The 141,999-nt window shown below is 36.4% G+C and overlaps 13 protein-coding genes and 1 non-coding gene across 27 annotated transcripts in view; 6 read left to right on the top strand and 8 right to left on the bottom strand.

Annotated features, from left to right (window-relative positions):
* The window catches only part of LOC133863740 (transcription factor GTE1), a 5,903-nt gene extending 898 nt beyond the window's left edge, over positions 1 to 5,005 (bottom strand). The window contains exons 1-8 of one of the 3 annotated variants that reach the window (XM_062299819.1): positions 4,852 to 5,005; positions 4,174 to 4,302; positions 3,701 to 3,910; positions 2,945 to 3,022; positions 2,359 to 2,583; positions 2,147 to 2,245; positions 1,677 to 1,735; positions 1 to 20 (exon numbers count right to left, since the gene is read on the bottom strand). The exon at positions 1 to 20 is cut by the window's left edge and continues 131 nt beyond it. In XM_062299819.1, the coding sequence (XP_062155803.1) occupies positions 1 to 20; positions 1,677 to 1,735; positions 2,147 to 2,245; positions 2,359 to 2,583; positions 2,945 to 3,022; positions 3,701 to 3,910; positions 4,174 to 4,302 (820 nt within the window). In that variant the 5' untranslated portion in view covers positions 4,852 to 5,005. The remainder of the gene's footprint in view (positions 21 to 1,676; positions 1,736 to 2,146; positions 2,246 to 2,358; positions 2,584 to 2,944; positions 3,023 to 3,700; positions 3,911 to 4,173; positions 4,303 to 4,851) is intronic. The other 2 variants (XM_062299817.1, XM_062299818.1) reach the window with 2 other exon arrangements.
* A 5,020-nt stretch (positions 5,006 to 10,025) lies between these two features.
* On the bottom strand, positions 10,026 to 10,097 carry TRNAP-AGG (transfer RNA proline (anticodon AGG)). The gene has a single exon. It is a non-coding gene; the product is annotated as a tRNA-Pro (tRNA).
* Positions 10,098 to 10,149: 52 nt separating this feature from the next.
* On the top strand, positions 10,150 to 12,944 carry LOC133862279 (uncharacterized). Its single transcript, XM_062298045.1, has 2 exons — positions 10,150 to 10,305; positions 12,061 to 12,944. Exons 1-2 carry the CDS (start codon positions 10,230 to 10,232, stop codon positions 12,702 to 12,704), a joined length of 720 nt encoding a protein of 239 aa, XP_062154029.1. The 5' UTR covers positions 10,150 to 10,229; the 3' UTR covers positions 12,705 to 12,944.
* A 14,492-nt stretch (positions 12,945 to 27,436) lies between these two features.
* LOC133864879 (protein REBELOTE) lies at positions 27,437 to 34,098 on the bottom strand. Of its 2 annotated transcripts, none has more exons than XM_062301308.1 (14): positions 33,842 to 34,098; positions 33,563 to 33,694; positions 33,176 to 33,236; positions 32,833 to 32,941; positions 32,690 to 32,741; positions 32,497 to 32,591; positions 31,658 to 31,726; positions 30,192 to 30,701; positions 29,653 to 29,955; positions 29,156 to 29,479; positions 28,770 to 28,976; positions 28,386 to 28,475; positions 28,210 to 28,302; positions 27,437 to 27,917 (listed from the first exon to the last, which is right to left on the bottom strand). In XM_062301308.1, exons 2-14 carry the CDS (start codon positions 33,669 to 33,671, stop codon positions 27,789 to 27,791), a joined length of 2,151 nt encoding a protein of 716 aa, XP_062157292.1. In that variant the 5' UTR covers positions 33,672 to 33,694; positions 33,842 to 34,098; the 3' UTR covers positions 27,437 to 27,788. The 2 variants fall into 2 exon arrangements, with proteins under 2 accessions (XP_062157292.1, XP_062157293.1); XM_062301309.1 differs by having other exon boundaries at positions 30,192 to 30,698; positions 33,842 to 34,097.
* A 5,541-nt stretch (positions 34,099 to 39,639) lies between these two features.
* Positions 39,640 to 44,641, top strand: LOC133863540 (protein IQ-DOMAIN 3). 3 transcript variants are annotated; one of them, XM_062299521.1, is made up of 6 exons: positions 39,640 to 39,943; positions 40,448 to 40,610; positions 40,755 to 41,099; positions 41,694 to 41,921; positions 42,550 to 42,669; positions 43,603 to 44,641. In XM_062299521.1, exons 2-6 carry the CDS (start codon positions 40,536 to 40,538, stop codon positions 44,311 to 44,313), a joined length of 1,479 nt encoding a protein of 492 aa, XP_062155505.1. In that variant the 5' UTR covers positions 39,640 to 39,943; positions 40,448 to 40,535; the 3' UTR covers positions 44,314 to 44,641. The 3 variants fall into 3 exon arrangements, with proteins under 3 accessions (XP_062155505.1, XP_062155506.1, XP_062155504.1); XM_062299522.1 differs by having other exon boundaries at positions 40,451 to 40,610; XM_062299520.1 differs by having other exon boundaries at positions 40,521 to 40,610.
* A 2,657-nt stretch (positions 44,642 to 47,298) lies between these two features.
* LOC133862360 (mitochondrial import inner membrane translocase subunit TIM14-1) lies at positions 47,299 to 51,672 on the top strand. Of its 2 annotated transcripts, XM_062298143.1 has the most exons (4): positions 47,299 to 47,487; positions 48,810 to 48,885; positions 49,029 to 49,207; positions 51,256 to 51,672. In XM_062298143.1, exons 1-4 carry the CDS (start codon positions 47,441 to 47,443, stop codon positions 51,410 to 51,412), a joined length of 459 nt encoding a protein of 152 aa, XP_062154127.1. In that variant the 5' UTR covers positions 47,299 to 47,440; the 3' UTR covers positions 51,413 to 51,672. The 2 variants fall into 2 exon arrangements, with proteins under 2 accessions (XP_062154127.1, XP_062154128.1); XM_062298144.1 differs by lacking the exon at positions 48,810 to 48,885 and having other exon boundaries at positions 47,328 to 47,487.
* A 4,903-nt stretch (positions 51,673 to 56,575) lies between these two features.
* On the top strand, positions 56,576 to 65,730 carry LOC133862915 (uncharacterized). The gene is made up of 7 exons (XM_062298836.1): positions 56,576 to 58,212; positions 60,760 to 61,177; positions 61,604 to 61,748; positions 61,936 to 62,051; positions 62,139 to 62,217; positions 63,481 to 63,714; positions 65,076 to 65,730. Exons 1-7 carry the CDS (start codon positions 57,090 to 57,092, stop codon positions 65,400 to 65,402), a joined length of 2,442 nt encoding a protein of 813 aa, XP_062154820.1. The 5' UTR covers positions 56,576 to 57,089; the 3' UTR covers positions 65,403 to 65,730.
* A 1,267-nt stretch (positions 65,731 to 66,997) lies between these two features.
* On the bottom strand, positions 66,998 to 72,374 carry LOC133864609 (ATP synthase subunit d, mitochondrial). The gene is made up of 5 exons (XM_062300994.1): positions 72,126 to 72,374; positions 71,410 to 71,491; positions 67,606 to 67,670; positions 67,416 to 67,502; positions 66,998 to 67,337 (listed from the first exon to the last, which is right to left on the bottom strand). Exons 1-5 carry the CDS (start codon positions 72,294 to 72,296, stop codon positions 67,236 to 67,238), a joined length of 507 nt encoding a protein of 168 aa, XP_062156978.1. The 5' UTR covers positions 72,297 to 72,374; the 3' UTR covers positions 66,998 to 67,235.
* A 4,530-nt stretch (positions 72,375 to 76,904) lies between these two features.
* LOC133863878 (LOB domain-containing protein 1-like) lies at positions 76,905 to 79,025 on the bottom strand. The gene is made up of 2 exons (XM_062300002.1): positions 78,603 to 79,025; positions 76,905 to 77,563 (listed from the first exon to the last, which is right to left on the bottom strand). Exons 1-2 carry the CDS (start codon positions 78,948 to 78,950, stop codon positions 77,240 to 77,242), a joined length of 672 nt encoding a protein of 223 aa, XP_062155986.1. The 5' UTR covers positions 78,951 to 79,025; the 3' UTR covers positions 76,905 to 77,239.
* Positions 79,026 to 86,524: 7,499 nt separating this feature from the next.
* On the bottom strand, positions 86,525 to 102,052 carry LOC133863480 (pentatricopeptide repeat-containing protein At2g16880). 8 transcript variants are annotated; one of them, XM_062299426.1, is made up of 3 exons: positions 99,546 to 102,052; positions 94,116 to 94,202; positions 91,703 to 92,050 (listed from the first exon to the last, which is right to left on the bottom strand). In XM_062299426.1, the coding sequence occupies exon 1, from the start codon at positions 101,954 to 101,956 to the stop codon at positions 99,638 to 99,640; it is 2,319 nt and encodes a 772-aa protein (XP_062155410.1). In that variant the 5' UTR covers positions 101,957 to 102,052; the 3' UTR covers positions 91,703 to 92,050; positions 94,116 to 94,202; positions 99,546 to 99,637. The 8 variants fall into 8 exon arrangements, with proteins under 8 accessions (XP_062155414.1, XP_062155410.1, XP_062155408.1 ...); XM_062299424.1 differs by having other exon boundaries at positions 91,703 to 92,454; XM_062299423.1 differs by having other exon boundaries at positions 91,703 to 92,958.
* A 162-nt stretch (positions 102,053 to 102,214) lies between these two features.
* LOC133864393 (uncharacterized) lies at positions 102,215 to 104,536 on the top strand. The gene is made up of 3 exons (XM_062300719.1): positions 102,215 to 102,458; positions 102,617 to 102,971; positions 104,269 to 104,536. Exons 1-3 carry the CDS (start codon positions 102,289 to 102,291, stop codon positions 104,332 to 104,334), a joined length of 591 nt encoding a protein of 196 aa, XP_062156703.1. The 5' UTR covers positions 102,215 to 102,288; the 3' UTR covers positions 104,335 to 104,536.
* A 3,889-nt stretch (positions 104,537 to 108,425) lies between these two features.
* On the bottom strand, positions 108,426 to 120,719 carry LOC133862332 (uncharacterized). Its single transcript, XM_062298119.1, has 4 exons — positions 120,493 to 120,719; positions 119,831 to 120,022; positions 115,641 to 119,438; positions 108,426 to 108,697 (listed from the first exon to the last, which is right to left on the bottom strand). The coding sequence occupies exon 3, from the start codon at positions 119,319 to 119,321 to the stop codon at positions 115,650 to 115,652; it is 3,672 nt and encodes a 1,223-aa protein (XP_062154103.1). The 5' UTR covers positions 119,322 to 119,438; positions 119,831 to 120,022; positions 120,493 to 120,719; the 3' UTR covers positions 108,426 to 108,697; positions 115,641 to 115,649.
* A 10,911-nt stretch (positions 120,720 to 131,630) lies between these two features.
* LOC133862374 (small ribosomal subunit protein uS12) lies at positions 131,631 to 134,448 on the top strand. The gene is made up of 4 exons (XM_062298160.1): positions 131,631 to 131,770; positions 133,078 to 133,233; positions 133,336 to 133,462; positions 134,063 to 134,448. The coding sequence occupies exons 1-4, from the start codon at positions 131,766 to 131,768 to the stop codon at positions 134,201 to 134,203; spliced, it is 429 nt and encodes a 142-aa protein (XP_062154144.1). The 5' UTR covers positions 131,631 to 131,765; the 3' UTR covers positions 134,204 to 134,448.
* Positions 134,449 to 136,078: 1,630 nt separating this feature from the next.
* On the bottom strand, positions 136,079 to 140,578 carry LOC133864669 (uncharacterized). The gene is made up of 9 exons (XM_062301070.1): positions 140,470 to 140,578; positions 139,451 to 139,624; positions 139,152 to 139,343; positions 138,808 to 139,071; positions 138,590 to 138,624; positions 138,409 to 138,501; positions 138,007 to 138,196; positions 137,291 to 137,910; positions 136,079 to 137,168 (listed from the first exon to the last, which is right to left on the bottom strand). The coding sequence occupies exons 1-9, from the start codon at positions 140,507 to 140,509 to the stop codon at positions 136,497 to 136,499; spliced, it is 2,280 nt and encodes a 759-aa protein (XP_062157054.1). The 5' UTR covers positions 140,510 to 140,578; the 3' UTR covers positions 136,079 to 136,496.
* Positions 140,579 to 141,999: the final 1,421 nt, after the last annotated feature.

Here is a 141,999-nt window from a genome sequence, read left to right on the forward strand (position 1 = left end):
TCTCTTCGGTTGAAGTTTTTCTGGAAACAATGGTCTCAACATAAGTTTAGTTGCTTCTGCAGTGATGCAAAAGTAGAGGCATCCATACTACTAAATCAGGTTATTGACGGCAGCACAACGACAAATGTCGGAAAAATGAATTCTACAATATTTTAGAAGTAATCTTTTAAGTTAATTACAAAATGTTGATACAAACCATTTTAAAAATTTATGGGTATGCACTGGATATACATTCTGCAAGCCAAACACATGGAATGGGCCTGCGATATACAATAATATGTAACAAGACAATTCAACCTTCACGTCAGTTTACATGAAAATTTTGTTCATGAATTGTTTGTAAGGCATTCGTCTAGTTTCAAATATAACCATTCCTAAATCACAAAATTTTGCAGTTCTATTCACAAACATAAGACACTAGCAAACTTAAAATCCACTTACAGTAACTCCATCACTGAAAATTTCTAATAATTTTCACAACATGAACACTTCTAAGATATTTGAATTTGCTTGCAAAGCGTCCCATCTCTCCCCACTATGTACCCAACTGTATGCATTACACGACATACAGAACTATAGTATGCTATTGACAAAGAAATGAACAGAATATCACAACAAAATCATATCTATATAAGTTGCCCCATGGTTTAGAAATTTTAAGAAGTTTTAACCACTACTTACCAACATGCAATGGATCCTATAACTGGTATATTTGGCAATGTGTCTATGACCAAAACCCATTACTAAAGATCTATGCAAATGCATCTAAAAGTGCGTTTAGTTAAAAGGGTTTCTCTTCAGAGAAAAATAGAAACTATAGTCGATGAACAACAGTTGCACTTGGTTTTATAGATAGACAAAGTACATAACCAGCATATCAGACAAGAAATACCTTATCTAAATAGTTATTGGCCCAGTAGATGAGACGTAGGAAATATGATCCCCATTTTACTCCATTACCTTCATTTGATGACATAACTTCTTGATGTATTGAACAAGTCAATTAAGGTAAAGCACTCACAAATTATCTTAAGGCTGACAATTTTTTACACGATCCACGAACTCGAGACAAACTAAACACGAAATTAGTGGATAGGGTTGAGAGATCTAATCTGTTTAATTAAATAGGTCGGGTTATGGTTGACCTATATAGTCTTAGAGAAAAGCTACACATACTCCCACTCCCAAGTGCACACTTCTTGACATGGCAGTGAAAATTACCATTAGATTTTGGATGGATGACTACTGGACTTTAAATATAATGGTGATTTTTATTGCCACGTCAGGGAGTGTGTACTTGGGAGTTTGTGTAGCATTTATCATAGTCTTATACTCATGCCTTGACACAACCCAGATCCGATACACAACATTTAGGGCTGACATTTTTTAACACGACCCGTGAACCTGACACAAACTTAACATAAAATTAGCGGGTGTAGGTTGAGGTTTGACTCGTTTAATTAAATGGGTCGGGTTATGATTTACCTATATAATATTATACACATCCCTGAATATGACTCAAACTTGACATGCGAACGCGAATTGCCACCATTAGTTTAACTTGGAAGGGAAAAGACATATCAACATCCACATGCACACATACAAACTCAAGCAACAAGCTTTTCTCAAATTAACCTGGTTTTTGCGGCATTAGATAATGATATTATGGAACATACCTGCACTTTTGAACTACTATTTCTCGGAGATCTTCCAAATGCACATCAAGCTCGTACAACTGAAAAGAATGAGAATTTAATCAGACTAGAATAAGGCAATCAGAAAAAAAAAAAAAAAAAAAAAAAAAAAAAAAAAAAAAAAAATCTACAAAATTCTTTTTTTTTTTATAAGTAAGAAAGGTTTTATTAAAAAAGCGTAAGACACCTCTAAGTACACAAGGAGTATACACAAGAACAACCAAACAAATCCACAAAAAGAAACCCAAACAAATCCACAAGGACCTAAGCCCTTAAACTCGAAACCCACAAGGAGCACTTAAAGCAAATAAAAAACAAACAAACAAACAAACAAACTCACAAAAAAATCTAAAAAATTCTTGAAGATGCTTAAAGAAGTCAATAAATTATCTCAAAAAGCTTCTATCATTTCAAACATATCCTCGTAATAAGGTTGTAAAATTTTAACATACCTCGTTACTTAAATCTCTTGCCATTTTGGCATGAGCAGCCTCCTGAGCAAGCTGCATATCCAACTGTGCCTCCGCTTCCTCGTCTTCTCGTCTTTTTTCCTGCAAGTACATTGCTACTAACATTAAACAATCACCAAGACATCATCAACCAAGATTATTTACCATACCTCTTAATCCAAGAAAGAGCCATTGGCAGTGAGAAAACAAGTTACCTCTTCAGTGACTTTAGGCAGAAGTTGCAGCCACTTCTCCTCAAATTTTTCCAGCAAAGTTTTGGCCATAACGTGAACATCACTTCTTTCATTATTATATTTCATTGCATTTTTGAAAACCAACCTCACATCAGCACATATTTCTCGAACATTCTTATATCCAGTACCATCCTTGGCCTCCATTTGATTTTTTATTGTACTGAAATCCATGGGCTTGTCAATCACCTAGTATTCATCGTCTTGAACAGATTAATCAAATGCAAATACAGAGGAAATCCAGGGTCAAGGATGGCAAATAAATCCATGGAATATCCAATAACAAAGCCAGAGTATGCAGGACAATTTTTCCAACAATTATAATCATCCCATAAAGCTATTGACATGGCATTACTTGGTATGCCCAGAGATTACAAGCAGATACATATAATTACTCCTATAGATACAAAGTTTCATTTAACTAGATAACAACAAATGGAGCAACAGCAGAACAATTATTCATCGTAAACAGTTTCTTTAGAAATGCAATATTACATTATTACAATTATCATGATTTATGTATTTGGAAAATTAAAACAATGAAATTTACCTCATAGTAGTCATGTAGTTTAAGACCTTCTACATCTACAGGCTCCATAAAGGGCCATGCCCATTTGTGTTGCATGATCTGACAGCCAAGGAAAATACACATCAGGAAATATGAAATGACATGCACTATCATTTTCAATCTTACAGCATCTAGTTGATGCTACCTTGGTATAGATGCAATTTAAAGCAAAGAGCATGCTTGTTTTTAACTTCTAACATAAAAGAAAGAAAAATAAGAACAGCATTCCACTATGCCTGTCCTAGGCGTTAGAGACTACTTGATTTGTACTAATTCAACTTTTAGAGAACTGCCAAAAAAATAAATTATACTGAATAGGGTACACCATTTATGGTTGTGTTCTAACATACAGCCCACCATAATCAGAAGTGTGACAAAAATCCCCAGCAGCATTAGTTAATTTAATAAGTGAATTCTGAACAAAGGGTGTATATGAGATTAAATTCTCATAGCATATCAAGCAACTAGTTTGCTATCAATTTACAGTTAGAACTATTAAATTCTAGCCTTTGTTTAGCAATTTATAAGGAGTAACTTCGTAAAGGAGACAAGTATTTATGATAGTGTAGAACTGTCGAAAGAAATTATAAAAGGAAAAATTCACTTCGGCTTGATCCCAAAATGAAATGGTAAATAATTTTATTCACACACCCACAGATAAACATAAATACATATGTGTGTGTGTTAGGCAATGTCTAAGCAGAAATATATATAAAAGAATGGCCATGAGCTTTTTACCAGACGCAATATTGTGCCAAACTGGCGCATAAGCTCTTGCATTCTCTTGGCAGCAGCTGCTTCCCGACGTGATGCATCTTGCTGCTGCTTCTTAATACTTGGAACATGTTTCTCCTTATCCTTATCCTTTGAGCTACCTTTGGATGTGCTAAGAAGCTTTTTACTTTTACTCAAGTAGAACTGTTCTATCTCGTTCATTCTCTGCTCAAGCTGCAAGGAAAAGTGCAATACCAATTAGTAACAATCAATTTATGAATGTCCAGACACTGGGGACTTAAAGATGATCCAAACAATTGCATTATCAACAACTACATGGGATATCATTTTAAGGTAAACTCATCAGACAAATTTATGGCAGCATCCTGCAAAACATGAAAAACAACATGATACCCATACATTCATCCCATATCCACAGCTTTATTCATGTATTTGGATGAGCTATCTGCAGCTTTATAAATTATTCTTTCACTCACCTTATCAACCTTCACGCAAATTTCGTCGACGCGATATCTGAAACCCTCAATTTCTGCATCAGTACCATTACCAATATTTCCTATCCCAACGTTTCCGAAATGTGAAATTGACGTATCCATTGGATCCATCTGATACAATTATATGATTATTGTGCGTGAGTGGCCGAAAGAGAGAGAGCACTGGAATATTTCATTATTGATAAATCATGGAAAAAAGAAATTGAAACCCAATACTCAAGACGAAAAAAAAATCTCCACTCGCCCAAGCCTCAGTACATATTTGGCTTAAATTACGCTCTAAATTTTTCAAGAAACCTTGACAGCATAATACATAAGAGTCAGAATATCAGTTTCTTTTCTTTTCTTTGAGCAACCAAACAGATATTTTCATCTAGTACATAGTAAATTAAAAAAAAAAAAAAAGAAAAAAAAAAAAAGAAATTTTACTTCTCAAGTAGCTTTTTTTCATCGATCTTTTAGAGCTTTTACAAACACAAGGCCTTAAGAAATCAATTCAACCATTCTTGCTAGAAATCAAAACAGAGTGAAGCCTGTACATATATTCATACGTATACGTAAATTTTGCCGCACATATACGTATTCTTATACGTACCATCCCATATTCGTAAACGCATAAATAAAAATACACGTATAAATATACAAGGGAGAGATTGGTACCGGCGAGAAGGACCTACAATGTGCTGCAGAGACGAACTCGCTAGCGAAGTTTGGGTTTGGCCGTTTCGGCGGGGAGTGTGGGAGATTGTTCAGTTGGCCAAGCTCTGAGTTGAACCCAGCGGCGTCGGCTATTTCATGTTTTCGTTTGAATTACTAAAACGTCGTCGTTCTCTCTGTCTTACTTCACTTTCTTTTTGGCCTTTTTTACTTTCGTTTACTCGTTTGCACTCAATAGTCATACACTATATGTGATTTGTGATTTACTCCGATGACAATTTTAAAAGTTATATTAAATTTGAGAGATACAAGGAGAGCAAAAATCCTCATGTATGTGATTGTTATAAAACGGTTTAGTATATGTCAGTTTGTTCAGCCGACTGACGGCGTTACAACTAAAAAGCTAACCGACGGCATTACAATTAACTGGTGTAGCATCTATCTTCTTGATAACGGTAACTGATACTGGCAAGACGAAATAGTTTATTAAGGCGACACTGGATTTGTTGACCACAAAATATTGTCTTACGAGTTATTACAATTCCGAGGGCTAAGGTTTAAGTAAATCAATATTCAAATTTGTATCAAAGCAAATACTATGTTACAGGTTTGAGTCATTGAGAGGAGATTTATATGCTGGATTAAAATGTTTTGGTATTTTGTATGAGCGTAGTATTAAGTCATTAAATATTAATAAGTAAGTTAAGCCGTTAAAAGATAAAATGTTACCATCGGATAGTGCCTAAAATGATCTTAAGAGTTGAGGGTTTAATTAACACAGTATTCAACATTCGTGCTCGTCAATTGTTACACCAATCTTTTTACATGTGTCTACAAGTGTGAATTTAATAAGATAGTATTGCATTTCGGATGTATTTTTGTAAATAGATTGTTAGGTTTTATAATTTTGTCGATTTTAATGTCAAAACAAGTTTAAGTTGTAATTCTTGATTTAGGGTTGAAATTGAGGAACAGAGTGTCTCGTTCACAACATTAATTGCATGGCGTTCGAATAAGAGCTTGAAGACACATCAAGATTGTATGCTACTATGCTCGATAAAGTTAAATGCTAGAATAAAATATATGAATTTAGAATTTAGTAAATAAAATAACAAAAATAAAGATATATTTTGATGAAAATAAATGAAGCTCAACCTCGTAGGCATTTGATTGAAAAGGGATAAAGTTGTTAAGGATTAAAAGACTTTTGAATATGTGATGTTCCGTTCGAACGAGACTTTGACGCTTCAATGTGTCAATGAGACTAAGCGGGAGAAAGAAATGAACACTCCAACAATAATGGTGACTCGCACGTACGTTCACCCCAATAGACGGGTGGCTCGCGCCCCCACCCCCAGTTGGAGAGTGGCTCGTGTGGCCACCCTCACTATTGTGCCTCCCTCGACGGGGTGAAAGAGTCCTTATCTTTTATTATTATTTTAAAACATTATTTCTTTTTACATGTGGCAAGTACTACCGCAAAATTGCGCCCGTGGTATTGACAAGATTAATGCCACTTAGTCAATTTTTTTATGAAAAAAAAAAGGTAAGTAAAAAATAATAATAATAATTAAGGAGTTAGAACGTGATTTTAAAAACTTTAGGAGTAAATTAAAATTGCATCAAAATCTAGAGAGTTATGATAATTTTTTCAAAACATAATTATTAGAGCACTAGCAGCAGATATCTAACTATTTTCTCTAAATTTAGGAAACAAAATTATTTTTTATTTCCTTATAAAAAAACGTTTCACAATAAATTAACTTATATTTCTCTATATCAATTAAATACTATTTTTTTATTCTTTTTCTTGCTTTCAAACTTTTTATTATTATATAATTCATTGGGTAGTTATAGTGCTACATTGGGTAGCACTGGATAGACGAACGAACGAACGAAAATGGTGGATGTAGGAATTGTTGCTCGCGATTCTATGGGGAAGGTTATCGCTTCTAAGTACTCGGTCCAGAAGTATCTATCGGATCCTACCATAGCTTAAGCATTTGGGGCACACCAAGCAGCAAAATTTGGCCGGTTTTTGGGTCTTCCTTTATGCTCCGTTTGTTTCGACGTAAAATAATTTCCGTCGTAAAATAATTTCGACGAAATCATTTTCAAAAAAAATGATTTTCTCGAAAATATTTTTCGGTGTTTAGTTCGCACGAAAAATTACGAAATGCAAAAATAAGAGTTTGGTAATTGTCGCCGGAATCCGGCAATGTCCGGTCGCCGTTGCCGGATTCCGGCGAGAAAGTTTGACCGGATCCGGCCAAAATGGCCGGATTCAGGCCGGAATCTTCCGGATCCGACCGGATTAATGGCCGGATCCGGGTGGATCTTGGCCGTTTTGGCCAGATCCGGCTGGATCCCTGCCTTTTTGGCCAGATCCAGCCGGATCAATACCCGAATCCGTCCAGATCCGACCTGCTTGGCTGGAATCCGGCGATATCCCGGCTGGAATTTGGTCTGCCGGTGCCGAATTCCGGTAACGGCAGAATTCCGGCCGCCTGATTCCTGCACCGGCAGAATTCTGATGGCCTGATTCCGGCGCCGGCAGGTTTCCGGCGACTAGATGTTGTCGGACTCCGGCGCCGACTGGATCCCGATGACCGACAATTGCTAAATTTTAACGATCGGATATCAAACATGCGTGTAAGGACGAAGAGCTTAATTTCGGAAAACGATTTACAGTTTTAAAAATCGTAAATCGTTTTCCGAAAATTAAAGAAGCTTTTACGGTCAAATCGAAAATGATTTTCGTTGACTGTTATTTTCGTCCCAACCAAACACCGAAAAATGCCGAAATCATTTTCCAGAAAATCATTTTACGCCGAAACAAACGGAGCATTAGTGTTTTTAGAGGGAGATGCTCTAAAAATTATTGTGGCTTTGGGACGTGATGAGGACGGCAATGGAAAATACGACAACTTTCTTGTGAAAACTCAGGGTATCCTCTAAAATTATGTCTTTTTCTGTGGGGCATGTTTGAAGAGAAGGAAATGTTGCTGTACATAGACTTGCTAAGTTCATTGTTTCTCGCCAATTGAATCAAGTCTGGTTTGACTATTTTTCGTCCTGTATTTCGAGAGTCGTTAATTATGAACTTATTGTATCTAATCATATATGAAATTACTAGTTCCCTTAAAAAAAAAACAAAAAATACATTGGGTAGCACTGTAGCTACTCAAAGGTTTAGGAGAAATATAAAGAAACTGATGTGAGTAATTTTTTTTCAAAATTTTCTTATATTTAAAGAAGTGAACTATTTATAGGGTACTAATGTTTTTACTCCTTCCAAAGTTTTACCCTATGGGTATTAAACTAATTCGATCATGCACTCATGTATTTCACTAGTTTCGCATCAAAAATAAGATTTTGGACCTGCTCCATTTGCAGTCTATCGTTTAGCAATCAGCTATGCAAAGATGTGTCTTTTAAATTGATTGAAGTGTAATTGTGGGTAAATTTGCTCAAATGATTAAGAATAATAATTTTTTTTAAAAAAAATAGTGCGGAAATATCTTCTCCTATATATATATATATATAAGAAGAAACAATAATAAACAAAATAATGAACAAAAAAATTAAAGAATGTACAAGACTGTCAAGACCTAGCAACAATACAAAAAATTAGGTAAATCAATCCATCCGAGAGCAGGCCGAGCCATCTTGCCACACGTGCGAGGACCAAGTCCCACGGTCACACGAGTGGGAAACAACCGAAAGACGCCAGAGCCAACACTCTAGCCAGGTGGCTTTTACCCCTCAACGGCCGAAGCAACCCCCAATGACTCCTTCCACCACTGGCGATCACGGGTTGCTCGCCACCGGGGGGGAACATCGGCACTGGGGCACGCCGGCCTTGCCTCTTCCTTATCTCGCTCAGGTCCATCTCCGGCTGAATCTTCGTCAGTCCAATCAAAACCTTGTGCTTCTTGGACCCACTGCTCTGGTACCGGTAGCTCCCGGTTGCCGGTGCCCGGAAAGAGCTTGACCGGGTGGGGCTAGTCAACCTAGCCGAGTGAAAGGTCTGGGACTTGCTGAAAGACTCGGATCTCTGCTTGGGTTGGAGCTTAGCGGGCAATGGATCTCTCTGGTGTATGACTCTGCCGCAGAATAGAATTCTTCCCGTTGAAGCGTTTGTCTCGGGTTTTGAGTTGGTGGAGAACTCGAAGAGTTCTGGGCGTGACGGAGAGTTTTGATAGTTGGGAGAAAAATGGTGGGGTTCGGAGTCTTGGTTGTGAATGGGAAGGTCACAGAATGAGAGTGCGTCTTCCTCTGGCTCTTCGAGGTCTAGGAGATTTAGTTTGTCTTCCATTTTCCTTTCGGGCGGGAAAGGTGAAGAAATTAGAGGAAGAGAATTAAGAAAGGTGAGAAGGGAACGGTTGGAGTGGAGGAGGAAGACAACTTAGACAAGGAAAGAGTTGGTTAGTTGCCGTTGGTGTTTAATGGAGTGGACAAAGACCGATCGACTTATTTAAAGGAAGAGGAACCAGAGAGAGGAAGTTTCGTTGGAGTTAAGGCTTCTGGAAGAAGATTCGTTGATTATTTCAGTTTTGAAACGTAGGAGTGGAGGGTGGGTTAATTGGTTCAACAGAATGAATAGAAGCCAGAAAAAATAGGTTTCTACTTTCTAGGAGCAGAAGGTTCTTGTCGTAGTGGGTTGATTTTTTTTCAAATCTTAATCATTATTTTAAATTAAATTTTATTATATCAATATTTAAATATTAAAAAATATTGACTATAAATATATTTTATTATATTTTGTTTAAATTATATATATATATATATATATATATAATTGTTTTTTTGAATTAAAAATTTTTTGTTTAAGGATACTCCAAATTCTATTTCTGAGTCATTTGTTTTAATAATTTTAGAAGTATTAGGGAAAGGAAAAAAATATATTAATAAAATTGTTACAACTTTTCAGACAGGAACTTGAGAAAAAGTTGTCCCTTCAACGGGGTCTTCCAGAAGGACATAAAATGAACAGAACTCGCCTCCGCTATACGCGTTTTAACTGTACTGCTACGCAAGTTGTACACCCAATCAAGTGCCGCCATGTCAGCCAATCAAGGCCACGAGGCAATCTGATTCTGTTTTAGCCCAATGGGCCGGCCCATCCATTCTAAATCTAGAACAAAATAGAGGGCCCAAAATAAAAACATGATAAGGGGGCATTCCGAGAATTGAACTCGGGACCTCTCGCACCCTAAGCGAGAATCATACCACTAGACCAAATGCCCATTCATGTCAAGCTTTCGGCTTTTAGTCCTAAGAACTCATAGATACTATTACTGCTCATTAACAGCACCGCCCTTTCTCAGTTTCTTTCACTCGCTTCCTTTGGCTCCGAATCAGACTCAAAAAACTGACCTATGGCCAGGGCGGCTCTCCTTCGTTTGCTCCGATCGCAATCCGAGCAGCTCTCATCCAGAAGCCACTACCTTTCAGGTTCCATAAATTTGAGCAACTGTTTGTTTAGCTACAGCTTTTCTTTGCTTTCTTCAGCAAAAATGAGTTTTTATGTATCTCTTAGCGACAGTTTTTTGTAATTTAGACACAAAAGTAATACAGCTAATATTGAATAGACCTAGGCGGTCTGTAATGTCAAGCTGATACCTTGGAAATGGCGTCTGTGGCAAAAAGAATCCCATTTGGTTGTTTGGAGGTCTTGTATTTTGTTGTCTACAGGTCAATGAACAACTGCTTAGGGATGGATATCTTTTATTTACTTTATCAAAAAAAAAAAAAAAAAAGATATCTTTTATGTACATTTTTTTGAGCAAATAGTGCTGAGAGGAAGCTATATTGGATAATACATCAGGGTGTATCACATCTGATATCTATGAGTGCGTTTGGCCCCATTTGGCAAGACTATGTGCCATAGAGTTGGCATTCCCGTGCACTTTTTAAGCGATTTATAGCTTAAAATGGGGGAGAATATTGTGGGTATCTGTGATGATTTGTCGTATTTTCCATTCCACCCAGTGGGGGTTTGCACGCAAGCCTACTAGTTTGCTGTTATGTGTGTGTGTGTGTGTGGCCAAATGGGCTGCCACTGAATGGTTTCTGTTGGGCATGGAGGAGGCTGTGCTCATAGGTTATGATTTATGAATCTACTAAACCAAAGCTCTGAATGGCCATCACTGCAAATTGTATCAGTTTAATAGACTTCCTCCAACTCAGTTTGGAGGAAAACTTTGTTACCCCAATAATTGACATGTATTCCTTCTATACCAGAGCTTACGGTTTAGAGACTAAATCAACAAGAGGACGTTACTGCTAATACATTATTACATTGTTTTGGAACTTAGTTGAAATAGCTGTTATCATCTTATGGTATTACCCTGCTGACTCGTGTACAACCTCTCCCTTTGCATTCAATTGGATATAATAGGATCCGCCACAATTTAAGTAGTTTGTGACAAACTAAATTTCCCTGCTTCATTAACCCATATTATACAACAGTTAATTCGTTATCCTGGACATTGGACACCCACACGCACTCTTACACATGTGCATGCAAAAGGGAGAAAGGAAAGTAACAGAAAAGAGGAATATATTTTGCATCCTATCTAGCATAACAATATGTATCCGCTCTGGTGTCAATGTAATGTTCTTGGCCAGTAGATGCTGTGTAAAAAGTCAATTTTTGACATATCCGCTCAAGTGATGCACATCAAAACCTTGTTAGTCTATCATTTTTCCTCTAAAATTGTGAAGCGGAGGTCACTAGTTCAAATCTTGTCTTTCCTCTCCTCTTAGAGCCAATTACTTATAAAAAATAAAAAAGAAAAAAAAAGAAAGTCAAAAAAAATCTCCTCTACAATCCTTGAGTGAAAAATGGCTGGCTCAAAGTAGTATACAAAGCTTTCTTTCTTCATGTCGGGCTAAAACCCCGAGAATCCATATATTGCTGCTATTCTGCTTTATAACTCCTTTGCTATTTATACTTGCCTGTCTATATCTGTGAGAGCACTTTGTCAGCTGTACTGTATTGGATGTCTTCTTACATGCAAACCCTAACTGAACTTTCCCTCTTCCCTTCCCTGCTTCCCTCTCACCCCACCTTCTCTTATGAATTTAATTGACTTTCATGACTCTTATATTTTCTGGTTTCTGTTCTAATTGCTTGTTGTTAAGAAATGCACAATATTGTCATCTATGATGTTATAGTATCAGTCATAATTTTTCTCGGTACACCAGGTTATCCTTGCAAGTCTGGAACACGGACACACAGCCTGATTACCAAACCCAACTTCAACTCTTCTCTCCAGCTTGCTGCTGCTCAGAAAAGATGGGCATCTCAAGCCACTGCTAAAGAAGATGACAGCAAGATCAGTATTGGACCACGTAGAGGGGGTGAAGACGGGGAAGATGAAAAAGATACTAGAGTTGTTTATTATGGTCCAATCTCTAGCACCATCAAGAAAGTAAAGCTCCTTTCTCTTTCAACCTGCTGTCTGTCTGTATCACTGGGCCCAGTCATAACCTTCATGACATCTCCTGATATGAATGTGATCCTCAAAGGTGCAGTTGCCTCTACTGTAATATTTTTGAGTGCTTCCACCACTGCTGCCCTCCACTGGTTTGTAAGCCCATATGTTCACAAGCTCAGGTGGCAGCCTGGTTCAGACAGCTTCGAGGTGGAGATGCTGTCATGGCTTGCCACACATATTCCTAGGACTATTAAGTTTGCTGATATTCGGCCGCCAGAGACCAATAGACCTTTTGTGACATTTAAGGCCAATGGGACTTTTTACTACGTTGACAAGGATCACTGCCATAACAAGGCCTTGTTGGCAAGACTGACTCCAGAGAAACATGAGTCAGCTTTCAAGAATTTGTGACTGGAAACTCGTCGACGGGAGCTCTTAGAAGCTTTGCTTTTAGAACGGCTGAACTATGTTATGTACTGTGTTTTTGATAAGGCCCGGCTCTGTTGAGCCTTTAGGCATTTTACTCATCTTTGTTCTTGAGAAAAGACTTGAGTTGTTTTGACATTAAATATCACTTGATACCTGAGGGTTCTTGCTGTGGATAAATTGATTAAATGAGGTGTGAATGACATGCCGCATGACTTCTCTTGATGATGTAGCTCTCTGTTCCTCTCATTGCAGCAACCAAAAAGATGATAATTTCGAGGCAAGTTAGAAAGCACTTCACCCAGCAAACAATTCATAATGAAGCTCACAAAAAGCACGCAGTCTATAGAATTCTTTAAGGTTGCTTTTTTTTTTTCTTTTTTCTTTTTTCTTTTTTGTTAGGAATAATTCTTAAGGTTGCCTTGCATGCATGATAAGGATTTTCAGCAATTTTTTATCCAAATTATTAGCAATTTGAGTAATACATGTGAGAAAGTTAGCATACGATTCATATGTCTTAGTAGGTGATCAAGCAGCTCAAAATTTATTTGGACAGATGAATTTCATATGAACTCTCTCAAATACATTGCTGTTTTCTAAGAGCAAGTAATCTAGGAATTCATCCAAAAAAATATATATATCATATGAGGGCATAACCACTTGATAGAAAGATTTTTTTTTTTTTTTATTATTATTATTATTATTCAAATGAGGAAATAGTTACAAGGGAAGGTCTTTCTCGTTCTTGATTCAAATGGAAAGATAAAAAGATTACTTGTGCGAGAAGTTAAAAGCTTGAAGGCTATTTGCTTGATTTTGTAGCCTAGGATGTTGTGTTTATTTATTTTATTTTTACGTGGATTAGCATAATAATTTTCTTATTTTGGGCTCATAATGGTTTATAATGGTTACGCACTTGGTTGGGTGATAAATTAGAATTAAGAGAGTAAATTAATTTGGGATATGTGATAAGACTAGGATAGTAACATAGGATAGGATAATAAGTAACATCTCCTCTACATACAACACACAGTTCCCGCTTCTTAGAGCCACCAATCACTCATTTCAAAAGCCTAAATTAATATAAAATGATAAATTTAATTATCCAATTAATACTTTAATACTCTCTCACATGTGAGACCAGACCGCAACACGTGAATTATTTTAATTAAAATAGATAATAAATGAATGAGACAATATTCAAACTCATAACATTTAATCTAATACTATATTAAATCATCACTCATTTCAAAAGTTTAAACTAATAAAAAATAGTTTCACTTGTTTATTTCAAGCAACAAACACATCAACATGGACAAGGATTCTCTCCGGTTCATTTGAGAAGCCAGTTAGTATAAAAACAAGGATAAAGTTGTCCTTTCATATTTTTTTAGACAATTTTATCCTTCCACTTAAACTATCCGGGATCCTCTCTAGTTCAAATGAATAGGAGATGATCCAAATGCCATCAATAGAGGGTCCATTGTATAACAGTGGATGCATGTTTTTTAAATTATAAAAGTAATTTCAGTAAAATTATAAAACCTATTCACCAAGCAAGCATGTATTTACAATTCAAGGGTTTATCCCCCTTTTCTTTTCTTTTTTTATTAGAAAAAAAAAAAAAAAAAAAAAATCTCAAAATCGTTTACTGAATCTTCCGAGGGAAGACCAGAGGTAAAGGAGTAGTTGAAAACCAGTAAACAAGTTCTAGAGAATATGACAGCAGCCAGAAAGTAGTAATCAAACTATTTTGGGATGACTAGCTTGTTTGACGGTTTCTGTTTACATTCCTGAGCTCGTGAGCTGACTATAACACATGTAAGATTATGCTGTATTTATTTATTTGTTTGACGGTCTCCATGTTATAACACATGTAAGATTATGCTGCATTTATTTATAAATTTTTTTTAAAAAAATAATGTTATTCTTTTCCCTCATTTTACATCGATTGGGCTGACAAAGTGTGTTTTAAGTGACTTTCTTGACGTGAGAAACCACCTAAAACACTCAACGCCAACTAGTATAAAATAGGTGTGATAAATGTCTAAATGAAAGTAAAGAATAGCGTTACTCAAATAATAATTAAAAAAAAAAAAAAAAAACAATTTCTTTTGTTTTACGTTCTTTTTTCGTGTCCTTTTCGCAGGAAATTTTTATTAGAAGGGACTAAGTCTAATTTTTAGGCCGGAATATATATATATATAAAAGGAAAACCTTTTTTTTTTTTTTTTTTTGGGAATGGAACGCATCTTATAAATAAACAAATTAAGTACAGCACTCAACAACAATAATATCATCGAACCAATGTGAAATTTTCCCAAGAAAACAATGAGCCTCACACAAAGATAAACCTTCATTTGCATGTCGATGAGCTACACCATTGAAACTGCGCCTAACATGGTGGGCCTTCAAATTCTGTAGATTGTTCATAACCATCGTGTCTTCTCAGTAATATGGTCATAGACGCTCAAATTACTCCCACATTTTTCAGCGAGCATCACCTTCTAAAATAATCTTGTAAAATTTCAATTCAAAACCCGCAGGAGGGGGCCGTGACCCATTGGCCCCTGCCCCCTCTAGTAATCTAGTTGAAAAGCAGTAAACAAGTTCTAGAGAAATTAAAATTAGGGCAGCAGTAGCAAAGAAAGTAAAAGTAAATGGTAAAACTTCAAAAGACTTGTGGAATGGTTTGTGTAATATTTTCATTTGGTTTTAGATTCCTGAGTTGGACCAAATTTCAAAGATTAGGACGTAACATTATGCATTTTCTATGTAGACAATTTGGGCATAAACTATGGTTTATCAAACATGGGATTGATTTTAGAGCTGCTTAGCCTTAGGCCCTTGGACTTATTCCCAACCGCATGGAAATGTAAATTTTTCTACCTTTTTTTTTTTTCATTATTTTCAAACGTATTGTTAAATGAGATTGGCCTTGTTGAGCAAGGCATTGTGTAGAACATGATAGTGGGTTGTTAATTTTGGAGTTAGTAAAAAGTGATAGATGTGATATAAAGTAAAAACAATTTGTATAGAAAAAAAAAAAATTTGAATTGTAGTGAATTTTTTTTTATTTGAATAGTAATAAAAAAAATATTTATGTAATATAAAAAGTAAAAAAAGTTGAAATGTTTTTATGATGATTGTAATTGAAAAAATGTAAAAACAAAGTGAAAATTTTTGTACCGTTTGCCAAACAAGCAGGGGCGAAACCAAGATTTTTGGTGAGAGGAGACAATTTTTTATTTTTTTTTGGGAGACAGACTTGCATAAATATAAAAGCATATAAATATTTAAAATCTTTATATATTTGTGTTTGTACATATTGATATTAAATAAAAGCATTGTAGTCTTACATTTAATTTCATGGCATTACAAATACATAGTGGTATAAACAACTAGCATAATAGCTTAAAAAAAAAAAACTCGCAATAAAAAAAAAAACTAAACATAATCTATAGGGCCCAATAAAAATGATACTTATGATCGTGAACTCTTTTTCCTAACAATCCCTTAAAGCTCCAAATAACAATGCTATGAGTCGAGCCAAATAATGGTGAAATCATAAATGATTAAACCATTTAACTTGTGATGCCAAAAAAAAATATTGTGAACCCAAATGACTGCAAAATTACTACTCAAAAAATTGATTGTTGGTTAGAGACTTCACTTAGAATAACTACTCAAAAAACCCAAACCATTTAACTTTTTTCTTTTGCATTTTCAGAGTCCTAAATCAAATTGAGTTTCTAGTTAGAAGCCAACTAGAATATGGAAGAAAATTAAATGAATGGGGTATTTTAGATTTTTTGTGTTAAAAGATGGGGCAAAACTAAAAAAAATAAGTTTAAAGGGGACACAAATATTATTTTGGGGGGACAAAAGTATCATTTTGAAAGAACAAAATTATTTTTTTAGTATATTTAAAGATATTTTTCAAAATTTTGGGGGGACATTCGTCCCCCCACCCAAGACATGGGTCCGCCCCTGCAAACAAGGCCTATGTTAGGAAATTTATTTAAAAACGCTCGACTTGCTCCTAACATTCTAAATCGAAAGGCAAATGCACTACATACATATTTTAATTTGTTATTTTCATTTGTTAAGCTAGTGTTGCATATCAAAACCTTGTTAGTTTATCATTTCTCCTCTAAAATCGTAGAGCGGAGGCTACTAGTTTAAATCTTATATTTCCTCTCTCTTTAGAGCCAATTACTTTTAAAAAAACAATTAAAAAAAAAAAAAAAAAAAAAAGTTAAAAAAAATCTCCTCTACAATCCTTTTGAGTTAAAAATGGCTGGCACAAAGTAGTATTCAAAGCTTTCTTTCTTCATGCCGGGCTAAAACCCCGAGAATCCATAAATTGCTGCTATTCTGCTTTATAAGTCCTTTGCTATTTGTACTTGCCTGACTATAACTGTGAGAGCACTTTTGTCAGCTGTACTGTATTGGATGTCTTCTTACATGCAAACCCTAACTGAACTTTCCCTGCTTCCCTCTCACCCCACCTTCTCTTATGAATTTAATTGACTTTCATGACTCTTATATTTTCTGGTTTCTGTTCTAATTGCTTCTTGTTAAGAAATGCACAATATTTTCTGGTTCCACAGACACTGGATTAAATGAGGTGTGAATGACATGCCGCATGACATCTCTTGATGATGTAGCTCTCTGTTCCGATCCTCTCATTGCAGCAATCAAAGATGATAATTTCGAGGCAAGTTGGAAAGCACTTCACCCAGCAAACAATTCGTAATTAATGAAGCTAGCTCTCAAAAAGCACCCAGTCTATAGAATTCTTTAAGGTTGCTTCTTTCTTTCTTTTTTGTTATGCATAATTCTTAAGGTTGCCTTGCATGCATGATAAGGATTTTCAACAATTTTCTATTCAAAATTACTAGCAATTTGAGTAATACATATGAGAGAGTTCACGTAAGATCCATATGTCTCAGTAGGTGATCAAACAGCTCAAAATTTATTTGAACGTACAAATGAATTTTATATATACTTTATCACAATGCTGTCCAAATTATTAGCTAATTGTTGGACATCTAAATCATACTCCAATACATTGTTGTTTTCTAAGAGCAAGTGATCATGGGAATCCATACAAAAAAAATAATAATAATAATAATCATATGAGGAAGTAACCACTTGAAAGAAAGAATTTTTTTTTTTTTTTTTTCCTATTCAAATGAGAAAATGGTTACAAGGGGGTGTCTTTCTCATTCTTAATCCGAATAGAAAAACAGAAAGATTTACTTGTGCGATAAGTTAAAAGCCTGAAGGCTATTTGCTTGATTTTGTAGCCTAGGATGTTGTATTTATTTATTTATTTTTATTACGTGGATTAGCATAATAATTTTCTTATTTTGGAGTCATAATGGTTTCTAACAGTTACGCGCTTAGTTGGGCGATAAATTAGGACTAAGAGAGTAAATTAATTTGGGATATGTGATTAGATTAGGATAGTAACATAGGATAGGATAATAAGCAATATCTCATCCACATACAACACACAGTTCCCGCTTCTTAGAACCACCTACCATTCATCTTAAAAGCTTAAACTAATATAAAATGATAAATTTAATTATTTAATTAATATTTTAATACTCTCTACATGTGAGACCAGACTGCAACACGTGAATTATTTTAATTCAAATAGATAATAAATGAATGAGACAAGGTTCGAACTCAGAACCTTTACTCTAATATTATATTAAATCAACACTCATTTCAAAAGTTTAAACTAATAAAAAATAGTTTCACGTAATTAAACATTTCAAGCAACAAACACATCAACACGAACAAGGATCATATTCATTTCAAATGAATTGGAACGGAGCAAATTAGTATAAAAATAAGGATAAAATTGTCCGTTCGTATTTTTTTGGACAATTTTTATCCTTCCACTTAAACTAAACGAATCATCTCTAACTCAAATGAATAGGAGATGATCCAAATGCCATCAACAGAGGGTCCATTGTATAACAGTGGATGCATGTTTTTTAAATTATAAAAGTAATTTCAGTAAAATTATAAAACCTATTCACCAAGCAAGCTTGTATTTACAATTCAAGGGTTTATCCCTTTTTTTTATTACAAAAAAAAAAAAAAAAAAAAAAAAAAAAAATCAAAATCGTTTACTGAATCTTCCGAGGGAAGACCAGAGTTAAAGGAGTAGTTGAAAACCAGTAAACGAGTTCTAGAGAATATGACAGCAGCCAGAAAGTAGTAATCAAACTATTTTGGGATGACTAGCTTGTTTGACGGTTTCTGTTTAGATTCCTGAGCTCGTGAGCTGACCATAACACATGTAAGATTATGCTGCATTTAATTTATTTATAATTTTTTTTAAAAAAAAATTATGTTATTCTTTTCCCTCATTTTATATCGATTCGGCTGACAAAGTGTGTTTTAAGTGGCTTTCCTGAAGTGAGACGCATTCACAGCAGCTTCCTTAAAAGGGGTCTGTTCCCTAAATTTTAAGAAAAATTTAAAAAAAGTTGCAAAAACCCTTCCACAGCAGCTTCCTTAAAATTTATGTTTCCTTGAAAAGTGTATAGTGCTTCCCATTCACTTCCCATTCAATTGTTTATTCACAAAATATATTATCTTTCTCCTACTTTTAATTAAAGTAAAAGTAAAAACAATATATATATATATATATATATATATATTTTAATGATATAAGAAAAAATGAAGGGAAGCTGCTGTAAAATGTTTTTTGATAAGGAAGTAAAAAGTAGTTTTTTTTTCCTTATATTTAGGGAAAATGATTAGGAAGCTGCTGAGAATGCTCTTACAAAAACCCTCCACAACAGCTTCCCTAAAATTCTCACTTTTCATTCAATTGTTTATTCACAAAATATATTATTTATCTCTTACTTTATTTCTCTTTCCTACTTTTTTTTTTTGAACAATTTATCTTATCTTTCATACTTTTAATTAAAGTAATGGTAAAAAAATATATTATCTCTCTCATACTTTATCTTCTTTTTACTACTTTTAATTAAAGTAAAAAAAAAAATATATTTTAATGATATATGAAAAAATGAAGGAAAGTTGCTGTGGAGTATTTATTTTTTTTTTTAAGGGAAAAAAAAGGTGGTTTTGCTCCCTAAGTATAGGGAAAATAGTTGAGAAGTTGTGAATGCTAATAAACCACTCAACGCCAACTAGTATAAAAATAGGTGTGATAAATGCCAAAATGGAGGTAAAGAGTAGCATTCCTCAAATAATAATTTCTTTTATTTTATATTATTTTTTCGTGTCCTTTTCCGAGGATGGATTCCGAAATTTTTATTAGAAGGGGCTAAGTCTAATTTTTAGGCCGGAATAAAATATATGTATATAAAGGAAAACTCTTTTTTTATTTTTAGTTTTGTTGGAATCAAACGCATCTTATAAATAGACAAATTAAATACAAAGCTCAACAACAATAACATCATCGATACAATGTGAAATTTTTCTAGGAGAATAATGAGCCTAACACAAAGATAAACCTTCATTTGCTCGTTGATGACCTGCACCATTAATATTGCGCCTAACATTGTGAACCTTCAAATTCTGCAAATTGTTCATAACCCCAATGTCTTCTCAGTAATATATATGGTCATAGACGCTCCAATTGCTCCCACATTTTTTCAACGCCTGCGCTATTTGTGAAGAGTATCATCTTCCAAAATAATCCTGTAAAATCTCAATTCGAAACTAATGCTCAGTTTGCTTCAGCGTAAAATGATTTCGGTATTTTATGATATTTTGTAAGGGCGAAAATAATGGTCAACGAAAATTATTTTCAGTTTGACCATAAAAGCTTCTTTAATATTTGAAAAGAAATTGCCGGAATCCGGCCAGATCTGGCCAAAACGACCGGGATCCGGCCGGATCCATTGGCCCCTGCCCCCTCTAGGTTTTTCAGCGAGCATCACCTTTTAAAATAATCTTGTAAAATTTCAATTCAAAACTAAAGTATTTTAATATTCTAATCATATATATAAATTCAAAACCCACAGGAGGGGGCCGTGACCCATTGACCCCTGCCCCCTCCAGTAATCTAGTTGAAAAGCAGTAAACAAGTTCTATAGAAATTAAAATTAGGGCAGCAGGACCAAATTTCAAAGATTAGGACGTAACATTATGCATTTTCTATGTAGACAATTTGGTCATAAGCGAAGGTTTATCAAACATGGGATTGATTTTCGAGCTGCTGAGCCTTAGGCCCTTGGACTTATTCCCAACCGCGTGGAAATATAAATTTTTCTACCTTTTTTGTCATTATTTTCAAACGCATTGTTAAATGAGATTGGCCTTGTTCGACAAAATACTGTTGCATAACATGACAGTAGGTTGTTAATTTTGAAGTTAGAAAAAAATGATAAATGTCACATAAAAGTAAAAGAATTTGTATAAAAAAAGTGAAGAAAAAAAATTATATTGTAGTGAATTTTTTATTTGAATACTAATAAAAAATTATTGATGTGATATAAAAAATGAAAAAAATTGAAATATTTTGATATTGATTGTAATTGAAAAATGTAAAAATAAAGTGAAATTTTTTTTATGTTGTTTGCCAAACAAGACCATAATTTTTTCAATTTTAGGGTTAAATACTTCTTTGCCCCTGTGATTTAAAAACTTTATTTTTTGCCCTTTCAATTTTTCATATTTTTTTTTCATTCGTGGTATCTGTACTATGCAAAAAGAGTCAAAAGACAGAGATGGTACATTGGTACCTCCATCAATTTTTCCGTCTAAAACTGACGGATTTCTACGTCCGCAAAACGTAGCACCATTGAAATTCCAACACGTGGCTACACAATGTTTTTCATTTTTTTTTTGAAATTTTATTTTAAGCCTTTTTCGAACCACCCCCATGTGGTCTAAAAGGGGTGGCTGAGCCACTATTAAATTTTTATTTTTTAAAAAAAATGCTTAAAATTAAAAAAAAAAATGAAAAAAATTGTATAGCCACTTGTCACAATTTTAATGGTGTCACGTATTGCTAATGTGGAAATTCGTCAATTTTGGACGGAAATATCATTTTCATCTTTTCGTATAGCACAAATACCACACAAAAAAAATAAAAACTGAAAAGGTAAAAAATAAAATTTTTAAATTACAAGAGTGGGTAAAGTATTTAACCCGCAATTTTATTTAAAAATGCGCGCTTGACTCGCTCCTAACATGCTAAATCGCAAGGCAAATGCACTTAATGCATATTTCACTTTATTCTTTTATTTTTTAATTATAACGCTAACAGACTTTTATGATCAAGATGGTAAAAAGTAGTATCTTTGGGTAGTGAAGAATTATTACTCATTGATATATATCCTTAGAAGAAAAATGATTATTACACAACTTTCGTATAATTGAGTCAACTCTAACAACTTTTATTTATGAGAGCCCCTTCTATCCGGCAGTGGCAGAAAAGAGGGGTTTTATGCTCACCAATTATCAGTTGACACATCAGCTAAAAGCAAAAAAATGCAAAAAAATGAAAATTTTGGTGAAGTAGGCAATCCTCTCCCAACAGTACCAACATTCCAAAACAAAAAAAAAAAAATCTCACTGCACATCCGCCCAACGCCCACTGCACGTCCGCCCAACGCCGCCCATCCGCCGTCCGCCGATCCAGATCCTCTTCCCCGCGACCTCCCGACACCGTCGACAGTGATCCGGTCACAGATCCGAACTGAGCCTCTTCTCCTGGGATCTCTCCCTTTCGCCGACCGTTCTCCCCTCTCCCCGGTTTGGTGGTGCGGCTTCCATGGGCTACGCCGGTTTGGTTGTCTGGGTCGGGGTCACTGTCGAGGGTCGGTGGTCGGTGGTTGGGGCTGGGTTTCCATCTTTCATCTCTCTCCCTCCCTCGATCTCTCTTCCATTCGACTTCTCCCGGGATCTCTCCCTTTCGCCGGCCGTTCTCCCCTCTCCCCGGTTTGGTAGTGCAACTTCCATGGGCTACGCCGGTTTGGTTGTCTGGGTCGGGGTCACTGTCGAGGGTCGGTGGTTGGGGCTGGGTTTCCATCTTTCATCTCTCCCCCTCCCTCGATCTCTCTTCCGTTCGAGTTCCGACGCCGCGGAGTTGCCGATCCGGCCGTGGAGTTGCCGCCGAGCTCGAGGTCAGAACACCGGGTCGGAACACCAGCCAGGCCACCCCCAGGTTGCCGATCCGTTCGAGTTCCGTTCGTTGCCGATCCGTTCGACTTCCGATGCCGTGGAGTTGCCGATCCGGCAGTGGAGTTGCCGCCGAGCTCGAGGTCCGGCTTGGCCGTGTGGGGCAGTGGCTGGGAGGAGGATTTTTGGAAGGAAGGAGGATGATCCGGTGTTTTTGCCTACACTTACATGTTTGTGTTTTTTTTGTTTCATGCTGATTTGTCAGCTTGCTATTGGTGGGCAAAAAGGTGGTGGATTTTGCTACCACCGAATAGAAGTTATTTCCTTTATTTATAATGAAGATCTAATTTTTTATATGTGAACCTTAAATATAATATTTAATAATTAATCTTAAAAAAAAAAAAAAAAAAATTGTGCAAGGAACGTCACTTGTTCAAATATCTTAATATGCGTAAACAAAAAAGTCCAACGGAAAAGCAGAGGTCCCACCATGTGAATAGTCACCAACTGCCAAATGGCAACCAAAGTAAGACCGAAACATAGCCACGTGGACTCCCACCCCCACAAAAAGCAAGAAAGTCAAATCCAGAAAAGATCAAAAGATTCAAAACCCATCTAGAACACCCGGTTGTCTATCTATGACTCTTGCCTCTGCCTCTGCCTCTGCAGCCCAGACTCCAGAGATAGTGCATTAACGCTTTCTGCGCCTGCTTTTCTAGAAGAGCAAGCGTCATCGAAGATTCGAAGGGGAAAGAGTAGTATACTACTACTAGTTTCTATCTCTATATTTTATAATTTTTATTCATTTTCCTCTAGAACCCATCCCTATCAACCGCCCCGAGAATATCTCTCTCTCTCTCTCTCTCGATCTCTGTCTATGAGCTGCTTATTTATATTGGAAATTCTTCGGGTCTTTCTATCACCGCTTCATTACTTCCAAGTTCCAACCATTTGCTTCTGAGTTCTCCCTGCCATTCTTTCAGTTCCGCGATGGAAAACACTGATCACTTGCACGATCCATATGAGGCAGAAGAAGCGCTCTCTCTTTGTGATCTTCCCATCTACAGCAACGATGCCAACTGGGAAGACTACTCAAAAGAAGAGCAACGCTTGTCCCTCGACAACGACTTCTTCGAGTTCTTCAGCGAGGATTTCAGTACTGCCTCTACTTTTTCAGCTACAGCAAGCAAGAACATCATTTTCTGTGGCAAACTCATCCCCTACAGAGAACTGCCCGACCCGGAAAAGGCCCACGACACCCGGCAAACTGAAACGAAGAAAGGCGGCTTTCTCCGATGGAAATCACTCTCTTTCAACAAGAAAAAAGGATCTTCGAACTGTGACTTTTCCGTTGGGAAAGTGTCGGTGCTTGCACCTGCGACGAAGTCGAGGTGGTATCTGTTCCTGTTTGGGATGGCGGGGCTTCCCACGGAGATGGAGCTGAGAGATATCAAGATAAGGCAGAGCCGGCTGAGGAGCCAATCGTCGATGACCGTTGAATGCGACGAAATGGTAAAAGGCAGCAATGCGAGGAGGAGAGGGAAGGGGTTGTGGAGGCTTCTAAGTATACTCCTCGGGTGCACGGGTAGTACTCACCAAACAAACGCCGTCGTAAAAGCTCCCGGCGGTTGCAATATTCCGCACGTGTGATGATCGGCGTGGGTGCTAGCTCGTACGTGTGCCTTAACAAGACGTAATTGACTATGTTGCCCTTTCTTCCATTAGAAATTAATGCGAGGGACAGGGGCCTTCATGGCCAAGGCCTGAAATTTGGATGAGCGGCCAAGATTCAAGAAGAAGAAGAAGAAGAAGAAGAAGAAGAGGGTCGGATTTGGACGGCGTGAGTTTTGACTGGGTTCCCATGTGTTGTACCCTTGTGCGGCTATCGAATATTTAGTTACATGTTAGTTAGCAGAAAAAATAATATATGATAATAGACTGATAGTGTTGGATTTAACAACCCCATTGATTTTGCTATCATCTTTTCATTATTAATAAATGGAAGAACGGTAATAGGAAGCCTATTAATTTTATATTATAAGGACGCAAAAAATGTGATCTCCGTCGACCGCCTTATCGCAGTTATTATAATTTTTTTCCTACAAATTTCCTACGTAGACGTAGTAGACGATTCTCATCGGTCCAACAACTAGACTGCTTCACAGACCGCCATCAAAGTAAGGTGCAAATCTGTGTTCGATTCATGTTGATTATATAGGTCAATTCTAATCCGACCAATTTAATTAAATGGGGCAGATCCCTCAATTATAATTTGTTAATTTCATGTTAATAAATAAATTTAATTAGGGATGTAAATAAACTAGTCCATTTGACAACCCGCTCGATACTCGCTCGGTTTAGCTTGATCCGAACTCGAACTTAATATTGTAGAAACCCACTTGATTAGTAAGTGATACATACCCGACTCGTTCGACAAAACTCGATAAGGGCTTGCGAGCTTAGCTCGTTTAAAGTTCGATCGAATCGCTCGCCCGGTTCGTTAGTCCGACTCTTTAGCTCGTTTATATCTCTTATATATTACTAAGAATGAGTTATATAAATTTAAACATGTATATTAGTAATTAAGTAATATATGTTATTTATGTTACTTAATATTTATATGTGTGTATATTAGTTAACATACTAACTAGTAAATTCATAAACTAACATATTATCTAGTTTATTAGCATATACTAAATAAATGTAATTAACTATATGTTATTCGATATTTTATATATATATATACACACACACACACTAAATAAGCATACAGTATACAAGCTAAGTAAATATTGTATTACATATTAATTATAATACTTTGATAATAGTATTTGGTATGTTAAACTAACATATTATGTTATTAATAGTTAGAATGGAGGTTGTTCACAAACTCGGGTTTGAACTCCGCTTTAATCATACATTGAAAAATTTAATAGCCTACCTCGAGCTTTAGTTGAGCCGGGTTGCCGAGTTTGTCTAGTAACCCGGCTCAGCTTAGCTCGAATGTCATTCTCAACCAGTTCGAGCTCGAGCTCGCCCAAATTTTAAACGAGCTGAGCTTAAACACGCATTTTATATCTCAGCTCAAATTCGAGCTCGACTATTAAAGCTCGATTCATAAACGAGCCAATCTTGAAATCTTAAAACCCAATTCGGCTCGGTTCGATTATATCTCTACATATTATGTAGGTTTATGTTAAGTTCACGAGTTGTGTTAAAAATTTCTAACCTTACATTAAAGCGACCATCTCCTTTGCCCAAACAAACTATGAAATCGAATTAATTTAGATTCATTTTCTGTTTATTTTTATTTCCTGCGCTGTTATAACTTATAACTATATTGGGATGTTTATTGGTCCCCCCACCCACTCCTTTCTTAATTTATTGGACTTAATCATAAATGGAAAGAAATTGGGCTTGAAGCACCAAATAAGTAGATATACATCTTAAATGCCTAAACATGCTATGGAGTATGTTGATCAATCTTCTCTAAATATCATGTGTAAAACACGATTCTCATTATATGCAGCTATTAGACTGCTTCACAAACTGCTACCAAAGTGACCATTTGATTGAATTTTTGGTCAAAGAACTATGGAATCAATTTTAATTCTGATTGCGTTTGATTTTTATTTCTTGCACTAATACAACTGTATTGGGATATTTATTTGATCCCCTACCCCCTCCTTTTGTATTTTTATTTTATAGAGATATTAGCAATATTTTGCTCTAAAGAGGATAGGAACTTGCCAACTACCATGACTAAGTTTTATTGTAGAAGGAACTTAAATCATAAATGGGAGAGAAATTTGGTTTGTAGCACCCAATAAATGGAGAAAAATTGGGCTTGAAGCACCCAATAAAAAGATACACACATTAAATGCCTAAATATACTACGTAGTATGTTGATCAACCTCCTATAAATATCTTATGCAAAACACGATTCTCATCCATCCAACCATTAGACTGCTTCACAAACTGCTACCAAGGCGACCCTTTGATTGAACTTTTGGTCAAAGAACTATGGAATCAATTTTAATTCTGTTTCCGTTTGATTTTTATTTCTTGCACTTATACAACTGCATTGGGATATTTATTTGGTCCTCCACCTCCTTTTGTATTTTTATTTTTATTTTACAGTGATATTATCATTATCTTGCTCTAAAGAGAATAGAAATTTGCCAACTACCATGACTAATTTTTATTATGCAAGGAACTTAATCATAAAAATGGGAAGAAATTGGGCTTGAAGCACACAATAAGAAGATACACATCTTAAATACCTAAATATACAATGGAGCACGTTATCAACCTCCTACAAATCCCATATGCAGCAGAAGATTCTCATCCGCCCAACCATCATACTGCTTCACAAATTGCCATCAAAGCGGCCCTCTCCTTGACCTTTTGGTAAAAAAACTATGGAATCGACTCAATTTGAATACATTTCCTTTTTAGCTTTTATTTCTTACACTGTTATAATTGTATTGGGATGTTTATTCAGTCCTCTACCCCCTCATTTTGTAATTTTATTTTCTATTGATATTATCATTATCTTGCTTACCCAAAAAATAAAAAAATAAATAAAAAATAAATAATGGAATAGGGACTTGCCAACTACTTAATTCTTATTCTGCAAGGAACTTAATCATATGGGAAGAAATTGGGCTCGAAGCACCAATAAGAAGATACACATCTTCAATGCCTAAATATACAATGGAGCATGTTGTCACGGTTCCAAAATTTTTGAGGTCCCTCTCTAATATCAAAAAACAAAACCCAAGAGAGATGTCAGCAGACCTCATCTCCACATATATAAATTCTAAACGCCTAAATAGGGGTGTATCAAAAACTGATAAAAAAAAATTATAAATAATTTGAGAAAGTTATCTGCCCTCTGAATCTTACATAGAATCGAATGCGGTAATTTGTCGTGAGCAGTAATCTTCAAACTTTAGTTTTCTTCCCATTCTTTTTATCTCCTTCACCATCAATCTCCAGATCTACTTTTCTTTTCTCTAAATGTCCTTTGCCATTAACACCGACATCTTTTTTGATTTTCTCTGCTCCAGGAAACTGCAGCAGGTATTATTGTTGCCAAGCACATTAATCTCAGAATGCATAAAAGAATAGTAATGAGATTCTTTAACTTCTCCCTAACTTTTATTCAGTTTGTGACATGAAAATTATCGTTAATCACTCCTCGGGAAAAAACTGATGCTCTTTACATAACTCAGCACTAGGGAAGAAACCTGGTATCTATGCAGAAAAAAGAGACAGGCCGCCCCGAGCGCCGGGGAGGGGGGGGGGGGGGGGGGTTGGTGTGGTGTGTGGGTAACAAAATAGCAAAAGGTGAGGTTTATCACACCTTATCATTCAACACCAGATTTCTAGAAGCAGCCTTGTCCATGATGCTTCTGTAATACTCTGTAAAGCGGAATTTGCCATTGTGTTTCTCCAGCTGAAATAAACCATTTATCAAACTAAGAAAAGTTGTATTAATCTAATCCACAAAAGAGTCTGGTTAACATTGATAAAGCAAACCTGGAGAAATGATTCAACAGATTGCTGATCTTTTGGTGAAAAAGCCACCTCATCTCTTTTCTTCTGCACAAACTCTATGTTCTGCTCCACCTACAATACCGGAAAAAGAGTTATCCACAATTGATTTGAATCAGTAGTTGGTAAACCATATTACAGAAGTCATAACTCTTCCCCTCTATTCTCTGATAAAAAAACCAACAGTTCCACCACAAATCAAACTACATGATTATCCCAATCATTAGGTAATTACTGAGGCAACCATAGCACAGCGACCAGTGCATCCATAGAGTAAGATGGCATTTAGGAGACAGCTACTAGATAAGCAGTTAAATTTCTTTGTCAATGAAAGACACAAGTAAAATATGTTTAAATCAGAACTTGTACCTGATCAATAAAACGCTTCACCACACGCTTGAAACGCTCGACAGTAGTGGTCTCATGAAATTTCCTAAGACGGATGAGAGGAATAGTTGCCAGTTCAGGAAAAGATATGTGGTAGCTCCATTGAACAAAGTGCACCGAAAGCAGTTCAATGGCAGATGAAACACACTCTTCTTGGAAGTTCTGGGATTTTAACCAATATTTTGGCAACTGTACAAATGATATCCAACATTAATTGTAATCAAAATACAGTAGTCTCGATTCTAGATAAGTACGGAATTTAGAGACCAGCTGATGAGTATTAAGTTCCATGATGAAAAGGTGTAAGTCAAGGCACATCAGGGAGAATTCAGGAATAGAATTACTTAAGTACATTACTGCTTCCTAACCTTAACAGCAGATGAGAAGTTGAAGGCCTTTCCATGTTTTCCACCATCCTTGCCAACTTTATATTCTAAAACAGCCAACACCAAAGATGAAACAGGGATGAAAATCCCACTAGAACTCGAGAGATTATTCAACCATTGGATGCATTTAAGTCTTAAAGGTAAATATCTTGGTCCAGGAAACAGGAAAGCCACTCCATTTATAATTTGAATGACCAAAAAAAGCAACGGCTGAAGATCATAATCACGTATGTTTGCTGCTATAAACATAACCCAGAGATCAATGCAATTAGTGTACTGCCAACTGCATATTTTCTTGAGTGCTTCCTGGCCATCAACAACAAAAAGCAAAACATCAGAACAGTTCCCTCCACATTGTGATATAATGACTCATTGATAAACTCAATACACTCGCGAGCATCTATCTACAAGTGCAACAAGCTAATATACCTGTATCCAACAAAACAAGAGACTGAAGAAAAATTATAATCATTGTGTACCTTCTTCTTCGTTTGTAGACCCTGCTGCAGTATCTTAGCAATTTGCTTAATACAAATCATTGCTTTATTAGATGATTTGTGCACATCCAAGGAGCACAGCTCAACCAAGGAGTTTCTCAGAAATTGCATGTGTTTAAACAGATCTGGCTCCATGAATTGACAGTGACCAATAAAGGCTTTGTATGTTTTAACCAAGCAGGTATCAAAGCAACTGGAACTAAACACAGACACCAAATCTTTTATGATGAGAAAGGAGTGTGACGATAGAGTCTCTCTGCCAGTTGCCCATAAATGAACAGCAATCTGCATTAATTTTTTAAAAGATAGTTAGAGATGACCTAGCATAATATGAGATTCATATACAACACAAAAACCATTGACCAATAACATAATAACATGGATATTACTAGCAGTGAATTCTAACAATTTAATAGTAATACCTATCATAATGTTCATAGTAAGCGTCGATATTTATGTTTCAACTACATCAATCATATATATATATATATATCATTAGTTTATCATTTAAATGGAAGTACCTTAATCAATCTGTGCAGTAAAGAAGGGAAAGCAGCAAAGTATATCATTGACGATCTGAGTCTGACTAAGGAGAGGGCCAATATCTCATGGTCAGTAACTTGATTCAGGAGAAACAGGGTACTCCTCAAATAAGATTTGACCAGCGGCTTCAAAGCTTTCCATTTTGAAGTATTCTTCAAATCCAAAATTGTCTCCTTCCTGCACTTGGAGCTCGATATTCCCAGTAGCCCCCGAAATATATTATCACCCTCATGAAGCATGAACATCAATATCTCACAGAAAGTTGCGCTGTTCTGAATTCTATTACACGAATCAGCATCAAAAACACCAGTTGATTGGGCTCCATAGTGGCATGCAGCACGGTACCCATTTATGAGACAAGTTAGGGCAGACAAATTATTCTGCTCTTTGACCAGTCGACACCAAAATTTAACAGCAGATACGGTAAAAAACTTGCACTCATTTGACTGCATGCCTTCGTTACTTGTCTCGTCCTCATCAGAAAACTGCTACAAGAAAAAAAAAAATACTGGAAAGTTCTTCAAGTGGAAAAACTGAACAACATAAATTAGTGGAAAAAAAAAAAAATTGGAATCCCAAATTTTTTTTTTTGATAAGTAAGAAGATTTTATTAAAAAAGCGTAAAGCGCCCTAAGTACACAGGAAGTATACAGAGGAACAGCTCAGCTAGCCCACAAAAACAAAGGAAAACCCAAATACAAAGTGAGGCCCCAAAAACCCAAAGGAAAGCCCCCAACATACACCCGAGAAACAAAAGAAACAACCCACACACCCAACAATCACCCAACAAACAAAAGAAGCTCCCCAAATACAAAAACAACCCCTACCAAGCACCCAAACCTACCCCTCCCAAATTTTCATTTCTAATAGATTCTTTTTCACAAGAATACTTTTACCAAACCAATTGCCATCCCCAAAATAGATTTTTCACCATTCACATTATCCAATACCATACTGCCATTTTCTATACAAACATGATTCTATCATATAAATTACCTATAAATGCTGGTAATCCCTTTAAGATCATTCCTTTAAGACCAAGAATATCAGTACTTTCCTTTCATGTCCAAATATGTGACAAAAAAGCAATTAAATGGCCACTCTGGTACAATGAAATTGTGATTTTTCTTGAGATATTTTCATAATATTAGAAAAGCAAATAAATCTAACTCTAACATAACTTCACCATAATTTTATTTTATTTTTTAAAAAAATGAAATTATAATCCCCTCATTTTTTTTTTCCTTCCCACTATATACTCTGAAGGCAAAGGAAGAGTAAAAAAAATAAAACTCATATATGAAAAGCATGTTATTCTGGCTGTGGAAGTAAGTACATGCAAGATAAAACCTCAGATCAACACACAAAATTGAAATCCCCAATAATAATTTCCTTGGGATACCAACAACCCTTATAAAAAAGATATAGGTAGTAAATAACTTACAGTCTCCTCATTTCTGAAAGGTTGAAGACCCTTATCATAGCTTTCCAACAACTTGGAAAATTTTGAATCCTGGGGAATTTTCAAGTAAAATGCTCCATTAATAAATGAATAAATAAATACTTAATAGCAATTAATAGATAACAACAAAAAATTTTAACAGCCAAGAAGTAGAGAGAGAGAGAGAGAGAGAGAGAGAGAGAGAGAGAGAGAGTGGTGTAACAAACGAGAACATTCAAACCATCCAAGATCTATTGCATATTACACAGAATCTGATTTCAGGCTCAAACAAGCAAAAATGCACAAAACGCCGTAAATAAGAGATAAGAATAGTGACATTTACTCGTTTCCAGTTAAGCATGAAGCGTGACCAGGAAAGGAAAGCTCACACTCCTAATTATGTTGAATTCAAAGTTAATGCTCCAAAATCCCAGCTAAAATGGGTCATTCAGAGAAAAAAAAAATTCATTTGAATTCATCAGGCTTGTGATTCTGCTTAAAATATCCAACACAAGCTGACTTACCAGGATAACATTTAAAAAATAGTAATCAGTGGTTAGGTAAATTTTTTCTGCAATATGACAACACCAGCATGTATTTCACAACTTATAAAAAATATCGTAGACACGTAAATAATAAAGATAATACTATATTGTTTGCCGTCTGTTATTAAATTAAAGAAAATCACAAATATGCACAAAGCCATAAATTTAGCCAAACTATCAGGAAAGTCATCACTATGACACTTATATTATATCCAACAAATATAACAATTCTAAACTGAAAACAAACAAATATCATTCAAAATTTATAAAAATTATTAAAAAAAAATACATTAATACCTTTTCCTTCAACCTGTTTAATTTTTTTGTCTTCTTTGCAAGATCTAAATGAATTTCCCTGTTCTGCAACGACAATGCATTATCTCCACTGTTGTCTGCATTTGAATTCCATCAGTACACAAACAGAAGATGCGTAGTGGTAGGAGAACAAACAGTACATAATATTTATAACATCGGGTAATACTGTCCTCACCTCCAAGATAATCCTCACTCCCACTTTCAGCAACATACGTGCAGCTCAAGTCCTGATTGCCCATTAAAAAATTCAATAAAAAAGAGCCAAATCAAAAGTTAAAACACATTTTTAAGCAACAATAGTATAATCTAATTCACAACCTCCGAGAGATATCCATCACTCTCTGAATCGTCTCTGGTCACATCACTGTCATCTTCACTAAATATCGTATCAAGGGCAATGTCTTCAATATCTCCACCTTCAGGGTTTCTGAGAAAATAACAAGTGACACATGTGGATTCTTAACAATGGTTCTCCAAAGGATTTAAATGGCATAGCATAAAAGTTTTAAGCCAGAATAATAATAATAATAACAATAACAATAATGGGGAAGATACACAGCATAATAAGTCAGGGAAACCCGAGTACGTAAATGGAAAAAAAGAAAACAAAATCATTCCATGGTTAGTAATGAGAAAGATGTATCAATTTCACCTTTTTTACCTTCCATTAGACAGCTCTGTGTTGACACCTTTTTGGTCTTCAGCAGCATCATGCTCATCTCCTACAGCAAGCAAATCCAATTATTTGGTGTATCGAATTGGTGTATCGCCAACCCAAACAAGTGCATCAATTGGTGTATCGAAAAATTGAAATAGAGGAATATAAACATAAAAATAAAATAAAATGTCAAATCCACAAAATAGTAGTTACTCATTTTAACTCCACTGGGTTCAACAAGACCTATACCATTACCATATACAAATAAACCAATTATTTTACATACACCCACATCACCCATAAGACACTAAATGCGAAGAAATGAAACTAAACACATACACACACATTAAAGAGAAATGGAAAATTACTTATATCGAATAGAATGCTTACTTTTAGAAGCTTTCTTTTTGAACACAGACTTGGATTTCCGCTGTCTCTTGAGCACAGACTGAAGATTCTTCTTCGCGAACTTCCTCGCCTTCTTCCCCAGCTTCCCCATTCCGTAACAATATCAAATGTATTCTAAACACACACAACCAATTGGAACTTCTATAAGGACAAATAGAGGCACGAAAATACACCCGCATATTGAAGCGAAAGACCAAGGAAAATCAACGTGAGGGTTTCAGTTATCCCCAAACCCATCTCTGATTAGCGAAAGCTACCTACCTTGTTTTGCTGAAGCTCTGTCACTATAGCACGGTCCTCTCCTTCTCTATATTCGCTGAACACTTCCAATAACTCACCGACTTCACAGTCCGATTAGAGCAGCTCGACGACCGTGTCAAACTGCTGTCTCCTGCCTGCCCCTCCTCCTTGCTGCTCTTTCGAAACGCCCTTTTAACGGCGAAAAACCTCAGTCCCTGGGTTGAGGCAGAACCAGAACGGGAAATAACTTTGGAGCCCTTCCTTTTAGGGTTTTGGGTTTTGGGGCTTATCAAACGACTCGTTTAACGCCCGGGCTTGTACATGTACATAACATAATAGTGGGTTCTTAATTTTGAAATTAATAAAAAGTAATGATAAGATATAAAAGTTTAAAAAAAATGTATAGAAAAGTGAAAAAGTTTTGGATTGTAATGAATAAAAAATTATTGATGTGATACAAAAAGTGAAAATGTGAAAATGTTTTGATATTAATTGGTATTAAAAAATATGAAAAAGTAAAAAAAATAATTATATGTACATTACCTCCATTATTCGGTATTGTACTGTCCCTTAACAAACAACCCCGCTAATTCGTTAACTGTTAAATCTTATCAAAAATTTTAAAATATTTTTTATATAATTTTTAAACAAATTTTATAAAAAAAATTAAAAATTCAAGTATTAATATTTTTGCAAGTTTCGTTAAATTCTGACCAGCATCTAAATTCTAACTATTTTTTTTTTCTTTTTTTCATAAAAAATATATAAATTTACTACAAACCAATTTGTAAGAAACATATACAAACAAGTTTTTAAAAGTAGCATGTGTCATTTAAGCTAATAAAAAAAGAGAAGTGCTACACTTACCATTTTTTTTTTTAAAAAAAAATGTTCATTCTCAAATAATGTGTCAATCATGGATGAGATCTATTATTTAAGAACTACTTTTGAGAAAAATATTTAGGAAGTAGAGCATTTTCCTTAAAAAAAAAACATGTGTTTTTCACATAGTAAGTAAGTAAAATCTATCATATATCAGCAAAGTATTACAATGCAATTCGGATAGGACATAAATTTCCTACAAACCGGTTTGTAGATAAATTTTTACAACCCACATATAATATTGACATGTGTCTTTTGGCATATGAAAATCATATATTGTTTTAATAGCATGTACTTTTCGCATACTTTTTTAATAGCTTTAATAAAAAAAAAAAGCATGTACTTCTTACATGTTTAAAGGACACATGTCATTTTCATATGAGAATTATAAAAAATTTCCTACAATCCATATTGTAGTAAATTTTTGTCCTTTTGGATATACACCTAAATACTAAAACTAAAGCAGCATAGTATTCTATCTGTACATTCTCTACCAAACTCCTAGAAGAACCTATACAATCCAAACATCTTCGCTAACCAATTATTGCAACAAAAGAAACAGCCAAATCCCTTCATTCGACAAACAATCTCATCAACTCCAAACATGGTCTCAAATGAATAGCTCAATCGGCTAGGTATTACGTCTCATGAAGTGGAGGTCACTAGTTTGCATCGTCTCTTCTCCTCTTATGTAGACATGTCAAAAAGAAAAAAATAAAATAAATCAACTCCAAACACGCTAGCCGAAAGCCCCCAGCTCTTACAAAGATCTCATTAATCTTTTTCCTTATAAAGCACCAGACATGATTCTTTGCCAAACCTCCCATTTTATTCTCTTGAGAATTTATTCTTCAGTTTGCAGTTGGTTACCACATCGTATGTTGTTCCTATCCAACCACATGTTATAAACAGAGGCACTTAAGCACAATTTACATAAACCATCTCTCAAGCACTTAGTAATAATATCATCCCATTGCCAATGAGGGTCTGCTATCAAGCATAGACTAATGGTAGTCAATTAACCCACCTTTTATTATTATTATTATTATTATTATTATTATTATTATTATTATTCACCTGACCCACTAAAAAAGACAAAAACAAAAAATAGTCAACAAGTGACCAAAAAATAAAATAAAATTGTCCATCATAATGATTCAAGAGAAAGAATCCAAGGATTGTTAAGTCCATCAAATGGAGGTTATTTCTTTCAGGTGCAAGGTGAAATATTTTCTTAACCATTGATTTGATAATAAAAAAATTAAAATATAATAAAGTAGGAATTGGTTATTACGTTGAGCTTATTTGTGATTTGGTTCAACATATTTGGGTAACGAATATATTGATAAAATATAACATTTACTAAATTGTACTAATTCTCAAATGATGGGATTGAGGTCCTATGCAAATTTAGGTTAAGACGGTTTATTCAAAAATAAACTGTTTAAATTTTGCCACATTAGTAAAATAATAATAAATCACTATAAGGGTTGGCCCGGGTACGTATTACCTAAGGGTTGTGATTGGTGCATAACAAGGTTGCACAACACATGTACAACACTAGACATATAGAGTGAGACCCATGTGATAGGACTTGTTGTGCAAGAGACTTTTCTTATTACCTAAAGAGAAATGACTCATACACATGTTGTGCAGGAGACTCATGAAGTAGGTCCCATCACATGAATCTCATCCATGTGTCTACAGTTGTGCACAACATATGTATAACTATTGTGCAAGTATCACTGCTCTTAACTAAATGAATCACTTTAAAGGGTGCAGTTAGGGTGGATTGACAGCTACTCCCCTTACCCTTTAATGTGGTTGTTTGTCATTCCAAATATGTGGTCCGATCGCCTTAAAAAAAACTCATCCAAGGGTTTGATGCCACATCCGAGAGTTTGTAATAAATCTTTGTACCTCTAACAATCCTATGTTATTAACTATGTCTCTTTTTTGTTCTTTTTTTCTTTTTTTAAAGCAAGGAATAACATATGTATACAATTCCAAATGATATTGTCCTTCAATTTGTTGATACTGACAAATCATGAGGATAATAATAAAAAATCAAAATTAAATAATAAATTCAACCATATGATAGAATTGAACTTTTCAATAAAATAAAAAAAAAAAATATATATATATATATATATATATATATATGATAGAATTGGAGAGGCAGAATAAAATGAATCCTGAATTCTTGATCTTGGGAATGGGAATAGAGATAGGACTTGGGGAGTCTCAACTTTTTTCAAGACACTCACGTGAATCCCATCCCTTTTCCCTGTATTCCTCAGGAAAAAAAAAAAACTCACGTGAGACTGCCTTCCGTGTAGTCTTTCTCAACCGGATCCGGTCTTACATGTGAAAAAAAATGGGCGGCCAAGATTTAGTTTGACAAAGACAAAACGGAAGGCAGTCTTTAGAGCACTCCTGGAAAGGCCGTTTGTGTCCTTTAGAAGTATTATAAGAATGATATAGATAATTGTATCATTAGTTCATGTGGTATGTTATAATTATTTTTTATTTTTTATGATTTAAAAAGTTCATAGGAGGTCTTTGTGGTAAGTAATAATTACAAATCGATCCATGGCGTCAAATTCTGTTAAATTTTTTGATAAATTTTGTTAAATGCCACGTCATACCAATAAGAATGTAACACGTGTCCATCTTAATAAAAAAATAAATTTATTAAAAAATGAATAAATATACTCATTTTTTTAAAATAAAAAGAAAAAGAAAAAGCAAGGGGTGGCCGCGCGCCACCCCAGCCACCTCTGGGGTGGTCGCGGCCTCCCCAGTGGCCGGGGGTGGCGCGCAGCCACCCCCAATGGACCTGGGGGTAGCATTTGAGCCACCCTTGACTCTACTAGGGGTGGCCCGATGGCCACCCTCAACCACTGGGGGTGGCCGCGCGCCACCCTCAGCCACCTCTGGGGTGGCCGCACCCCGCCGGGGGCCACTGGGGGTGGCGCGCAGCCACCCCTTGCTTTTTTGTTTTGTTTTTTTTTAATTTTAATTTTATTTTTTTTTTAAATAAGTATATTTATTTATTAAGATTGACACGTGTCTTATTCTTATTGGTTTGACATGGCACTGACGCGACATTTAACAGAATCTGTCAAAAAATTTAACAGAATTTGACGTGAGGGATCGATTTGTAATTATTACTTACCACAAGGACATCCCTTGAACTTTTTAAACTATAAGGAGTGAAAAATAATTATGACATACCACAAGGACCAATGGTACAATTATCCCATGATAGGAATTGACTCATTAAATTTTTCTAGCTAAAATAGTTAAAAATTATTATTATTATTATTATTATTTTAGTTGTCTACTTTTTTTAAAGTACTACCAACATCACCATCTTAGCTATTGATTTTCACTATTCTATTTAAATATTATTTTTTAAATAATTATTTATTATTTCTCTAATAACATTTATATTTTTCTAACGATCATATTTTAAAAATTTATCTTCTTCTAACGGTCATATTTTTTTTGAATATTTGCCTTATCTTAACGTTTTATATTTTTCAAAAAGGTCATATACGTCCAAGCAGAAAAATGATAATGAACGCTTTCTTTTTTAGTGTGAAAATAAAAAATAAAAAAGAGAGACATATTTTATTCTTTTGATGAATGAACGATACTCACCAAACAAAAATTATTATTTTGTTGAGGCTATTGAGGAGTTTTTTTTGTTTTGTTTTTTTAAAAAAACTTTTTGGTGATTTGGCTTATGAAAATAGCTAAAAAAAAAAAAAAAAAAAACTATTGTTATGAGCCCATTAAGAATGCTATTATTTGGCTACGTTAATAGGGAGAAAAGATATCTCCTTTAAAAAAATAAAAATAAAAATTACCACACGTGGCTAGTTCTTTTTTTATATTCTCTTTTCCTCCTCGGTTATTGCTTTATTCTCTTGTGAATAATTCTATTAGCAAGATACTTATCCGTCCTTTATCCTCTCAAATGTGATCCGTCTTTAAAATTACTGTTAAATTAAAATATAATATTAACCAATTCTAAATTTAGTGACAATTTTAAAAGTTACGTGATATTTAGATTTCAAATAAAAATAAAATATAAACCTTAATTTTTTTCCTATATCTTATTTTTATTTATTTTTTATTATTTTAACACCAAGCCAAGCATCATAGAGGCCTCAAACTAGACGTTAGACAAGGATTTTGCAAAGATATTTAGGTGTTGATAAGAATTTAATAGAATTTACAAAAATACTCATATATGAATCTTTGAAAATTTTATAAAATATTTTTTTATAAAAAAAATACAGGGACATTTTGGAAATTTTAGCAAGATTTAACAGTGAATCTTAACAGAATACCTTTAAGTGAGACGTTTGAAAATGTGAATACCCCAGTTTGAGACGTTTGCTATTTTAGTACCCTTATCTCTAAACAGCGTATAATTTGATACCCTTTTGTAAAGTTATCATTTAATTTTTTATTATTTTAACATCGAACAAAGTATCATAAAGGCTGTTCGAGCTTTCTCAAATTCGGACAATAAACTTGAGGGAATCCCGATCCTCAAACCAGACGGTTAAACAACGATTTTGCAAGAAAAATGTTCGAATTACAACAAATACACTATAAATACATAACACCAAAATACATTGGAGGGGACTCACATATGTGAACCCCATTTCAATATACCTTGAAATTGTGCATTTATAGCCCATGTCTTACTTTCCATTTTGCAAAGATATTTAATTGGAGTCAAAGTATTTACGTGATGGGCTGTTATTCGGCGGATAACTCCAAATTGGACCCATCGTAATCCCCAGTCAACTACTAATTGTACTTGTTTTTTTTTTTGGAAAAGTAAAACAAAAAAAAGAAAAAGAAAAAGAAAAAGAAAACAAAAACAGAAGACAGCAAGGTTTTGTTGTTGTTGTTGCGGTTGATGTTACTCACATTGCCGTTGTTAAAATCTTAAAATAGAAACCACAACCTATCGGCCCCACCTTCCTCCACCCTCCAAGCTGTTATTGTTCCAATCCCACAGTTGAAGTTTTCTGCGGGAAGATCTGGTCCCCCTTTCCCCCCTCCTCCTCTCTGTCTTGTCTCTTTCTCTCGCTCTTTGCTCACAGAATACGCGTGTTCATCATCAAGTCATTTGGATACTTTTGTTTTTTGTCACAAAGAGAGAAAGTTCCTTAATTCTCAGAGATCTGAGACTGGGAACTCCATGCAGAACCAGAGGTACTAGAATGTTTCTATTGTTTTTGGTATTTGTTAACGATACATTTTGTCCATTTTTGTCCTGGTTTATGTTATGTGGGTTCTGTCTGTCTGTCAGAAAAGTTATCTAAAGTGAAGAATTTGATCCGGGTTCCTTGTTTTCTGTGAAGATCTTGCTAGTTGGCATCAGGGTCTTGCACCAGTTGTTTTGTTGGGTTGGAGACTTGGAGTAATTAATTGGTGGAAAGTTTACCGTTTCTATTTATTTGACTGGATGTTCTTAGTCCTCATTAATTTCTGTTTCACATTAATGGCTTGTTCATGGGGTTGATAGGTCGTGTTTATTTTAGATCTGTATCCGAATTGTTAACTTCCTATTAAAGTTTTGACTTTTCTAAGTGCTATATTTCTGGGCTTGTGGTTGTTTCCTTAATTTGATGTATTAATTGTTTCTCTTTTGGGTTCTTTCTTTAATGCAAGTATAAACTGATTTACACGTGACACTTTGGTTCGTTTGATTTGCAGTAGGTATGGCAAATTTCGTTCATTTGAAATCATGTGGGGCTAAAACTTCATACTTTGCTTTGTTTTCCCGAAGGTAAATGACTAGAGAATGGGGAAGAAAGGGGGCTGGTTTTCTGCAGTGAAGAAAGCTCTGAGTGCAGAATCCAAGGAAAAGAAAGATCAGGTTTGGATGGTTTTTATCTATGCTTTATTATCTCAGACCAAGGAGCAAACTTTGATGTTATGTATTTTGCAATTAGATTTGTTTCCCATTATTGCAACGAAGATTAGATTATAGTTAAAAACTATTTTACGTTGTTTTCATCAGAAAACCCGTAAACCAAAGAAGAATTGGTTTGGGAAGATCAAGAAATCAGCTCCAGTTTCTTCAACTGAAGAAACTGCATTAGCAATTCATGTTCTTCCCCCGGCTTCTGATATTCCTGCTCCTCCCCGTCCCATTGAAGATGTGAAGTCAACTGAAGCCGAGAATGAACAGAACAAACATGCTTACTCAGTGGCAATTGCCTCTGCTGTGGCAGCAGAGGCAGCTGCTGCCGCTGCTCAGGCTGCCGTAGAGGTTGTTCGTCTCACCACTGTTCCACGTTACTATGGAAAATCAGAGGAGGAAATTGCAGCTATCAAGATTCAGACTGCATTTCGAGGATACTTGGTATGAATTCTACTCATGTAGCCCTCAAGGATTTGTATATCTCTTTTCCCATTCTAGCAACATGATGCTTCACTTATGATCTTACCTGAAAAATTGAGGTTAAAATTGTCCACCTATAGGAGTTTGAATTCTTTTCATGGTTTCAGCAGATGTGAAGCAATTATATATGCTTATTTTCATAATTTCTAAATATCTCAAGTTGTTTGTCTTCGTCATTGTTCGAAACAAGGGCAGTATTGAGCATAAGTGTTTGAGAATGTATTTAATTGTACATGTTTCGTTCAACTTGAGCAAACTTTAACATATTGCATTTAACGGCTGAGGACCTGGTTATGAATTGATTTCCTTTTTTTGTGGAAAAGGTTTTTCAAGCCTGTGTTATTGATTGCCTGCATTTGTGTCAACTTCTACTACAAATTTCAAGATTACCTTTTACATTTTTTTTTAGTATACATGGCAATTTAGGAAAAAAAACATTCTTTTCTATTTAGGGAGCCAACATTTAGCGATTTGCAACCATAAATTCTTTGGTCCATTTGTCAACAATTTGCTGTATATGTGAAATGGTTTTTACTACTGGATCGGGTCTCTCAGGCAAGGAGGGCATTGCGGGCTTTGAGGGGATTGGTGAGATTGAAATCTTTGATACAAGGGCAATCTGTCAAACGCCAAGCAGCTAGCACATTAAGATGCATGCAGACTCTTGCTCGTGTGCAGTCTCAGATTCGTTCAAGGAGAATAAGAATGTCGGAGGAGAACCAGGCTCTCCAGCAACAGCTCCAACAAAGATGTGAGAAAGAGCTTGAGAAATTGAGAACTTCCGTAAGTGCCCCCATCCTTTACTTTTTGCATTTGTTACTGTAGACCAGAATCATGGTTGTACCCAATACATAATTCATCTGTTGTTTGGCCATGTAGAATTTCTCTAATGGCTTGCCCTTTTGATTATTCCATTATTTTGTGTTTTGGATTTGTGTTTTCTGTGCATGGCTTATGTTACAAACATAATAGAGACCCCGAATATGATAACAAATACTAAAGGCCAACTTCTTCACAATTTATTCGTCCAGATACTAGAGACAATAAATGATAGGTCATTCTGTTTTCTAATGACAATTAGTTGTTCTGGTTCATTGCTTTTATTCATGATCTGAATTATTGCTCCAGTATTTCAAATTTCTAGCTTGGCCTTCTCTTTCCTTTTGGACTCAACTTTTAAATAAGAATTTTTCAATCTTTGGCTCTTGTTTTCTTTTTCATGGTAGGGTGTGGATAACTTTTTAAGCCATATTTAGTATTTATTTTATCAAAAGTACTTAAAAAACAGTGGAAGCATGTGTTAAGGCTTTTTCTTTTGATCTTTATTTAAAAGGAACTGCTCCATTATTGAGATAAATAAATACATGTGTGGTTTTATTGTATGGCTTAAAGAATAATACTTCTGCAACAGATGGGAGAAGACTGGAATGATAGCACACAATCTAGGGAGCAAGTCGAAGCAAAACTACAGAGCAGGCAAGAGGCTACTATACGAAGAGAAAGGGCATTGGCTTATGCATTCTCGCATCAGGTAAGAGACTCTTCCCCTTATCATATGCCAACTTTGAAAATGGAATTTGAATTTTGCAGCATCAAGTTCTTTGATATTGTGACCAGTAACGGGCGCAAGTGATTTAGAAGTATGTTAAGCCAACAAAGTAGAGAGAAAAAAAAAATACAAATAATGTGCAGTGTCTTGACCTTCCTGCCTTTCTCCTATTCTCTTGCCTTCTAGTTGTTAATACATTAAAGGGAAAACTTCACTTATAATCCCTAATCTTTCATTAATTTTGAAAAAAAGTATCCAAACTTTAAAAAGTGTCAATTTAGAGTATCCATATTTCAATTTCAACCATCCGTTAGAATTTTCCATTAAATTCTATCAAAATTTCTAAAAGAGGGGTATTTTGCCTAATTTTGATAGGATTTAACGGAAAATTCTAATGGAGGGTTGAAATTGAAAAAAATTGAAAGATGGATACCCTAAAGTGACACTTTTTAAAGTTTAGGTACATTTTTTCAAAAGTAATGAAAGATCAGGAGTTATAATTGAAATTCTCCCTACATTAAAAGAAGTTGTTAAGCTTACAATTTATAGGTTTTGCAGTTATTCTGAACTGTCCTTGATGGTTAAAATGTCAATTTAGTAGTTTCAGATTTCCCGTGTCTCTCATGCTCGAGGAGAAAGTTATTGATATACATAACATATTAATACTAAGATGTACCTATATTGGAATAGAACTTAGTGTGAGGTGCTATTATATCCCTTTGCTTTTCTACTAAAAACAGACATACCTGAGACTTCTTTCAGATTGCTGAGATACTAAACTGAAGTGCTAACTGAGCCTATATTCCATTTACAAACACACATACTAACATAGTTGCATGCTCACAAAAGATATTATTTTGAATGTGGAAAGAAAATTGTTGTGGGAGCTAAACCAGATCTTGATGTTTCCAACAGCAAAAGTGGAAGAACTCTTCAAAATCTGCAAATCCAACATTTATGGATCCAAACAATCCTCATTGGGGTTGGAGTTGGTTAGAGCGATGGATGGCAGCTCGACCGTGGGAGAGTCGAAGCGCGAGGGATCCTAGTGATCTTGCCTCCGTTAAGAGCGCTGCAAGCCGTACCATCTCTGTTGGAGAAATCACCAAAGCTTATTCTCGTCGTGATATTAACCAAGATAATAAGCCTTCTCCTAGTGGCCAAAAATCAAGCCGCCCTCCTAGTCGCCAATCTCCTTCAACTCCCCCTTCCAAGGCAACATCTTCAGCATCAGTAACTGGGAGACGAAACCGACGAGGCTCCAGGGGGAGCGGCTGGAGTGGAGATGATGACTCAAGGAGTATGCTTAGCGTACAGTCAGAGCGCTGGCGTAGGCATAGCATTGAAGATTCATCAGTGAGAGATGATGAGAGCCTTGCAACCACACCTTCAGTTCCAAGTTACATGGCATCAACACAATCAGCAAAGGCCAAGTCCCGACTGCCAAGTCCATTAGGATTAGAGAAAAATGGGACACCAGAGAAGGGATCAGCAGCTTCTGTAAAGAAACGTCTCTTATTCCCCGCCTCCCCGGCTGGACCGAGAAGGCATTCTAGTCCTGCTAATATTAATATGGACACTAGCTCCACTAAGGACAGTGATGTGCATACGGAGTATAAAAGTTAACAATGAGTGAGGAGACAAGCAAGTTGTGAATTTACCAGTGCAAAGGGAGAAAAATAAATAAAAAAGGGTTACTACTGTTGTTTTCACTCGACTGTCTTTTTCTTCTTCTGAACAACTGCTCTTGTTAGAAAACTATGTGTATCATGCATGGGATTGGTTTGGGGATGATGTGGTTTATGGGAACAATGTTTGGTATCTTTTGTTGTGGTCTTGTGGGGATTGCTTCTCTCATTTATTTAGTGGGGTTCTTGAGATTCTGGCACACCATATTCATGAAATTCTTTATGATTATGGTTTCCTTTGGATTTGGATCCCTTGAAATTCGCTGTCTGAGTTGTGACACCTGCCCTCTGTGTGGGCTACCGGAATTGCATGCGATTCGGGTAGCGAATTTCTGAAAATTCCGATATGTTTCTTTTAAACGGTGAAAGTTAAGTCTGCTTATTCTTGTGTAGATATGCAAGGGACAGCTCATTGTGGTGTTATTTGTTTGTGATTATATCATTAGAGCTAACAGATCCTTTTTTCAACTTATAATCATTATAAATATGTGGCAAACTTGTGCTCAATTATATTGCAAAATTTCAGTTTCTTCTAATTGAAACGGGAGCTCAATATTTTCTACTTGTTTGTTGTATTGTCAACGACAAACACCTATATACTTGATTAGTCACAAAAAGATTCACTAATTTTTTGAAGGTAATTAAACGTCGGAGTCCTTAAAAACCCCAACCATGGCTAGTCTGCTACAAACTAAATGGTTCATACTTTGCTATCTCAATGTTTATCAATAAGTGAGAAACAATGAACTAGGAAAAATTATAAAAAATAAATAAATATGACAAGTGTTAACACTCTCTGGAGCCTGTTGTAGTGAAGGTGGCAGATCTACCCCAGTCGAACAACTTTTGAATTGTTCATACACTTTTCTCAAAAATATTAATAAAATATTCAAAGCACAAAACATTTTTCAAATAAAAATTTCATTTTTTTTTTTTTAAAAAAAATGAACACTTTTTCACTTGTATATCAGATCTTGATAGCATCAAAAGTACTTTTTAGGAGAAACTTCACTTAATTCCTTGAACTTCCATCACTTTTACAATCTCCCCCCCTCAAAGTTAAAAAAATCAAGGCTTCGTTTGTTTTGCGAAATGAGTATTCCATTAGAAAATGTAATAGTTATTACCGGGAATAAAAGAGAGTACAATTGAATGGTTATTCTTACGTTTTAGTCTTTAATTTGGTAACAACTCATATACTTTAATTATAATCCAATCAAAATTACTAAAAAACCCTACATTATTATTTTTTTTTTAAAAAAAAAAAACTCAAATTATAAAAAATTAATTAATTAATTTTTTTTTTTAAACTAGTGGGTGGCCGACCACCTCAATCTCATCGGGGGTGGCCACAGCCACCCCTGAAGCCTATCGAGGGTGGCCGGCCAGTCACTTTAAAGGTATTTTTTTTTAATGAAAGAAAATAGGAAATAATGAGTGATTTTTTGTGGAAAATATAGTCCATTCCTTTTCATAAGGAAATAATTATTCCAATGAGAATAACTATTCCAAGGAATAGACTCCTACCAAACAAAATAATGATTATTCTATAAGAATAGTCATTCTATTCCAAGAGTCTATTCCGTGAACTAAACAAAGCCTCAATTTAGTGCATCGAACGTCCACAAGGGGTAGCTCAATCGGCTAGGGATCACGTCTCATGAAGTAGAGGTCACTAATTCGAATCCTCCTCCCCCATCTTGTGTGGACATGTCAAAAAATAAAAAAAAAAATTGTGCATCGAACTCTCAATCTTTTACAATCTCATCCCTCTCGTTAGGATTTGAGGTTAAATAATATGGTCAAAAGGTAAAATGACTTTTATACCCCTATAACCTTATAAAATTTAGAAAATTATCCTTAAATTATAATTAATTTTGGTTTTTCAAAAAAAAAAAAAAAGAGACTATTTTGTGAATTTATCATCTGTCCGTTAGGATTTAACAAAAAATCTTAATGGAGATGTGAAATAATTTTTTTTAAAAGTTCGATATACTTAATAAGTTTCCCTTACTTTTTAGAGATAAATACATAATTGGTCCCTGTGATATTCCATAATTATTTTTCACTCCTTATGGTTTAAAAAGTTCATGGGAGGTCCTCGTAGTAAGCAATAATTACAAATCGATCCCTGAAGTCAAATTCTGTTAAATTTTTTTGATAAATTCTGTTAAGTACTACATCAGTGCCACATCAAACTAATAAGATGGCGATATATGTCTATCTAAATAAAAAAATATAAATTTATTAATAAATAAATAAATAAACTTATTTAAAAATAATAATAATAATGGAAGGGTGGCTGGGCAACCCCTGGCCACTGAGGGTGGCCGTGGCCTCCTCAAAGGGTGGCCCGATAGAAGGTCCAAGGGTGGCCGTGCGCAACCCCCATTGGCTGGTGGTGGCCCAGCCACCCTTCCATTTTTTGTTTTTGTTTTTTTAAAAAAAGAAGTTTATTTATTTATTTTTTAATAAATTTATATTTTTTTTATTCAGATGGACACATGGTGCTGACGTGACACTTAACAAAATCTGTCAAATTTTTTAACAAAATTTGACTTCAAGAATTGATTTGTAATTATTACTTACTACGAGGACCTCTCATTAATTTTTTGAACCATAGGAAAGTGAAAAATAATTATGACATACTACAGGGACCAACGGTGTAATTATCCCAAACTTTTTAAAACAAAAATCAAAATACTTTTCAAAAGAGAAAACCGTTGTTAAACATACCCTATCTTCATTGGCCAATTGAGCGAGAAGAGCCGTGGAGGCATGTAGGCACAAGGCCCAGGGAAAGCAAAATAGGCTTGAAAACAACGGAGTGAAAATGGGTTTTCCACAACGGTCCATGGGCCTGAATGGATCCTACCCGCCCACTTGTAAAGCATGACTTGGTGTGGGCTGTAGTCGTTGCTTCTAGAGTGACACGGCGCAGTACAATTGGTCACTGGATCGAACCGGACAAAGGCTATTCTACCGAAAGGTCCGAAATGAACCAAGCTCATCAGTCATCGCCCTTCCATGGCACCGAAGCAAAACAAAAGCTCAAGAAATTCTGAATGAGACCCCAAATCTTCGCCGTGAACTCCGATATTTCACTGACATGGTAAGCAAACAAACGTTTGTCGTTTTAATTTTTCTGTAAATTTGTTGCAAATTCACTATGATTTACTGGGTTGGATAAATTAGTGGAGCTTTGTTTGGAGCTGTGTGTGTGTATGTTTTTTGGTACAAGGAAAACCTAATTTCTGGTTATGCGCAACCGAAAACGGCCTTAGGCTGGAGATCTATTTGTTTGATTCCAACCAGGAAAACTGTTACTCCGAAATGGTGCTATAGAGGAATTTGATCTCAATGGTAAAGTTCCATTAGTTACATAAGTGTTCGTTTGGTTTAGCAGTTTTGAAAAAGGAGCAATTTCAGAAGGCAAAAATACAATTTTTAAAAAATGCAGTTATAGGCTTGATATGCATTCTAAAAAATAGTGCCTTAAACTACCTTTTAAATCGTCCATTTTTTTTTTTTTTTGTAAGTGTGCATTTTTTAAATGCACCTCATTACCTTCTGCTCGAAACGAGAATATTTTTACATTTTTAAATCGCTATTTTGTTTTTTCAAATGCACTCCATATGTGACACTTTTCACGATTTTGTTTAAAAACGCGCTTTAAGCCTGCAAAATTCAAATATGCGTTGGCTATGTTTTGTTTGCGTTTCAAAACGTGCGTTTTGAAAATGCGATTTTTAAAAACGTAGTTAAATGTTTGGCAATATTGCGGTTTGACCTTTAAAAATTACAGTTCAGCCTTTAAAATCACGAGTTTTAAAAAATGTACTCCCTTGAATGTGATATATATATATATATATTTTTTTTTTCACATTTTCAAACCGCCTTTTTTTAAAAAAGCGCCCCCAAACGAGACACTTTTCGTGATTTGTTTAAAAACGCAATGTTGGCCTTCGAAGCAAATTCTAAATTGCGGCGCAAAACACACTCTTAAAGTCATCTGAAGAGAAAAAAGATCCATTGGCTATGTTTGTCCATTGAAATTTGAATATGCAAAGCTAGACACGTAACAAGACTCAGATTAGTAAACTAAAGAGTTTTTGGTTCACTGTTTGAGTAAAGGAAATCACAGAAAGGTAATGAATGGTTTAAAATGTTGAGGCACGGGGAACATATACTGACTTTTATGCTGGTAGTTTTGAAGGGTCATTCTGTAGGGTTCATATGATGGCTCCTTAAGGGGTCTTTTGGCTAGTATTAATGTAGTTTAAAGATCCTAGTAATTATAGAGCGCAACTCTGGTTAGAGCCTCCCTTGTTTGTTAATATACCAGTCTTTGCATTTCACATATTGGCAGATAGTGGGGCTCTTATAAAAACCCGGTGTCTTTTTGCCATTCATACATTGTATTATTTTTTTCAGTGAAATGGCAGAAATCCTTTGTGATGTTCTGGAGCAGGGTCTTTGGATGAACTGGAGCGGTGCGGAGTTGGAAGGAGTTGAACCTGAACCTGTTTAATTTTATATATATTGTTTAATTATATTTGAGTTATGTAAAAATTGTTCTATCAGTTGGAACTTAGGTTCTTGTATAGTTGTATTGCAATTGTTTAAAACTAATGATTCCTTGATGTACAACAGGCTACACCGTTTCTAGCTGGGCTTGCAGTAGCTGCTGCTGCTCTTGCAGGTAGATATGGGATCCAGGCTTGGCAAGGATTTAAGGCACGTCCACCAAATTCTAGAATGCGCAAATTTTATGAAGGTGGTTTCCAGCCGAAGATGACGAAAAGGGAAGCAGCCCTTATTCTTGGTCTTAGGTAACCAATCACTTCTTTCTTGGAAATGGATACTTAAAGGAATCATATCAAGCAATTTTCTTACTTATCAAAAAAAATCTTACTCATCTATAATTAGAGCCATGAAACTGCAACTGCCATTTTCTGGATCATGTACAACTTGCATTTATTGCTATTAGAATATTAAGGACTCAACTGAACCACGGGCAAAATAAACTGAGACCAAGTTTAGTTGTCATATTTTAAGACTGAACTTGCATTGTAGGATTTTGTGAATGAAAGGCCCTCAAAGTGTCATTAAAAAATGAAAAAGAAAAAAAGAGAGACATTCTTAACGTCTCCATTGAAGCTATGTTCAAAGATTGTGATGACCTATACTTAAGAGAAAAGAAATATGCTCTTACATGGATCTTGTTGAGTAGATTGAAAATGAGGACTAGCGATGCCTCAAGACTAAATTCAAAATCAGTGAAAACTTAGTGGTTAAATATGATTTTTCCCTTGGCTTTTTGCCCAGCGAGGCCTCCAACTCAAGATTTTTATCCATAGAACTGACCAGCAAATGGATATTCATCCATCTATCAGTTGCGTCTTCTTAAGTGAATGAAAGAGGGACTCTTTTAATAGGTAGATATATCGGAGTACCCAAAGCTTCCCCTCTCCAAACCTCATCAACCAAAGTCAGAAAGTGAGGGTTGAAGAGCCTGCTTCCTTTAACCCTATGAGAAAGGTCTACTTCATATATTTGTTTCCTATTCACCATTCGGTTGGTTATTGTTTCAAATAACTCAGATTTAGCCCTAGCCCCTGCTTCCGAATTATATCAGTGAACACCAAGTGGTTACCTCACCTGTGTCAAGCGAGTGCATCAAAAGTGAGAGTTAGAACTAAATCTTGGAGAGTTTAAGATTTAGCCTCAAAATCTTGGAGAGCAAAGAACAAGTTTTGGCAGTTTTAAGGATCTAATTATGTAGGTGTCTATGAACTGCTTTGTTCCGGAATCACTTGCATATTTGTGATACACATTGAGGATAGTTCATTACATGCTAGAGGTGTCTATGAACTGCCTTGTTCCGGAATCACTTGCATATTTGTAATACACATTGAGGATAGTTGAAGCAAAACTAGAATGGCTTTTGGTTTTTGATTGTCACGAAATTTTACCTTTGTGACTCAACTAAGCAATGTTTCTAGCTAATGCTACTGATTTCGTGTCATGTGTTAGCTTGTTTTCCTTTTGCACCGTGTTATTGACTTGGATTTATTATTTTTTTCACAACCTCGTTGAATTTGATATAATATTTATTAAACAATTAAATTTACCATTTCTTATTAGCTTAAACTTTTGGGATAAGTGGTGATTTAATGTGGTATTAGAGCAAATATCATAAATTTGAACCTTGTTTTCATTATTAACCTCTTATTTCAATTAAAATATCCCACAAGTTTGGCCTCTCTTATTAGTAAGGGGAGTTTGAGCCTATACGCTTTTGGAATAATTGATGATTGTTAATACAGTTTCCGGTATAGTGTGAACTGCATGTTCTTCGATGTTCTTCACGCTTCCCAAGAACCAAGAATATTGCAAAACAATTAAAATTAAGAGACTCTTCAGGAGGTCTCGCTCCGATGCCTAAATCAGCTTATGAGAAAAGTATGTTCAATACATAAAATAATCAGTCTGTCGTTTATACCTGGGATATAAGCCTATATATAGGCAAAGAAGTGGAGTCAAACCTGAATTGGGTTTACTACTCTCACTTGAACTAAGAGTTTCTGATGTTTGATTTGGTATGGTAGTCCAATTCTCATTCAACTGGAAGTTGGACTGTTGATTAGATTATTCAAAGAGTCTTTATTGGACCCGGATTGAGACTGTTACCCCAATTCGACTTAGAGTTGGATTATTCTCAATAATGATTTAACAGAATCTATCCATCCTATTATGCATTTGCTTTATCTTCTAGGATAACTAGTAATTTAACATAATCTACCCATCCTGTAATGCATTTGCTTTATCTTCTATCTCCTGTTCTGGAGAGATCTGTTATTCTTTTGTGGTTTAACAGGGAGAATGCAACGCCAGACAAGGTCAAAGAAGCACATAGAAGAGTAATGGTTGCAAACCATCCTGATGCAGGTGGTAGCCATTACCTTGCTTCCAAAATTAATGAAGCTAAAGATGTGATGCTTGGAAAGACAAAGGGTAGCGGATCTGCATTCTAATATTATTCCAAGTTTCTTTGATTTTGCAATCCCACAAGTGAAATCTGTCCTCTCAATTCGTAATCTTTAACTTATAAAAAGGTCATGCTTGCCCAAAAATTGTTTTTTTTTTCCTGTTGTTCGGGAGTTGAATTCTCATTGCACTGATTGTTGTTAGTTGTTACTCCTGAGTGCTACCCTTGCCCCCCTCTTATTTTCTGTTCGATTTTTATGGAATTAGACAGAAAATTTTAGGGGATTTTGATCCTTGGTTGTTGTTATTACTTCTCCTTTAACTAAAGAGTTAGGGCATGTTTGGTACGCAGAATACACTCCTATAATAGAATGATTATTCCTATGAAATAGCTATTCTTTTATTTGGCTGCACATTATTCCTTAAGGAATATCTATTCCCCTACAAAGACCTTAAGAAGAAAAAAAAAAAAAAAAAATCATAAAACAGTCTATAGGTGGCTAGCCACCCCGGTAGACGGCCACGACCACCTATCAATGTTCGAGAGTTACAAATGAAAAAAGAATTATTTGGCATTGGTCAAGACTCAAGCAGATATTTAGGGATACATTTATTTATGGTTGCTAAACTAAAATGAATGATTTAAGAGAAGAATCATGTCCTTGCCAAAATAAGAGAGCTTTCTTTGTGAGTGCGTGTTCATACTTGCTAGTTGGTGGCTGAGTTGGATAGCTCTTAACAGGTACCCTCATAGATTAATTGCCATTTGCTTATAAAATAATTAACAATTAATAATTAATAATTAAGAAGTTGTGTTTTCATGTTCTGCAACGTAATATGGGAGAATCAACAAGTCTTCAGAAATTAAATATTCGTTTACACGTATTCTTCCTGATTAGAGCTTGGTTTATAATAGAAGTCAACAATATTCCTTTGTTTCTTCCAACAAGTGTCTAAAAACAAATGTTGCTTCTTAATTCTATTGTGATGCATGTTTTGAAGAGAATCAAATTCAACAAATTTTTGGTTCTGTTCCTATTTAATAATCAGCAGCAAATACTTCATTGCGATCCCTCGATTTATAAAATAAAATCATTACATTTTTGTAGTAGTGTTCTTTTCATAGAAGCATGCAACGGCTATTGGCCAAAAGAATAAGACTTTTCATATAGATTAATAAATCCATGAGCTACCAACTGGTTTGTACTTAATTCCTACAAATCAGACTAATAAATTATCAAGTGTTCCATAGCATGTGTTTTTAACATGGATTAGGAATACGTGTCACGTCATTTTATTAGATTGATTTGTATAAATTAGCTATTTTTTTAAATGTCACTAATTTATGTCCGACATACATTATCAATTTTAAGTTGGTACTGCTTTTTCATCAAATCTTTTTTCATTCTATTAAATTGATATATATTCAAAATGCAGATGATTTTTACATGTATTTTTAATAGAGCATGTGATTCTTACATGTATAAACATGTATTTTGAATACATGTAATAAATTTTTTTAACTCAATTGAGAAGAAAACTTTATTATCTTAAAAAACAATTTTTTTAACTCAATTGAATACATGTAATAATAATAATAATATACAAAACAATTTCATTTTTGTGTGTTTGATATAGGGGTTTTGTTTTAAGTTTAATGAAATTGATCTTTATTTATTTATTTCTAATTGAGTAGGAAAAAATAGTTACAGAGGAAGATCTTTCCCACTTTTGATCCGGATGGAAGAGAGAATGTGAGAACTTGTGGAAATGCTTTTAAATACAAGATGAGAAGCAACACATTTAGTTAAAGCATGCGCACGATAATTTGCGCAACGAGACACTTTCAAAACATTCCATATTTGAAAATAATATAAACTTAAACTAACGTCAAAAACTAAATTATAAAAGTTTCACAAGGAAAAAAGCTCACGAGAATTAATTGCTAGAATACTAAAAGAGCATCTCCTTCGAGAACAAAATGGTCAATGCTTCCCACTCTCTTATTCATATATTTATATACAAACTCTTGAGCTTTGTTATATTTTGGATCTACTTATCATAAAAAAAAAGGTTCAAATAAGGCACAAAACACCAAAATAGGCAAATTTTTAAAAAGCGGTTATGTAGTATGGTTATGAGTTTCAATAACCGCTAATTGGTGGTTATGTTAAAATTGCTAACCGCCTAAAGCGGTTGCAATTTACGGTTATAGGCAATAACAAGTAATCGTAACCGTTTGAACATCAAATTTGTATTCAGTCATAAGTTAGTACTTTTAAAAGTAATGGCGTTGCCACATATGAACAATTATTTATCTGAACTGCTAGTAATTTATATAGATGATGTGAGAAACCCTATATAAGACTAATCTATCCAAAAAAAAAAAATTTATTGTGCGGCCACCCACCCGGATAGTGAATCTCATATAGAATCACTCCTATTATCTATCCAAATCACTAACCCTCTTAATCGATAATTATTGTCAATTTCAATCCACAAACTTGTGGTCGTCCCCCACAGGCTAAACTGTATGAATCCGAATGCTTTGTTATTTTCTGTCCAAGGTGGAGGGACTGAAATAATAATATCAAAAAAAAAAAAAAAAGAAAGAAAGAAAGAAAAAAGGCAGGGAATATCCGTGCAGATGTTTTCATGAGTGAGTTCTCTGTACGGATAAGGGACCTCCACGTATCCCTGTCAAAAAAAGAAAAAAAGAAAAGAAAAGAAAGATCCCCAATTACAGCCACAGGGATTCATGTACAAACTGTACAGACACGTCACAATGTTTGGACTTCAAAGAGAATTACTTATACAATTATGAATTATACTTCCAAAAATAATTAAAAAATACAATAAAATAGTCAGGCCACTATAATTATTTTATTAGTTTCTACAAGTGTAACCAGCAAATGCCATATCAACCCAACGCGTTGCCAAAGAGTATTTAATCTCCCATGTTAAGATAAGACTAAACTTGAGCGGTTTATGCCTAGTTTGTTTCGGTGTAAAATATTTTTTAAAATAATATTTTTGGTATTTTTTAATGTTTAGTGAGAAAGAAAATCATGGTCAATATAAATCATTTTCAGTTTGACCGTAAAAGTTTATTTAATTTTTGAAAAATGATTTACAATTTTTTTCTAGATTTAAACAGTTATTTCTTGTACGCACGATTGTCAAAATTTGCCATCATCAGGCATTGGAGTTTATTGGTAACTCGATTCTATTGTCGAAAATTCTCGAATTTTAGTATCCGATTGCGAAATCTAACCAATACGGCTAGAATCTGGCGACGACAGCCGGACGTCGCCGGATTTCATCTTACGCTGTTGGTTATTTTTTCGTACGAGTCAAATGTCGAAATATATTTTCAAAAAATCATATATATATATATATATATATATATATATATATATATATAATTTTTTTTTTCCTGAAAAATGATTTCATCAAAAATATTTCACGGTTGAAACAAATGGAGCATTAATAGGTATTAATTGGTTTTAAGATTTTTAACGGAACAGAGTATGGTTATCTCGTTAAGACAACTTATGCATTTTAAATGATTTTTTTTTTATGTTAATTATTTAAAAAAAAAATAATAACCACTTAAAAGTTAAAACACATCATTCCAACCAATATAAAATGTGTTTAAAGAATAATGTTACACTTTTAATTATTGAAGCCCTTTTTTGGGAAAAAGTAGAAAAGTAAATTTCTCATAAACATAAATACCCATTGATTCAATTCCTAATTTTAAGGATAAAGTTTCGCTTTAAATTTGGTTGGAAGAAACTCATTTAACTTGATCTATTAAAATGATATTTATGTTTAGATCATTTTATATCATAGTTGAAAATAAACTTCTTAATCTGAGTTTGCTTTGCTTTACTTGGGATATCATTATAGATTTGAGAAATTTAAACTGTAATTTGTTGGAACATCTCTTGTAGTATTTCCTTTAATCACATGCCAAATATGAATATCACAATTGTATTTTGCACGAGTACCTGGATATCATATACAATTAACTTATGAGATGTAATATACATTCTCCTTATGTTTAATGAGAATTATTGTATTTATTTAAGTAGCCGTTATGTTGAAGTGGTTGTTTGAGCTATTGTAAAATTGTAGCATAGGGTCCGTTAGGATTTACAAAGTGCGATTTGAAAACGCATTATTTTACTTGTGATTTAAAAAAAAGGTTTTTTTTTTTTTTTTTACTATTTTTTTAAATTGCAACTTTTTTAAAATACAATATCAAACGATATACTATATTTGATTTAAAATCTTACTTTTAACCAACCAAATCGCGCTCTATCCTACTAAATATTCTCATTTGAAGTAGAATTATCAATTTACATTTAAATCAATCTTAATTAAAGAAGGAAATAAAATTCAATGGTAAATTAACAATGCCACATAAAAATAATAATAGAAAGATAAGATAATACAAATTAACATTTCTAATGTATTATTATCATCTACAACGAAAAAAATCATTTGAAATTATTTGTTCAAATTTGAGAGAATTCAGGTAAGCGATTACGAGAGACTATTTATGAGAAATAAATAAAAATTGAGCTATTCAACTATTTATCCGATCAAATAAATCTCATAAGTGATCTTTTCTAAATTATTTTAAATTTAAATAAATAATTTAAGAGAATTCTAATCCCGAAAATAGCTCTCTTTGTAAACCACGTTTAGGGTTGAGACCTTTTCCTAAAATACAAAAAGACATTGTTGGCGTCATGTTTGTTAAAAGTAATGATAGGTAGAAGCATTTTGTCCGGCTCTGCCCGACTTTTTTAATAAAAAATTAATTTTTTTAATAAAAGTAATTTTTGATGTGATATTAAAAATTGTTTTTGATTAAAAAAATACCCTTTTAATAAAAAGGGGTGGGCAGGAGCCGGGCAAAATGCTCCTGCCTATCACTTTATTGATTATCCCCCATTCGTTATGATGCAACCGGATAAACACTGGCCCTGTTTTTCATTTCCGAGTAAATGGAGGGAAGTAACTGCACCAAAGACCCCGCATTCCAAGTGTCCCCGGTCCTACGTCAGCTTTTATCCGTTCCCCGCACATTATCCAAAAAATACAAAATTCCTTTTATTATCTTATTTTCTAAAAATTAAAAATAAATAAAAAATTGAAAAAAAAAATAACAACAAATATGAGAGCCTCTCTCTTCTGCTGCTCTCTTCTTCTTCCTCTGCCACCCATACATCTTCTCTCGGTCTGAACCGAAAAACGGTGTCGCAGGGTCCAAAACTCATCTAAGATTAGCTAATCGGATTCCAAAGTAAAGCTAAGATTTCGTACACTGTAATACAACTCTCTCATTTTCAAGCTCTTTGGCACAAGTACTTATTTGGCTCTCGAGTTGAGCGCAACGAAATGTACAGTTTCGCTCCAGTTCCAAGTCCGTGCAGCTAGGGTTTCCGGGTCCAAGATTCATTTTTATAGGATCACACCCGCTCGCTCGCTCGCGCTTGAGAATATTCTGCTTCAGTTCAATAACCGGGGTTTTTTTTTTTTTGTTAACTGAAATTTATGTCTGTTTTATTATGAATTTGTGCTAAATTGTAAGGATTACGTTTATGGATTCCGTGCTTTTTTGAATCGGTGCCGAATTTTGTTTATTGTTTTTTTTGGGATATTTGATATACAGTTGTATATTGGAGTGGAAAGTGTTAGGGTTTGTTAGTAATGGTGTCTGCGAATGACCCTATTGAATCGTTTTGCAATTCGATTCAAGCTGTGAAAGAGGTGCTTTCGCCGCTCGAGTTAGGCATTCGGAAAGCGGCTAGAGATCTTGAACATTGCTGGGGAGGTGGCCCAAACAACAAAGGGAACAGTGTTGGATTGGTTAACCAGGTGAGTGGTGTTGATAGGAATCGTAAGGTTCAGATCTGTGGTGTGAAGAACAAGAGTGGTCAGTGTGTTGTTGGTGATGAGGGAAAGAAGGGCTTGTCCATTAAGGTTCCGATTAAGGCCTTCTTGGGTATGTTTTCGCAGAATTCGGGAAATGGGCATCGAGCCGAGGTGCCCAATGGTGGGTTGAAGGAGAGGGATTCGGGTAAGGAGGATTTTGGATCTTGTGTGAATTGCCTGCAGTTTGCTGTCACTTGGTCTTTGTTGCTGAACAGTTTCGTTCAGGCGTTTCCGAGCCCGTTCAAGACGGGCAAGAAACGGTTTCAGAAAACTGGTGATGAAGATAAATTGTGTTCCTGTATGAAGCCAAAGGTTTCATTTGAAGTGAAACAAAGGGAATCTAAGGAACGGTGTGATAGAACATTTTGGAATGAAGGAAAACATGTGTCACTTGAGTCCTTTATAGGTTTTATTTTTGATCAGTTAGCTCAGAATCTTCAGAAGTTTGATCAGGGTGTGCAAAAAGATCAGAAGAGTTTTGACACTTCTCTGCCGCCGCCCTCTTCCTTTCAGTTTGATCATTTGAAGGCACTCACTAGTCTTTTGGAGGGTCGAAAAGCAGATGTGAATGGGCTTTTAGGAAATCTGAGTTTTGCTAGAGTGGGAGGTGTGCCATCGAGCGTAGTTGGAGTAACTTCTTCGGTTGATGAAGAGACCGATGATGGTGTTCCAGCTGGGAATGGGGAAGAAACTAGTGGCAGTTTACCGCAGAAGCTGGCCAGTGGCATACTTAGCATCCCTCTATCGAATGTGGAGCGCTTGAGATCAATATTACCCACTGTTTCATTGACAGAACTAATTGAGCTCGTACCACAGTTGGGGCGTACTTCTAAAGATTATCCTGACAAGAAGAAACTATTCTCTGTCCAGGATTTCTTTAGATACACAGAAGCGGAAGGTATTGTATTTCAAGTAGCCTAATAAACAAAAAATGCATGTTGCTTCGAATTTGATTTCGCATTAGTTTCTGTGGGGTATAAATTAATGACAGACGTCTTTTCATGCTGATAGATGGGTCATCTTGTCCTTTTAATTGTAAAATTATAAAGCGGTATTATTGAAGAGTCTACATAATATATGCTGAAGGGTACTTATATGTCTAGCCATTCTCATGGCATCCTATCTTTTGGGAAAGATGAATTGTTATTTAGGATTGAGACATTAGTATTTGGTTTGCTTTAAAATAAGATTTCTAGGATCTTATTCCTCATTCTAAATGAAGCCTTATACTTGAACTGCAGTTTTAGAGCACATCCTTGTTGCATCGAGTATCATATTCATCATGATATGATATGGTTAGATAGGTATGGGTGGCTATGACGTTCTCTGCTTTGAGGTCAATGCCTACATTATAATTGTGTCTAGCAACTATAGTTGCATTAATCAGTGACATCATATCAATGTGCTATCAATTCCAGGCTATTCTGGCTGGAACTGGAAAAGGGATCTAAAAAAGGTCTCTCTATCTATAATGTTAGAAACATAACATGTTCACAAATTTTACACTCCTATTTTCGACAAGCAATCACTGTTAATATGCAAATCAGCTGATTTGATAAGATTTAATCTTCATAATATTGAATACTAATAGATTTCATTTCTCAACTTGCTATGGATTTTCGCTCGAAGCTTAGGCCCTTATTGTAGCGTGGTTGATAGGTGTTGTATGTGCAAAAGGAATGGGAAGTCCGTGGATCATTTCCTTCTTCATTGTGAGGTTGCTTGTGCCATTTGAAATGTTTTTCTCAGTTGATATGGGTTGTCTTAGGTTATGTTTAGATGAGTATTTGATTTGTATGCTTGTTGGTGGACTGCTAGTAGCACTCGGAGTGCTACTGTGTGGAAGATGGTGCCTTTGTGCCTTTTGTGGTGTCTTTGAAGGAAAAGGAATAATAGAATTTCGAGGACCATGTGAGGACTTTTGAGGAAATTAAGTCTTTATTTTTCAACACTTTGTATTTTTGGATAGTTGCTAAATCATGTGTTTTTTGCCCCTTCTAGTTAGGTGGCTTCTCTTGTTTACTTTTGTGTATATGGGGGCGCCTTCGCTTTTAATGATATTTTGATTACTTTTCAAAAAGAAAAGAAAAGAAAAGAAAATGGTGAATTTCGTAGGTTATTGAATTACTTGCACTTTTGAGTAATGACACACAAATAAATGTTAGGCAGTAATATACTAATGGAAAATGATACAAATCCATCCCCTACCCATCTCATTTTCAAATTTACCATTGGATTTGTGAAACCTACATTGGGTCCCACAAATCCAATGATGGATTTAAAATTTGATTGTATGGAGATGGTTAGGGAATGAATGTCTAACATGTCGCTTTACTAATAGCACATTGGCTGGCTTTTAGTGGTAGGATTAGGATATCTGATTTTTCATTTAGAAATGCCAAGAGGATTGAAGTTGTTTGCACTTTTGGATGATGATAAACAAATGATTTCTTTTGTTCTCACCTTAGTTGGCTGATGAAGATATAGTTCCTCCAACGGTACAACTAGCTGGTTATTTATAGCAAGATGCTTGATGTTTAAGTTCTGTAAACATCTAAGAAAATTATTTTGTACTTTTGAGGGACCATAAAAATGGAAAGATATAGGATATTTCTATTTAAGCTGAGTAACTATCAAGAAAATTGATAAATTATTTGTACCTTCGAGTTGTGACAATTAGTAAGTGTTGTTTATTGCTAGTTTTGTTGACGCACATTAGGATGGATGTTGTTTATCAGTAGGCATGTTTGTCCAGACTTTAAGTTGTGTCTGGTTTGTAGGATAAGGTTCAGAGTAGGATTTATATGGTTTGATGCAATGGGTAGAGTTATTTCAGGATTGGATTAACAATTCCTACCCAGAGAGAATGAGAAAAAGAGAAAGGGGGGGGGGGGGGGGGGGGGGGGGTGATTAAGGATACAAAATCTGGAACGAGATAGCAGAATAGTTATTTGCTTAGATTTACGGAATTTTGTTACTCTACATGGGGGACTAAGCACCCACATGGTTTAATTTTCTAAGAAGCTCTGTGATCACTTATGGTCCTAAATCAGATGCATCTCACATAAACAAATGGATACTTTAGGCAAAAAAAATAAATACTTCAGACACATTTGTCTGTTATCAGGGGTCATTTCCAACAGTTGCATGCAAAATGATTCACTACGGAACACAGTGGCATTAAGAATGCAGCGTGCCACTTATCCTGATGCAGTGCAATGGGGCGTCTTCTTTAGAATGCTTAACTAGATTGGGAATTTGTATAGGTAGTTTTTAATTAAATTGTTATGCTTTTTTCAATGTTAAACTTAATGTCCTATAACTGGATTGGGAAGTCATCTGCTCGGTTATATTCTTATAAATTTCTGATTACTGTCGGGTTCTTTTGCATATATTTATCTGAAAGTGACAATTTTTACCTATTTTAAGCCTCATATTCTTACAGGAAGGAGATTCTTTGACGAGTTGGATAGGGATGGTGATGGCCAAGTAACTTTGGAAGATCTTGAAGTTGCATTTAAAAAGAGAAAATTGCCACGAAGATATGCTCATGATTTTATGCGCCGCACTAGAAGTCACTTATTTACGAAATCAATTGGTTGGAAACAGTTTTTGTCCTTGATGGAACAGAAGGAACCAACCATTCTTCGTGCATATACTTCTCTCTGTCTGAGCAAGTCTGGGACACTGCAAAAGAGTGAAATATTGGCATCACTAAAAAATGCAGGGCTTCCAGCAAATGAAGACAATGCTGTTGCTATGATGCGATTTCTGAATGCAGATACAGAAGGACCCATTGCTTATGGACATTTCCGAAACTTTATGCTTCTTCTCCCTTCTGATCGACTTCAAGATGATCCTCGGTAAGATCAGTTTTCTCATTTCAAGAGAGTTGTCAGAACATGTTCAGATGTATTTTTCTGTTGAATTGCATTCAATTCAAGCAGAAGTATGAATTGGTTTCAAAATCTGTAGTTTGACTCTTAATAGTTGAAGTGTTGTTTGATTCAGTTACTCATAGTTTTTTTTGACGAGTAAGTTACTCATAGTTCTATCATATATTCTTTCCTTTGCTTGGTGCAATGAAATGGTAAAGGTCCTATTATTTCCTTGCTAATTAATACATAGTTTCTGGAATGTGAAACTGTGGAGTGAGATTAACAACAATGCAGAAACAATTAAACAGCCATAGAATGTACGCTTTTAATTATCTTATTCGCTGAAAGGACTATTAGTTTACAAATTACTAGTTTCTAGCTGATAGTAACATCTTTTTGTAACATATACAGGAGTATCTGGTTTGAAGCTGCAACTGTTGTTGCTGTTGCACCGCCTGTGGAAATACCAGCTGGAAGTGTTCTGAGATCTGCATTGGCAGGAGGCCTATCTTGTGCACTTTCTTGTAGTTTAATGCACCCTGTCGATACAATAAAGGCAAATTCTTATGCTTACTGATTTTGTGGTCATGCATTGGCACTTCTATGAATTGTTTAGTCATGTACTTTATATTTATTTCTTAAGAACTAATCCCCACGTACTTGCGTTTATTAGTTTTCTATGATTGGAGATGTTCTTGGCATAGCTTCCTATCTTAAAATGATTGTGTTTTTCGGTTTGTCAGACTCGGGTACAAGCATCAACGCTAAGCTTCCCTGAAATCATTTCAAAGCTTCCACAGATTGGGGTTCGGGGGTTATACAGGGGTTCAATCCCTGCAATTCTTGGCCAATTTTCAAGGTTATCAGTATTTCTTCCCCCCCACCCCCCACCTTCTGTTAGTCATATTCTTGCCCTTTGGGCTGATGTGTTCACTTGACATTGCAGCCATGCTCTGCGAACTGGAATATTTGAAGCAAGTAAACTTGTTTTAATAAATGTCGCTCCAACACTTCCAGACATCCAGGTAATGGTTATTCCTCTAACTGTGTATTACTGTAGTTTCTATTACTCTCCAATTTTTGCATCTTTTCTCGTGTCTTCCTTTGACGCTGTTTGAAAAACTACAAATTTTGAGGAATAACTTATTATTTATGTTCAAAAATTAATTAAATCATTAAATTCATCTCTTCCTATCTGCTTAAGCTTTTAGGATAAGTAGTTATTTAACATGGTATCATAGCAAAATTCCTGAGTTCGAACTCTATCTCCATCATTCACCTCCCTAAAATATTCCATGTGTTGAACTTCACCTGTTAAGAGAGAGTTTGAGCCTACACGTGAGGGAGAGTGTTAAAATATTAATTAAATTATTAAATTCACCTATTCCTATCAGCTTAAGTTTTTGGGATAAGTGATGATTTAACAATTTAATGTTAGCAATGTTAGTCTATTGTGTCATGAAAATTAGTGTGGTCTGCTCAAGCATGAGATGTCCAACAATATCCATGTCTGTTCTATCTTTCAGTTCCCATTTAAGAGTCTTACTGAGGTTGAAATACTCTTTTCAGTGTACAATTGTCATTAATTTGTCGTTCTGTACCTGTTGGAACATCTCAAGTGGTATTGTGCCATTGGCCTCGTTGTTCTACTTAATGGTTTTAAATGTGTAATTTCTGGTATCCTACCAACCCATGAAGGCATTCTTTTCCCAGTTTAATTCTCCTTCAGAACTGCCTGGTTTGTCCCATAAAGCATGACTAAATTACCTTTTGAAGGGATTGTATTGCTTGAGTTTATTTGTAACTGAAAGGACATGTTGATACTAGCACTGCATACATCTTCAACTTATGTGGATGTTATTTAAGCTATCAAAATTTTATGCTTATTTAAAGTTGAGGAACTCTTCCATTCTCATACTTTCAAATATAACAAAAAGATGCAACTAAATCTGCAGACAAAAGATAAAATTAACGTGCTCTGAGCAACTCCAACCAATTAGCTTCTGTGTCCGTAAAACGTTGAAGCGCATTGGTGACTCTGCTGCATCATGGTGCTTGACCTATTTTACAACTTGGAAGCAGGCTCTCTCTCTCTCTCTCTCTCTGCATACATGCAGTTGAGGAACATAAACAAGATTTGGATTTTATAGCTCTCGTCATTGTGAAATATACCTTTGGAAGAGGATTTTCTAATTTATGTGAGAGGTGGTTGATCTACTCGTTTTAAAAAAATTCTTGGGAGACTGTTATTTCTAATTTATTTGTTACTGTATTTACTTGTTTTGTAGGTCCAATCTCTATCATCATTCTGCAGCACATTTTTGGGGACGGCAGTACGGATCCCTTGTGAGGTATTAAAACAGCGGCTGCAGGCTGGCATTTTTGACAATGTGGGAGAGGGTATTGTTGCGACTTGGCAACAAGATGGGCTTAAAGGTTTCTTTCGTGGGACTGGTGCCACTCTTTGTCGGGAGGTTCCATTCTATGTTGCTGGCACAGGGCTTTATTTTGAATCCAAAAAGGTGTGGGCTTAGTCATGGATGATTCTTCTTCTTCTTCTTCTTTTTTTATTTATTTTATTTTATTTAATTTATTTATTTATTTTTTATAAAAAAAAATGCAAACTTATCGGGTGCAGAGATGACAGGATTATCTTTTGTTTATCACTCCCCCTCCTCCTTCCCTGCAAGGGGTTCTTCCTCTTCTCAAAGACTGACTTTATTCAGCTCTACTATTTTGTATGTTGATGTAGTTAGTTTGGATTTGTTCATTGTTAACTTCTTGTATGTAAGTGGTTGGAGAAATTTCATTGATTTCAGAAAAATGACCAAGTTTTGTTTACGTGGCTTTCTAATATAGAATGATTTGGGTGGGTGTTATACAAGAGAACGAAACTACAAGAAACATTGCTGTCAGAAATTGAAGTAGTAATATCCCCAGAAATTAATCCAATATAGGTCCACTCAGATATAAAAAATGAAGAACTCCTTCAAGCTTCTTCGGTGACAGTACCTTGACCTAAAGAACATGAAAATTCATTCTTTCTTGTGGGGCACCAGATATCAACTAGAAAGAGTAAATATCCCCACAAATTTGTCCAATATTTACTGAAGTTTTTTTTAATGCATATTCTGAGTGTGATATACACATAAACATACATTGACAGAAGTAGCTGTCTTAGATTGTTTGAGGTTGAGATTTTGGCATTTTGCTGTGTTATACTTGGAAGGTACTTTTTTTTTTCTTCTCTCTCTCTCACACAGTATATGTTTGATTGAGTGAGGCACACATTGTTTTCCTAGTCTGAGCTGACATTGTGTTCATTGCATGTACATTTTTATATTACTAGCCTTTTGCCCACATGTATTGTACGTGAATCATATCTTTTGTCTATATCGACTTAAGTGAGACAAATCACATCAAGTGATTGATCTTACTTTCCCTGCAGCATACAACAAGAACCCTAACATTGAAAACATAGACAGTGATGGTTTAAAAGATTTTATTTTATCTATTTTATTGTTATTCTTTGATTACTAGTTCAAGAAAAGAAACCCTAGTGAAGGAAACATAATGGTGAGGGTTTAAGGTGATTTGGTGTTATCGGTATTCTGTTTTATTTGTTTATTGTTATTTGTCGAATTGAATTTGACCTGTCCTTTGGTGGTACTCCTATAATAGTCTATTTGTCATTTAGGAATTTGACAAATTCTATTGGATGTCAAATGTATAACAGCTATCCCGACATTTATACATAGTATGAGATTAATCTTTAAGTGTCTTATTTTGTGAAAGACAAATTGCTGAATGGTTTATGCTTGGATGGAATGTTCAATACTTTCAAGTACTGATTATAATGTTGGTCTTCATATGCTGTTTGAAGGTTGTACAGCGACTTCTGGGGAGGGATCTGGAGCCCTGGGAAACGATCGCTGTTGGGGCTTTATCTGGCGGGCTAGCTGCTGTTGTCACTACACCCTTTGATGTGATGAAGACTAGGATGATGACTGCTAAGGGTCGATCTATACCAATGTCAGTGGTGGCCTTCTCTATACTTCGACATGAGGGACCCCTGGGCTTATTCAAAGGAGCGGTACCCAGGTTCTTCTGGATTGCTCCCTTGGGGGCCATGAACTTTGCAGGCTACGAGCTTGCAAGGAAGGCCATGGACAAAAATGACGAGCTTGCAAGGAAGGCTATGGACGAATGAGGAGCTAGCAGGGGACCAGCTGTCTCAGAAGAAGGTGGCAAGTTCTGGACAAAGTTTTGAAGTGAGAAATCTGGTATACAGCTTTTGGCTTTTTATGCGATATAGCAAGTCGATGCTGCTGGAAGTTTTGAGCTTTTTTCCTAGTTTACTAGCAGCATGTTTTTTGAAATTCCTATCTGCCGACATCTCTGCCTTTTTTTCTTTTTTAATTGCAATTTCATTACTTGTTTCAAACTTTCTTGCCTGCTTTGATGGCAGTGCAAACATGCTCATTGTATTTTGTATATTGCTTACAGTTCTTTATCAAATTTTGTACATTTCATGTGCAGTTAATCTCTTCCCAACCCCACTCCTTTTTTTTTTTTTTTTTAATTTTGGTTATGAAAATTTTCAGTTGTACATTTCTAATCTTTCTTTTTTCCGTGAACTTTTATTGACCGTTGCATCCATCAACTGGACATGTATGAAGAAGAGTCAAAAGAATAGCCCGACTTGCTCAACTTTCCTTATTTGGGAGATAAGAAGAATCAAAAGAATAGCCCAAACTGTCTGCTGTTAACCTAAAAGGTGTGTCGTTTTATAGGACAGTGTAGGGGACTAGCGTCTAAAGGCTTTACCTAATGCCCTTCTTTGCTAGCCCTAGCAAACCATCCTCTTCTTTTATTTTTTTGTTTATTTTATTTTATTTATTTATTTATTGTCCCCTCCCTCCCCACAAACTCAGGCCTGAAATGCAGTGACCCTTTGTGACCCGCAACCGGAGTCATAACTGGCGAATTGGCCCATCCCACCCAGTTTGAGGAAAAGAAATTTGACGATAGTGATGAATTGGAGCAAGAAGAGTAACACGATAAGCCATTACGAAAAGTAGGGGTTTTTATGCTTGATCAAAGTAATTTGGGTAATTCAGAATTTGGTGGATTGGCCTATTTATGAGGATATCCGATTATTATACCAAATGTTTAAATTGCTCCAAAAAAAAAATAAAAATAAATTCAAATATCTAAATAGACGACGCTTTTCTCTAAATTGGGTGGAAAAAATTTCTTCACATTCAGTCTATTAAATCGACATCTACCCAAAATACACATGATCTTACGAGCAATCCATTTCTACCTGTGATTGGATTTGACAAGTGTGCAGCCCGGGATGTACAACCTTTCCCCTGCCTCTTCGAATCCTAATTCCAATTGAATGAAGGAAAATACCATTTACCTCTTTTATTTCCATCCTTTTAGATCCTCCCACATGAGGCCTATAGCAAACGTAAGAGTTCAGGACGAGCAGAAACAGGAGTTCAAGTATGTGCAGCAGAATACGACTTCAAAGAGCCATCTTTTGAAGCTATAAATAGTCCAGTGATTAAATACTATAAGCCCAGACTATACTAATTCAGCTACACAATAATCATCCTTCCTCTTGTTGCCACACAATATCCGGCCGCCAATTTTTGGCTTTAACAAACCGGGTGGCCTCAAACTTGTTTTTCATCATTTCTAAAGGTCAGATCAGATGGACACATTAATCTGGATGATTTACAAGGACTACATCTGAATCATTTTGAGGTAGAGGGGAAAGGAAGAAGACATGATCCATGGTAATGCTTGCAGATTCAAATCCTGCTTTAATATGAAATTATGAATCAGAGAAAAGTGATCTCTGTGGCCGTACAAAGAAAATCCTATTTTTCGACATCATTTCCTCAAATCTTCAAACCAAAAGCAACCCAGATCACAGAGTCAACAATATGGCTACGTTTATTATTCAACAAACATGGGAACATGAAAATTCTGCTGAACTGCAACAAGTTGGTGGTAGAGCCGGCGGAAGTGATCAATAACCCCAGTAATCATTACGGATTTCATCATCGAATTTCTTCTTCAGCTCAGGATGCTTCTCAAAGTATTCATTTGCAGTCATGGTGCTAATCTTTTTCTGTTGGAATAAATGAAACACTCTGAGAAATCATAAAATTTTGTGAGACTGAAGATGCAGAGAGTTCATTTTTATTACCTTCAGCTCTTGTACTTCAGCAATTTCCTTCTCCAAACGCTCAGACTCCTTCAAGGATTTCTCTTCTGCTTCTTTCAATTCCACCACCTGAATATTAAGTCAAGATATATGCATATTAGATGCTAACATTTTAGAGTGCGATTGAGGGAGAGGGAGGGTGTATATCCATTGATCTTGTGTTAGTTCTCACCAGTGCCTCAAATTTAGGCTTGTATTGTGGAGTGACTGTGTCGACATACTTGGGGACCTCTATGCCTGCAAAACAGAAACAATTAAGAAATGGAAATATGGATAAGTATATAAACTTAAGAAAAATGAAAACCAAACTAAGAAAAAAAAGGCCTTTCGAAACAGAAACATGGAGTATTGGCAGACCATTAAAATTCATTATCTTGCTATTTGGTATTTGAAACCATATAAGGAATATAATAAAAGTCCATTTGGCCCTCCGATTTCAAAAGTCAAAAGTGTGATTTTAAACAAAATCGTGGAAAGTGTATTGTTTGCGAGTGCTTTTTTTCACTCCTCTTCTCCCTAAAAAACGCAGCACTCGATCTCTCTTTCTCTCCACCAACCCGTGAGCTCCACCCCCCATTCAACTCTCATCTCTTCTTCACATAGGCTTGGCTTGGCATGGCATGGGTATGAGTTGGGTTTCATATTGAAGACAAAGAGCAAAAGTTGCAGGGGCTGAAACCATAGGGATGCTTTGCCTGTAGGGGTGTCGGTTTCGGCCTGATGGAGAGCCGGTTCTTTGTGGAGGCGAAGTCCTTCTAATTCTCGGTGGAAGCAGGGTCTGCCAAGCTTCGGGTGGAGGAAAAGAGGAAAGGGTTTTCAGGCACTGCTGTTTTCGGGTCGAGCTGCACTGCTTGGATGCTGTCGAGGGTGGAAGAAGTTTTGGGTAATCCTGGGATCGAGGAATTCGTTAAATCCTTTAGGGAAGGGTCTAAGGCAACCATCACTCGGAGAGGTGAAAACAGGTCTGGGCGGTTCTTGGAGGTAGCTGTTTTCGACGGAGGCCGGAGAGGACGTGTTCTCTTTCCTGAAGGTCGGGACGGGAGAGGGTGGAGCCGTGTTTCCAGGGAGCTGAGCAAAATTCTGGATTTTTTGGGAACCATGGTTGGGTCTTCGACTTCTGGCGGTCTACCTTCCTCTGGTGGTTTTTCGTCGGGCGTTAAGCTGGGGAAAGGATCAGGGCGTCCGTCGTTTGCGGAGGTGGTGAGTTCAGCAGCAACCGTCTCAGGAAATAGGGTTGCGGCAAAGATTGATGGAGATTGGCCTTTGCCGGTCAGGTGCGACGTGGAGAAGACGCAGCTGCAGGGAATGGAGATGGGGGCGGTCCGTCAGGTGAAAGACTGCTCCGTTCTGGAGGAGCAAGCGGTTGGCCCCTCGGGTATGGACCATCGTGTAGATGATCATTTTAGGTCTCGAGGTTGTGTCTGTAGACCGGCTGGCGTGTCCAAGGATTCAGCTGTTGAGGGTGACGTTTCTCTGCAAGGGGATGGCGTGTTTGGAGTGTTAGAGAAGGTTTTTGAAATTCTGGGCCGCTTCTCCAAGGCTCTGGTTTGGGCCTGTGGCTTTTCAAAAAAGTTGGGCTCTAAGTCTTTGTTTGGGTTTAAACGTAGGGTGGGTTTTGTGGCGGGTCGGGTGCTTAAGAGGGTTAAGTCTGTTTTCAAAGGGTTTCAGGCTGGGGCTAAAGTGATTAAGCCCAATGCCAAGTTGGATGCTGATTCGGGCCATAAGCTGTCTTCGGTTTCTGGTGCGATTTCGGGGCGGGGATCGGGTCCGGGGTGTCTTTAGTGTTAGGCGGAGGTCCATGGGAGCGCTCTTCAGCCGGACATGACGTCGGCGGCAGATCCTAGGGTGGATCTGGGTCTGTCACATTCTGGGGCTGGTTCTAGAGATTGGCAGCTCGTTCCAGTGGTCGAGTTGTCAATCAGGCTACCGTTCTTCCCCCCCTTTCGGCGCCGGTGTTGCGTCCTCCGGTGCTTCTGAGTGAGCTTCCTTTTGGGGTGCGGTCTTCTATGGTTTCAAGTTCTTCCGGTTCAGGGCTCATCCATCGGTAGGCAGTGGTTCTTTCGTCGGTTGGCTCTGTCTTGTTGAGGTCGGGCGTTGAGGAATTTCAGTTTGGTGAGCTTGGTGCCTCGTCTGGCGGTGCTGGGCATGCTTCCGTCGGCGTTGCTTTTGGTGCTCCTTCAGGATCTCTCCTTCGGCAGGCAGTGGTGCATTCAGATGCCCCTGCCTTGGTAAGGAGTTTTGGTGGGGATCCTCTTTTTGGGAAGTTCAGAGGTCCTCTCGGGGTTTCGGCTTCCATTCCCCCTTTTCAGTGGGTCTTGTTTCCTCAGTCGCCAAGGCCGTTCTCCTCAGTGTTTGGGTGCCCCCAGTTACCTGGTTTGTCGTCTGGGGTCTTTGAGGTGGGGGAATTTTCAAAGGGGATTGATCCGAAGGAAAGTAGTGTTGTTTACCCCAGGGTAGTGAAAGATAGTAGGTCGTGTTTTCGCACGATGGGGGTTTTGGTCGTGGGATCTGATCAGAAGGGATTTTTGGATTTTTTGGCTTTGATTGAGGATGAGCGCTATGACTCTGATTCCCATCCTAAGAAGGAGAAGGAGATAAAAAGGAATAAGGGGAAAAGAGAGGTCAAGAATCTAGAATGTACTCTTAATTTCGATGCCAGGGGAGTGGGTTCTAGCCGGGTTAGGGGCAAGAAGTTGGGGATTTGATGTAGTATTTCTTCTTTTGTTGTTTTTTTTTTAATGTGGTGTCCTTTTTGTATACTTCCTGTATGCTTAGGGGCGCCTTTTACGCTTTTTTATGCTATTTTATTTATTACCTATCAAAAGAAAATGTAGAAATTTTTTCAGTTTGCTGGTAAGGGAGTGCGCTTTTAAAAACGCACAATTTTAAAGGCTAAAATGCGATTTTAAAGGCCAAATCGCAATTTTACCAAATGTAAAACTAAGTTTTTAAAAATAACGTTTTCAAATCGTACGCTATGAAATCGCTATTTTTAAATCGCAAGTTTTGAAACCGCAAATCTAAAACGGACCTTAAGTTAGATATCACATTCCTGCTGCCTATATGCATCTAGGTACGCCTATAAGCCTATAACTACCTAGAGAGATGCAACTAATGCGACAATTGAATACTAGTGCAAATTTTTGAGTGTGCTCAAGAAGGATAATCAGGTAATTAAGCAGGCAGTGATAATCAGCATTGTAGCAGATTTTCTTTGTGAATGATTAGAAAGGGGCCCTAATAATGCGTTTCCTAACTTCATCGATGCACAAGCATAAGCTGATTAGAGCCAATTCAAGCTCCTCTATACAAGAATTCTCATTTACTTTTCCCCCTCCCCCCCTAATTTTGTTTTCCTCCAGCTCAGTACAAAAAGAACAGAATGGACAATCTATTCTACAACATAGAACAAGAGCATGCCACATGATTAAATTAAGCAACAAAGCAACCAGCATAAGGACATTGATTAAGCACATGGCATCTAAAATAAATAGCACCAAGATACGCTAACTAACAGAAGTTAATAAAGATAAATAATAAAATAAATAGTTAAGAACACTACTAGGTACTGGAATGATTAACCTAAATGGACCAACAAAATGGGCTCTAAAGATAAAAGTTGACCCAAAAACACATACAACTAAAAGCCAATTATTGCAATCAGTTAACTCGGCTAATAATGAGCACATAAAACTTTTTTAAAAAATTGAATAAAAGCAAGCTAACAACATAATTACATATAGAATGCAAGCAAGACTGCAACAGAATCATCTGATCACAAAGATGCAGAGATCATATGCAAAGGCCAAAGAGTTCAAATAAAAGTCAAAAACGATGCGTGATGGAAATATAATTTCACAAAGTGCACCTCAATTATACAAAGACCATAAGGATGATGCAACTATATTAACAAAATGTTACCACACAAAACTAATAAATATGGGGAGTGAATACACCAGTAAGTTAGGAAACATACTGTCATAAGCCTCTTTGTACATATCCACCAAGCGCGATCCAATTCCTTTTCTATAATACTCCCAATCTATGGGTTCAGGTTCCTGCTTGAAGTGAAAATCAACAATTCAAAATCAATAGCTAGTAAGGTAAAAAGGCAGGCTAATCGATTATCACTCTCTTGTTATACAAAGCCACACATAAAATGCTCCTTTGAATTGCTTCATGCAGCATTAGATGGATCGCATGTCATGTCTTTTATCATATTACTGTAGCTCCAAGTTAAACAACAACTGCATTAGGCTTTGTAAAGCAAGAATTTCGTTTTTCTTTGATATCAAACAATGCCAAAATTTTGCGTTCCAAAAACTTCCCTTTGTTTTCTTTACCACATTTCTAAGCAACCAAAAACAGAACATAACAAAAATCATAAAAAAATAAAAGAAAAATCACAACACGAACCACTCACAAATTATACATTTTTCATTTTCTACCACAAACCACATGCCGAAGAAATCCATTTCCAAAACCAACAAAAAGATATTGGCCAAATAAAAAATAAAAATCAAAATCAAAACTCTAAATAAAATAAACCCAAGTCATCCAACCCAACGCAGAACAATCTCCGATGCATCATCAAGAAAAAAACTAAAATTAAAATAAAAAAATCTAGAAATGACAAAGATCTAAACTAAATTCACCGATATACTCATGAGAGAGAAAGGGGGTGGTTTGGACCTGGCTAAACTTGGTCTGGAGCGTTGAGTTGACCTCGTCGAAGGCGCGGCGAAGAGTGGAGAACTCTTTGCGAGCCTCATCGGAGACCAGTAGCTTTGCCATCCCGTCCCAGTCTATGGTCCTCGACGCCTTCAGCGCTACATCGGCCACTTTCTTTCCCGCTCCGCTCATTTTCTCGGTCACTTTCTCGGAAAAATCTCAGACCCGAATGTGCTGCCAGATGCCGATGCCTGGTTGTGGTGCCCTTCTGTTGTTATTGGTGGCGGAGGAGGAATGGTGTGCCCTGTGTTTGGGTTGGGCTTGAAATGTGGGCCAGGGCCCATTTTAGATTGGGAGGGTCGTGTAATCGAGACCAGCCTAATAATTTCACTTTAGCTTGGGCCGAGAGTGTGGTCATGGCCCAAATTGTCAAACGCAAAACCAGTTTATTTTCTAGTATATTAAAATTAAAGTAAGGTTATCTATAAAAAAAAAAAAAAAAAAAAAAATTAAAGTAAGGTTAGATACTATATATTTATCCTATAATTGTTTAATAATGTTAAAGTGGCACTCTAAATTAACCATTAAATTTATTTTTCTTTATATATATATATATATTTAACAATTATTAATTCAATAATTATTTGTAAATGTCACGTCAGCCTTATTGAATGAATGTTTGATAGAATTATAGTATTTAACATTTTTTTTCCTTTCTTTTTTAATTTAAAAATGATTAATCCAAGGGTTAGTTGAGAATTCCACATTAGCCTTGTCAAATAGAATTACAATATTTAACATTTTTCTACAAATTATATTGAACAATTTCATATTGAACTATGTAATTGGTAGTAATCTTGACTAATAAACTTTTTTTTTAAAAAAAAGAAAAAAGTGTTGTTAGGGATATTACAGTTTTATTACAAATTCCTTACAAATTGATGTGACACTTACCACATCAGCTACTAGACAATTAAATTTGATTGTAGCTGGCATGACAGTGTCATGTGAACTGTTACGTCAATTTGTAAGTTCACGTGGACTTTTTACATTAGTTTAATGAACTACAACGTCAATTTGTATAGGATTGTAATGAAAGCTATAGTACCTCAAATCAAACAAACACAAATTTAATGAACAATTTAGATTATTGCTAGCATTAGTTAAGTTCTCCATATTTAAGAAAGTGTCCATCTTTAATTATGCTCTATTTATTTCGACATAAAATATTTTCAATGAAATTATTTTTTAGAAAAATAATTTTCCTGTAAATATTTTATAGCGTTTGGCTCGTACGAAAAAAATCACTAACGGCGTAAAACGGAATCTGGCAACCGTCACCGGATTCCAGCCAGGCAGGAATTTGATTTGCCAGAATTAGGCAGTCGCCGGATTCCGCAGAAATTTCCAAATTCTGGTTGTACTGGTTGGATTCTTGCTAGTTTGGCCGGAATCCGAAAACGGTCGGAATCTGGTCCGCCAGAATTCGACAATCCAATACTAAAATTCGGGAATCTTCGACAGTAAAGTCGTATTACCAACAAACTCCAGTACTCGATAATGGATGATTCCCACAAACGTGCGTGCAATAACGAAGAGTTTAAATCCAAAAAACAATTTAAAGTTTTAATTATAAATCGTTTTTCAAAAATTAAAGAATATTTTACGGTCAAAATGAAAATGATTTCTATTGGCCATTTTTTTTGCCCTCACCAAACATTGGAAAATGCCAAAAACATTTTACGCCAAAACAAACGGAGCATTAGATTGATTCGTACCATTTAGTTCATTGCCTTAATTTCTAAGCTTTGATTATTATTAGAAGTATCAGAAGCTTTGTATTGAGAATGCAATTTTTGTTTTTCAAGAATAATAAAAGTTTGACATCTTTTTCATCTCTTTTAACAAGTTATTTTTATAGTTTATTCGAGTTTTAGCATTGATCGAAGACGCATGTATTCTTCATTTTTATCGCTTCCTCTACGTGAAGTTCAATCTAGCTTTATGGAATTGACATTGATCAATTAGGGTTATATTGTAATTTTGACAGATAGAGTGAGCTTCCTGTATAAAGTTTATGAAGTTAAAAGGAAAAATGAAATAGAAAAGAGTCCATATTATAATAATAATAGAGAAATGATCCCTACACTCATTTCTCACAACAGCCTCACAACAAGCTGATGTGGCTGGTAATATTTTATTAATTTTTTTGTTTTGTTTTCTTTTCTTTTTGTAAAAAAATAATAAAATAATATCAGCCACGTCAGCTTGTTGTGGAGCTGTTGTGAGAAATAAGTGTAGGGATCATTTCTCATAATAATAATAAAAAAACTTATGAATTTATTTTGCTAATAAATCATTGAAAAATCCTAGATTTAATTAAGAACTTTATACATAATACCATAAAGCTTGGAACAATGTAAGTTTATTTGCGAAATCTAACTTAAAACTGTGGAAAGAAATTAAATTATTTTGTGGGGATTGTAATTTTTGAAATTATTTAATGATATAAAAGTTGAGAAATTGAATTAAAAGAGAGGAAACTGAAAAAATTGATGTTAATTATGTCACACATTATTCATATGTTTAAACAACACCTTTCTCATTACAATATGATACATTAATTAATTAAACACGCCAATAACATGTAATTAGCTCTCTATTATGTGTGTATATATATATATATATATATAGAGTAGGGTTGGAGCTGATTATTTATCAATAAATTTCACTTTTAATGCTCCATATATGCATGTGACTTACACTTAACGTTTCCTATGTAAATTATAAGCAACCTATATATGAATATTAAATAAAAAGTTTATTTCTGTAGTGGGAAAAAGCAAAAAAAATGGTTGGAGTGGTTCACAATTTAGCATTTGACCTTGAGATTTCAATGTCACTCTTTTGGCGGATGTGAAAAGGGAGAGACATATATGGGCGGATGGGCCACACGTTTGTTAAAATGATACTGCTCCTCTCCTTTTAGCGGCATAGAAAGAAATATTGGAGTTTTGTTGGGTTCTTTTTCTTTTTGGAAAATTACACGGATCCTTTTCAAATTATCATTCAATTGTGTCAATGTCTTTCAAACGGAAAATGATTTGTGAGGGACAACTAATCGTCCTCCAACCCCCTATTTGTATTAAAATACACTTATTTAATGAAAAGAGTAGGCAAGGGGACAGTTTGCATATCAGGGCCCCCTTCAAACTATCAATTATGTCAATGTCTTCTCTCAAACTACTAAAACATGTCAATGTCCATCTTAAGATCAACAAAAAGACAAAAATGACTATAAATTTTTTTCAATAAGACAAAACTATCCTTATAAATTCGAAAAAAATAAAATAAAAAATAAATTAAGGAATGAACGAAAAATAAATACAAAAAAAAAAATCGAATTTTTTTTTTAAAGAAAAAACAAACGAAAAAATATTTGAAAATTAAAATATATATATATATATATATATATATATATATATATATATTAAAAACAAGTGAAAAAAAACCTATTTTTATTTTTTGTTTTTTGTTGTTGTATAATTTTTTTTTTAAAAAAAATAAAAAAATTAATGATTTTATTAAGGGTATTTTTGTTATTAGGGGAGATATTGACATTTTTCGGTAGTTTAGAGAACGAGATTGACACAATTGGTAGTTTGGAGGAGACATTGACAATGAGATGATAGTTTGAGGGATTATATGTACTTTTTTCTTTTATTTTTATATCAATTGTGAAACATTATAAATAAACTATTAAGTATAGATGTGCGAGTGTAATAATTAAAAAAATTGAGTCTGAAAAAATGGTTAATACAATGAGTTAAACTCATAATTTTAAACTTTTAAGTTGAGTAGGATCCCGATTCCCGACCCTATTGAAAAGTAATATACATGTACGGATTGCTCAAATTTCACTAAATGAAATAAAATTCAATTAAATAATTAAGTAAAAGTCTGCGTTAATATATCAAATACTGATTAAATGGTTAAATTTCATAAACGTCGATTCACACGCGTGGTTGAATAGGTCTTGATCGAACGAGTTTCGAGTTCAATCTTTATCAATTGAATTGTCTCTTAATGCTTTCAACCTGATGAGTTGTAATTATTGTGGCGTCTTGTGTACTCAAAAAGCTCTCACAAAATATTTTGAAATTTCAATTTTAGTTGGGTGATTTTTAAATTGAATCCATCTCTATCTAATGTATATATCATTTTCTGCAACTTTTCTTGGCATGCATGTTGATGTAGCTATCTGTAAACTATTCTTCTCGTTTGAATGCGACCATGTCTAAGAATTGTTCAATTTTGAACAAAATCGCAAAAAGTGTATTGTTTGAAAATTAAATGAGTTTTTTAAACAGTATGATTTGAAAACGTAGAATAATTTGTATTTTTAAATGATAAGTAAAAGGGTGAAAACATATCATCTAAAGGTAAAATTGTAAATTTTAAACATCAAATCGCGATTTAATCAAATTCTTATTTGCACGTTTTAGAGTCGTTAACAGTAAATCCAAACGAATCCTAAACCACTAGTCATGAGTATCTATGGCTCAGAAAGTACAAGAATGGAGTTAATTAACAAGTAGAAATTGGTCAAGATCTATCAGCTTGCTGGTTTGACAAATCGCAATTTAATTAACCTAATGCTTATTCGTGTTTTCAAATTGCACGTTTTAAAGTCGTTAACGGTAAACTCAAACCCTTAAACCACTAGTCATGAGTCTAAGGCTCAAAAAAAACAAAAATGGAGTTAATTAACAAGAAGAGATTGGTCAAGATCGACCAGCTTGCCAGTCTGACAAGGTAACTCATGAATATGTATAGAAGATAAAGTTAGGTCTTTGATACAAGAATATATAGCATAGACTTAGAATAATTAAGGATAAGGACAACCTTAATTAATTCCTACATTTTTTTTTTTTTTTCTTAGCTCCTTTTCTCGTAAGATTACTGGTAGGGAAAAGGTTTCACTTGTCAATTATGACAACAGAAACAACATCATTGCTCATATATATCTACCATAACTAATTAAATTACTTTATTTCAAATCTTCTGATCAGTATGTTCTTCCCCCACTTGGAAGATAATTAGAGTTTTGTCGATGGTCGATCGGTCCAGCCTGTTCATGTCCAAAGAGGTTCCCAGGCCGTGCCCAAATTGCTGTCGTCCAAAAAACAGCTTGTGTCAGCGTACGGCGGCTGTTGCTGAAAGCTGTGGTCTTGAGATTGTGTCATTTCCATGCAAATTAAGGCAACCAAATTGGCTTGCTGGTACTGCATGTTCACCAGCTCAGCTTGCGCCTTGGCCAATTGCCCTTGGAGCTCGCTAACTTGTTTCTGAAGCTGACTGATTGCGCCGGCGCAGCCGTAGACTGGGTCTCGAATCCTGGCATTTGCTTCATAAACCATGCTGCTCACTGCATCTGCTCTTTGATCCTCTGGAAGTTCCTGAAATTTTTAGTCATTGTATTTGTAAGTAATTGGAAGATTAATCTAACCTCCTCACATAACCTATAATTAAGCTATAACATGTATTTTGGACACATTAATTTCAGCTTAACACACGGGATTGGAGGAAATTCCTCTTCAAACCAGTTTAGGAAAAACTTTGTCAATCCGGTCATTATCTTCTCACAAATGTATAATAGTTGTACGAGTGATTAGTTGATATAGCGTATTTTAAGTGGTTAGCATGAGAAGATATTTAAAACACGTTATTACGACAACCAATATAAAATGGAGTGTGATAAAAGGGTGCGAAGATGAAAATGAGAATAAGAGTGAAAACATGCGTGGTTCAAAATTTTGGAGTGAATTTACAAGAATTAATGGCTCTTGATTTGTGATGTGATCCTTGCCCCACCACTTGGGGTGTGAAAACATATGTACATTTGTAGCTCAACAAGAAGAAGGGGTTTTCTATATGGTTGTCTATAATAATGGGACTAAAAATCATAGCTTTGTTACCTAACTTTGACCCTTGTCTATAAGCTAATTATATTGTAGTTAGTTATGATTATGGGCAATTAATCCAACTTTTTAAATATTCTCAAAAAATAAAAAAAAAATAAAAAAAAAAATTCCAAACTTTTTAAAGCTTGCATAGTTTTAGTTTAGTTTATTATGATCCCCAATTCGACTTCATGATTGTGTTAAATAAAGCATGTTTTGGTTTGCCTTTAATTGGAGAAGCTGAAAAGGCCCCCACTTGAAGATTGAAAGCTAACAACCATAGACATTTTAGAGAATAAAGTTGCATCCCTATGGCTATCGGTTGACCTTGCTTTATTCATGTAGATGAGGTGATGTAGAGTTAAAATTACCCTACCTAAAAATCTAAAATAAAATAATTAATTATCAAGTTTTAAGATATCAAGAATAATTGGAATTTTGATTCAAATGGGTAAAAATATGATGTAAATATTTGGTTGAATTTCACCCAAAAAGAAAGGAAAATATCAAATAATTACAAAACAACAAAATTAACCTGCAAGAACTTGCTGATGTTGCTAGCTCCAAAGACCCTATGAGCAATGGTGAACTTGAATGGCTCAGTCGGAGGGAAATATGGAGCTAAAACACATTTCTCGCCGCATCGGCGACGGAGGATCTTGCAGGCGGCGCAGGGGCTAAGCACAACCGGCGGAGGAGAAGATTGCTGAGAAGGCGAAGGAAAAGTAGTTGGAGAAGATTGCTGAGAAGGCGAAGGAAAAGTAGTTGGAGAAGATTGCTGAGAAAGTGAAGGAAAAGTAGACGGAGAGTTGGAGAAGGGAGAGGGAACTGTTATCGGCGTTAGCGGCGGCGGTGACGATGCAGTTTTGCCCTTGTACTCCATCTTTTCAGAAAGAGATATTTCAGAGAGAAAGAGAAAGAGAGAGAATTGTGAGTGAGAAAGCAAGAAGAGGAGAAGCTTTGCTTTTACATATACCAGAACAGCGAAGAATATATATAGAGGGAGACTGGAGTGAAGCCCGGGAAGTTACAACAGTAGTCGTGTCATCCTATGGTAATGGATACCGTAAGATGACGTCATCAGCTTGAAATCCCTTTTTGCATCATCTTTTTTATTTATTATATTTTTCTAATATTGAAACAAAAAAAAAAAAAACTTATTAATTATTTCTTCAAAACAAGAATTAAGCAAGAGTAAATATAAACAATATTTTTCTGTTTAATGGTGAATTTTCTCCCTTAACAAGTATGACTAAACCGTAGAGTTAGGTTGAAACCATATTAAATTATTAAGTAAAGTTATTTAGTAAATTTTTATATGATTATTGTGCAATTTGTATGACGTCGCAATAAAATTATCCTTTAATTTATTTTTTTTATAAGTACGGGTGATTTTTACTATTTTATTATTAAATTGTATAGCAGTCATATAATAATTTATTAAGAGTAATACTATACATTAATTACCGGACTATCCCATTATCTCCATCCCCTCCTCAAAGCTGATACGATGTGGTCTTCTATATTATTTGGTGCATGAGAATTATTTTTTGGCTGTGGGTTTACGCCGCATCGACTTTGGGTGATGAATATGATTATTCATCTGCTAAATAATATTTTTCTAAATTATGATTTACAGTTTGCTGGATAAAAAAAAAAAAAAAAATTGACTATTCAGTTAATAATTTAGGACTGTATTGACTTAAAACAGAAGTATCCTAGACACGTCACTCGTGTATACGAAAAATCACTGATATGATCAGACCAATCTTTTCTCCAACAATACGTTAAAAATGATTAAGATGGAATGACCCACTCGACTGCAACTCTGCAAGGATGAGCTGACATGCATGCTCGTTTGATTGTACTTAATTAAGAATCAATTAATATTATATGACTTCTTCTTCTTTCTTTTTTTTTTTTTCTTTTTTCTGAGCAATTAATATTAATATTCAAGTAATTTCCATCCCTAATGAAGTCTATAAATTCTTCTAGTGTGTTTTTTGGTTGGGGGTATGTACACAGACTTCTATCGTTGAAATGAAAAACTTGAGCGACTGCAGTCGCCTTCATTGAACATTAAGCCCTTCAAGAAGTAAGTGTAGGGGCAACGAACGAACTAGTTTAATATATATAGGCGTGACAATTCAAGTTAGTGCCGTGTTGTGTCGAGTTATAAGTATTTAATTATATAGATTAATCTTAATCCAATCAATTTACTTAAACATATCAAACTTTTTAATTTTGACACAACTTATTGATTAGATTGACTTGAATATGACTTATTTGAACCCGTTTGGTTTAATATAAGTGAGTTAAATTGATCATTTTTGGTATGTCCTCTTTAGCACAATTTCATATTTTATATGCATAAATTAGAACAATTTACAACCAGGACTCTGGATAGTCAATTTAATAATCGATATCAAATTATCTATAGCTATAATCAACAACAATAACCCAACTTATCACCGCCATACCTAATCAAAATAATATTACAGTCCAATAAAGTTCATTCACATTAACAACCACATACCAAAAAAGAAAATAATATTACATTCTAACAAAATAACATTGAAGCATCAACATTAATTATTAAATAAAGGAAGATCATGATCTAGAAAAAAACTGTCCCCAGAGAGAGAGAGAGAAAGAGAGAATAGAAAAAGAAAAAGAAATCAATATTGCCTCAGAGAGAAAAAAAACTGCCTCGTGTTTGAGGAGGAGGAAAGCACGTACAAGGTTTCCCTCCTCCCATGGTGTTTTAGGTACTTGCTTTTAGATTCCGATAAGGGGTTTTTCTCTTTTAGGGCGACATCGTCACCTTAGAGGTTTTTGTTGTGGTTTTTCCCTGTTCTGGGATTAAAAAGTAATTTTCTATTTTTGTTGTGGTTTCTCTCGTCCTTTTTTGGGATTGTGAAGTAGATTTCTGTTTTTGTTGTGATTTTTCTCCTTTAGAGTTTCTTTTTACATTTACAGTTCATATTGTAGGTAAGATTGTCATAAAGTCCACCCTGATCCGGGAATGGAAACCAATATGGGATAAATGCAAATTGGTTTTGTTCTAGTGTGGTGTAATCCCAAGGTTTGTCTAGGGGGTATTCCTACTTTGGCGGCATGGAGCAACGACGGCCGGCTGGTCAAGCCCATGACGGCAGGCAGAGAAAACAGCAGTAGTTATGTGGCAAAGGAAATTGTTCTAACTTCCTTAGGAAGATCAGGCGTATGTAAGTGCAGAAGATGTGGTAATACATGCTCAGTTCCTTCCCGAGTTGTTAGGACAAACGGTTATTGTAAACTTCCAGCATGAAGAATGTTATGGAGAAATTTTGGTGTATGACTAGTTTTGTTTCCCGACGTGTTTCTAGGAAATTATATCCTAAAAGTCTTGGACTCTGTTTTTAGTAGAGCATTTTGCTTCATTGGTTTTATGAATGAAATCAGATCTATTATTATTATTTTTTTTAAAAAAAAACATTAATTATTAATATAATGAGAATTAAGTAGATAAAGTTTAAATGTAATTTAAAGTTGTACGGATTATGCTGGTTAATTGCGGGTTAAGCAAAGTCATTCAGTTTGACCCGAATCTTATTACACTATACGTCGACTGATCTGCTAATTTTGTATTGTATTCGTATCGAATTTGCAAATTAAGTCAAAAAAAAAAAAAAAAAATCTATCCGTCCTACTTTAACATGATCACCAACAGGTTGATTCTAGAAGCTTTGTGAAAATAAGGTTGTAGAATATATATTCCCCAAGATTTGCTATCGTTCGTATAATTGTAAAGAAACCGCAGCAATATTTGATTAAGGTTCCCTCTTTCCCCGCGACTAAGTGAGTGGATTTCTGAATTGTTGGTTGGGTGGCTTTCTTTCATTTCGTAACCATTCAAAAATAAGTAGGTAATTGTCGTAACTTACTCTACTGTACCATTTGTCAAATGATCTACATCCTACGACTACGAGGTTCTGCTTATGCAATCACAGTTAAGTTCTTGTTCCGTCCGCCACTTTTCCTTGTTTTAACTTCAAAATTCCATCTTAAAAAAAAAAAAAAACAGAGCTTTTAAAAGAAAAATGAAAATTATGGATAATGTGAAAATTATTAGGTATGAGAGAGCTTGCAAAAGAAAGTAGGAATGAACACAAAGACTTGCCAAATGTGTCGTTGGGAGTACCTCTGATGCTTAAATCAGTAAATAATTGTGAGATAAGAAAAAGAGTTGAGAATAGAGTGAGTAATAAGTAGTATATTGTGGGTTACATTCTCCATGTATCTATTTGCTTATATCTTGCTGTGGAGATCTGTTCAACCGGAGCTCGTCTATCCTCATCGAAGGTCCCATACCAATGTCAACGATGCTTCTCCTCCTCCAGCAGTTTCTAGTTGGTTGCTGTTGCAAAAGACCTCAAGCAAATCAGCCTTTTGGCCTACTTTAGAAACCGCCTTATGCGGCTCATTTTTTGACTTTCAATCCAAGATACAGAGGATCAGACATTTTCTTAACCTTTACCTAATTTATTGTACTTATTTTAAATACTTTTTTTTTTTTTTTTTTTTTTTTTTTTTTTTTTTATTTTGTTGTTAATGAGCCCACCTCCTATTATTTTTTGCTTTCTTATAACCCTTTCTCCATATTAAATTTTTGTTAAAAAAAGAAAATCGCTTATCAAGATGATCAGTTTATACTAGGAGAAATGCTAGGTCTAAAAATTTGATTTTCAAACGATGTGTCAGTTTCACCATTCTATAACACATTTTGGAAACCAATTTTTTTTTTTTTCATTATATATAAAATTGCTTAAAAAACATGCATAACTCATTTTTTTGTTGTGATTTGGCCACCCTCCACTAGTCCACTTCTTACCTTGAAGGAATCGGATGAGGGAGATAGGGAACATGTGCCCTAATATCATGGGTAGGTGGAGAACCCTATCTTGTTACAAAAGAATGCCACCTGGCCAATATAATCATCCGAAAGAACTCATCGGATGCCGACCCGCCACCGGTATTACGATTATTGTTGTTGTATGCTATCGCCGCCACATTTCTTTCCAAGTTCAGAGGATCAGAGAGAGCCGTGGATCGATGCCACCTCAATTGAGACAGCCCGTCCGGAAATCAACCAATTTTAACTAATTTATGAAATGTGGCAAATTAATGACAATGACTGGGCCTGTTTAGTGGGGCACCGGTTCGGTGAGAGCCCGATGGATTCGGATAGGCTCGTGGGAGGCATGAATAGGATGAGAGGCTTCCATTGTAAAAAGTCCCAAACAACGTGACATTTAAAAGAGACCTGTACGTTATTTCTACGCCCAATTTGCCTTTCTTTCCTCGGGTTGGAAAATTCTGCTCTTTTGAACATGGTTTGCGGTGGAAGTTGGAAGTAGTTGGACTTTTTTTTTTTTTTTTTTTTCCTTTTTTCCCATTTTTTTTTTCTTTATATATATATAATAAAATAAAAATACAAAAGTATTTCTTCCAAGAACGGGTCAAATTCTTTTCCAGCATGTTTACGACTGTCATATAACTGTAATGGCGTGATAGTAAAAATCACCTCTTCATTTTTTTGTTACAAGTATTGCTCCAGAAATTGATTTTCACTGTTACATTATTAAGCTGTATGACAGTCATATACCAATTTATTAAATAGCATTATTCATTGAGATACGCAAATGAAAACGAATATGTTATAATTTGTTCTAGTCCTTGGGGTTTGTTCGCTTCCCGAGGCTCAAATTCGATCGAATCAATTATTAACATTTAATAAACAAATCGGTAAATAGACGGATAGACATGGACAGAAATTTCTTACAAATCGATTTGTAGAAAATCTCTTACAATTCACGTATAAGAGTGACATGTGTCCCTTCACACATGTTATTTTAATAACATGTAATTCTCATATGCTTAAAGAACACATGTCACTCTTATACATAAATTGTAAAAAAAAATTTACAAACAGATTTGTAAGATATTTCAATTCATATTTCAATTATATTACTGTTCGGGGAAGAGGGTTCAATGTATCGTGCATGTATGCCACTTGGTATTTGGGCCAACGGACCCTCAGCTGGGGGCCCACAGGGCCTTTTGATGTTTTTAGTACTTTAATTAATGTTAAAATTTGGAAAGAATATAATTTTTTTTTTTTTAAAAAAAAAAAAAAAAAAGAATAAAGGAGAAGAAGAAGAAGAAGAAAAGGTTGATCGATATATGTCATAAAAAGTCAAGCTACGTACAAATGCTCAAACCTCGTTTGCGTGTGGACCTCAACAGTTGAAAGAAATTGAATCATTAAGCAAGGAAAAAAGGTTACGTCCACTGGGGCCACTTCTTTACTCCTAAACACCGTTTTTTAAGATGGGATTAGTGTGATATAAATCTTCTGAAAAGTGACAACTGACAGCATTTTGCACTAAAGAAAATACTAATATACTATTAATCAAGGGTCTCTATCTATATATATATATATATATGTAAAATAAAAATAAAAATAAAAATAAAAAAATAAAAAATAAAAAAAACTTTACTGATCGGTCCGTTAAATTTTTATATATGAGTGCCAATTTTTATTCCTACTTGGATAAAAAAAAGTCAAAATAAATGGCATATTCTAAGGAAATGGACCATCAAAAGTCAAACGAATAGTACAAGTATGTCGTGAATGGAAAATATTATATAGAAAATGAACCCCAACACTTATCTACCTTAATACTTTTAGCATAGGAGTATGCTTCAGCCTTAGCAAATAAACAACCCTATGGTGATAACAAGCTAACAACACAAACATTTTCCTGCTTCGTTACAATAAACTACTGAAAAGGAAAATAGTATCGGTGGAAAGAGAAATGCTAAATACACTTCCAAGATAATGCTTATTTGTAAGTGTAAATTTTTAGACGTGACAGTGAAAATTACCATTGAATTTAAAATTTAATAGTGATACATCCAAAATTCAATGGTAATTTTCACTATTATGTCATAGTGTTTGCAATTGAGAGTGCATGTATCATTTTTCTTGGTGAAAAATTTAGTAACAAGGAGTAAGTAAATCATGTTTAATTGTACAAGTATATTGTTTGAGGAAGATCCTGATTGGGATTCCTTAGAATTCTCATTCTTAATTATGTAAAATTCGGATAAGAAATGAGAGGAGAATTGCTGCAAGAGAATGGTTGGAGGTGTCCGAACAAGTCTTCAAGTAATTTGGAGTGCAGAAGAACCCACGTGTTTGGACACCTTGGGCCCCAAAAGCCCCCTCTCATTTCCTGCCCAATTTTCTTGAAATTTGGGTAAAAAAAAAAAAATCAAAGTAATAAAGATCCAAAAAATTCTAGACGTTCTTTTCTCTCTATCTATTTTGACATTCTAGACGTTTTTTTAAGACTATAAATTCAAATTGTTTCTAATAATGCCACCCTAGAAATTAGAAATACAAAGAAAATGAGCTCTCAAATTTCAGCCCTTAGTAGTCATTGTTGATAGTTGAAAGGTCATGGGCAATATATATATATATTCTCTCAATTCTACGCAAAAGAGGATTTTAGTACATAAAAGTACTAGAAATTTTGCATGATCCAGCTATTAAATGGGTGTTTCAACATCACATGTAGCCATTGCTAATGACTTTGATGGGAAATTATAGATGACAAGCCATTCAAGTCCATATTTTGTTTTGGACATTCTTCCATTAATCAATAAAGTTGAACAAGATTGCACACCCAAAGTGATTTGCACACCATCCATCGGATCGCTATGACCACGTGGCACTTTGCAGACTGGCCTCCACAACCACGGTCCACGCGTCATTGCTTAGTTGGATTTTTTTTTTTTTTTTTTTTTTTTTTGAGGTTTCCCACGCGGTTTCTTTCTTCTTTTCTACTCTAATTTCAAAGGTGACTTTTTTTTTCCTTTTTTAATAAAAAGGGAGATGTAAATGGGAGGCAACTGTTAATGGGGATACTTCCAATGACTCCTGCAAATATGGATTTGATAAAATTAATCAACTAACAAAACTATTTTAATTTGCAGAAATTATTCTAGAAAGACTAAGGCTTGCATTCCATGCCACATAAGACAGCAAGTCGGGAGTGACACTGATACAAATTTTGAGTAAAACTTACCTTTAAAAATTAGCTTGCAATGGGAGGGTACCCGAGAGATTATATACACGTGGTTAAGATTAGGCTTAACATATGTAAAACACACAGATCGTAACAGACACATTAGTAATTGAAGACGCGTTAATTTAAGTATTCCGTGCGCACAGAATTTATAATTTTGGTTAAATTTACTTCCTATTTACGAATTCTATTATTGTGTAGATGTCTGCTTCATACAATGCCCTTTTTGTTTTTTTTCAAGTCGCTTGGTATGTATGTCAATCAAATGTAAGGTTGGATGCCACTTCTCCTACCCCAACTCAAAGGATCCTTTTGGAAAGCCATTATCCCCTTCATGGTTTCATACTGCTAGAGATTTAGGTCCTCGTGGGCTGCAGAAAACCAAGGAAAACTCTTATTCAAACACCCTTTTGGTTGAAAATTGATAAAGAGTGAACGTGTTGAAAATTGATAAAGTGAATGTTGGAATATTTTAAGTAAATTTATTTATTTATTTATTTATTATTTATTTTTTTTTTTATTTTTTAAAGTGACTAATATAAGAAGTCACTTAAAACACGTTATATTCATCAGTATAAAATAACTGTAAAAAGTTAATATCAAGAATATCATTACTCTTTAATAAAAAGAACAATACATACCCCCCATGACACTTTGCCTTACCAATAAAGGCAATCTAGTTTGAGCTGGAGGACCAAATAAATTGGATCTTCTTGCTGCTAATGTGACATGGTTTAAGTAATGCTAGAAGTCATTCTTTTGTCACTCTTGTGTCATTTCAAAAGTGATGTGACTTTTAAAATCACCATTGAACTTGTAATTATTCATTATTGAATTTTTATAAAGTGGTGATTTTAAAAGTTACATCATTTTTTAAGTGATATAAAAGTGACAAAATAATAACTTCTAGAATTACTCGACATGACCTACCTAAAATGAAGAGAGAGAAATTTAGAATTAAGGAACATTATTGTCATTAGAATAAATTTTGGTCTTCAATAAATCTTAAATTGCTCAGAAGGTCCATGCACTAGGAAGTTACCTTATCATTACGATTTATATATATATAATTAAAAAAGAAAAAGAAAAAGAAAAGAAAAAAAAAAAAAAAAAAAGGGTGTTACATCATCATTATGAATAAAAAGGAAAAGAAAAGGTCTGTAATAATGGTAGAGCATATTGGAGACAGGGATATATAGTTAAAACAATGGAAATCTTTCTAGGAAAAAGTTTTAAGTGGGTGATGTTGGTAACTAAAACGAGGAGGCTGGTCTCCCTACTCGATTGTCTCCTAGTTCATCACAAAAAAGCAAACTCAAAGTTTCCTACCATTGTATTCTTTCAAGGACAAAACGTACAACCCAAAGCATAGAACTTGGGGGAGGGGGGAGTAACCCTAATGGATTGAGGCAATTGCATGATGTGCAATAGTAACTCTAATATGGGTCATTCATTTTAAACGAACCGTATCTTCTTTCTTTTCTTTTTTTCTTTTTTTTTTATCAGGGTATCTCAGGATACCTATTTGTGGACGATATCACAGGTCAACTGACCCACACACACAGTGGTAGCGTTCCATGTGCAAAGGTCTATGAACATCCCCACGCTAATCCCCGGCCCAAACCCATGACCACTCAGAATTGGGGCGTTGAATTGCGGACTTTTCACCCGGGTGGCTTCATCACCATTACTGGAGGTTGTCAACTGCCCTTTTGATTGGTTGCTTTGAAATGGCCAAACTACTCCTTTTTGTAGAAGTGCATAAAGCCTCCCTTTGTTATTAACAAATACCTAGAGAAGCGTTTCATCGCGACTGAGGAACATGTGGTGGTCACAATAAGCAGTGGCAATTCTATCTTTCATTCTAACCGTGGTCTCCATGCCCGCGATCATGACTTCTTGGTTGTTATAGAGGTGACAAAACCTGTGGATTAGCTTAGCTTTGTAGAGCGAGTCCTTGGCTATCTCCATGCGCCACATCGTTGCAATGTTGTGGAAGAAGGAGAGGAGCTCCTTAGGTTGGTGTCACAGAGTGTGATGGCAGGTTGGACTGGTGCGCAGTGAATGGCACATAGATCTTAATGGTGAGGGTTATGGTGCCATTAATGGTAGTTGAGAGATACAGTGTAGGATAAGGCGGTAGAGAGGAGTTTTAGGAGAGTGGCGATGGTGGGGGAATCTGGTAGTGACGATGCGACAATGATTGCAACGGTGAGGCTGGTAAGAGTGGTGGCGGCTACTGAAAAGAGAAAAAAGTTTGAAGTTTTTAATGATATGTTAGAATCTGAACAATTCATTTGAAACAAGCGGTCCAAATTAGAGCTACTGCACAACATGAGTCATTGAATATCACTTTCTATGTTAATCCAACGCTTACGCTCTTTATTGGTCATGATCATTGATTGTGCTTTAAAGTCTTTAGCAGTACACGGGTTAGAACAATATTCATCGAAGGCATGAAGATTTGTTGAGTTTCTCACACAAGTCTTGTAAAGTGTAAAACAACCCCTTTAAGAATTATACAGGCTATGACCGAGAAAAACATCACTCATCTTTACTATTTTTGTGACGTCTCACATTGCCTGGGAATGAGGATGTGCTTATATGTATAAATGCACCCTATATGACACAACGCGTTTTAAAGCCGTGATGGCCATGAACCAGATCAGAACTCCGCAGTTAAGCGTGCTGCTGCGAGAGCAATCCCAGGATGGGTGACTTCCTGGGAAGTTCTGTTTGGGGAGCCAAAAGCGGACAATATTGTGTCATTGGGGGTGGATCGTTACAAATGGTATCTGAGCCATTGCCTAGCCTGAAATGGTGGGAGCGTGCACAAGCCTAAGAGGGTTGCCGACGGGCACTCGCTGGGATGCCAAGAATGGGGTGATCCCATGAGAGTCGCCAGCGAGGACGCTGGGTCCCAAGGGGGGGGTGATTGTGACGTCCCACATCGCCTGGGAATGAGGATGTGCTTATATGTATAAATGCACCCTATATGACACAACGCGTTTTAAAGCCGTGATGGCCATGAACCGATCAGAACTCCGCAGTTAAGCGTTCTGCTGCGAGAGCAATCCCAGGATGGGTGACCTCCTGGGAAATTCTGTTTGGAGAGCCAAAAGCGGACAATATTGTGTCATTGGGGGTGGATCGTTACAATTTTTCTTTTTTCTTCTTTGGGTGAGTAATGAACATCTTTGTAACACCTTGATTTCTTATTGGGAAGAGATGAATAGCTCATATAGAGTGAGTGGTTCATAAAGATACTCAAACATTAGCAAATTTGGAAGGTGAGTTTGTAGTTTCCACATAGATCTTTAAGATCTCTAATTAGAGTACACTAATATAGCTATAGCAGCTAGCTAACTATCCTCTGTTCTCTCTCCATACATATTTTCTTGTCTTCGTTTTAGCTGCTCAAGGGGAGGGAAGGACCTCATCTCTTCCCTCCTCTTTTCCTCCTCCTTTCTCTATGAATATTGTTGCTTTTGTTGGTTTTAGCCTAGAGGTTTCTCTGGCCCTTCTCACCTCTCATGAGGTTTTATTTGTCATTTCGTACGACTTATCGTACCCTACTACAAAACCTCAGGGTCTTGGTTTCTCCATTGTGTTGGTGATCGATTTCGAAGCTCTTGGATTTGGTGTCTTCAAAGTTAAATCTACATTCCTCTGTTGGTCCTAACATCCTATGTGCCAACTCCATCACTCTCTCCGACAATCCAACTTTTTTCTGCCACCAATTGCAACTTCTTCAGACATCCACGCACTGAAGCTCTCTGCCCTACCAGCCCCTATTGTTGCAGTGTTTTGGGGGTTTCTTTTGCTGCTTTTATGTTATTTGAGTTATTGTCTATTTTTATGAGAAATTCTTGTATTTTAATTTGTGTTAGTGCCTCTCTTTTCTGCAGTTCCAGATTCGGATTTTAACAATGCTTTTATTACTTTAGCCTCCTTCGGGTGGTTGTTGTTGTTCCCAAGTGAGGGTACATATAGACTTGTCTAATTTGTACTTCTTTAGCTTCTGTAACCGCCTTGTGCAGCCCCTTGAGAGGACCAAGTCATTTGTTTGACTCATTTTCTACCCTTTGTAATTATTTTAGCACTGTTTTGGTTTGTTTTGAGTCTATTGTTGGGGACACCACATTTTTTTTGTTTATATGATCGTCCACTTCTTCTTCCTTTTGAATCAGGAGTGAAAAAGATCCTCCCCTCCCTTGTAACCTTTTTCCTTAATCAATTAGAAAAAATAAATAAAATAAAATAAAAATTAGCAAATTTGCACGTTGAATGTTATATAATAAACTAATTTATAATCAAGAAAAGAATAGCATAATCTAGGGCCCAAGCCAATTGCATCACCCCCTTCCCCTTTTCTAGCTTTTAGGCGCAAAAGAATGAGATACAACAATACTTTTCTGTTTGCCCAAAATGAACGTTACCCCGTCGATTGAGTCTTACGACTTCACCTTAAAGGGGTGCCCACCCATCTTTTTCATTTTTAAGGAAGACAATAAAATCTTTTTCCCCCCCAGCAAAAGTGCCTCCCATGCATAAAGTCAGCCAGGTGTAATATATTCAAATCAGTAACCATTAGCAACAATATGCAAAAGTCAAAACCAACTATCCAACTTTAGAAAAAAAAAAAAAAAAAAAAAAAAAAAATTACCACCCAAAGTTCTTTCTTTTTTCCCACAAATTTAAACTTCCAAATGATCAACAAATGAATTTGGTGATGATTGTATGCGTGGTCACCTTGATGGGTGACAATTTGTGTATGGCTATTAATTTAGGCCATGTTAAAACATGTATATAAAATTATATATGTCAACTCTAACTCGATTAATTTAATGAAACGGGTTAGACCTATCAACCATAATCTGCTAATTTTGTGTTGAATTCATATTAGATTCACAGATTGTGTTAAAAGTTGTCAACCTTACACCTCTACCTCCAAGAGGATTATTAGGAGTACTGCCATTTTTATTACAAATTATTTACAAATTGAAGTGATAGTTCACGTGATACTTACCACATCAATTTGTGATAAGTGTCACGTTAGTTAGTTATTATCATAGTGTCACGTGGATTGTCACGTTAATCTATAAGAAGTTATAATAAAAGTTGTAGTATCCCAATAATTTTTTCCCTCTCAAACCTTACCGCAAACCATGTCAGAATCATGTACATAATATATATATATATATATATATATAGCAAGCAAATTTTTTTATTCTATTTTATTCTAAGGACATTATGTACCAAAAATAACACGACTACCTCAAAGGCCAAAATAAATTGGTTAATATCAAATTTCATACAGGGACAAACAATGAAATAGATTATAATTTATTGAGGTTTTCACCAAAAATAAATAAATAAATCAAATCAAATGTAAAACTCATCGTAATAACTCTTTTACAATATGATTAGAGCCACATCAGCCACTAAAAAAAAATTAACACCTCCAACACATTTTGACAAGTGTTAACAAGTTGTAAAATAATTGTTAAGTCTAGCATTTTTCATGCACATATATCACATATAGAACCCACATCCTTGTTTGCATATCTATGAGTTCCTTAAAAATATTGAACATATGAAATTCATAAGATAGCCAAAGAAAAAGAAGAAAAACTAGAAGACCAATGTACAGGAGCATCGAAATGCATTAATACTTGATTACAACTCCAATGGTCCAACTATTAATGACTTGTTTCTCTTATTTACTCATGCTATGTCAATTCAAGCCCAGCCCAATTAATTTAACCTTTGGAATTCTTCCCGCAGAGATGGTTCTTCTCTTACATTATTATTGAAATCTCCTGTACCTTGTGCCAAGAATAGTAACCTGAACATTATGCAGAAGCTTCTCATTTGTCAATATCTAGCAACAAAGGTTCCCATTTTTGGAACTAGCCCCATTCTTGGCTAGACAGTCATCATCATTTGCCATCTCACCAAGCAAACAATATTGCATGACATGTCTCATCTTGAACAGGAATAGGATTCTCTTCATTTTTGAACCATTTTATGGTCAGGATTTAATATTTATCTACGGTGTAGATGATGTTGCGTGATAAATTTGTTGACAAACCATTCAAAAAATCTTAATGTTACATCGTTAAATGCAATAACATTAAATTCTTGCCATAAAATGGTTCATCTACATTTTAAGTGAAATGGAGAGAATCCTTGTCCGAGCATCCAATCAGCTTCTTTTCATTTTGAGCTATAGCCTTTTGTTTAGTGAACCTGAAACATATATAACCTGTCAACTCTACACTAATACATCTCTAAATCCTCTTATACCATTTTGTATTTACCTTTCCACTCACAGCCAGCAATGATTACATATAGGCCAAGAATCCTAATGCCCAAAAATTGACCAGCACAAAGCTATGAAACTGAAACTAAACACCTTAGAACTTTCCAAGGAAAATGCATAGATTACTCTAGAAACTGATAAAAGAAGAAAAGAGATCACCATGAAATCTTCATATCATTATCTAACTCTTAACGCCTTCCCTGAATCTCACATTGCCTACCCACGTCCCAACTATAAGCAAGCACTTCCCTGCAGCCCAACTGTAAGGATCATCCCATCCAGATACCAGTGGATTCCCTTTAACTAAATAACAGTTCTTACCTATCAAAGACCTCTCAATACATGAAAAGGAATCCATGGAGGGAATAGGGTGTAAACGAGGCTTCCATTTTCTATTGGCTATGAAATACATGAGCCCAATAGTACTCCCCCTGAATTTGAAATTTATCAGTGGCTTAGAGAAGAAAACTAACTACATAAAGTAATTCTTTTAATAAAGAATAAAAGGAGAAATTAGGCGGGGTGGTTGGTGCTCTAAGGAGGTTGGGGGTTCTTATGGGTTTGGTGTTTGGAAGAGTATTAGGAGGGGATAGGATGCTTTTGCAGCTCATGTAAGATATGAGATAGGGAATGGTTCGAAAGTTCGGTTTTTGCATGATTTGTGGTGTGGGGAGATTTCTTTGAAGACTCTTTGTCCAGAATTGTTTCTCATTGCTAGAGGCAAGGATGCTTGGGTGGAGGAGAATATGCAAAGACAAAATGGCACAATTCTATGGAATATTCTGTTTTCTCGCCCAGTTCATGATTGGGAGGTCGAAGCGGTTAGTAGATTTTTTGAGATGTTGTCCACTCTTAAAATTAGAAATGAGGGAGAGGATAAGATGTGTTGGAATCCTGCGCGAAAGAAATCTTTTGAGGTAAAGTCTTACTATAAGGTTTTATCTAGTCCTATTCAGTCTTCCTTTCCGTGGAAAAGTATTTGGCAAGTTAAGGTCCCCCCGAGAGTGGCTTTCTTTGTCTGGACGGCAACGTTAGGGAAAATATTAACCTTGGATAATTTACGAAAGAGAAACATTATTGTGATGGAGTGGTGCTTTATGTGTAAGAGTTCTGGAGAGTCCATTGACCATTTGTTTTTGCATTGTATGGTGGCTACAGAATTGTGGAGGACGATTCTGCAAATGTTTGGGGTAGAGTGGGTAATGCCGCGGTCGATGAAAGATATGTTGGGGAGTTGGAGGGGGCAAAAGGGTAATCAGACTCTGATACCGATTTGGCGCATGGCGCCATTGTGTTTGATGTGGTGTGTTTGGAGGGAACGAAACGCACGTTGTTTTGAAGAGTGAGATTGATTTGATGAACTTGAAGAGAATGATGCTACAAACGATGTTTATGTGGAGAGAAAAATTTCAGCTTATGCATGAGTGTTCTTTTTTTGAATTTATAGATAGGTACTCTCTTTTTTCTTTGAATTAGGGGCTTCTTGTATACGTCCTGTGTACTATGAGTTGCGCCCCTTTGCGCCTTTTGAATATACTTTACTTATCAAAAAAAAAAAAAAAAAAGAATAAAAGGAGAAATAACTCACTTAGTATCATCATCATATAACTGCAACAACTCTTCTTGCAGTCCCATTGCCTTCCAATCATTAGTCAAACAATATGGAAATCATTTCCTGCAACCCATCATCTTCTCTAGGTCATTGATAGGTCCAATACATATATTATACTTCTTAATACAAGCAAAATCTGAAAATAAATACTTTTACAAAATGTATTGAATACTACTTGCATTCTCCATATTCTTCTAGATTTAGTGGATGCAGCAACATATAATTGGAGTTCATCCAAGAAGCATGAGTGTCTTTTTTTTTGTTTTGTTTTTGGTGGGTCCAATGGCTAGGCTACACAATGGAAGTAGCCCTCCTTTCTCTTAAACCATGCGCATGTCATCAGATCAGAGAGGGTAGCGTTCCTCTACAAACCAACCAAAGCTAAAATTGACTATTGTTCCTATATTGTTCGAACTATTTATGAGGTATTAGAGCACTAATAGCAGCTTTCTTAAATTCTCTTTCCTTCCCTAAATGTAAGAAAAACTTCTAAAAAAAACCCTACAACAGACTCCATTGGTGTTCCCTAAACCAAGGGAATCAAAAGTGCTACCCTAGTCTACGGTAGCTAGGGTAACACTTTTGATTTCCTCAACATTATTTTAATATAAAAAGGTTTTCTCTCTCCCCTCTTTCATCTGGCATTTATTTGAAAGAATATTTAAATGACTTTTTTTTTTCCTATAGCATTTATTAGAAAAAAAATATTTAAATGGAATAGGAAAATGATAAGAGAAGCTATTGTAGAACTCATTTGAATAGGGAAGCAAAAAGTAGTTTGGTTCTCTAAATTAAGAAAAAACTAAAGGATTTTGCTGCCAGTGCTCTTAGGCGTCAAAATTTGGATATTTGTACATGACAAAGAACCTTTACTTAACTTGTCGTTATGTTCTATCCACAATTAAAACAAAACAAAAACGAAAAATGACAAACTCTTTCATTTTTTTCCTATTAAATCAAAACAAAAAATGGACAATTCTATTAGGTTGAGTAATAATTCAATTAATTTTTTATATGAGAAAATTACCATGCTTAGTGTGTGCCTCAACCTGAATCCCTGACATCACTGGGATTTGATCCCCTTTGGCCCTTTCTCATACGATTACAAGACTTTATCAACTAAGCAAGCTGACACCGACAAAAGAATTACTATCTTATATGTATCAACATATAAATTATTTGATACATCAATTTAGATTTTGCAGTTTTTTCTTCTGCAGTACCCCAATGTGACATGAGTGTGAAAGCGGTTCAAGAATAAGTTTTCTTTTTATAAGGTTTAAAATATTTCATTTTGGCTTTTCTGAGCCTTGCTCTTTGCAGTGCCTACAACTTGAAACAAATTATACTTGCTGATTTATTAACTTGCCTTTTTTATATTAGCCATCCCTGTATAACCCTTTTTTTAAAAAAAAAAAAGTAATAAAAATTTTATTGAAAAAGCGTAAGGCGCCCCTAAGTACACAGGAAGAATACACAGAAGCAGGCGAAGCAGCCCACAAAAAGAAAGAAACCCACCAACAAAATCTAACCTCATCACCGCCACAGAATCGGTAAATAATCGCTCATCCATTTTCACAGCTCGACCTTCCTTAACATTCCTATAATAATTCTGAAACGGCTTAGAGATCGATGCCATTGGTCAAGAAAGACGTAGCCTCTCTCCCACCTTAGCAGCCCTTGAGGAGGAACCACGGGAGAAGAGGTGAACCAGAGCCAGAGAAGACCCCTCAGGCTTGAGAGACGCTTCCAAAGACGCCGAAGCAGAATCTTGCGCAAGCAGAGATGCCGAAAGAGAAGGACTAGAGCTCACAGGGACAAGCCCATCTCGAGTAGTGGAAGCCAAAACCTCGTTACCCAATCAGTAATCCTTCGAGAACATCTCAGACCCAACCTTTGGCAACCAAAGCATCGAGCCTACCACTGAGTCAGACCCAAAACCTTCCTTTGTCAAGATCTCCAGCGAAGAGATCTCATCAGAAGCTCTACGAGTTCCTGCCAGAACCGAAGGGCCTCGCCCAATGACTATGGGATGAAGAGAAGACCTGAGACCCGAAAACTTGCAAACCGGTTTGAGGTGGATAAGCCCAGTCTTAGGCTTGAAACCTTAGGCCTGAAACCATTGGGCTTAAAACACAACCCAACTAACCGACCCAGGTATCCTCTGACCTGAACCTTCACTAAGCGAGAAAGCCCTAGAAACATCTTCAACCAATAAAAGACGAAATTGCCCTTCGTCTCTTTTGTCTTCCTCGCTACAACGCTGGAAAGAACCGCCGACGACCTAGAGACCCTTGAATCAAACTCGTAGCAGTTCACCGCCATTTGCACATCCTCACCGCCATTCGCCAACACCGAAGGAAGCATATCGAGAGGAGTCACGGACAACGGCTTCAACCCTACAGTCTTCTCATCATCTCTGTCCACTGAGCGTAGCACTGCCGTGTAAGATCGACCAGATAAAATACCCCCCTTTTGTTTCCCCTCCGAGAAAGACACCTCAGAAAGTAGCGGCCACTCCTTAGCTTCAAGGAAAGCCGGCATCTGCCGCAACTCACCCATAACCCGAGACCAACCCCAACTTGCACGGCCTTCAAGGAGCCAAATAGGCCCTTTTCAACCACCCTCAGCGTAGGCTACCACCTCTAGGTAGTGGTCGGCCTTGATACCACCCCTTCAGACCATCAAGGTTTTCACATCCTCCCAAAAATACTTGATGAAGTCCTTTGCTGGAGCCTTCAATGCCCTCCTCAACAGTGGCCATCAACCACGCTGAACCTTGGAGACCCAAAAAAATGAACCCACAAAACCCCTTCCTCCTCTCCTCCAAGCAAAGTTCAAACACTTCTGCTTTCACCGAAAAGGAGAAACCTTTAGCTTCCACAGAGAAGCAATGCTCCATGTCTACTTAGTTTGAAGAGTTACAAGAAGAAACACCAAGGATACCGACGAAACAGCCCCTCAGCACCACCGGCCAAAAACCAGCACCAATCGAGCTTGAAGAAGGAGAAATCAGAGAAACCAGTCTGTCGCACCCACCAAAAACGAAACTGAACCAAGCTCTAGCGGGACATGCCTACACGCACAACCGCAAGCAAGGGTCGGAAAAAGAGAGTGGGAGAGATGAGGAGGGAGAATGGAGAAAATGTTTTTTGTATAACCTCTCTTCCATATTACAGGAACTTTCAAGCAATAACCCTAAGACTTTCCAGGTTTACAAAATTAAAATTTTACTTCTTTACCGGCACAGATGTGATAATGTATAACTTACTCATTTCATTAAAACCAAAGGGCGCACCAAGTACACATGACATATATAAGAAAAATGCCTAAATAAAATAAATAAAAAAAGTCATGGAAACTAGAAATATGGAAACGATCATAGGCAGCCATCCAATTGAAAATGAGAATTAAAAAAGGCCTTAAACTCCGCCACCATCCTCTCTGTCTTCAAAGTTTTGGTCATTTCTTTTTCTCCAAATACATCACATCAAGCATAACAGAATCATCTTCCAGATTCACTTTGAGGGCTATCGAATTTCCCTCTCCAACAAGCGAAGAGATCTCTTACTCAACAAGGCATGGCCCATGCTAAGCCAACAAGCCGAAGATAGAGTTCCATAATTCACTAACTAATTCATAGTGTAGTAAAAGATGGTTAACGATTTCTCCAATCTTCTTACACAAACAACACTAATCAACCACAACGATATGACGCTTCTTGAAGTTATCCAAAATGAGGATCTTACCTAAAGTAGCCGACCAAGTGAAGAAAGCTACTCTCAAAGGAATCTTACTCCACCAAATACACCACGAGACAAGGGTGCTATCATGGGGGATTAAGACATTATAGAACGAGCTAACCTCAAATTACCCTCTCTTGGAGGGAATCCAATAAAGCTTGTCTATACCATCCCGTCTCCATTTGATGGAGTACAGCTGATCGAAGAACGAAATAAAGAATTCCAACTCCCAATCATGTGTTGCTCTAACAAAATTAACATTCCATTAAGGAAAGTCATTGGAAAACTAAAGATGATCTGCCACGGAAGCATCCCTAAGGTAGGCAATGCTACACAACTCCGAATACGCTCCCTTAGGGGGCAGTACCCCCCACCATACATCATGCCAAAAACTAACCTTGAAGTCGTCCCCCACTTCAAATCTAGTAAAACTAGAAAACTCCTCCCAACCCCTCCTAATGAATTTCTAGAACACCGCCCCATACAACACATTGACTCCATTAGAACACCACCCACCCCACTGTCTACCATATTTAAGTTTCACAACACCTCTCAAAAAATACTTAAGGTCCACTACCCGTCTCCAAATGGTCTCTCTCTGATAAGCATATGTCATAACCTTTTCTTCAGAAGAGTTCGGCTAAACATGAGCAAATTCCAAGGTACTTTCCAGATCCTCAAAGCTCCTATTGTTTCGTTCCCTCTATAAGCACCAAAATAGGCAAATAGGTGCAATTTTTCAAACCACAGCGCTCCTTGGCCTTCCAGAGGACCACCAACAAGCAAGCAAGTCGATAACCCGTCTGGACATAACCTAAGATATCCTGAAACGGCTGAAGAGAGTACTCCACAAAGCAGAAGCCACGTCGCAATGGAAGTTCTTATCGCACAATTGAAGTGTATATTATATGTATGCATACATTTTTTTTAATAAGTAAAATAATTCATTAAAAGCACAAGGGGCACAATCAAGTACATAAGAAGTATATACAAGAAAAACATCTATCAAATCAAGAAGAAGAAAAGAGTGCACAAAAATCTACAAATTACTGATCACAACAGGTACAATAAAGCACCTTAAGCAATATTTGGAAAGGGGGGAAAAGCGACAGACCCAACTTTAGGGAAAAAATGGAATAAGCTATGCAACAATTTGTGGAGAGATGGGGAGTCTGTCGACCATCTTCTTCTTCATTGTGATGTGGCTTCTGCTTTGTGAAGTGCTCTCTTTAGCTGTTTTGGGATGTTATGGGTTATGCCTAGACGGGTTATTAACTTGTTTGCGTGTTGATGGCCCTCTGGAAGGCTGAGGAGTGCTACAGTGTGGAAAACGGTGCCCACTTGCCTATTTTGGACTCTATGGAGGGAGAGAAACAATAGGAGCTTTGAGGACTTGGAGAGGTCTTTAGAGGATATTCTATCATCTTGCTTCCATACTTTGTACCTTTGGACTGCGGCCTTTGTGTCCCCTCTGTCGATTAGTTATGATGATTTTCTTTTTCGTTTCTCTTTCTAGCTAAGTGATTCTTTTTGTATATTTTCTGTGTATTGAGGGGCGCTTTACGTTTTTAATAAGATTAAATTATTACTTGTCAAAAAACAATTTATCAGATGATGACAATGCATTACCATTCCACCCTCAGTTTTAAGTGGAAAAAAATACCTGAAATCCTCCCCAGCTATGTGGAAAGTAATGCAAAACATGTTGATGAGACCGACACCATGTGATATTGCCCATAGCAGCAGAAGGGCTCACTAAAGTCGAGCAGCCTTTGATATGCTCTTTCTCCTCTTGATCAGCCCATCCATCAAATGAAAAAAGGTTGATTTATTTACAGTGACACCTTTCTGAGTAAATTCTTCATAAATGCGCATTGCATCCTTGTATTTCCCTTGAGAACACAGCTCACTGATCTGTTCAGAATAAGCAGTAGAACTCGAATCAGATTCCTCCAGAGTTTCATGAGTTACAACATCTTGCCTCTTGCCCATTTGTGAGGGCTGATAAGGTAGTTTTCCAATTTCAGCCATTTTTGACATGAACTCCTCTGCTTCCTCAATCCTACCAGCATCTGTAAGCGCACCAAGAATGGAATTATACGTATACTGGTCAGGCCCTAATTTTCTCTCTTCCATTTCTGTGAGAAGATCAAAAGCATCCCCTAATCTCCCTTCTTTGCATAGGCTTGATATCAATGTGTTGTAAGTAACTGCATCAGTGGCTTTTGCTTTCGAAATCCATGTGTTGAAAAGCTTAAGAGCCTTTTCTAGCATACCCTCTCTACAAAGCCCACGGAGAAGAATATTACATGTAAACACATTTGGCTTAAATGAATTCTCAACCATTTTGTTGTGGAACTGAAATGCTTTCTCAATGTCCCCCTCCCGGCAGAAACCTTGTATGATTGTGTTGTATGTAATTTCATTTGGGACAAAACCACTCTCTAAAAGCTCATTCAACTTCTCTATTGCTTGATCAGTTTTTTTAGATAGGCATAGCCCTCTGATTATAGTGTTATAGGTGACAATACTGGGAAGGATTCCTTTCTTCTTCATTGCATCCCAAACCTCGAAGGCCTTTTCTGGCTTTTCATCCTTAATGTATCCCATCATCAAAGTTCCATAGCTTACCTCATCAAGAATATAACCACGCTTACTAGCATTAGTAAGCAATTCATATGCTTCGTCAAGCTTTTTCTCCCCACAAAGTGTGTTTAGAATGGTATTAAGGGTAACACTATCCATCTTCAAGCCTTTCCTACCCATCTGATCCATCATTCCAAATGCTTTCCCCATGTTCCCTGCTTTACAATACCCATCTATCAAAGTATTGTAGGTAACACAATCGGGAGAAACCCCACTTTCTTCCATCTTCCGAACAGCATCACTCGCTTCATCCATTTTCCCTTCCTTACAAAACCACTTAATCATTATATTGTGAGTAACTGTATTCGGCTTCACTCCTCTCTCACCCATTTCCTCAATTAACTTAGACGCATCCAAACTTCCCTGCCACTCAGAACACCCGTCAATCAACGTGTTATACGTGACTACATCCGGCAACAACTTCAAATTCTCCATCTCATCTCTCAGCCTCAAAGCTTCTTCAATCCTACCCTCCTTACACAACCCCCAAACCAACATGTTATAAGTCCAGACATCCGGCAACCTGTTATCCCGCGTCATCAACTCCATCACCTTTGCCGCCTCCTTCAACCATCCCAATTTACAATACCCACAAACCAATATATTATAAGTGTTCCGATTCGGTAACAACCCTCTATTCTTCATATCCAGCAACAAATCCCTCGCCTCATTCAACCTCCCCTTTGTACAAAACGCGTACAATATCGTATTATAACTCACATTATCCGGCGAACATCCAAACTCACCCATCTTACACACCAACTCCAAAGCCTCCTTAAACTTATTCTCCAAACAGTACCCATATATCAAAATATTAAAACTATTGGTATTCAAATTGACACCTAGCTTAACCGCATCCTGAAAGATGTCCTTACACAACGAGATGGAGTACGAAGACGGGTGTCTTACCAGGGCATTGAGGAGAGTGTTGCAAGTGAGCAAATTGGGGCGAACTCGCAGCCGCTTCATCTTATTGAAAATCTGGGCGGCGAGGTGGGGTTGCTTCCGCTGAACATAGGCGCCAATGGAAGTGTCGAGAAGCGCTCGGGAGAGCCTGGGGAGCGTGCGAGCGGGGTGGAGGATGAGGCGGTGGAGCTGGTGTTGGCGATCGGAGGCGATGAAGGAGACGAGGAGGGACTTGGCGTCGGAGAACTTGTTGTGCGCGAAGAGGGAGGGGAGGAGGAAGAGGAGGGTGTGAGGGGAGTCAGCGAGGGAAGGAGAGTGGGACTGGAGGAACCTGAAGAAGGAGAGGAGGGTGTTGGGGCGTGAGGCTATGGTTTTGGAGGAGAGGAGAGAGTTGAGGATGGGTTGGGTCAGGTGTGGAACGTACGGGGTCAAGGAATCGAGTGGGGTGTTCGAGGAGGTCAGGATTTTCGTAAGGGTTTGGAGGAGTTGAAGTTGGCTTGCCGTTGAGATTGGGTTGATCATGGCGTCTCCCAATGTGATTTAGGGTTAGGGCATTTCGGTCAGAGAGATTACGTAGGCTTTCTCAGAGAAGAAGAAGAAGAAGTAGAAAAGAAAATGGCAGTTAGGCAGGAAGGTAAAACGACTTCGTTTATCTCATTACTTAAACGGTGCGTTGCATTGCGTCGTTTAACGGTGAGGTCAGGAGTTCGACTCAGGACCGTTAAGAGTAATAATTACTGCCACCTAAATATACTACCACCTAATCATTACTCATAGAATAACTGGTTGCGTTGCGTTTGGCGGTTATATATTTCTCTCTCTCGCTCTTTGGCTCTAGCAGACTGGTGGGGGAAATGGGTGGCTCAGAAGACTCAAAGCCGGGGCCAGAGGTGGTAGAGCTGAAGCCAATCGAAGCGACTCCGGCGAGCTTCCAGGAGTACGGTCAAGTCATCGAGGCTTCCCCTGACGGCGCCGAGTTCGGACCTCAAGATGCTCAACTAGACCTCAGCCGTGGCATTCCCAGGTATAAGACTGGTCGAAGTGGATTGATTGTACAGATTAGGATTCTATAGATTCCTAAAATAATTTTAGGGTAGAAATATTAAAATCTTAATCATTGTTTGATTAAGATTAAAATCAAGTTGTTAGGAGGAGTTTGTGATGGTATATTTATTTTAACAGGTTTTACATTATGCAACTTGAAAACCGACCACTGAAGTTCTCTACAATCACACATCACGCAAGTGTGAGCCAATGCCTTGGTTCGGTCGGAGGTCATGCGTGGTATCTTGGGGTTGCTAAGCCGTCCATTGTGGACGACAGTGGAGAAGTTAAGGATGACAGTGGCAGGAACATTGTGCGGTCTCCTTGTGGGCATTTCTATGTGCCTCCTGTTGTTGAGGATGTCCGAGTTTTCAGAGTTGTGGGCTCCAAATTCCTCAAGCTGAATCGAGGGACATGGCATGCCGGGCCGCTGTTCAAGGCTGATGCCAATCATGCCATGGACTTCTACAATTTAGAATTGAGCAACACCAATGTGAGCCTTTTCTATTTCTCTCTCTCTCTCTAAACTAATTGTGGATTTTATATGGCATTTTGATGCATTTGTGTTGAATCCCCGCTCCCCTTTCAACAAGTGAAACTTAACACTTATAATATATAAATTATGAAGTCAGGGTTTAAACTTACGACCTCCCTACTATGATATTGTAGTAAAAGTTTAAACTGACAAAAAAAAATTATAGACTTAATCATTTAAAGTAATATTCTAACATATTGTACCTTTGGAAAGCAAAATATGCGTAGACCTTACCTTTGTGTCTGAATGTATGTGTCTGCATTTTGTTATGTCCATTAGATTCGAGTACTCATTTTTATGTCTTTGCTTTGAATGAAGTTGCTCAAATGCATGTACTCATGTGGGTGTTGGTTTATTTAGTTCATGTTGGGTTGCTCACTACATAGTGTGAATTACTAGTTGGTACTGGAGCAATGGTTGGTGTGCGCTAAATTAAATGGAGTAGATCTTTATTAGCATTTATTCAGAAGTAGGATTCTTTTGAAGATAAGTAGAATATTAAACTCACTTATCTAGCTGTAAAAGAGAGAGAAATCAATAGAAAAAAGTGTACAGCTAGCTCTGGAATTGACTATTCAACATGGTTGGATTACCTAAAGTATGTGTTATTGCGATGCTGTGAACTGATTGAACAGATTGTTCTGGCTATATGAACTCCGTTTATGTTTCTCTTGTATACATTTTGTGTACTTGAGTTGTGCCTTTCACATTTAATAATATTTCGATTTCTTAGAAAAATAAATAAAAAACCTTCGGAAAGTTGTATGCCTCTATGTATTATTAGTTGTTTTACCCCCATTTTCTTTTTCTCGAGTATCAGATGATACCTTCTCTGCTTCTCAACCCAGAAAATTTTCAACTGTTCTGTACAACTTTTGGGTAACGCGATGAAATTCACATTGTTATATATTCCTTTATGCTTCAACATGAAGTAATTGTACACTGGTAAAATTTGAGGTCTCCCCTTAAAAGTGATTCCATTTCTTTCTGTGAGCTCTTCTAGCAAGCTTCTCTGAATCTCACTCTGCTGGGAAGGGGAGTTCATCATCCCAAAGGCCTTCATCTGTGCCTTCTGAAAAGGGACCTTAAGAGGCCTTTCTGCATGTTAGACATGGCAAATGTGTATATTACTATCTTTCCATACAAGTATCTTTAACTCTGGGATATTTTGTATGTAGAGGAACCTTACACTTTTAATGATATTTCGATTGCTTAGGAAAAAAATATATTTTGTAACATGTTTTTCCTCCTGTAGGTGGTTGATCACACGACACACAGCTTCATCCACAAGAATGGAGTGATCTTTTCGATCAATGACTAGTGTCTGCTTTTGTTTCAACGTCTGCTGCTGCTACTCTTACTACAAATTATGTGTATGATAATATGAATTCTCACAAATCTGGATATCTCAGCTCGCAAATGTAATCATCTTCTTTCTCATTTATACGTGCATATACTGTGATTTCATTTTTCATATGGGTTCTAGAACCCTTCTAGCCAAATGAAAGAAAAAATTTCTTCTACCTCCGTATGTTATATTCACATCTGTTTTTAGAATACATGATTTTTACATGCATTTTTATAGCAAAATCAACTGCAATAAGCTCCTGGTAGCAAAATAAAAAATAAAAAAATAGGTCCTTACACTCAATTTTCGTCCAATTTTTTTACGAAAACCGTCAAATGCCATATGAACACCAATCATATGATCTGTCATTTGCAATTAAAATATCAAAATTTTAAATTTTAAATTAAAAAATAAAAAATAAAAACAGGAGGGGGAGAGCCACCTATTTAGCCAAATGGAGTAGGAGTGTCAAAGCAGAACAATTATTATCGAGGAATGATAGGCAGGGGCAATTGTGCCGGCCCCTTGCCCCCTCTTTTAATTAATAAATGTTTTTTTTAATCAAAAAGCAATTTTAATGTGATATCAAAATTACTTTTTGATTAAAAAAATATTTATTTATTATATATGCCAGTTGGGGGCCGGCACAATTGCCCCCAAATATCATTCCTCATTATTATCACCTAATTACATAACCGCTTTAGCGGGTGGTTGGCAAAAATCGCATAAGCACCTGTGGCAATGCAATTTTAAGGGTAAGCAGACGTTGTTAATAACTGTTAACCGCTTACTCTTATATATAATATATATAAACAAAATAATATTGGTACAAACATTTATAAATGTGATGGCTCAAAACACTAAAATATACCCAAAAAGCCCATACTTAAAAGAAGGTTATGCGGTGCGATTTTGGCTTCAATAACCGCTAATAAACAGTTATTTCAAAATCATTAACAACTTAAGGCAGTGCAATTAGCAATTAGAGGCAATAACCACTAAATGGTGGGTGGCAAAACCACTTTAAAGACATGGAAGTGGCCAAACCACCCTCATGGCCATTTGGGTGGTTCCGCCACCACTTCAAGTTTTTTTCTTTTTTTTGCCAATTGGCCACCCCATGGCGTACCCTTCTATTTCTTTTTCTTTTTTTTAAAAAAAATTAATTAATAATTTTACATTTATATATTTATAAATATTTTATTATAAATAACACGTGTCACAATATAACTGTGTTGATGGGACATTTAACAATTTTCATAAAAAAATTTGGACAGAAGTTGAAACCTATTTGCTTTTATTGCTTACCCTCGGTTCTCACCATATTCTTATAACACAATAAACTTATTACAAATCAGTATATTCAACCAAAAAAAAAAAAAAAAGAAGAAGAAGAAGAAGAAAGAGAGAGAGAGAGAGAGAGAGAGAGAGAGAGAGAGAGAGCTGATAATTGAAGTCCTTGAAAATCGTTTTCGGGCGCCAAAGCAAATGGTCTGAGCTCTCCCTCTGCTTCAAGATTCTTCTGTTCGTGAAAATTCTCTATTGATAGAGAGAGAGAAAGAGGTGTGGGTGAAGAGGGAAATTTTCAAACTTTTAGGAAAAGCAAAATTGTACTCTTTTGGTCACAGAATCGGCATAATTACTAATTAATTAATTACTTACTTACTAATTCAAGATTCTCTATAATATTTACGGTATTTATTACGTGAATTTTCGTAAATGTTTTATATATTATTATATTTTTTATTAAATCTAAAAATGGTAAAAACATTCACGTTTTAGAAAGTGAAGAATTTGGTCTTTTTGGACTTTTTAAATGTTTATTTGGGTTTACAATTTCAAAAAGTACAATTTAAAAAAGTAATTTTTAAAAACGCAATTAAGCATTTGACAAATCGCAGTTTTGCCTTTAAAATCACAAATTAGCCTTTAATTTTTATTATCTCCGTTTTCAAAAAAGCATCATCTTACCTGTAATTTCAAATCGCAAGTTTTAAAAACGCAGTTTTCAAACGATTTATGTTCTGCAATTTGGTTTAAAATTACACTTATTGTCTACGAAATCGCAATTCCTAACATACCCTAAGTTTATGAGTTTTTTTTTTTTTTTTTTTTTTTTCCTTTTGACATGTCCACACAAGAGGATGGTCTTTTGTCCATGAAATGTGTTACTTGTACACATTTTTTTTTGTACACGTTCACATTTGACATGAAACACATACCATATGGGATGGGTCTCGTATGCTTGGATCTCACACCAAATATAAGTAGGTATAAAATGTGTATAAATATCGTTTGTCTAATCCATTTACTATCAAACTGTTTGCCATCCATATTAAATTTTTGGTGGGATTGTCTACTACTCTTTTTTGGCTTTAACAATATTTTTAAAATCCATATTTTTAAATGGAATAATTAGAAATTCATCACATTAATATTTATTAATATTAAATCCGATGACTTGGTATATGAAACGGCTACAATATCATATATTTGTCCTTATATGGGAAGATATTTCAAACTTATTTCTCAAAAATATAATGTTCAAATCTTCATTTGAATCTGAAATTATTGCAAAACCTGAAAATCTGGACATTGATGATGGCTTCTTTCTCATTCCAATTCATTAGTTCTCATTTCTTTTATTTTGTTGGATTCCCCACCACTCCCTTTGTAAATTGTAATTGTAATTTTTTTAAGAAAAATAAAAAAATGTGGTTTTCATATAGTAAATAGGGATAATTACATCATTAGTCCATGTGGTATGTCATAATTACAAATCACTCCCTATAGTTTTAAAAGTTTACGAGAGGTCATTATGGTAAACTATAATTACAAATCGATCCTTGAAATCAAATTCAGTTAAAATTTTTAATAGATTATGTTAAATGCCACATTAGCGCCACATCAAACCAATAAGATGACGATACGAATCCATCTTAATAAAAAAAAAATATAAATTTATTAAAATACAAATAAATAAACTTATTTATAAAAAAAAAAAAAAAAAAAAAAAAAAAAAAAATGAAGGTGGCCACGGCCTCCCCAGTGGCTGAGGGTGGCCATCCAGCCACCCCTAAAAGGTCCAGGGGTGGCCCGAAGGCCAACCCATTGGCTCGGGTAGCCTGGTCACCCCTCCCTTTTTCTTTTTCTTTTTTGGAATATTTTTGTTTTTTTTTAAAAAAAAAAAAAAAAAATAGAAGAATAAGTTTTTTATTTATTTTTTAATAAATTTATATTTTTTTATTAAAATGAACACATGCTACCTTTTTATTAGTTTGATGTGACGCTGAAGTGACATTTAACAAAATCTGTAAAAAAAATTAATGAGATTTGACTCAATGAATCGATTTGTAATTATAGTTTACCACAATGACCTCTCATAAACCTTTTAAATCATAAGAAATGATTTGTAATTATGACATACCACAGAGATCAATGATGCAATTATCCTTAGTAAATAAGATAAAAAAAAAAATTCTAAACTGGGTTAAAAGATTTCTTTTTAACCCAGTCTATTAAATTGGTGTGTCCTTACAAAATGTGGTGCTCATATTGCTCTAACAACACAAGCCATTTTGATAGACAGGGTTCAAAAAATTTCTTCGAACCCAATTTTTTTTTTTTTTTTTTTAAAAAAAAAAAACTTTGTTTACCCACAATTGCTTTGAGATAGCCAAATCAACCCCATATGGTATGTGGTATGTGTTTCATCTCAAAATGCCATTTAACCATATAAAGTAAGTAATTTACTTTTCTAATCCTTTTCCGCAGTAATTAATGACATTAAAGGAAAAAAAAAAAAAAAAAAAAAAAAAAAAAAAAAAAAAAAAAAAACCACCTAATATATGACGAGTGGCAGCTAGAAAGCATTACTTCAGTGTGAAAACCCAATGCTTCAATTATTCCAAAGCAATGGCAACGCTAGAAAAGCTAAAGCTCCATGAGTAATGACAAATCCATATTCCCTCCCTCCCTTCCTCCCTCCCTCCATTGTTTTGACACTGATGAATTTGTATTACATAGAATGATAAAATAATTACCTAAATGATAACAAGACAAGATGAGCCAATATATACCCAAATCTTATAGCCGCCAAGGATAACAACCATTTAAAAAGGATCACTTGCATTGCTGTACATGTAAGATTACAGAACAAAGCAAAAAACTACACCTCTTCGCAGAAAAAGAAAAGAACCTGAATAGATAACCAGATGAATTAACAGTCTGGTTACCTCCTTCAGCAGCCCATTCAGAAAATTCTCTGCTACAGCATCACCATGATCATCATCATCAGTACCACATCTGCTCTTCTTCTGCATCTGCTTTCCTTCCCCTATAAATTAAATAGAAGAAAATACATAAAACGGTTTAGAAGAGAGGAGATGAAATCATATGTGAAAATGCACACGGCTAGGCCTTCGATCAACGAGTAATGCTACACACACTCTCACTTCTCCACACCCTTAAGTGGCTTTTAAGACCACTATTGGCTTTGATATGAATCTTTATTCGATTTTAATCCAATTGTGGTTTTAAAAACCACCTAAGAGTGTGGAGAAGTGAGAGTGTGTAACATTACTCTCAATCAACATAGCAGAATTCAATAGTTACTGCCCCATCATTCTGTACACAAACATATAATAAAATCTATTTGGCAAACATCAATCAATTAGGTGCCTAGCCTCACACGTTGGTGCATCAAATCCATTTGGCAAACCCAAAAAAACAAGAAGAAAGATAATTAAAAGAAGGGAAGAACATCAAGCTAGCTATATTTTTTGATGACTAGTAATTTATTAAAAGACAGAAAGCAAAGCCCTCGTATACAAAAAATGATACAAGAGAGAGCCACACTGAAGGTGTTTAAAATCTAAAAGGCGCATAGAATGTAATCTAATAGGGATTTCAAAAGAGAGGATTTTAAACATAGCATATTGGGCTTGCAGTCCCCAAAGAGGCGCCGATTTCTTTGTCTAAATGCTCCCCGCAATGAGATCGCAAAAATAACTTTCCAGAGATGTATAAAAGAGATTCCAACTCCCAATCCTAAACTGTAAAGTGTTATAATAGCTCTTCACTTCAAAGTTGTGATTGCTAGCTGGGGTCCACAACATTCTATCCACCTCCACTTGATGAAACCTGGATTCTAAAGGATACAAGTGCTGAAGGAATCCAAATATTCTGACGTCAAAGCCTCTTTGTCATGAGCTATTGATTAAAATTCTGGGAATGAAAACTAAAGAGCCGCTTCTCCGCACCAAACATCATGCAGGATTCATCCCCCAACCTTGAAAGAGAAAAAGTTGGAGAAATTCCCTCAACTAGTCCTAATATTCCTCCATAGGCACACCCTGTAGGGCCCTTGAGTTTCCTCTAAACACCAACCCCTTTTTTGGATCCCATACTCCTCAGTAATCACATGTCTTCATAGAGATTTCACCTCTTGCAGGAATCTACTTTTTTTTTTTTATAAGTAAATTTAGTTTTATTGAAAGCGTAAGACACTCCTACGTACACTGGAAGTATACCACAGAAAATACCTAACTAGAAAAGGAAAAAGAAACAAGAAAATCAGCAAAGCTGATGGATAAAGGGTACAGAAAAGCCATCGACCAGAGATACAACGTATGGAGAAGCAACTCTACCACCTCCTCTAGGGAGCTCTCTAGGTTCTCAAAATACCCAAGGTTTCTTTCTCTCCAAATACACCAAAAAATGCATATAAGCACCATCTTCCATGTTGTAGCGCTCCTTGATCTCCCAGACTTCCACCAACAAGCAACTAGGTCTAGCACACTCCTTGGCATGACCCAAGAAATACCAAAGCGAGAGAAGATGTTCCACAAAGCGGATGCCACATTACAATGCAAAAGAATATGGTCCATTGATTCCCCATCTTGCTTACATAGGCAACATCTATCTACAATGATTATGTGCCTCTTCCTGAGATTGTCCAACGTAAGAATTCTACCTAGAGCTGCAGACCAAGTGAAGAAAGCTGCCCTCGAGGGTGCCTGAGACCTCCACACACTTCCAAGGGAACCGAGTTCCTCCAAAACACGCAAGGAACCAAAATAAGACTTAATCCTGAACACACCTTTCTTGGAAGAGACCCATCTAAGGCAGTCTGCCCGATCTCTATTCACCCTAATAGAGTGTAAAACCTGAAAGAATGAGGCAAAAACATCTACTTCCCAATCATGCGCCTCTCTAACAAAGCTCACGTTCCACTGAATGGACCTGCCCAAAATCTCCATGTTGCACGAATCTTCTAAGAGCTTGTTTGGGATTTTGTGTTAAAGAGCTTAAAAAATGCTTTTAGTACATAAAAAGTTGTACTAGGCAAAAATAGGTATGTATGATTAAAAAATAAATAAATAAGTAAAACTAAAAAAAACACTTCTTTGACTTTTTTGCACTGAAAAAGCCAAAAATTACGTTTTGAAGAAAGCTTGAAAATGAGGCTTTTTCTAAAAAGTTTTTTTTGGCTTTTCAATAGACAAAAGCTCTATTTCCCAACACAATCCCAAACAGGCTCAAAGTTATTTACCAAAGTTTTTTTTACTGATTAATTCAGATCCTATAGAGAAAAAAAAATGGTTAAACCCTCGTACACAAAAAGTAAACAATAGGTCAACCCTATAAGCTGCTACAAAGTAAAAGGCTAATCAAATCAAATTTTTTTTGATAAGTAAGAAAATTTCATTAAAAAAGCGTAAGGCGCCCCTAAGTACACAGGAAGTATACACAAGAGCAACCCAGTTAGCCCACATGAAAAACCTATAAGAAACTACATACCCACAACACCCAAAACCCACATGAAACCCAAGATACAATAGAAACCCTCCAACAAATACCCAAGATACAAAGTAACCCCATGATAAAATAAAACCCAATAGAACCCCCCATCCAACCCCCAAGATACAAAGTAATCCCCCATAAAACAATAAAACCCAAGATTCAAAAGAAACCCCTCATCAAACACCCAAGATACAAAAGAACCCCCATGATACAATAAAACCCAAAATACAAAGTAACCCCCCCTCATACAAAAAAAACTCCAAAGAAGAAAACCCCCCAAACCCAAGAAAACCCCCAAACAATACCCCCAAAACCCACACAACAATACCCCAAATACAAGAAAGCAAACCCAAAATACAAAGAAAAGCCAGAGCTACAGGAGGAAAAAAAAAAAAAAAAGTGGCGCGTGTAGACACGCGCAACCGGAGCAGCGCGAAACCAGCCGGAAGGACCACCGGAAGAAGCGGAAATTGCCGGAGAAGCCATCGGAGAAGCACGTGTGTGCAGGAGTGGTCCCATATGCCGCAGATCTAGCACCCAAAAAACAGAAACACCAACGGCCACTCGCGCCGAAACGGCGCATGGCGGCCACCCGCAGCAGTGCCGACGGCGGAGAAGAGTCGAACCACGACGGAGAGTCCTCCGGAGAGGCACGTGGACGGCGAGGAGGCCCCAAAACCCGTAGATCTACAACCCAAGAAGCGCATGAACAAAAACAACCACCCACAACGGCGCGGCGGCAACCATAGAGACGGCGACATCAGCAAGGACCGGAACAAGCCGGCGAGGTCACGAGCGGGGCGCGAAACCCAACCACTGAGAACTACCCCCAACAAAAGAAAACCCCAAAACTAAAAGACCCAAGCGAAGAAGAAAAGCTAAGAGAACCTAGACCGAAGAGGAACCAGAAGAGGAGGAGGGAGGGAGGATGGGATCCATCTTCCCTCCCTCACAAGCGAAGCAGAGTAGGCTAAGGGTTTTTTGAAAAGAGCGGGACGAGAGAGGAAGCAATCAAATCAAATTAAAGCTTTATTGAACAGCATGAAGTTTTTAACTCCCAACCCTCCTCTAGGAATGGAGGAGCAAATAGTCTTCCATTTCACCAATTGAAACTTAGGCTCACCACTTATTCCATCCCAAAAAAAGTCCCTTTGAAGACATTCCAATCTTCTAGCTATACCGGCTGGTAAAGGAAAAGGGGACAAGAAGTACGTGGGGAAATGCTCTTCCCAATCCAAAGAAACTAGAGATTTATAATCCTAGACATGGAGGGCAGGTCTTAGTTATTGGACCAAGTGAAAGAACCTCCACTCTTCAAAAAAAAAAAAGAGAAAGAACCTCCAACCGACAGAATATCCATCAACCCTTGCTTTGAAATGAAATATGAAAATTCCCTCATGGCAGAGGTTGTTGCAACTTTCATTTGGGAAGTGAGTAACATTGAAGTTTCCCCCAATGCACCAAGGAACTTCTCACCAACTAAAAACCCCTAATAACTCCCGAAAAATCCCAAACAAACTGGTCCAAAACATATTTGAATACAGATGAGATAGAAAAAGTACCCACCACCTCTTCAATGCATTATGCTACACATTTATCCCACGTTAAAAGAATACCCCCTGAGGTAGGCAAAACAAACTGTCCCGTGAAGGGTGCACCTCACAAGCCCAGCTGAAATCTGCTCCTTTTTGTTTCTTGCAAACACACGATGTCAGGCTTCCAAATTTTCAATAAGTTGCCAATGTTGAACCTTTTCCTTACATTCCTCAAAAATTCTATCTAATCATTTTCAAATTCATAATGGGGTAGAAGCCTTGCCACAAGACCGAGAAGCACGGGGTTGGAATGGATTCCTCTTGGAGTCATAGTTCATTGAGCAAGATAAATTAAGAAGTTCCTTAACTCCTTTAACCCCACTCCCTCTCTTTTTTTAAGGAGCCCAACTTTCTATTATAACCCTTACAATTGGATTCAATTGCAGAGAATAAATATGAAACCTCCTATCAAAGCCTTCTTATGAAACCCCCGAGAATATTTCTAGCCCATACATACGTCTCTTGAACCAATTTGACCTCTCAAGTTATCGCGCACAAGAGGTTGAGGAATTGAGAGGTGAGATCTCGGGAGCAATACAAAGGGCACCCTCTTTGCAAGACGAGGGAACCACATAAACTAGGCTGGAGGGCTTAGTATCTGCTATGACGGCTCCCACAAAAAAATTAAACACGCCCCTATCGAAACCATACTTAGGGCCATGTGGATCCTCTAGTAAAGGCAAACTTTCACTCCTCTCAAATTCTCAAGGGTCCCCACTAGACAAAGCAACCAATGGGAGAATCCTACTATTATTTTTTGGGAGAGATAATGAACTTGGGAAGAAGAAAAGGAGCTGTGTCGGAGATAACAAACCTCGGCGTCCATCACTGATGGAGAAGACCCAGCCACCGATAAGATTATAACCATGCTTGCCGTCTTTTTTGACACTATCACTGACATTGCACTGGGTTTCATTAACAATTCAACTGCCATAGAGGAGTCATGCGACACAATGAAGAGCATCGTCGACCCACAAATGGTCCGATAAATGGACCACTCTCCCGAAAATGAAAGTCGACCCGAGAAACGCAACTCAAGCCACATGCCTGTTAACAAACGCAAGCTGAAGCCCACTGCAATTCTAGCCTTTGGGCAGCACAAATATGAAGCATCGAGATTCGCAACTCGGGCCACATGCCTGTTAACAAACACATGTTGAAGCCCACTACAATTCCCACCTTCAGGTGGGCACAAATGTAAAGCCCACTCAATAATAAAATTCTGGAGTGAAGCGCATTGGTAGCAAGAGGGGAGGGCTGTGAGAACCTAGAGAAGGGCCTGATGCTCTAACAATTTCCTTAGAGCAAGGTGTCCTTAAATGACATGCGCATGTGTATTTCACTGGGCCCAAAACACCACCAGTACTATCACATTCTATTCCCTTGGGCTCACCCTACTCTGGGGTCTTATGAAGATTATTTACGCATTGTACCCACACAGAAGCCACTTGAGCTTGAGCTTGAGCATTTACCCATATGACGTGGTGCTTTCCTTTAACGTCTACGCAAACACTCAAATGAGGTCCTTTGTCAGCGCCTTGAAGAGTACTAGAAAGGTACTATTTTGGCTTTGTGTAGCCGCCACGAAGGAAAATACAATGCTCCCGCCTTCTTGCCCTTATCGTCTTTTGTTTACATGATTCAAGCATTGGGAGGAACAACGGCATTGGTAGCACTAAATGGTTGCACTGTTGCACTATGCGTCTAAAGGGCCAAACATTACGGTGAGCCACAACAAAAGCCCTGTCAACATCCCTATCATTGGAAGTAGTCGGGCCACCATGTATGGCAACCACTTGAGCAAAAGAGCGATTCACAGGAACCGACTGAGACTCTGATGGGCGTAAAACGAGAGCCAAAGGTGCACGTTTCATGGAAAAATATGAAAACAACAAATACTGCCACCCCTCCACGAACCCACACCAACCCCATTTCTTCTTTCCATTGGGAACAAGAATAAATCCCATCAGCCCACTATTGGTGAACTCTTCAATGGCCATGTAGCTCCCGTGATGATTACTGAACCGCTAACCCAAGAAGGCTCTCTGAGAATCTCTAAACTTGGAACAAAACCTAAGTTGTTTTCCATTCTAGCCACCGCGTCAACCGTCGAAAGTAACCAAAAAGCTCCATCTCTCCCTAGAAAGATTGAACGAAGATAACTCTTCCCTTATTCCACTATTCTTAGCCTGAAGGAATTTCCCCCTGGCTCGATAATGAACTCAAAAGATTTCGCTTCTACGAATAAAAAGCTCCCCATGGGGTCTTCGTTAAACTAACAGACTCAACGAAGCAGAACCCACGCACCAAACTCCTCAGACAGTGTCAACAACATCATCCCATGACACACAAGCAACCAAACAAGAACCAAATGAGCTAAAATGCAAAGAAATCCAAACACTCTCGGGATGGATCCAGCAATGAACACCTAAGAGACCCCCTAATCAGAAGAACAAATCAACCACATAAAAAAGAACTCACCCAATTCGTTAGAGACCCTTTTTCCATTCACTTCTATTCCAAGCTATATAAACGTAAAAAAATAATGCTCATTCCTTTTTCTAGTATTAGGGGTTGGAAACATGCACCGTCTATCCTTCTTTTGTTTTTTCTTTTTTGCAAGTACTTTACTACACGTCTGTCATTAACAAAACAGAAAGGGTTGAAATTAATTAAGTGCTTTTCCAGAGTTCCTCCTCCCCAAGTTAACCCCTTCAACTAATACTCCATCAAATCTTACTTAGTATATCAAACAATTGTATTAATTATTAGTTTCTAGTCTTTCAGCAAGGAAATGCTAGCCAGTGGTAATCAAGCAATCATGAGAAAAATTACAAAACATCATTGATATTAAAATTTAATGCAAGCACAAATATATACCTGAAACTTTCAAACTAGATTAACTTCAAGAACGGCAAGATCCAGTTGCATCTCATGGTCCAGGGCCGTGTCCATTGGAGAAGCTTTAAACAAAGCAGATGGAGTATAGCTAAGCTGGTAATTTACTAGCATTGGCCCAAAAATGTTGAACCTTCCAGCACTACTGAAAGCAACTTCTGCATCAGAAGACTTCTTAAAAACCACTCTAGCACGGCTTGTATCGCGATCAACTTCTGTTTCAGATTCCTTCAGTGGTCCAAAACGCCTAAATGTCTTATTCAGGTTTGTTTCTGAAGGAACAGAATTCACCTCAGAGAAGTTCATTACAATCTCAGCAGGTGAATTCTCATCCACATAGCCAACAGGTTTCTCAGTTGCCACAGCATGATTGCCATCCGAATATCGCTTCCTGGAATATGGCCTACGACTCCCTTGAAGAGAATTTTCTAATTGAACAGGGACAATTTGATAATCTCTTTTTCTGCTTCTACGTGAAGGTTGCTCTTCAGAACCATTTTGGATGACCCTGTCTGTCCAGTAAGTGTCACTCATATCCTCAAATTCAAATGTTTCAGGTGACCCAGCAACAGGATGGGGTGTTTTTTTTCTTTTACCACCAACTTTGTCCATAGCCAAAAAATCTCTTTCAGAATATTGTCTTGATGCTTCTGAATTTCTAAAGTTAGAGAAGAAACTAACAACAACATTCAAGAAACCATATCCTCTCATGGGATCTTGTGCTGCTATCTGTAGTTGTGATAACAAATCCTCTAATGATGAGTACTCTGTTGAAACAATCATCCTTCCTCTTTGGGCATCCTCAGAATCTTGGAAGGAAACATCAGCTTCATCCCCAGCAGCTATGTCATTGTTTCCATCTAGCTTCTGGAACCTCTCACTATTACTTTTCAAGATAGCAGGAGACCCAGTCAGTTGGCTTGCAACTCTCCGTATACAGTCACCAATTTTAAATGATGGCTTGGGGAAAGAAGGTGGAGTGGTACTAGAAACTTTTGCAAAGGAAATGGTCTTCCTTCCATCTTGTGGCACATGGTCATCATGGTAATCAACAGACTTTCGTTTCTTGCCAGCGGATAATGAAACCGGAACACCAGTTGTCTTCCCATCCGACAAATTATCACCATCGGGAGAATCTATCATCCCACCCATTAATTCGGACAATCTTCTTTCTTTCTTTTTGTAATATACATCATCTTTCAAATTATGTTTACGTTTATGAGTAGAGTTGTTCTGGCTTTTCAAAATCTCCTGTTTAAAGGAAGTTAACTCATCATCCTTATAAAGAGTAGTGGCATGCTCATACATTTCACTTGAATGCTCTCTGTCCTCATAAACTAAAGTGTCTGTGTCACTCTCCAACAACTGTCCACAACCTTGGAATTCTGGCAAACTACAATAACCCTTTAATCGATAAAAGGCCAGCAACTGAGCCTTGGCTATCACAAGCTCCAAGCGATCACCCCCACCAGATGGGAACTGTGCCAAAGCTTTCACATATTCGATTAAATTATCAGGTTCAAAGGAACTAGCACTAGCAAATCCATCCACTCCTTCTCTTATACTTGATTCTTGATGGATCCCAGCGTTCTCAACAATCTGGAATTTAATATCTTCATAGGCATCATTTGGCATGCAAGAGCATGCTAAGCCAAACTCTACTCGTCTTGAGACCTCTTCCAAAGCACAATCGACAGCATTCTGAAATGTTTCTGAATTGCTCTGCTTCTCTTCATGGGAGAAATGTGTTCGAAAAGGCTTTAACTGAGATGCTTCATTCCAGGCAAACGTTCGATCCCCAAAATATGCTACCAAAAAATAGTCCTTTTTATAATGTTTCATTGCCTTCTCAGATGAATCCGAAGGATCAAATATCTGCCCAGGCCACCATGGGTGGCTCCTTACTTTACCCCATACTAAATCTGATACAGAGAATTCATCTTCATTTTCTGGTGGCAGCTGATAACTAGCTTGATGCACATCGACTACGTTTCCATGATTCAGAGTTGCCCGTTCAACAAATTTCTCTTCATCGGCTTTTGACTGTTCAGTATCAGTAATGTCTTCTTCAACTTCCAAGTCCTGCCCTCCATGCAAACCAACATATTCAGCTTTCATTACTTGTCCTTCTACTCCAACCTGTGGTCCGATTTTTGAATCAATTTGAGCAAGATCACTAGCCATGCTCTTCTCTAGGCACTCTTCAGACTCTACTGATCCTGATACTTCAATGTTGGAATTCAATGGCAGCTGATAATTAGCTTGATGCAATTCAACTATGCTTCTTTGATTCAAGGATGCCTGTTCAACAAATTTCTCTTCATCAGCTTTAGACTGTTCAGTATCAACAAATTTCTCTTCATCGGCTTTTGACTGTTCAGTATCAGTAATGTCTTCTTCAACTTCCATGTCCTGCCCCCCGTGCAAACCAACATGTTCAGCTTTCATTACTTGTCCTTCTACTCCAACCTGTGGTTCGATTTTTGAATCAATTTGAGTGAGATCACCAGCCTTGCTCTTCTCTAGGCACTCTTCAGACTCTACTGATCCTGATACTTCAATGTTGGAATTCAATGGCAGCTGATAATTAGCTTGATGCAATTCAACTATGCTTCTTTGATTCAAGGCTGCCTGTTCAACAAAATTCTCTTCATCAGCTTTAGACTGTTCAGTATCAACAAATTTCTCTTCATCAGCTGTTGACTGTTCAGTATCAATAATGTCTTCTTCAACTTCCATGTCCTGCCCCCCATGCAAACCAACATGTTTAGCTTTTGAGTGATAAATTGCTTGATGCACATCGACTACGTTTCCATGATTCAGAGTTGCCCGTTCAACAAATTTCTCTTCATCGGCTTTTGACTGTTCAATATCAGTAATGTCTTCTTCAACTTCCAAGTCCTGCCCTCCATGCAACCCAACATGTTCAGCTTTCATTACTTGACCTTCTACTCCAACCTGTGGTCCGATTTTTGAATCATTTTGAGTGAGATCACCAGCCATGCTCTTCTCTAGGCACTCTTCAGACTCTACTAATCCTGATACTTCAATGTTGGAATTCAATGGCAACTGATAATTAGCTTGATGCAATTCACCTATGCTTCTTTGATTCAGGGCTGCCTGTTCAACAAAGTTCTCTTCATCAGCTTTAGACTGTTCAGTATCAACAAATTTCTCTTCATCTGCTTTTGCCTGTTCAGTATCAATAATGTCTTCTTCAACTTCCATGTCCTGCCCTCCATGCAAACCAACATGTTCAACTTTCATTACTTGTCCTTCTACTCCAACCTGTGGTCCGATTTTTGAATCAATTTGAGCGAGATCACCAACCATGCTCTTCTCTAGGCACTCTTCAGACTCTACTGACCTTGATACTTCAATGTTGGAATTTAATGGCAGCTGATAATTAGCTTGATGCAATTCAACTATGCTTCTTTGATTCAGGGCTGCCTGTTCAACAAATTTCTCTTCATCAGCTTTAGATTGTTTAGTATCAACAAATTTCTCTTCATCGGCTTTTGCCTGTTCAGTATCAATAATGTCTTCTTCAACTTCCATGTCCTGCCCCCCATGCAAACCAACATGTTCAGCTTTCATTACTTGTCCTTCTACTCCAACCTGTGGTCCGATTTTTGAATCAATTTGAGTGAGATCACCAGCCATGCTCTTCTCTAGGCACTCTTCAGACTCTACTGATCCTGATACTTCAATGTTGGAATTCAATGGCAGCTGATAATTAGCTTGATGCAATTCAGCTATGCTTCATTGATTCAGGGCTGCCTGTTCAACAAAATTCTCTTCATCAGCTTTAGACTATTCAGTATCAGTAATAGGGGTGTACACGAGCCGATCCTAAGCAGGTATTGGCTGTTCGGGATCGGCTCGTTTATGTAACAATGAAGCTAGCTCGAGCTCGACACGAGCCTAAATTTGGTGTGCGAGTTCAGCTCACTATGGATAAATTACTGATCGAGCTCAAGCTCGATCATTTTGGTCGATCCTGAGCTCGAATACTCGGCTCGAGCTCAGCCCGAGGGAAAAAATTTAAACAAATACAAACACAATATAAGCACTACTACATCGAGAATCCTAAAACCAATACACTAGAACCAATCAACAAATCCCACACACAAAATCCAGAAAAGCAAAGGATAGGAAACTAGAACGCAAACCTGATGGAACAGAGCTGAAGCCAGTATCGAGGAGAAGCAGATGGGCCTGCAAGAACCAGTGGACGACAACGTTGGGTCCTCGTACTTGTGCTTGTTGTTGGTGGTGTCACTGCCGGACGAGTACTGTGCTTCGTCGGCCATTGTAAGCGAGAGGGAGTGAGAGAAACAATAGAAACCCTCTTATGTGCATTTCTGTAGAGAAAAGTAAAAGTCAAAGCTTGAGGGGAGAAGCAGAAGTGTGTAGAAGAAGATAGAAGGAGCTAAGCTAAAGTTGAGGATGTCATGATTAAAGGCTACGCGGCAGAAGCTGAAGGGTGAATGCTATAAATGCCGTAGGGATGTAAATCCGGTTCCGCAGATTATTAAAACCTATTAACTAAAGAGAAAATCACTTTTTTTCTGAACGGACCAATTCCATCATTTTCTAGAAGATCTCATTCACGTAATAGCAACAAGTTGAATTAAGCACATTAATCACAAAAACTTAAATGTAAAGACGATGACTTAAAACACTACCAGAAGTAATAATCGAAGACAATATGTAGTGAAAGAAAGAGAAAAGGGTGAGAATTTAATCATACCCAGAGACCATTTGTGGAAGGTGTTATATAAACATAGATCTAAAAATGTTTGAAGAAGAAAAGAAGAAAAAAAAAACCGACCTTGAAGAACTGAAGTAGCGGAGAAAGCCGAAGTCCGGAGATGACGGATTCACAGAGACAGGCTTGGCGGCGCTGGAGTTGAACGGCGGTGGTGGAGACGAGTTGGCCGGACCCAATGAACGGCGCGGCGACGCCGATGGAGGCTGGAGATCAGTAGAAAAAATGAGAAATGAGGAGTGGGTGGGGGCTTAGGGTTATCGGGCATTACCTAAAGGAAGGAGCTTTTTTTTTTTTTTTTTAATGTTTTTTTGGCCTCATCTTTAGATTGCCGGGCACGCAGCGTTTTGGTTAAGTTGCGTAACTCAAGCAGCGTTTTGGTCTTTTTTATTTAAACGGAGCGTTTTGATGTTATTTTAAACGAGCGTTTTGGACCATCGTCTTCCTTCTTTTGTTCTTCATCTAACCTACATTTCTGAAAACAATGAGAAGAAAATCAAATACAGATCAGGCGTCGGCGTGAGTCTTGAGGGTGTTCCGGTCGTCGTAAAAAAGCTTGCCCCTTTTGAGTAGCTGAGGGTGGGCAACCAGGAGAGGTTCTTGTGAAACCTAACAAGTAAATCACAGACCTGGTCGCCGGTTCCCGGGTCTTTTCAAAACAGGAACCCGGGACCGGATCCGGGTACCCAGTTTTAAATACCCGGGTGCCTACCCGGTTTCCCGGTATCCCGGATCCGGTTTGTTATTTTAAATGGAGGATAGCTGGAAGACACTGAAGGCAGCTGAAACGGTGCGTTGGAGTCTTGGAGAAATGGCGTTTTATTCAGTAGGTGTAGCCGTTTTCTGTTAGCTTATTATAGACTGTCGTTTTGGGCTAAAGGCCTGCGTTTTGTAAGGCTGAATAAGGTATATTATTTGATCTAAATTATATAATGAACACACCAATTCAACTTAAACAAACAAAAAAAAAAAAAATTGTTTATTTAATTAGACACTTAATTATAAATTAAAGTGAGGTATATTATTTGCACACATATTATACATAAAATGCCTTTTTTAGCTGTGTTTTTTTATTTTTTATTAAATAAAAAAAAAATCATGAAGCATGCAATGTGTGCAAATAACATAAAAATTAATAAGATCATGCTGCATGCAACTAGGAGAAACACAAAAATGATTTATTATGTAGATTTGGTCAATCTCATTTTCATATTTGCATTTTTCAAGATCTTTTATAATTATAAGACTCCAATACTTACATGTCATTTTTTTTTTTTTTTTTTTTTAGATGAACCAAAATTTTATAGAACAAGCACAACCACAATTACACGCCATAAAAAAAAATAAAAAAAAAATAATAATAAGACAAAAACAAAAACAAAACAAAACAAAACAAAAAAAAAAAACTGGCCCACGTCCACAAACAGGACTCACGTGGGAGCGAACAGCAGACCCCAACCAAAAAACTCCTACTGCAACAAACAAGCAGTATACTTCAAACAACTACTCAACTAAGACTATCCAGATTACAACAATGAATGAAGATTCCACCTATACACCAACTCTAAACAAGAAGATAAACTTTTAAACCTTCCTTTAGCTAGAATTCTGGTTCGAACATCCCAGAAAATCTGGATCAAAATGGCTTCCTCTGAACTCAGTATATTTCCATACTGGAGATCATTTCGATGCTTCCAGAGATGATACATCGCCGAGCCAAAACACAAACGTCCTAAACAGGCCTGCAAGCTCTTACCATGGAATTTAGAGATGCCCCAATCCACAACATCATCCCAACAGCAAGGGGGATCAGCAAAACCACAAGCCTTCATAGCAGCCCTCCAAATCCTGCGGCTGAAGCTGCAACTAAAAAAAATATGATCTCTGCACTCAATACAACCATAACAAAAAAGACAGTTCAGATTACCACTAAACCCCCAACAAGCCAGCTTTTGTTTTGTAGTGAGAGCATCCCTAAATACAAGCCAGCAAATGAAAGAGTGTTTAGGAATAGCTAAAGAGAACCAAACCAATCTCCACCAATCAACTTCCGGAAGCTTATTCCTAAGATTATCCCGAGTGGTAGCACATGAGTATTTACCATTACTAGACTTCCAAAGGGGTAAATCAGAAACCCCAAATGTAATTTTAGGGAGCCGGCTCTGAATGGCAACTAAGTCATCTGATCTAACCTCTTGCCAAAACTAGTCCTTATTTTTTATAATAGAAGAAAGTCTAGCATCCTTAGAAAGCCCAGAATCATATAGCACACGATAAGCATAGCTCTCCAACAAATAACCTGCAGGGTGCCAATGATCATGCCAGAGAAAAATTCTACTCCCATCCTCCACCTGAAATCGGATAAAAGTCTTGGCAACCTCCCTTATCTTGAGAAGCTTCTTCCAAACTCCAAGAGCAAGATTGTGGAACTGGAACCTGCCAAAGACTTCTACCTCTAAGCCAATTCAAATTAATCCATGCCACCCACAAAGATCCAGCCTTAGTAAACAAACTCCAAATATGATTTAACATAGAGGCTAGATTCCAATCAGCAACTCTTTTAAGCCCTAACCCTCCCTCCTTCTTAGGATAACAAAGATTACCCCAAGAGACTTTGGCCTTTACCTTTACATCACTGCCAGACCAAAGGAACCTATTAAATTTTTGTTCCAAAAGCTGTACCACCTTCTTAGGCAAAACAAAGATTCGGGCCCAAAACATTTGCAGACTAACCAAAACAGAGGAAAGAAGTTGTAATCTTTCTGCAAAAGACAGCTTCCTTACTAACCAAGAATCAATTGTAGAGGAGATTTTTGAGATAAGGCAATCACAATTCTCAGCAGAGAGCCATTTGGTGATGAGAGGAACGCCAAGATACCTCACAGGGAGAACACCTTCCGGCATGTGCAGCAAATGAAGAATAGACTGCTTCACAATAGGAGGAACACCAGCTATGAAGACCGAGCTTTTGGAAGGATTAGCTCTTAACCCTAAAATGTCTTCAAATTCAACAAGCACTTTGAGGATGCACTGCACAGAATCTGAATTAGCCCCAAAGAAGATCAGAAGATCATCCGCAAAGCAAAGGTGAGTAAGTTTTAACAAACTGCACCTAGGATGATAGCTAAAAAGAGAGCTGGAATTAGCCTCTCCTAACAAGAGAGAAAGGCCCTCCATAGCTAGCACAAAAAGGTAAGGGGAAAGAGGGTCCCCTTGCCTTAGACCTTTTTTTCCTTTAAAGTAACCAACCAACGTCCCATTAAGGGAAATAGAGAAGCTAGGGTTAGTTATACATTCCCGGATCCAACCAATGTATCTAGAAGGAGCTCCAAAAACTTGTAGGCAATGCAAAATATACTCCCAACTTAAGGAATCATAAGCTTTCATTACATCAACCTTTAGAGTACAACGAGCTTTCCCCTTTTCCTTGTGATAATCAGTTACAATCTCTTGTGCCAACAAAATGTTTTCAGCTATACCCCGACCAGGAATGAAAGCACCTTGGTTAGAGCTAATAACTTCCTCCAACCCCGAGATCATCCTATTAGCCAAAATTCTAGTAATACATTTGTAAATGATATTACAACAAGAGATGGGACGATAATCCCCCATAGTAGATGGATTCTTCTTCTTGGGGACAAGAGTAATAATAGTAGAATTGACCTCCTTAAGCAGATGGCCAAATTGAAAAAATTTCATCACCGCATCACACACATCATCACCAATGATAGGCCAAGCTTTGTGATAAAAGCCTGCAGAAAACCCATCCGGGCCTGGAGCCTTATTCTTGCTCATGGAAAAAATGACTTTCTGCACTTCAGTTCTAGTTATATCAGCTTTCATCCCAACAACAGTGGCTGTAGAAAACTGCTTCTTTATAAGATCAGAAATCCTATTAGCTTTAGCTTGGGAAAAAACATGATTAGAGCTCCCAATAAGCTTTTGATAGAAATCAGAAGCTACCTCTTTAATCTGCTAGAAATCAGAAATACAATTCCCATCCTCATCCTTCAGACTTTTAATAAGATTTGAAGAGTTCCTAACCTTAACTGAATTATGGAAAAAAAGAGTTATTTCCATCACCCAGATTCAGCCATCTATTCCTGGACTTCTGCTTAAGGAAGTTTTCTTCTGCATTAGAGACTGAGATGAAGTGATAAAGACACTCCCTCTCCTTCCGTTGGCACTCCAAACTCCCCCAGAAGATAAGAAAGCAGCTTGAGCAGCAGCAAGATTCTACCTTGCTTGAATAACCTTCTGACTAAGGCCACCAAAGACCTCTAGATTTTTAATCTTAAGAATGCCCTTAACAGATTTTAATCTAGAATACAATCTGAACATAGCATAGCCAGAAACTACAACCTTCCAACCATTACTAACCCAATCCAGAAAATGAGGGTGTTCAGCCCAGAAGTTAAAAAATTTAAAGGGTTTAGGCCCATAGCTAACATACCTTGCCACAGAAACAAAAGAGGGAGAATGGTCAGATAAACCCCTTTCCAAAAACTCCACAGAGGAGTTACCAAGCTGTTGCAACCAATGAATATTAGCCATAACCCTATCCAACTTTCTTGAGACAAAAGCTTGACCTGATTGCTTATTTGTCCAAGTATGAAAAGAACCAGAATAAGCTAAATCATCCACTTCCAGGTTTATAGCACAATCATCAAACTCCTTTTCATAACAACTAAGCCCAACTGAACCCCATTTTTCATGAGTTGTCCGAACTACATTAAAGTCCCTTGCTATGAGCCAAGGAAAAATCCCAGCAGAATTTTTAAGACAATTCAATCTCTGCAACAAACCTCTTCTATCCAGTCCCTGATTAGCACCATAAACCACCGAAAACACCCAAGGAAAACCAGTAACACCAGAGTCCACTTGGCAAGTTATAACTTGCTCATGGATATCCATAATCATAAGGGAGGAGATACCCGGGTCCCAGCAAACCCAAATCTTCCCTAAAATGTGAGTGGAATAGTTATTAATAACTTCCCACCCTGGAAGCATGGAAGCAATAATTCTCAAGAAATTTTCCTGTTTCACCCGAGTTTCCACAAGACAAAGAATGGAAATTCTAAGTCTTTTCACCATCTTCTTAACCTCCTTTTGTTTTAGGGGCATATTCAATCCCCTAATATTCCAAAAGAGGAGATTCATAACACCTCATGGGTAGGGGAAAATCCCTTCACATCCATACCGCCCTCACCCACCTTCACTATCCCTTTACCCTTAGAAGAAATGGCTTTTTCAAACACATCCATGAAAGTGATAGGTGCCCTCCTCTTCACTACCTCAACTTCCTTGTCCTCCTTAGCTAACCGCTCAAAGGAATTAGATAATCGGATACCCCCCGATTTCTCTTTGGAAGTTGAAGCCCCCACAGGCTTCCTAATTGTCTTATCAAAAGACAATTTTTCCTTGGTCTGGGAACTAGTAGTCCTCACTGGTGTTTTCCTCTGTACTTTAGGAACCCACACCTTTTTCTCCTTATTTTCCTTCTTAACACGTGCATATGCAGCATGTCCAAAACCTCCACAATTAGAACACTTCGAAGGCAACCATGGGTATTCAACAATTATATTAATAGTGTCCCTATTTTCTCTACAGATATCTATCTCCTTAGGGCATTCCGAAGTAATATTAATTTCAATCAAAACCAGGGCAAAACCTAGGCGTTTCTGTTCCACAGTAACCTTATCAGCATACAAAGGTTTACCTATCCCACTAGCCACAAAACTAAGGCCCTTGGGGGTCCAAAACTCCATAGGTAAATGATGAAATTTAACCCAAACTGGAACTGAAGTAAGAGATAGTTTGAGAACCTGCATACCTGGCTGCCATTTTTCGCAGAATCAATGGCTTGTTTGCAACATGCCAGAGCTTGTTCTCCAGTATTTCTTCACAGGTAGCCTCATCCTGAAACCGGAAAATGAACATGCCATTATCCAGAGAAAAAGCTTCAACCGCACCATACTGGTTCCACATTGATTCCACAGACTTCTTCACAAGGAAATAAGGCAATTGTTTATCCATGAATTGCTCTACTAAACTGGACCTCCATTTCACAATACCTTCTTCAACAACATCATCAGGCGGAAAAACACAAGTTTTCCCCCCATTATTCTTAGGTGCAAAATATTGAAGAGAACCCATAGTTCTATCAGATTTGAACAAATTCACCCAATCCCCAACCTTAGGACCATCATCCGGGCCTTCAAGGATAGGAATGTCTTCCTCTCCAGCCCATGATAATCCATCTCCTCAGCTACAAATTCATCAATCTTCTCAATTTCTTGTTCAGTAAGTGAATCCTCACCAAAACCCTCATTCGAAGCAATTCCTTGTTCAGCAAAGGAATCCCCACCAAAGCCCTCAATCGGATCAATTCTTTGTTCAGCAAAGGAATCCTCATCAAAATTCTCCATCCGATCAATCTCCACATCCAAGACTTACGTGTGATTTGGTCAATACTTACATTCTAAATATATATACATATAATGAAACAGTAGTCAATATAAATACTAACTAACATATATTAAGTTAAACCATTAACAATGATAATTATTATATTATCATGTGATTCATATGGTCAATGGTTCTATATATATATAATACCTTTTTTAAAACTCTATTAATAATAAGAATTATATCGTATCTAACCGTTATATACTTATATAGCACAATATTATATCATATGATCTAAATTCTAATGATAATACGCTTAGTACCTAACTTGTGATTATAATTAACATACTGGTGATTCTAATCCTAATAACTTAATTTGAAATTCATTATATATGAATAATATGATTAATTTTTAGAAGTGTCATTATATCATATGATTGATGTAAATTCATTATTACTAACTTACATATGTAATCTATATGCCTAGTCATTGTATCTAAATATTACTAATAATTATTAAATACTTAAAATCTGAAATCATACGTATTGTGTTAGTGTTTGAAGTGTATGTAAGTATCTAAATACTTAACCTCTTAAAAAATAAAAAAATAAAAAAATCTAAGTACTTAACCATTGTATTAGTATGAATTTATATACTTATATAACACTACGTAGCTATAATTTATAATTATAAATTAATTTGTAATTATATGTGTATATATATTTATGACAATTAATTATGAATTATATCATATCACTTTATTTGTGAGATTATCTATGAATCTATGTTAAGTATTGTCATTATGGGTCATATATCATAATTATCATGCCATAAATTATCTACTAATAATACTAATATTATCATATGATAACATATTAACATGATCTAATAATCTATATGATCTTAGATCTTTGATTATATGATGTAATGATTACTAAATATCTAATGATAATACTTATAACATATAATAAAGTGATTACATGTCATATGTCACAATGTTATATTATTATATGATCTAATGATCATATAATCCTATTATATTACTTGAATAATATGATAAACTATCTGGATTGTCATTATATCATATGACTAACGATTAAGTATTGATATTATTTACTTTTACTAATTTATATACATATAACAAATAAATTATAACCAATTAATATATAATGACCAATAGTTATCTGTTACTTAATTTATGCTCACTTATGTATAAATACATACGAGTCGAGTCTTAGTAAGCGAGTCAATCCTTATACGAGCGGGTTCATGAGTTTTAATCCAGTCGAGTTTATACGAGTTTGCATCGTTTAATAATTGAGTTTGATTTTCGTGTTCACGAATAGCTTATTTGATAATCGATTTGAGCATGAGCCGGGTTTATTTGAGCCAATTTCGAGTAAGTTCACGAGTAGCTCAGCTCGTTTACACCCTTATATGAGATTCAGTAATGTCTTCTTCAACTTCCATGTCCTGCCCTCCATCCAAACCAACATGCTCAGCTTTCATCACTTGTCCTTCAACTCCAACCTGTGGTCCAAATTTTAAATCAATTTGAGCGAGATCACCAACCATGCTCTTCTCTGGACACTCTTCAAACTCCAAGGATCCTGGTACTTCAATGTTGGAATTCAAAACCTCATCAGTGTCCATAGGAGCAATTTCCCCTGTGTCAGTGACTTGGGCGTTTGCTTCGAAATTTGGATTTAGAACATTTCCATCCTTAGCTGCCACTTCGGCTTCAAGAACGACTAGACTTGGCTGGCATGAGGACATAGCATCTATACATTCAGCTTTTGTAACTAGATTTCTTACTTCAATCTCTTGTCCAATATTGGAATCAATCTGAGATAGATCACCATCCAAACCCTTTTCCAAGCACTCTTCAGGGTCCAACAGTTTATCTTTCTCAGCAGGTCCCCGAACCTCACTACCGGAACCTATAACAGATTCATGGTCCAACACAACGGTTTCTCTTCCATTAGTGACTTGAGCATCTCTTTGTGTGCTCCCACATGTTGTCTCGACATTTAAGTTTTCATCATTTCAAAAGCAAGACGATATCCAATCCTTATTAATAGTTCCTGGAACCTCAACAGTTAAATCTGAAAGAACCTTGTCATCCCCAACAACACCTACTTGGTTTGATGTTGAATCTGCACATACATTAATATGACTTGCAATGTTCACACTAATTGTCTCAACCTTTTCCAACCCTCCATGCAAACAAACCGGTTTAGCATTAATAACTTGTTTGTCAACTTCCATCTCCTGCCCTATATTTGAATTAACATGAGAAAGATCATGAGCCATGCTTTTGTCTAAGCACTCTTCAAGCTTAAAATGCTGGTCTGGTTTAGTGTTCAATGGATCATTGTCATCCATTACTGTATTATTACCTCCAACAACTGCTTGATCTGGCAGACATGAGAATACCATATCAAAAGACACATCACCATGATTTTTGGAGCTCTCACCCACTTTCTCAACCTTTACCCGCTTCTCTTCCATTGAATGAGTAGGGTTTTCATCCATAGCATCAGTCTCCATTCCATCAACTTTGGAACAAAAAGTAACCCCCAGCTTCCCCTGGTGTCACATCATCATTTTCACTACCAACACCAACCACTTCCATCCCTCTCTTCATACCCCCCTGGGCCGCTCCTCCCTCTATACTCCCTTCCTCCCTCACCACAACCCCAATCTCCTACACCACGATAACTTGAGTTCGTTTCTCTCGGAACTCCACAACCCTTGAAGAACCCTCAACCCCAACCTAGATTCCAAGATTCGATGCTTTACTACCGGAAACTCCAATTTCCCACAAACCCAATTCACTAACTAGATCATCTCCACCCAAACATTTAACATCTTCCTCCAAAGATTTAACTTTTACCCCTAACCCTGCCTCATCCTCAACGGACTCACCACGCCCAACTTCCACACGAGTACAAACACCATCAACGTACACATCAGAACCCAAAACCTCCATCATAATATCATCCCCATTACAACCCCCACCGTCATCTACTCTCTCAACGCACTGAGAGAAAGACCCCTCAACTGGGGTTTGGGTGTCACCAGCTCACTAACTATCACAATAGTAGACTCAAAAACACTACCCACACAAACATCCTTGACCTTGTTCTCATCCATAGAAACACTGTTTGTGTAAATCTCAAAACCATCAAAGACAACTTCCTTTACAAGAAAATTCAAAAATAGTGCTCAAACTGATAAACCCTAAATACAATCAAGAAAGACGATACACCGTGTAAAGCATAATGCAAATAAAATTAAACCCAAAATTACTTTCTTTAAGTATCAGAAAAAGGTAGTGATGGATTAAAATTGTTTGAGTACATGCTCAGATCTTTCTTTGAGTTCACACTATGAGGGTTTGGGGTTTAAAGGGAGAAAAAGGGTCCAGAGGAAAAGAGAGTGGGCAAAGGTAGGAGTCTCATCAAATGAGAAAGTTATGAAAAACAGAGGCCGAATATAATGCGGCCTTGTCCTTTCTCACTTTCCAATGATTGGTCAGCACTTGCAACTTTGTTAAATTTTCTTGGGGAAGTGAAAGTGGATGGACCTTTGTTGTTTTACAATCGAAAGGGGACGGTTAAATAGAGTTATAGCACGTTTGCGCCTTCTACACCTCCCGGTTAAGAGTCTCAAGACTTTTGAAAGTTTTTCATCACAGTCCTGTCGATTTTATTTATTTTTTTCCTTTTTTTTTTGTTGGCATAAATGTATTATTGTCTTTTTATTTTTATTTTTATTTTAGATATTGACAAATACCTAGCTATATGAATTTTAAAAAATAATTAAACATTTCTTAGGATACAATGTCCTCGTTGTGGAATAATAAAAGTTAATTGGGATGCCTCTTTGAACATGAATAAAGGTTGGGATTGGGATGGGAATGATTGCTAAAGATAACAATGGATTTTGCTTGGGAGATCGAAGTGTGATAAAGAAGGTGATTGTAGACTCTAAAACTGGAGAAGTTATGGCAACATAACCACCCGTGGTGATGCGGTTAGAGGTTTTAGGGTTAAGCAGACATTGTTAATAACCGCTAATTGCCTACCTCCCTCTCTCTCTCTCTCTCTCTCTCTCTATATATATATATATATATATATATATATATATATATATATATATATATATATATATATATATATATATATATATATATATATATATATATATATATATATATAAACAAAATAATATTGGCATAAACTTTTATAAATGTGATGGCTGAAAACACCAAAATATATCAAAAAAGCCCACACTAAAAAGGCGGGTATCCGGTGCGGTTTTGGGGTTCAATAACCACTAATAGACGATTATTTCAAAATCGCTTAAGACAGTGCAGTTAGCAAATAGAAACAATAACCGTTAATCGTAGTCGTTTATACACCTCTAAATGGTTAGTGGCTAAACCACCTCCAAGGCAAGGGAGTTGCTTAATGGTTTGGCCACCCATGGCCTACCCCCTCTATTTTTTTTTTAAAAAAATTATATTGTATATATTTTTAATTTTTTTTATTATGAATAATAGGTGTCACAATATTACTGTATTCACGGAATCACGGGCATTTAACCATTTTCATTTTTCATCAAAAATTTGGACGGAAGTTAAAAACTATTTGCTTTATTTTTTATTTTTTATTTAAAAAAAAAAAGGGAAAGAAAGATAGGGACAAATCGGTAATAATGTTTGAAAGACGATTCCACTGAATATTAGAATAACCTAACATAATTACATATAAAAAGCATCCAAATGGAGCTATATATACAAACACGCGTTATAAATAGCGCACCGCCATATCTAGGGTTTGGGTTTTACAAGCCGGCGCTTCCTATCTGCTTCGGCTTCTGATCTCTTTGCTACAATCGAAGACCCTCTTACTCAGCCACTATGGGGTAAATATTTTTTCTTGCTTTCACAAATTTTCTTTGCCGAATTTTCTCGAGAACCAATCACCAATTTCTGTCTGATATTAGCAGATTTTCTTTTTGATTGCTTATTTTAGGTTGTAGGTCTTCAGAAATTTAAATCTGGTGTGTGTATATATATATATTCATTCGCATTCTAAGCAACTGAAAGCTGCTTTTGAAAATATTTTTCGTATTTTTTTTATCTATTTTTTTAATTAAGCTTGAACGTTTGTTTGCTCTGAAAACTCAGGAGAGGAAAGGATAGTGGACGTTATAGGGTAAACCAGGTGCTCGTGTTAGGCTTCTTTGATAAAGTGCGTTTGATGTGGTTAAGATTATTCACAGATGGCTTTTGAGGTATTCAGATTTTGTGGGTTAATCTTTGAAAGTTCACATTAAACTGAATATTAGAGTGACAGACATGGTTTAATATTAACGGGTCTGGCATAACTACAAAATTGCATCTTTTTCAGTTGTGAGTCATGGGACCTCTATGGGTTTCTGTGGGGCCTGCATTAAGTTAGATACCCATTACTTAAATAGTCGTTGAAATGCTTTATTTGGCAAGAGGTTCTGCTTGTGAGCATGTTGTTGTAAGCCTGCCTGACCTTGACACGGTAACATCAGTAACCTTAGGACTAAATTCAAAGAAAAGGAAATGAAAGCAGAATTCGTTCGGATCCTCTCACATGTTCAATCTGTGGTAGTTGAAATGCTTATTTGGCAAGAGAAACATGTTTAATGGAGTTCAGTAATTTGAAGTTTGTTTGGAGCAATGTAAATTAATGATTAAGCATAAGACATAAAAGGTTCTAAAATTATGTGCCCTGGGAAGTGAGAATGTAACATGTGGAGTCTCTTACCTGAGTTTAGACGGTAGCAAATAATTTTTGGTGCACAGATGTTGCTGATGGATATACTATAATCAAAGTATGTGGAAAGTGTTGAACTTGGAAGATACTTTTCATGCACTATAGCAACTTTTAGTCTAAATGTGTTGTTGTAAGTGTTGAATTCTGCCATAAAGATATTTTTTATTAGGATGATCAGCAAGCATGATTTGATTTTCAGACATATATGGACTAAGCATGATAATTTTAGCCTATAAAAAAATTAACTAGGATAGCAGGCATCATTACATGCCTCAGCTTGTCTTGCAGCTGCAACCTCTGTTTGGAATTTGCTTAACTGCTCCTCCTATATGCCTCTGATATTACTGTCAATAGTTCTTTTTTGAACAGTTTAAATCATCAATGAATTTATGATTTAGAGAAAATGTGAGTGTTGTGCAGGAAGACACGTGGAATGGGAGCTGGTCGTAAGCTCAAGTCCCACCGCAGAAGGCAGAGGTGGGCTGACAAGTCATATAAGAAGTCTCACCTGGGAAACGAGTGGAAAAAACCATTTGCTGGATCATCCCATGCTAAGGGCATTGTTCTAGAAAAGATGTAAGATTACTTCTATCGCCTTTCTATTATTTTATGAAATGTTTTCCGTGGATTACATCAACTTACCAATGGGACTAATAATTTCATGATTGGTTGATGCAGTGGCATTGAGGCTAAGCAGCCAAACTCTGCTATCAGAAAATGTGCTCGTGTTCAGCTGATCAAAAATGGAAAAAAGATCGCTGCTTTTGTTCCTAATGATGGTTGCTTAAACTACATTGAGGAGAACGTAAGTTCGAATAATTGTAGAAATTAAAAGTCCTTCCCATACCCCCCCCCCCCCCCCCAAAAAAAAAAAAAAAAAACCCGGAAAGCGAGGAGTCCAAAAATTTCAAAGTTTTAACTTGCTAGTACCACCCCTCGTATGTTAAAATTTCTTTCTCCATAAGTTTGTTGCGGTTCAGCATAATATGAAAATTTGATTTCAAATCATTTCGAACTTTGGCATGTTAGCAAATAAGTATGTACCTCAACAATAATCGAATAAACCCCCAACCCCAAACAAATCCTTCCAATTCGAACCTTGTGTATATTGGGGGCATTTGGTTAGGCTCTGTAAAGGTATAACTTAGATGTCAAAATAATTTTCCATGGTGGAAACCACTTATGACACCCTGAAAAGAATTTAGGGAAAATGACAAAAACACAAAAGTGTCTGCTCTGTAAGTTTGTGAGCCCATTTTTATGTTTGACACCTAGGACTTTGCAGAGACATGGGTCAAGGGTATAAGAAAGTGTATTTTCTGCACAAATTAATAATGGCGTCAGACTTTTTCTTCTCTATAGTCTATATGCTGGACTTGATAAATGCCTGGCGTGTTTGGTGCAGGACGAGGTTTTAATTGCAGGATTTGGACGAAAGGGGCATGCTGTGGGAGATATCCCTGGAGTCAGATTCAAGGTTGTGAAGGTATCTGGTGTGTCTCTGCTCGCTCTCTTTAAGGAGAAAAAGGAAAAGCCAAGGTCTTAGGCTTATTGTCTGAAAGCTCATATTTGCCGTCTTTTACCCCCACCCCAGCATGCATTTTGTTTTGTTTTGTTTTATTTAATTTTTTAGCTGAGGATGCTTTTTATTTAGATGATACTTGTAGCAACGATTCAGTAAGAGCAAAACTTTGTAAGTGAATCTTTATTTGCTACTTTAGAACCTGGTTCTCTTTGTCCTAAAAAAACAAAATTTTGGAAACTGAGGTTGTTGATTATTTTTTCTTTTAACGAGGCATTTTTTCATGGTTCTGATGTTTGGGTTTGGTAAACTTGGGATGCTTTGTCATTTAGTGTTTTCTTAATATTTCATTATCATCATATATTGTGGTTTTACTGGACAAAAGGAATGCGGCTTTATTTGTTAATGTGTTTTCCAGAGTGTTATTTGATTTTTTTTTGGTTATAAAGGTGAAACAGTTTTGAATGTTGTGTTATAGGTTGTCTGTTAATGTTTTTGTTTTGAAATCAGAAAACAAACAAACCCAATATATTTGATTTGGAATGGGTTCCCAGTCTATTTTCCTTAGAGAAATGTGAAAGGTATCAAATTTTTTTACTAAGAGATAAGAACCAAGATGATGAGGAGCTTATCCATTAGAAATGATTAAAATAATTAATAAAAAAATGCAGGGTACTAATGAATATTAGAAATCAAAGTTTGATTTTTGATTTTTGAAGTCATTACAGAAAATAAGATGAGCAGGGTGGAGCGCTGAGCTACATGGTAACTTTGGGGCCAACCCCCCAAATTATTATGCTTTCTCTAAATTTTTTTTAAAAACTATTATTATAATTTTTTTAAAATTAAAATTTTACTCCTTAATTTTATTTTATTTTTCCAGTTTTGCCCCTTCCAAATTCTAAACGCTATCTTTTCCCCTGAAGATGAGTCTATATATCTACAAGACTACAAGGGAGTGCTAGCACGGCCTCGTGCCTCGTTGTCCAAACGCAATCCATAAAAGAGACACTTTTTAAGTTTTGCATGGTATGTGTGCTAAGTTATTTTAGGTGGAAAAACAGTTTGTTGCTATGGGGAAAGTAGTGGATCCTAATGAATCGCAGTTTGCCCAATCCCCGCATGAGAGAGGACTCTAATAGGGCTTATCGGGGCTTACCGGTGCACTTGTTCGAGCACGTAAACTTCATTGGAGTCCTCTCTTAATTGCTTGTCTGAATTGTCTAGGTGATTATAGTCCGAAAGTAGTTTGACGTCTGATTTCGCTATTGTTGTTGGATCCACTCTCTGCTGTGGAACCATATGATGGACAAGGAAGAAAAACCATGTTTACTTTCTTTGAAGGCCGTAGTAGAAAATATTACACGGAGCCCGTAAATCGTTTTGTGTCAAAATCATGAGCTTTTGTGGCTAATATATTCTCCGAATAAATTAAGTATCCTGCTCATTAAAAAAAAAAAAAAAACTAAACTTAAAGGTACTAAACTATCGGCCTATTTGACTTAAGGCTACTGAATTTCAAAACATCTCAAACAAAGGTATTCAATTTTCAAAACGTTTCAATTACAGGTATCCCGTTAGAATTTACCGTTAAATTCTGTCAAAATTTTCGAAATACCTCTCGTTTTTTTTTTTTTCAAGAAAAAAAATAATTGCTAGAATTTTGGTGTAGGTTAGAATTTAACGGAATTTAAAAAAATACACATGTCTGAATCTTTGAAAAATTTTATAAAACTTTTTTTAAAAAATAATCAGAAGGGTATTTTGATAATTTTGGCAGAATTTACCAGCAAATCTTAACGGACGACCTATTATTGAGACGTTTTGAAATTCAGTACCTTTTAAGTCAAAAATGCTGAAAAAAAGAAAAAAAGAAAGAAAAAATGGAGGTATCCTAGACAAGCATGATTATTGTATAAAGATGAGTCCCTAGTCCCTAGACCATAAGAACAGCACAATGAAATTCAGGGAGATCGCTTATTTCTAAATTCGGGGACAGCAAACATCTCTGAGAACTCAAAATGGCTATGCCTCAGTAGTACTGTTGTAAAAAATATGAGCTCTCCTGCAAAGGGGAAAATTGATGCCTCCTCTGCCATCTCTTCCATTGTTGATTCTGTTGGCAACCCAGATAATACACTTCAATGGAAAATGGAGAGTCTTTAACAGCCAACGAGAACTTGTGCTGTGCACAATCTGAGGAACAGAGGGAAGCTAGAAGGAACTACGCTTCAACATAATCGTCAGAACAATCCTTATATTATTATCATCCATGAAGACGGACCCCATGCTGATGCATAGCTTTGAGCAATGAGAGTTATTGGTGCTCAGTAGTAATATAGCGGCCCCTTTTCTCTCTAACCTCCATCATCACATCACTGCTGAGATCAAGAGCTCCAATATTTCTACTTAAACTTTCAACTTGTTTTTCGACACCATATAAATTTTCCTTGTCGTCTTCATGAGGTATGCTGCAACTTTCATGCTTTCTTGAAGCATGCTTCTTGGCCTTTAGGTAGCATTGATCGTCACACTCTCTGCCCATTTTGCTCATATTTCCTTTGTCTTCTGCCTTTGAAGTAGATCCGAGACCAAGTTTTGCCGCATCATCTCTCTCATCACCCAATCTCTTAGTTGTCAAGCAATCTTTGCTTTTCATTCTGTGGTGCAAATTATTCTGAGCTCTGGACGTTGTGGCAAAACAATCTTTCACGGGCCCTGGAAAGACAGATACTTCTAGAAAATCATTTTCTGCTTCCTCAAACAGCACTGGAGATGAAGGCCTGATGAGTAAAGCAGGACTTGACACTCTTGTTTGCTGAGTACCAATCTTCATATTCTTAGTCCTCTTTAATGTTCTTGGAGGTTGATGCTTGCCATATTCTGTTCTGTTCACAGCTCCAACACCGGTGCCACTTTCAGACAGAGCACTTCCTACACCTGAATGAATCTGTGGACCTCGATTTGTCATTGGCATCGTAGGATTTTCCTGTCAATTAATAACAAAAGGAAAAATAAAAAACACAAAAGCAGATCTTAAATGGCACTAGTTGAAAGTGAAACTCAAAATGATATCTACCGTAACTAGAACAAAAATAAGCAATTACTAACCGCATCAAAAAATCCAATCTTTGGTGATGGTCTTCTAAGACTTGAAGGTTTAATAGTTCTTGAAACGTCTGAAGGAACAGAGCTACTTTCTGCTAAAATTTTGTTGACGTACTGAATTGGGGAACTTGTTTCCTGGCTTTCAAATCCAAAACAGGGTTCATCCTGTTGATGGGTATCCATTGTAGTATAAAAACTTGCCTTCGTGTTATTTGATTCTTGATTCAAAGAAGTTGACAATGATTCCAAGGAGCATCCATCAATGGAGCTAGCAGGTGGTGTACTCGAGGAAGACTTTGACATGGATAACAAACAAGTAGGGTTAGAATCTCCCAGCTCATATTTTTTAGTTGTATATTTTGGAGGAGTTCTAAAGGTTGAGCCAGTGGCAACCAAATTGGCATGCCTGGTAGCAGTTGCTCTCGAAGAGCTAAAAGGAGATTTACCAGAGGTATCAGCTGCAGAACCACATAACCTGCTGTATGAGGAGGAAGAAGAAATTGTGGATTCATTTGTGGCAGTGGGTGAACTCAACAAAGATGATTGTGGAGATGGAATAGAATTACGGATTCTACTTGATGAGACACCCAGGCAAGGTTTTTTTGACCCACTCAAACAGTTTCCTGTAAGAATACATGAACTTCAAAATTTCAGATCAAAGCTACTTAAAAAGTCATTCAGTGTTGAGCAATCAATCTGATATTACTGGTAATCCTCACCAGATGTGGCTTCCAAATTATGAGTTTCCAGTTTGGCATGGTTTGTACCCCAAGAAGCCCTTTTGGTTGGAGCTGTTGAAATTCGGTTAGCCCGCTTTGATATCTTTGGGGGCTTTAGAGATGATGGAAGATGCAGTTCTCCACTTCTAGCAGCATGCTTTGGATTGAGTTCTCCAGTTCCAGCACCATGCTTTAATTAATTAATTAAAGTCAGTTCAATCATATTTTAAAAGATTTGATCTCATTAATACCAGCATGTGTGTAACTATGATAAAAAGAAACTTGCCACTAATTTCAGCTATTGCCTGTTTCAATCTAAGCAGCTTGGGTAATGCATAGATGAGCAGTGTATGCAACAGTATGAACAAAGCAATCAATTCAATCTACTCTACTACTGCTTACATGAGCTTGTGGGGGAACAGAAGCCTCACTAATGACCCTCTCTAATCCATTTCTGGTGATGCTTTTCCCTCTGGAAGTTGGCATGGGTTTCATCTGAAATATCAAACACAATGACTCTGTCAGAAAGATATGTTACGATCATAAAAAGAATAATTAGACAATTTGCATGACAAGCACTTACCCGAACTTGAGAGGAAGCATCCACTTTTTGTGACGCTGAAAAGAATCAGTAGCACAAGCATAAGTTTACCATTATCAAATGGGCAATAATACAAGACCAAAAAAAAAAATTATCCTAGACAGAACACTAGCAACAACCAACCCAGTCATATGGGGTACATATACAGAGAATGAGGAAAAACTCTTAGTAAACACGTACAGAAATGGAAGTTTACTTACAGCAGACATTTTTCATGTGTCTTCCTCTTTGCAAGTTGGAAGTAGAAGCTGTTATGTTGGATACTTGAGTTGATCTATGTGCAGATCCTCTTATATCTTCAAACAGATCAATCTCAAGGCTTGTTAAAGGGGAACCACCAGTACTGTCTACTGTAGAGTTTGATTCAACCGACCTCCAAAGTTCTTCAATCCCATCAGGTGTACGTGATTCAAACTTCTTAAATCCTTTATTTATCATCGACAACTCCTCAGGTTCCAGAACTCCTAAGCATAGAGAAATATGTACAATGAGATAATATTGACAGAAGGCACCTATGTAATGGTTTCTTAGCCACAAACTCTACCTGCACTAGTGAAAAAGGCACTATCCCAAGCTAAACTTTGGCGTGGATCACATTTGCCAAATCCGCTTGTCCTTTCTGTTTTCAGGGACTCAGAAGGCACAATATTTTGTTCCCCATTTCCAGGTGAGCCGAGTGAAATTCCTACATCTCTTAAGTTAAGAGTTTGGAACAACTCTTCTGGATCCAAAACTCCTGAGACAATTCAAAACTACTGATTTCAGCTGAATGGATGCATTGGGTGGATATTCATAAAGAGCACTTACAAAAAACCAGTTTCTTTTTCAGCATAATAAGCATACCTGGACTCGTGAAAAAGGCACTATCCCAAGCCAAACTCTTGCGTATATTACACTTGGGTTTTGGTTTCAAACACTCCTGGTCCCTTTTCCCACGTACGTTTGCCGCATTGTCCATGTCCTTTCCGATCTCAAACACCTTCAAACCATCAACCTTCTGTCTAGTATCCATAACTGCTGCCAGTTTTTCGAGTTCAACCAAAAATTGGTTTCAGCGCCAATAGAAATATAAAAGGAAGAATCAAGGAAAAGAGATTATAACCTTCCGGCCTCCGGCCTCGTTCGATAACCTAGCTAAAGCATTAACAAACAATTCCAAACACAAAACTTTCAAAACTGCTTCCACCTTTACGTCACTTGTCACTTATAACACTTTCACAACCAAAACTATACCGGGAAATAAACACGTTAAGCTTTTGGGTTTGGACCCAATTATATATCAATCACTTAAGAAGTTTCAAGTCTAACAATCTTTCAGTCATAATCTACCTATAGATAAGAAGGTCAAGAACCGGCCCCATCCACGGCTTTGATAGGCCCAATTATGTTATACCAACCAAGCTTTATGTTTTTACTCGATATGGGATTCTCCATCACACTTGAATAACACTATCAAAATCATTTCACAAATCCATGTTGGCACCTATTTCTTCATTCAGCGAACAGATCCTCATGCAATTACAATAATCAGAGGCACGTTGAAAAAGGAAAAAGAAAAATCGAAATATGAATGCAATTCACCAATATAAATCCATTTTTCCTCATGCGTCGTAAAATTAATTAGATATAAGGTCAAAATATAACCACCAATGGGCATTGTTCAACATATAGAACCGCAGGTTTCTTTCAGCGATTCTTGTTGCTCTTCATTCAAAAGTTCAAAGCTACAAAATTCGTTTGATAGACGAACTAATGATTGGTTGCTGAGAAAAATGAAAACTAATCATTTAAACGATAAAAAGTTTTCATTTCCCAAGAAAGAAAGAAAGAATCACATTCTTTAATACGAGAGAGAGAGAGACCTGATAATTGAAGTCCTTGAAAATCGTTTTCGGGCGCCATAGCAAATGGTCTGAGCTCTCCCTAGCTCTACTTCATGATTCTTCTGTTCGTGGATAGAGAGAGAAAGAGGTGTGGGTGAAGAGGGAAATTTTCAAACTTTCAGGAAAAGCAAAATTGTACTCTTTTGGTCATAGAATCGGCATAATTACTAATTAATTATTACTTACTAACTCAAGATTCTCTATAATCTTTACAGTATTTATTACGTTAATTTTTTTTTTTTAAAGTTTTATATATTATTATATTTTCGATTAAATCTAAAAATGGTAAAAACATTCACGATATAGACAAATGATATTTGTACACATTTTTTTATACACACTCATATTTAGGGTGCGTTTGGGATTGCGATTTCGTAGACAATAAGTGTGATTTTAAACTAAATTGCAGAACATAGATCATTTGGAAACTGCGTTTTTAAAAATTGCGATTTGAAAACGCAGAAAATCTGCTTTTTCAAATCGTAGATAAAATGGTGCTTTTTTGAAAACGCAGAATTTTAAAGGTAAATTTGCGATTTTAAATGCTAAACTGCGATTTTGCCAAACGCTTAACTGCGTTTTTAAAAATCACTTTTTTCAAATCGCACATTTTAAAATTGTTATTTTAAATCTCACTTTTTGAAATCGCAAACCCAAACAGACCCTTAGTGTAGAACCTATATATATAGAATGGGTCCCAAGCATGGCCCCACACTAAATATGAATATGTATACAAAGCGTGTATAAATATCATTTGTCTGTGTCCATTTATCGTCAAACTGTTTGCCATCTGTATTAAAAATATCAGGCAGACCTATCAAATGTTATCACGTGTCAACATATCCCTTAATATATATATATATTTTTTAAAAAAAGGTGGCGTTGGAGAAAATTCTCTTTGCTGGTGGTGGTGGGATTGCCTACGACCCTTTGTTTACTTTAACCATATTTTCAAATTGAATAATTAGAATTTGATCATATTAATATTTATTAATATTAACTCCGATGACTTGGTATATGGAACGGCTACAATATCATACATATTTGTCCTTATATGGGAAGATTCGTGGGTCTGATATTTCAAACTCATTTCTCAAAAATATAATGTTCAAATCTTCATTTGAATCTCAAATTATTGCAAAACCTGAAAATCTGGACATTGACGAGCTTCTTACACATTCCAATTCATTACTCCTCATTTCTTTTATTTTGTGGGTTAGAACTTAGATTGGCCATGTCAGTAAACTGAAATCCCGGGGTCGAAAATTGTTTTTTTGGGTGTTTGTTGCAGTCCGTTAAAAAAAAAAAAAGATGAAAAAATGCTAGACGTACAATTCCGTGTTTGCATATTATTGGATGGTGTTATTTTTTATTTTTTGGGGGGTGACTAACGTGACTCCATTCACATGTTCTGTCAAAAAATTATAAGAGTTATAGGCTTAACATTCTCAACTTTTAATACGAAAATTAAGGGACACTGGTTAATAACGAAGAATCAAGGGCTATAAT

This window comes from Alnus glutinosa, chromosome 3 (genome assembly GCF_958979055.1).
Source record: "Alnus glutinosa chromosome 3, dhAlnGlut1.1, whole genome shotgun sequence".
Lineage (NCBI taxonomy): Eukaryota > Viridiplantae > Streptophyta > Magnoliopsida > Fagales > Betulaceae > Alnus > Alnus glutinosa.

Coding starts and splice junctions, on each gene's coding strand:
- LOC133863540 (XM_062299521.1), top strand. CDS start 40,536: ATGGGGAAGAAAGGGGGCTGGTTTTCTGCAGTGAAGAAAGCTCTGAGT. Junction 40,611..40,754: donor CCAAGGAAAAGAAAGATCAG/GTTTGGATGGTT, acceptor TGTTTTCATCAG/AAAACCCGTAAACCAAAGAA. Junction 42,670..43,602: donor CTTATGCATTCTCGCATCAG/GTAAGAGACTCT, acceptor TGTTTCCAACAG/CAAAAGTGGAAGAACTCTTC.
- LOC133862279 (XM_062298045.1), top strand. CDS start 10,230: ATGGCCAGGGCGGCTCTCCTTCGTTTGCTCCGATCGCAATCCGAGCAG. Junction 10,306..12,060: donor CAGAAGCCACTACCTTTCAG/GTTCCATAAATT, acceptor TCGGTACACCAG/GTTATCCTTGCAAGTCTGGA.
- LOC133863878 (XM_062300002.1), bottom strand. CDS start 78,950: ATGGAGTACAAGGGCAAAACTGCATCGTCACCGCCGCCGCTAACGCCG. Junction 77,564..78,602: donor ACATCAGCAAGTTCTTGCAG/GTTAATTTTGTT, acceptor TAAAAATTTCAG/GAACTTCCAGAGGATCAAAG.
- LOC133862360 (XM_062298143.1), top strand. CDS start 47,441: ATGAGACCCCAAATCTTCGCCGTGAACTCCGATATTTCACTGACATG. Junction 48,886..49,028: donor GCGGTGCGGAGTTGGAAGGA/GTTGAACCTGAA, acceptor GATGTACAACAG/GCTACACCGTTTCTAGCTGG. Junction 49,208..51,255: donor GCCCTTATTCTTGGTCTTAG/GTAACCAATCAC, acceptor GTGGTTTAACAG/GGAGAATGCAACGCCAGACA.
- LOC133864669 (XM_062301070.1), bottom strand. CDS start 140,509: ATGGCGCCCGAAAACGATTTTCAAGGACTTCAATTATCAG. Junction 139,625..140,469: donor TCAAGGACTTCAATTATCAG/GTCTCTCTCTCT, acceptor AAAAACTGGCAG/CAGTTATGGATACTAGACAG. Junction 138,625..138,807: donor ACACATGAAAAATGTCTGCT/GTAAGTAAACTT, acceptor GATTCTTTTCAG/CGTCACAAAAAGTGGATGCT.
- LOC133864609 (XM_062300994.1), bottom strand. CDS start 72,296: ATGAGCGGAGCGGGAAAGAAAGTGGCCGATGTAGCGCTGAAGGCGTCG. Junction 67,671..71,409: donor GTACAAAGAGGCTTATGACA/GTATGTTTCCTA, acceptor TCTGTTTTGCAG/GCATAGAGGTCCCCAAGTAT. Junction 67,503..67,605: donor AGCCTAAATTTGAGGCACTG/GTGAGAACTAAC, acceptor CTTAATATTCAG/GTGGTGGAATTGAAAGAAGC.
- LOC133862915 (XM_062298836.1), top strand. CDS start 57,090: ATGGTGTCTGCGAATGACCCTATTGAATCGTTTTGCAATTCGATTCAA. Junction 61,178..61,603: donor CGACTTCAAGATGATCCTCG/GTAAGATCAGTT, acceptor TAACATATACAG/GAGTATCTGGTTTGAAGCTG. Junction 61,749..61,935: donor ACCCTGTCGATACAATAAAG/GCAAATTCTTAT, acceptor TCGGTTTGTCAG/ACTCGGGTACAAGCATCAAC.
- LOC133863480 (XM_062299430.1), bottom strand. CDS start 101,956: ATGATCAACCCAATCTCAACGGCAAGCCAACTTCAACTCCTCCAAACC.
- LOC133864879 (XM_062301308.1), bottom strand. CDS start 33,671: ATGGGGAAGCTGGGGAAGAAGGCGAGGAAGTTCGCGAAGAAGAATCTT. Junction 28,977..29,155: donor ACTTCTCATCTGCTGTTAAG/GTTAGGAAGCAG, acceptor TCATTTGTACAG/TTGCCAAAATATTGGTTAAA. Junction 28,303..28,385: donor CTGTTGAATCATTTCTCCAG/GTTTGCTTTATC, acceptor GGTTTATTTCAG/CTGGAGAAACACAATGGCAA.
- LOC133862332 (XM_062298119.1), bottom strand. CDS start 119,321: ATGGCTGGTGATCTCACTCAAATTGATTCAAAAATCGGACCACAGGTT.
- LOC133862374 (XM_062298160.1), top strand. Junction 133,234..133,335: donor GGCATTGTTCTAGAAAAGAT/GTAAGATTACTT, acceptor TGGTTGATGCAG/TGGCATTGAGGCTAAGCAGC. Junction 133,463..134,062: donor TAAACTACATTGAGGAGAAC/GTAAGTTCGAAT, acceptor TGTTTGGTGCAG/GACGAGGTTTTAATTGCAGG.
- LOC133864393 (XM_062300719.1), top strand. CDS start 102,289: ATGGGTGGCTCAGAAGACTCAAAGCCGGGGCCAGAGGTGGTAGAGCTG. Junction 102,459..102,616: donor CTCAGCCGTGGCATTCCCAG/GTATAAGACTGG, acceptor TTATTTTAACAG/GTTTTACATTATGCAACTTG. Junction 102,972..104,268: donor TAGAATTGAGCAACACCAAT/GTGAGCCTTTTC, acceptor TTCCTCCTGTAG/GTGGTTGATCACACGACACA.